The sequence below is a fragment of the Dasypus novemcinctus genome, chromosome 3, assembly GCF_030445035.2.
Source record: "Dasypus novemcinctus isolate mDasNov1 chromosome 3, mDasNov1.1.hap2, whole genome shotgun sequence".
Lineage (NCBI taxonomy): Eukaryota > Metazoa > Chordata > Mammalia > Cingulata > Dasypodidae > Dasypus > Dasypus novemcinctus.
Genome location: NC_080675.1, coordinates 174858899 through 174968892, shown reverse-complemented (window position 1 = coordinate 174968892; position 109994 = coordinate 174858899). Strand labels below are relative to the sequence as shown.

The following is a 109994-nucleotide window of genomic DNA, read 5'->3' as shown; positions in this document are numbered from 1 at the left end:
GCCCGTTGGCGTAGGCGGCATAGGCCAGGCCCCCTCCGCCCGGGTCGCTGCGCACCCGGCGGGCCAGGTGGTGCTCACTCGCCCCCGGGGCCATGTGCAAGGGCGGGGACAGGCGCGGGCAGCTGGCGCCCGGGTGCAGCCGGCGGTGCCCCAGCAGCCCCAGGTTGGCATTGGAGGGCGCGCCGGCGCCGCCCCCGGGAAAGACCACGGAGGAGGACGAAGCGGACGACGAGGCCGACGAGGAGCAGGAGGACGCGGGAGCTGCAGGACCGCCTCCCGGGGAGCGCTCGAACTGGGCCCAGAGGAGCGGCGCTCCCGGCGGGGGCGCGGGCGCCGGGTCGAAGGTGGGCTGCAGCTCCGGACAGCCGTCGGGGGACGGCACGGCCACCTCCCCGGCCGCGTAGGTGTACCCATTGCCGTTGTTGTTGTTTCCGTTGTGGGCGAAGCTGAGCGCAGGGCTGGGGGGGCTGTAGTCCGCCAGGCGCGGGGTGGCGGCCGCGCTGCCGCTGGTCCCCCCGCCGAAGTAAGAGTCCGTGGAGGCGCTGCCAAGCGAGCTGGAGCTGTCGTTGCGGTAGCTGGAGAAGGGCTTGCGGCCCGGGGTGGGCGTGATGCTGGGGGTGGGCTTGCTCCAGAGGCTGCCGGGGCCGGACCCGCCGGCCCCGTGGTGCAGGTCGAAGCCCACGTCCGTGCCGTTGGCGTGGAAGTCGTTCTCGTCCGTGAGCTCGATGATGCCCCCCGTGCGCAGCGCGATGTGCGCCTCGATCTCCTCGCGGGCGCGGTCCACGTTCTCGGGCATGCCCGTCACCTCGAACACCGGCTCCTTGTCGCGGCTGGGCGTCACGATGTAGGTGTGCGTCTGCTGCTGGATGCGCTTGATCGTGGCGCCCTTGGGCCCCACCACGAGCCCCACCACGCGGTAGGGCACCCGCACCTGGATGGTGGTCTGCCCGGGCAGGTTGGGCGGCCCCGGCACCGCGCCGTTGAGCGCCGTATTCTTGTTGCGGGAGGCGCGGATCATGGAGAAGTGCTCGGCGGCGGAGATGATCTCCCTGCGAGCCATGGCCACATCCTCCTTCCTGCCCGTCACAACAAAGACAGGCTCCTCCCCGCGAACCGGGGTCTTGATGTAAGTGTTGGTCTTCGCCCGCAGCGCTTTGATTTTACAACCTGGGAGCCGGGGTGCGGGGGAGGGAGGGGGAGAGAAAGACAGACACGCCCATCATCCCGGGGTAGGAGCGGGGACCAGGGACGGCCAGCGTCCAGGGCCGCCGCACGGGCAACCCGGGATGGGCAGAAAGGGGGCGGCTCCCTCGCGGACCCCGAGGCGTGCCGCGGGGCTGGGAAGCGGGTTCCACGCGCGGGGCGGTCGAGGCCAGCCCACTGGCCGCCCAGGCCTTCCCCCCCCCGCTGACTGCATCGTCCCGAGCCAAACCCGAGGACCCCAGAAAAGTCAGTTGGGGCGATGCGCTAGTGCGCTGTTACACAGCGGGGCGTGCCGTCCACGCTGGGAACCCGGCCGTCGGGGTTCAGGGGCCGCAGCTGGCACCGCGATCTCCCAGCGCCGGGGTCTGGTGGGCGGGGGGGGGGGGGGGGGGGGGGCAGTCCCGGGACCCATTGTTCCTCCTCGTGGGCTCCATTCCGCTTTGCAGAAATCCAGAATCCTCCCTCCCTCCTCCTCCCATCTGATGCTTAACCCTCCCCCTCCTCCCCTCCCAAGAGCCCGATCGAAGGCCCCCCTCCCCCCCCCAGCATCTTCGATTTAAATGCTATTTCCCGGGGCGGGCCGGGTGGGGGGCGCTGGGGGAGAAGGCGGTGGTTTTGGAGGAGAAAGTGCATCCCGCCGTGGCCGCGGCGCGGCTCTGGGCGACAGCCTGCCCGCACTTTCTTTGTCTGGGGCGCCCGCCCAGCGCGCCGCTCTTCCTCGCTCCCCTAGGCTCCCCCGGCGCCGCGGACACCATCCCCGCGGTGGGGCGACCCGAGCCGCGGGATCCGCAGGGCTGGGGTCCGCGACGCTCCCGGCCCGCCGCCCCGGCCGGACCCACCTTGCCGTCCCACGATCTCGGCGACGTGCTCGGAACTGGGCACCGGCACGCACTCGGTCATGTTCACGCTCTTCTTGCGCGGCTCGCTGTCGTAGAGCGAGGCGCCCTCGTCACTGTCCAGCCCCAGCAGCGAGAGCTGGTCGAGCGCGAGCTGCAGGGCTCTCTGGTCATCCAGGGTCTCGCCGCCGCCCCCGCCGCCGCCGCCGCCGCCGCTCCCGTTGCGCTCCAGGTCTGCAAACAGCGAGCTGGGCATCGCGCGGCCGTGCGCGCCGCGCGCCCGCCGGCCCCGGCTCGGCCGAGCAGCCGCGGCCCCCAAGGCGGCCGGGCAGCGGGTGGTCAGGGGCGGGCAGGCCGGCCGGCCGCCGCGGGCTCCGTCGCTCCTCGCGGGGCGCCGGGTGGAGCGGGTCGCTCCGCGCCGCCCCGAGGCTGCGAGGCGCCCCCGCCTGGGTCCCCACCCCAGCGGGGCTGGCGGGCGGGGTGGGGGCAGAGCTCGAGCGGCGGCCGCGCGTGCCCCCCGAGCGCCCGCTGCCTGGCCACAATGCCGAGCGCGCAGCGAGCGGCGGGCGACAGCGGCGTCGCTTTAAGGGGCCCCTCCCCGGCTCTCCACGCCCGCCCGCCCGCCCGCCCGCACTCAGCGCCTTTTCCTCCTCGGCTCCCCGCCTCTCGACTGAGCCTCTGCAGCCAGACGGCTCCGGAGGGGGACGAGGGAGGCGCGACGTCACCGGCGGGAGCTGACACTACAATGCTACTGACACTATCGCAGGGGGAGGCGATTGGCGCGCGCCGGGCGGGGGGCGGGCGGAGGCCGCGGGCGGAGCGGGCGGGGAGCGAGCCACCCCCCTCGCCGCAGCCCGCCCCGCCCCCGCGCCCCTCCCCCGCCGCCGCTCACGCCTCTCTTTGTTGTCTAATGCGGGGCCGCAGGCGCGCTCGGGCGCCGGTGGGTACCCAGCCTCCGAGGATAGTCCCTGCCCCCAGGTCCCCTCCCGCTCCCGGCGGACGGAAGGAGCAGGCGCCCAACTCCGAGCCCGGGGCGGCGCCGGGAGCGCGGTCCTGAAAAAGTCCCGTTGGCGCCCCCAGAAAGCCGGAGCCGGAGGGGTGCGGGAGCCAGGGCTGCGGGCTGGCCCCGCGCGGCCCCCAACGCGGAAGGCGGCGCCCCAGCCAAGCGCCTGCGGGCGCGGGCTGCCCACCTGCGCGGGAGCCCGGGGCACACAAAGGCACACGCCCGCTCCCGCTGGTGCCCGCGCGCGCGCGCCCGCAGGCCGGGCCCCCAGGGCGGCGCCGGGCCCGACGGGGCCTGGAACTGCAGAGGCCAGGCGGCCAGAGGCGGGTCCCCGCGCCAGGCCTGCCCGCCCCCTGCGCAGAGCACGGCGCCGGGGTCCCGCACGCGCCCCGCGGCCGCTGACACGCGCACGAGCGCCGCGCGGCCCAGCCCGAGCACCGGGTGCGCTCCGGGCTCCGCGCCCCTCCCCCCGGGCGGGCATGCGCGCTGCGCGCGAGGAGCCGGCGGGGCTCTTTAAGGCGCGCGCGGCGGCGCGCGCGCAGGCCCCGCCCCGTGGCGGTGCGCGCGGCCCCCGGGCCGTCCTTTGTGCGCCGCTGGGGGTGGGGGTGGCGGCGGCGCGCGGGCGGGGCGGGCGCGGGGGCGAGCGGCACCCCCGTCCCGGGCAGCGCCAGAAGAAAGGAGGCTTTGAGGGCCGGGCCGGGGGCGCTGCTCGCCGCTGGCCTGGGTTCCCTCCTGGTCCCCTGCGCCGCCGCCCTGGGCGGACGCCCCCTGGCGACCCGCGCGCGCCGCTCGCCTTTGTTCCTGGCGCCGCCGGGCTCGCGGGTCCCCTGCGCGCCGCCGAGGCCGTTCTCGGAGCGGTCCGCCCGGACGGGGAGTGTCGCGAGGACGGGGAACTCGAGCGGCTGAGCCGCAGCCGGGAGGGCTCGGGAGACCTCGGGGCGCCTCGGGGCGACCCTGGGCTCGCAGGCCGAGGTGCCCCCCGCCTGCGCCCTGCGTGACCCCGGGAAGCGCAAGCGAGCACCCTGGGCCCCGGTGTGTCATCCGTAAAATGGGGGACATAATAGCTGTGCTGCCGCCCCATGGGTGGTTCAGAAGAGTAAATGTGACAATGGTGGTGGGCGCGCAGGGTGGCCCGCGGGTAGCCCTGCCCACGCCTGCGCTTCTGAGCGCGCTGCCAGCCGGCCTCACCTGGAGCTGTCTTGGAGAAGAGGTGCTGATTATTTCCTCGGGGGAAATGAGGCTTAGAAGCCACTTGTGGGGTTACTTCCTCAGGAAGTTGACGTCCGCTTCCCTGAGCCCGGTGTGGGTTTGTTTTTCTGGAAAGGGAGTGCTCGATTTGGGGCGGGGGGAGGAGAGGGGCGAAGAGGTGGCGGTGCGCTGCCCCCGGTGGGAACCACCCCCCAGCACTCTAGTAGGGAATACCTGTAGTTTTGGACCGGTGTGTGGACTCGAGTCCAGCTAATTTGGAATTGAGAAGGGAGTGCCCCGCAGAATACCTGCAGGGATGGAGGGCTCCGAGTAAAGGGTGGTAGCTGCGGAGAAGACCTGTAACCGTGCGGGCGGGAAAACCAGCCCTCCGCCCTGGGTTTTCCCGTCTTGCCAATGCGTCAGGCTGGTTTCTGACCTCTCGGCTTGGTTTCTAGGAATTCAGTAGCCTCCAGATTGGACCAGTTGGGGTTTCTTTAAATAGCAAACATGATGAAGGTAAAGTAGTTGTTCAGCTTGCACCACTGAGGAGGGCTGTGCAGAGAGGTAAATGGGGCGTTGGGAGAGGCCACTTCCCCCCTGGGGCCGCTTGTGCCAGGGAGCTGTGCCACAAATATTTCCAGGCCTGCTGTGAGATGCCAGTGGAGTTCCTGCAGGAATTGGTTTAGACTAGACAATGAGATGCCTCAGAGTAGAGGTCCCTGGGGTCCCGGGTTCATTCTCTGGGTGGCACCTGTGGCCCTTGGCCAAAGTGCCACTTTCAGTGTCTTCCCTGCTAGATCATGGATAAGGCAACCTCCCCTGCCTTTTAACTGCAACTGTCTCCCCAGTGCCTGACGCAAAAGAGAGACCAAGTGTTCGTTCCGTGGAATCCCGTGTCTTAGGATGAGCTGAAATCATGGACGACCTGGAAATCATGGAAGCCTGCCATCCTGAGCTGCCCACGGCGCTCCGTGTAGTCCAGGGCGCAGTGGGACCTATGCAGCGATGAGCAGTGGCTCCAGGAGGACACTCCCGATCGCCCAGGAGGCGGTGAGTGCAAGGATGGCACTTCCATTCTGACAGGTCCAGTGCCCGACCCTGCTCCGCTTCTGTAGAAAGGATAGTGCCCAGCGGCCTGTCTCCCTCATCTGGTTGTTTTAGTGAGTCAGATGATGATGGTGAAAGGTAACTCATCGTGAATTGCAAAGTACCAAGCAAATGTAGTGTGCTTACCCACAGCCACTTCTCTTGTATCCAGTACTGTCTGCACAGGGGGTTCTTTGATACTTGAATGCTATTACAAAAGTAATGATCTAGACATTTTTATTCTCAATTAACGACTTTAACAAGCCAACGCATCATAAAACTTGCAAAGTACAGTTCTGTTTTTTTAAGTAGATCATACACTCCAACCCCATAGTTTCTGGTTAGAATTTCCCAGGCTTCTTTGGGACCCCAGCGCTTAACTACTTTTCCTGATACAGGACTTGTTCCCTAAGGATTTCCCCTATATGGCCATATTTTCCCTTTGTTAGCACAAGAGAGGAGTTTGCAAAGTGTGGTCTGATCATTTCAGTTGTCATAAAATAAGAAAAGGCAAAGTCACGCAAAAACAAACAAGATTAAATGAAGACAATCTTTCTTCTCTTGGTTTCCAAAGACCTCAAACTGTTTTTCACACATCTTGCTTCCTTTTGCCAATTAAATAGCTCCCCAAAGAAACTAAAATCCTCATGGGAAAGCAAGCACGCTTTGGGTTCAACTCGTTTAACACTTGCTGAGCACCTGCATTTGTACGGGCACAGCAGAAAGTGCTGATGGTGGAGAAATGAACAGGGCAGGGTCCGGTGCCTTTAACCCTGGTCAAGTCCAAGTCCAAACACAGCCATGCAGCCAGACACTGGGAAGTCTTCCCAGAGGAGGATAAATTGGAATTCTGGATCCAGTGAATGATGTACAAGAGGTTAATTGCGAGCGTCTAGTGCGGTGCGTGTCATCTAGTAGGAACACAATAAATGTTTATTATATGAAGGAGTGGGCCAGACTGACAAGCCTTGAAGGTGTCCTATTTTCTTAAGCATGTCAATGAATAATACCATATCTGGAAAGTGGTTCAAATGACTCCAGCCACAACTACCTGATTAAAGTAATAATAATGATCTCAGGTGATATGTACGGGCACATACGTGTGTGTGTTTGGGCAGTTTGCCAAGTACTTTCCAAAACAGTCTCTTGCTTGTTCTTCGTAACTGCTTTGACACAAGTGTTTTTATTATCCCCATTTTACAGATGAAAAGAAATTGAGTTACTGGCCCAAGCAGAAGCAGCTTTACCTTGAAGAAGATGAAGCTTAAGCATCAGGGCTCCTAGTGATGTGTTTCTAGATCACATGGCAAGACAAAGAGTTTTGTTCTTTTCCTTAAGGAGAACCTTAAAGTTCACACCCAACAAATCTTAGATGAATGTTTGTGCCTGAGCATGCCCGAGGCCACACAGCTAGCAAGGGGTACCCTGTGATCTTCACTCACCTAAAGTTACTTCCCATCCCTGAGCTTAGATCCTCAAGCCGGAAAGTAGAAATATTCCCAGCCCTGCTTTTCATACAGGACTGCAGATCACACACGTGAGGCTATGCGAACACACTTTGTTTTTTGGTGTCCTGTTGTCTCTTTATTGTTAACATATGTGTATTACACATTTATAACACATGTAACGCATACATATATTTTCAGAATATCTTAATATAGGAAATGCTCTCCTTATGCTGAGTGAACAAAAAAAAAGACAAACCATTGTGTGTGTTTATTACTTAACTTTCAATAAGCATTGGAAAAAGTGAGTGAATAGGCTAGAAGGAAAAGCATCAAAATTTTAACAGCAGCTATGTTTTAGGTAGTGGGGGTCACAATTTTATTTTCCTTTTGCTTTCTTGTGTGTTTTAACTTCTAAATATCTTTATGCAATTAATATTTAAAAGTAACACAGTTTAGTTTGAAAAGTAAATAGTGGTAAAAGCCTTGATAAAATAAAAAGCACTTCCCACCCCATCCCTGCTCCAAATAGAAGCTATTGCTCATGGCAGCATATTTTTTTATTAAATATGAGAGTAGAGAGGGAGAAAGTTGCGTATGTTTTATTAACAGTGCTTTTAAAAGTAGGATAACTTCTAAAATTCAAACATCATTTAGTTAATAATCAGTAATAATCTTTCTGCAGTATCAGAAAGGAATCAAAGAAAAAGTAAGTTTAAAAAATCTCTCAGACGGGAATTCAAGGAGCCTGGGAGCTCACCAAACTTGATAATTTTTTCCTTCTGAGCTGAGATAAAATAGATTGTTGGACCCTTTTAAATTGAGCCATTTAAAGAATGCTCGAATTTTGACACTGAGCATTTTTTAAAGTGAATCCTTTCTTCCCACAAACAAAGCCTTAGGTTGAACCCCTGCCTGGAAGACAGACACGCAAGGGGCTTCTAGCTTTCCCCCGGCCTCTCTCTCCTCCCCACCGCCATGCCCAGAAGGCGCTGGAGGTCCCCTGAGACACCCCGAGCCCCTAGAAGGTTCCAGTCCCAAGAGGCTGGAGTCCTCAGGTCAGGAGGAGGAGATGGCTGACGCAGTGGGAACTGCGCAGTGATGGCGGGCTGGGATGGGAACCCAGCATCCTGGCCCCCCAGGGGACGTGCTCGGCTGCTGATGATTTAAGGGGATCTGGAATTGGCCAGAGTGAGCACCTGCCCTGTTTCCTGGCTTAGCCCTGGGGTAGTCCCATAGAACTGCAGGCATCAAACCTAAGAGGAACCCTGCACTTCTAGGGAGCACAGAGTCTGGAGAGCAGTGGGCATGCGGGATGTCTAAAGAAAAGCAGTGTGTCACCTTCTCTTCCCAGTCTCCATTCTCTGAACTAAACAGAGGCCTTTTTTTTTTAAGGCTATACCGGCGATTGAACCCAGGACCTCATACATGGGAAGCAGGTGCTCAACCACTGAGCTACTTCCACTCCCCAGTGAGAGTTTGTTTGTTTGTTTTGTTTTGAGGAGGTACTGGGGCTCAAACCCAGGGCATCATACATGAGAAGCAGGCGCTCAGCCGCGTGAGCTACATCTGCCCCCCCCCAGGATGTCTCTTGAAGAAAGGAATGTCTCAAGGAGCTCCATGACCCTGCTTGGGGGATGAGAGGCAAGACAGGGGCAGAAGTGCTATATTCCCTTAGAGGTACTTCCCTACCAGGAAAATAAAACGAAATAGAATATACAGTATCCACTGGCATATGATACAAGTCAGGCCCGATGCTAAACACTTGGATGCTTTCTCATTTCATTCCCAAAGCACATCCCTCATTTCTTTTATATAAACTAACTTTCCCAAAGTCACATCGGAATCCAGGGACCCCAGAATCCAGACTCCAGCCGACCTTCTCAAATAGAAGTGCGTCCCAAAAAAAGACAAGATTGTAAAAAGACTCAAAATCCTGATGGAAGTGAAATAGAAGGAGCTAGAACTGTTTAGACAGGGGGAAACCTTGGGACTAACCTTTACTCCTCAGAGTTGAAGATGACAATGAGATGTGAAATATGAACAAGTGAAATAAAGGACAGAGCGCCTAGCAAACATGAGTGCTCAGTAAACAGGTTTAAACTCACCAAAACCGGGGAGGGACAATGAAGGGACAGAGGGGATTGACAGTTGCCTCAAATCTGTAGAGGACTGTTGAATGAGAGGTTGGCTTTGTGGGCTGAGTCGGGCACAAGGACAGGTGTTGCTGGGAAGCAGGTGCTGGCATGAAAGAACCTTGAAGTGTCGAGCTGCCTGAAGGTGGGCGGGCCACCTCCCAGGAGATGCCGCGCTGGGCAGAAGACCCCTCTGTCAGGAGCCCCACGGGACCACACACTGCCTGGGTAGACAGATGAACGAGGGAGTGTTCCTCGGTTGGGCTGTTGATATTCAACTAGCCACGTAGTGTCTGAGCTTTGGTTTCCTTATCTGTAAAATAGGAATTTTAGTCCTTAGGCAGTCAAGAAATGTGGGCTCGTCCCTCTTGCCAGTGAGCTGGAAATAGAGCTGAGCAGAATGAGGGTTTTCTTGTCAGTCCTCTTATAAAATGATAGAATATAGAGGGGGAAAAGTATTTTAAATTCTTTCTCAATACTTCATGTGATCACACCTCTGCTCTCATAACTAAACAAAGCAAGAGATACTTTTATGAGCTAAAGAAGTTCTGCGCCTATATTAAGCATAGTCAAGATGCTAATTAATGAAGTACAGCGATGATAGTCTCTCAAATAACTCTAAACCATGACCCAGTTTTCCCTGATAACATGATTTCATTCCAGGCATTTCATTTAAGATAATATTTTAATTTTCAACAATGCTATTGCAATTTTAACTAGTAATGGGATCACCTTTTTATAATATTAATAAAACAAGCCTTCTACAATTTTAACTACAGTTATCATTGTGAAAGTGTATACAGCCATATAGAGAAGATTCACTGGCATTGACAACCAAAGAAATAATATTAATAAAGAATACTTTGGTGTAAGACAATCACTAGTGAACTAAACAAATATATATATATGTGTATATATGTGTGTGTGTATATATATATGTGTGTGTGTGTATATACATGTATATATGTAGGCCATGATGTAAATTCCATATTTCAAGAAAGAAAAAGAAAATTCACTTGGTTACGCTCACATAACTGACATGGCTCTCCGAAATAGAAGATAAAGGAAGGGCCCTTGCGCTCTGTTGTATCCAGCTGCACTACACAGCTACAAAAGTTGTTAGAGTGTGTGCTGAATCAGAAGAGAGCTAGAGCAATAAAACGGAGTTAATTTAGAAATAAACCCAAGAAGAAAAGTATTTACCGTATGACATTCCAATGAGTAAGGGAAAAGATATTCCAAACATGATGCAGAAACAATTGGCTTTTTAGAAACTGTGTCAGGTTGAATTTTTTCTAACAGGTGGGTTAAGGAGTTAAGTTTGAAAAATGAAATCCCAAAAGAACTGAACAAAAGTGTAGGTGACTGTTTCTATAATTTTGGAGTTTCAGGATAATGGGTTTCTGAACATAACCCTAAACATGGAAATCAGGTTGAGATTTATATGAATAAACTAAAAAACTGTGCCAAGGGATGTGATAGATAGCAGGGCTTCCCCAAGTGTGGCTAGCATAACCCAAATGTACCCAAGGTGTACCAGATGATCCTGTTTTATTCTAATTACTAGTTATTGTGTAGTATAAAATATTATCAGTGCATCAAAAACCTGGGAATTCACCAGTACTAATGCTAAGAAGGTGCTAATGTTGGTATTTACGTTTAAAACGGAAGTCAGTTTGAACCAAAATATTTGATGAATAATGTTCCGGTTGGTCCTCTGCTGTGGAAAATAATGGAAGTGTTATATGACTGATGTTTGGGAAGCACTTCCTTAAATGGAGAAGGAAATTATTTAAGCCTGAGAAGATGACATTCTGCTGAGGTTACTCTCTAAACATGAATACGTAATTAGAATTTCACACAATTCCAATAAAACCCCAATATTCTGAGGGGGCTTTCTCAGAAGTTTATCTACAAGCTCACGGGGGGAGCCAGGAGATTGGGGGGCCCGAGCACACCACCAGGTGGTGACCCGTCTAAACAAACCAGGTCCATGGAGTGGAGTGGAAAGTTCAGAAACAGATCTAATGCAGACACCCATTCCTTCCAGATGCCCGGGCGCCTGTCCCATGGGCACTGGGCTGTGGGCTGGGTGTACCAGGGTGGGCCCGCGGCAGGCACGGGCCCTGCCTCGCAGGCCTGCAGTCCAGAAGGGGCACCTGTTCGTGCAGTCACGGGCACCCGTGGGAAACTGCAGGTATCGCCGGAGCCCTGCGGGCGAGGCTTGCGCTGCTGTGGGAGTTTATTGTAGGGGGATGTGAATTGTTATCCCATGGAGGTCTGGAGCTCTGGCCTAGAAATATTTCAGGAGACAGGAAAATGCTTTCTGGTAGGATGCGGAAAGAGCAGAATAAATTGAGAGTTGAAAATATTTGTGGAGCGCTTATACATCAGGACGATGCCGGGTGCTCTCATTTAATAAGCTCAATAACCCGGTAAAATCGGTGACATCGTGTCTAGTTCTGGCCTGAGTAAACTGAGGCTTAGCTGGCAAGGGGCAGGTAGACCCAGGGTGTCCAGGGCCCTCTGTCATTCTTAGGCATGCTGTGATACCAGGTGATGTGTAGAATTATGTGTGTGTGTATGTGTACATATATGTATACACACCTACACACATACATACAATACATACACAATACGTGTGTGTGCATCCCTGATATTTGCCCATATACTATAAATGCCTGAATATTTCAAAGCTTACAAATCAAGCTAACAACCGGTGAGTAGAACACGCTCTAACCTCCAGGCCTGACAGACAGACCTGCACGATGCCCTGGAAGCCAGGCCGGAGTTTGGAACGCTGGGCCTCCTTGGGCTTCTGCCCTGGACGTGGCCGTGAACACTGCCTCCCAGCCCCCCTTCTCTCCCCGCTCCAGCCCCTACCCCGAGGGGCTCCCAAGCACACAAGTATAAACATCCAGCTCCACTCACGCCCCGTGGTGCAAACAGCCACCCCGTGGACATCCCTGGGACCTTGGGGTGCACACCTGCGGTGGAAGGACCAGGTAGACTGTCAGGGGAGAGGGCCTCGCTGACCCCGCAGGCAGACTCGGGGCTGTGGGGGCAGGAAAGGGGAGCCCAGGCTTCGATGGGCACAGTCCCTCTTTGGACACGAGGTTTCTTGCTCTTTGGGGGGGCCTAGGAAGAGGAAAGCCAGAGCCGGGCCTGCCGAAGGGGGCCTGACAATTATAAAATAACCATTTCAGTTACAAAAGAACATAAAATATCTATTGAGAAAAGGGCTATGCATGTGCACGTTTTATGTATGAGAAGAGAGATGGCGCGTCAACCTGCATACTCTCAGCAGGATGGTTGCGAAGACTCCTTCCGCTGCCGCGTTTCTTAGTCCCTCGCTACTTCGCACTGCCTTCCTTCCTTTACTTTCTCCCCCTCCCTCCCTTCCTTCCCTCTTTTCCTTCCTTCATTTGCACAAATATTTACAGAGTGCCTATGTTTGCCAGGCGCTCCCTGGGCACTGGGCTTCCAGGGTGCTCAAAACAGACCTGTTAGTATCGACTTAGTGTGACTCTAGCCCTGGAAGAACTTTTATCATTGCAGTGAACACAGAGGCCACTGGAGGTTCTGAGGGCAGGGAGAGGGAAAAACAGGTGTCACATGGGGACATTTTCGGGACTTGGGAATTGTCCTGAATGGCACTGCAGTGACAGATACCAGCCATTATATATCTGGTCATAACTTATGAAATTGTGCGGGAGAGAGTGTAAACTGCAATGTAAACTATAGTTCACGCTTAGTGGCCATCCTCCAATATGTGTTCAATTGTAGCAATTGGCCACACAAATGAAGGTTAAGGTGGGAAAATGTGGGTGGAGTTGGGAGCGGGGCATATGGGAATCCCCTGTATTTTTTATGTAACGTTTATGTCATATAAGCACCATTTAAAAAAAATAAAAAACTATATTTAAAGAAACAAAAACAAAAAACCAGACCTGTGCACAGGGAGTTTACAGTCTAATCAGGAGACTAACACTGATCACACACAAATAAACATCTAATCACAAACCCGGACAAGGGCACTGACGGATGAGCATGTGTTGAAACATTGGTTGCTTAGATTCCAGTTTCCTGCTGAGACAGGGAGGAATGTAACTGTTTTTCTCTTGCAGCCAGGGGCCTTACATATTTCCACAAACCTCCCAAATGGATGCATTTCCTACAGCCCACCGGAATCGGATCTGCTTCCTACAAGCACATGAGCTCATCTGATTAAATCGACTCCACTACTTCATTGCTGTAGTGAAACTCGACTAAAATCTTCAGAGGCACGAATTCCTCTGCAGTGTTAGGAGCCACTTACCCAGTTAGAGAAGCGGGGGTTTTACGGGGGGAACCCAGATGCCACACTTTTGTGGTAAAGCACCTGGGGGATCTCCAAGTGCTTCTGGGGGTCCCATCTTCTCTCCTAACACCCCTGCAATCCCCCCAAAAGAGGCGGGGCTGATGAGGGACGCCTGGCCTTCCGTTACTTTCCTTCCCATTACTCTACGCGACATGATTTCTAGCCAAGTAGCACTCAAGGTGGGGGAGGGATAAAGGTCACTTCAGAGCTGGACAAAAACCCTGCCAGATACCTGGGTGGGGGAAAGCAGGGCGCTGGCTCCAGCTCCTCGTAGCTGTAGCCAGGTGACTGAAGCTTGCAGGCGATGCCTAATACTCTGCGCGGATTTGGGCAAGAGGACCTGTAAGCATTGCACGTTCAAACAGCTTTGCATTGAGAGGCAGGCTCCCAGAAAGAAGACCCGCTTGGGCCCTTCACACTGGCCATGTGAGTTTCTGATTGCCCGCTCAACTGCTGTCATTTCCCTAACTGCTCTCGTGGTCGCTGGTAAGGTGTAAATCCCCACAAAGTCTGCCTCGGCGAAGGAACCATGATGCTTTATCCTAGCTAAGGGTCGATTGGGCAAAATGATCCCTAAGAGGCTAAAGCAGCTTCCCTTTTCCTCCCATGATACTGAACATTTCAGCTCTTTATAAGTTCTAGCCCCTGCAGGGGCACACCTTGTTCTTTTTAGTTAACTGCACTCACACACCTTCTCCTGCACCTTTCTCAGGCTTGCACCCCCAGCAGGTGTCCAAGCCTGGACGGGGCCCCCGGAAAGCAGCGGGGATGTCCCCTGCGGGTTCCTGTCATAATAGGGACAGGTGACACCACTGTGAAGGAGCTGCCCCTCCTCCCCTCCACCCTGGACTGAGGTTGCTCTCAGTTACCTGCAAACCACAAGACAACGGGGCATTTGGGGGAAAACATCGACCACCAGCATCAGGGTTGAGAAAAGAATAAGGAAGTGGCTGAGGAGGGGGAGACTCTCTGGCTCCAGGGCAACCGTCATCCTAAGAGCCGGCAACATTCTGTGAGCCCCTCACGTGCCCCCAGCAGTGAGAGAGCGCTGGCGAGATCGCAGGGGCGGCCAGGGTGGCGGCAGGTGGGACACAAGCCCCACTCCCCGGGAGGATGCCCTGGGATTGAGCCCCCATCCTCCTCTCTCTTCAAAGGAGGAGGAGGATCATTTAGCTATGATCACGAAGCGTTTTCTTCGTTTTGCGGAATTTGTGGCCACGCTAGGCGTACACAACCCACAGCAGGTGTCCATTTTCTCATTTGCAAAATCAGGATGGCAAAAGGGCCACCTACAGAGGGCGGTTGTCTTAAACGAGCTGGTACGTGCAAAACACCATACGCGGTACCTCACCTGGGAAGGGCTCCCTCACTGCCAGCCCTGGGTGCCTCCATTCCTGCTTTGGTTTTTCACTGGCACAGCTCAGCAGGTGCTCTCAGAGCTCTCGTCCTGGAGGCCTCTCTCTTTTTTTATTCTTAAAGATTTATTTTTTATTTATTTCTTGCTCCTCCCCTCCCCCCCCCAGTTGTCTGCTCTCTGTGTCCATTCGCTGTGTGTTCTTCTGTGACCACTTCTATCCTTAACAGCGGCACCGGGAATCTGTGTTTCTTTCTGTTACATCATCTTGCTGTGTCACCTCTCCGTGTGCAGCGCCACTCCTGGGCAGGCTGCACGTTTTTCACACAGGGCAGCTCTTCTTGCAGGGTACACTCCTTGCACGTGGGGCTCCCCTACGCAGGGGACACCCCTGTGTTGCTCGGCACTTCTTGCACACATCAGCACTGTGTATGGGTCAGCTCCACACGGGTCAGGAGGCCCTGGGTTTGAACCCTGGAACTCCCATGTGGCAGGTGGACGCCCTATCCGTTGAGCCACAACCGCTTTGCTTCCCGCCCCTCTGTTTCTACTAGTGTCTTTCCAGAATCCTTATCCCCCCATCAGGTCCCGTACACACGCTACCTCTTCGACAAGCCTCCCAGTCCCCCCCCCACCCCTTCCTTTCCCCTCCTGGCCCAAAGTTTGGGGCTTTCCCGGGCACCCTCTCCTTCCAGCCCGATGGCGAGGTCCCTGCAGATCATCTTCCCTCCCTGCCAGGGCCGCGCGTGTGTCTGGGAAATCTCTGCTCCACTCTTCCTCTAACCCCAGTAAACCACTCGACGGCTGTGTCTGCTGCCATCTGGGGTATTTGCTGCAGCTCGCTCAGAATCCAATCACATGCTCCGCGTGGCCGCACAACACGGTGCCCAGCATAAAGGAGGCACTGTCACATCACAGAGGCTCAGAAGACCCGGGGCGGGCCGTCACTGCCCCGTCCCGTTCTGGTGCTTCTCGGCCGCGCGCCGGGCACGGGCCAAGGTCAAAACCAGCCGCGCGCAGTGTCCGACTGGTGAATGGAGCCAGCGGGCGCGAGGGACACGGCCAGCCGCCACTGTTCCCCGCTCACAGTGGGCAAGTCTGCAGCCACACAGACGCTACTGTCCCCACAGTCCTGCAATTCAGTCCCCACTGCGGCCCCCACTGTCCCTGAGGGAGCCGCATCTGCGGCCGGAGCTGGCACATCCTACGTGCCTCTGCCCTGACACGAGGCGGTGGCTCCTCGGGGCGCAGGCGCCACCGTCCTCGCATGTGCAGGGACACCCCACATTCCCTAACAGACCCAGGCTGACCTGGGAACGTGCTCAAGGCACACGGCTGGGTCAGGAAAAGCCGCCCCTACAAGCAGGTCTGAAGGAAGCCGCTCACCAGCCCCTGCTCGCTGCATTTCAAAAGAAAAGCAGTCATTGCACCTTCTTCTCCTGGGTGTTCATTTTTTCCAAGGTCAGTGGTTTTCTTTTTTTTTTTTTTTAATTTTCCATTTGGACATAATTTTCAGCTTACGGGAAAGTTACAAAAACCAGTATGATGCAAGAGCGCCTATACATCCTTCATCAGATTCTTCTACCGTTAACCTTTGTCCCATTTCCTTTACCATTCTCTCGCTCTCTGTCCATACACACTCTTCAACACTGACACCATACTTCTACCAAGTCTACTGTCCGATTCCAATTTTGTCAAGAAGATCAGCACTTTTTAAAATTTTATTCAGAATAAACAAGTTGAAAAATCTCAACTAGACTAAACAGAGTCATACTTATTTTTAAATCCTCAGCATTGGAGTAAGTTTTTAAAAAAAAACAATTGGCCTCGCTTTAAGCTGCCCACCTAGGTTTTGCCTTACAGCCCTTAGGTTTCTATTATCGTTGTCGACAAGTCCCTGGGAGCCCTGCGTCTGCTGTGTGCGCCAATGCCACCGGGGTTGTAGAAGGGGAGCTCCAGCAGGTAATTGATACCTCAGGGAATGGCTGATGTGGAGAGGGGTCAAGCCCGTGCAGAGTGGGTTTCTGTCAATCTTTTGGCAATTACCGATGGTGCACCTGCCCCGTGCGAGGCATTCCTTGGGTACGAACAGACATGGCCCCTGTCCTCGGGTGGCTCATGGAGCCGGGAAGGGCACAAACTTAGAAACAGGGCACACCTGTAGCAGAGCTAAGCCATGCACTGGCCGTGAGACGGGCAGGTGATGCAGCTTTGCGCCTCAGTTTCCTCGGCTGGGCAGCGGGGGTCAACGCTCATGCGTTCGCTGTGATGACGCGGTGAGCTAAGGTCGGCCCGGCGCTCGCACAGTACCTGCTCCACGTAAGCAGCCGTGAGTGCCAACACCTGCCGCTGGTGGGCGAGCAGGCACACGCCACACGGTCAGGACGCAAGCGACAAGCGGCTACCGCGGCAGAGTTCAGCAGCGTCACAGAAGAGGGAGCCCCTGGGTCTCTCAAATGGTGTCAGAGCTGTCCTTCGAGGAGGCATGAGAATGGAGATTTGAAAGGTGATTTATAAACTGACCAGCGGAAGTCTGGACGCTGAAGGGAAGGAAGCGGGAAAGAAAATGGGGGGGGGGGTTGGATTCCATATCCCATGCAAAGGAAATTGCATGTGCAAAGCAGACGACAGGCCGGTTCAGTGCGGCTGGACTCAGACCTCGAGGTGCAGGGCAGTAGGAGATGAGGCTGGGAACACCACAGCGAAAGGGATTTGCAGGTAAAATTCCTGCCAACCGTGCCCGCTAATAAAATCAACCGCATCACCTTTTGTCATGCAAACAGAACAAGCTAAGCTGCTGTGTGACATAGCTGGGGAATTTTTCACTAAAATATTTTACCTGATTGTAAAATTAATAATGCTCATTGTAGATTTTTAAAAATCTTTTAAGCATCACTTTTCCCATTTTCAATTAATTACAAAACTCAGTAATAACTACCTTATCTGGCATGTCTGTCAAGGGCATTAAAAGGTTGTTACCTGAGTGTTGTCACTGAACTCCCTGCAACCTACCCTCCCAGCTGCAGAGGAAAGCCCAGCGCCCTTGAATTGTCTTATGCCACTTTACAGGGGCGAGCCTCTGGCTTTTTCTTTCCAGGGAGAAGAATCTCATCATGGTATGAACCAGCTGGTTGCCCCAGAAACAGCCCGTTTTTAAAGCAATGGATTTCGCTGAATGTAGAAACCCAGAGCTTTTAAAATGAGACCCGTGGGCAGTGGTTCTTCACCAGAAGCTCACGGCGGAGTCGCCTGGAGGGCTCTGCCAGCGCAAGCAGCCGTCCCCTGCCTCTTCCCTCCTGCTTTGGTAAGAGGGACCTGGGCATGTGCGCTAGGCTACAGCTCCCCGGGTGACAGTGACGTGAGCCCCTGCCTAAGAGCCTCTCCATCAGAGGCTGTTTGTTCACTCACTTGGTTGTCAGTGGAAGGGGATCCCGGAGGGAACAGGTTACCCACAGCCCCAAAACAGGAGTCCCCTCAGTAGAGCTCTCCTCACGCCGCTGCTCCCTTAAATGGCACACTCCCCTGGTGCTTCTAAAATACCATGTACTTTCAAAAAAGTAAGTGCGGGCTCCCGCTCTTCTGGCAACATTTGCTAAGCGAAGTCAAGCACAGATAACGATCTGGCCTCGAATCTGGCTCTGACAGCAATGAGTGAAAACGGCAGAAATTTGATCCATCCATGTCACTTGTCCCGTCAACCCTAGGTATCTTTTTCCTTTTAAATAAGTTTGCGGGACTTCTCTTCCTGGTTTTAAAAATCTTCCCTCATGCAGATGCTGATGAAGGGGCAGCGTTTCCCCCTGCAGAGAGATTTGAAGCGTCTGCAACAAGAGAGCTGAGCAGCTCCCCAGAGCCCTGGAATCCGAGTCAGCCCCTAACCACTGGTTGCATGTGACCCTTCTTCGGGACTGTACCTTACCCATAACGAGAGGTGCGGCAGGCACCGGAGTGGCCTGGGTGTCCCAGAAGCTCCGCAGGGGTCCTAGCACTGCTCAGCAGGGGCGGGGGCTGCAGAAGGAAGCCCAGCCTTCCCTGCTGCACTGAGCGCGGTCGCCCCCTCCCACCAGCGCGTCGGTGGGGACTCCAGCACCCGCAGAGCCTCTGGGCCCATCCCCGAGCTCAGCCTGCCCAGCTGTCCACGCGCCAGCTTCCCTGCCGCCCCCCTCCAAAGTTGGTGAAAAATTATGATAAAAATCAAAACACTGGTTCAGAGGTCTCTTGAGAAACACTTGACTGAATTCTTAAGGAGTCAGAAGAGAAAACAACCTTCCTCCTGCGGCGATGTGTTTTTATTGTGCTTTATTTTTGTTTTTTTGTTTTTAATTTTTATGGAAGTATGTCATTCACACATGAACACACAAACAATAAGTGTATAATAAAGATTGCGAACTTACAAAATAAACATACGTAAGCTCACACAGGGGTCTTGTACATCACCCCTCCACCAACTCTTTGCATTGGTGTGAAACATTTGTTACATGTGCTCTGTTTCAATTGTGGGGAGGAAGAAACGGACTGTTCAATCCAGCTTTGTAACACACACAGGCACACCAGGGAAACGTGTGGAAGGGAGCAGGGGACTCCAGGAGCTGGGGACGCGGCTGGAGGGAGAGGGGTGCACCCCAACTCGGTCTCATGGGGGCTGCGGGGCTCCGGGTTCTCTGCATTTTTGCTTCATTCTCTCACAGACCACTTTTCTGTGCTCTGCCCCTTACCTCCGTGCACTCCTCAATCCAAGTACCTGGCAGACTCTTCCGGAGTCTCTGAATCACCATGACAAGCTGATTGGTGGAGCCGGGGTCCGTTAAACCTTAGCCAACCCACTGTCCCCTCTGCAGGGTGGGTACCGACGTCTAAAGCACGCGTCTCCACTGCACCAGCTCACCCCTGGCTCTGGCTTTTCAGGAGGGACTTAAACATTTCTGATTCCTTCGCTCTCAGTCCCTGTGGTAGCTGTGGCTGCGGGAACAGCTGTTGGTTTTTCCTACCTGGCCAGCCTCTATAGCTCCTTCTTCCAGCGTCAGAACCCTCTTTTTCGGGGAACACCCTTTGCCCCCCATTGCCCATGTGGTTCAAGTGGGGCTTGCCTGCCTGGCCGGTGAGTCCCAGGGATTTGTCCAGAGGGTGAGCATGTGGCCCTACCCCTGCCCCTGCAGGAGAGGCAGGTGGAGGTGTGACGGCAGCTCTGGTGGGGACGGGGGTCACGCTCAGCGAGTCAGTGGCATAGTTAGTATTTAATTTGCAGGCCCCATACCCTGCTCTGGGTTCTATCCCAATAGTGGCCTTTTTGTTTGATTAGAGTTTCCATATTCTAAATCTATAGAGAACTTTCTAGGCGCTGGCTTCGTGTTTGATTAAACACAAGGCTACGGGTTGCAAAGAACTTACTCCGTCGGAGAAATACGTTAAGCAATGGCACTTCTGATTCTCTCTCTTACTCCACGATGAGATGAGCAACCCCAGCAGCTGCAGACACGTTTGCATTAGAAGTCCACTTGACAAGGAATGGTCCTGACTTGGCGTGGAGGACACACGGTCAGGCGGTCCTGAGGGCTGAGAATCGTGCAGAATTGCAGCTTTCTTACTTCCTAATTTTGCAAAGCACTTTCAGTGGTGAATAAGTGCAAACAAAAGTCGTCTTTAGCGGCTCTGCCGTGAGAACACTGGCATATGCCGCTCTTTCCAAGGGACTCATCCTTCAGGATCATTATAAATATATTATTGGGCATAAGAGTTTGGAAGAAAGCTGGGCAGAGTGCTAAGGGCCGGTGGGATTCTTGGAAGCTCATAAACAGATGGGAGGGCCTCCACTGGAATGTGCGATTTTCATCTTTGCCGTTGGGCAGGAGAGTTCTCCCGGCCTTATCTAGGGAGAATGCTGGGACTGCAGAAGCCCCTGGAGATGACCGGGTGCATCTTCCCTGCTGCAGATAGGGAGAGGCCAGGCTCAGGCCCTGCGCCCAGTTTGGCCCAAGGTGGCCCAGAGGTCTTAGCATCTACCCTGCCCCAATAAGCCTCCCTTCCAAGGACTCCAATGGGAAGTGCTAGGGATGAGCAACGAGACAGCTTAGAGAGGCCAAGGGCGGCTGCTCCCCTAAGTCCACAGCTCTATAACGTCTTATAAGCTGCTCCCCGGGGAGGCCTCCTGGGGGGACACCAGGAGACTGAGCCCATGGTTCTCCCCAGTTTAGCAACCTCCCTCCTTGATAGAACCCCAAGGGCTTGTGTAACTCAGGAAGTCGAAGAGGATGAACTGGACAGATTCCCCTAAGGAAACAAACACCTCCACCCCTTCTGGGTTTTGAAGGAATATTCTTGCCCCAGAAGAGCCTCTCAGAGTCAAGAGAGGCTCAAACCGCTCCCCATGTTTGAAGATTCCAGCCTATTTTTGGATGCAAGGACGAAATGACAATCAGAATTACAAAAATTATCATATATATTAAGTGTACATCAAACCCATTATAACGCAATATAATTATGCTGGTTCCCAGATAATTATAGGGTTTATTCTAAATGTTCATAGCGCATCAAAGGCAGTGCAGTCCGGCCATGACACACAAGCACAAACGTGTGCCATAAACTTATATTTTTAATGCTATCCGTGTCTCTCTGTGACTGTACTGATAAGCTTCTTGGGAGGCAATTCCAAGTTGGAATGGACGGCCAAGCCACACAGCCCCCTGCCCACCCTGGGCTGGGCCTGGGCCTGGTTCTGGGCGGGGGCTCTGACCTCCCGCCCGCAGTGTCCCTCTGGAGCCCCAGGAGATCTCCCCAGACTAGGGCTGCCACTCACCCTGGGGACCTGAGGCACAACTGCCCGCCCAGGTTACCCTCAAGGATATCTTTCCCGTGCCACTGTGCAGAAGCAAGCAGCTGCTCTGGACTTTTAATAGCTCTTTTCCTACTCCTCTTGCTCTTATTCTCCTAGCAAATCCATGCAACATACTCCTTCCTCCCCACACCAGTTCTTTCCTGAGCTGCTGTAGAATTACCGGCACTTGAATTAGCAGTTTTGGTTCTCCAGGAGCTCTCGATCGAATAAGGGAGAGAGGTAAAGACATAATCATCACACAGAAGTTCAGGATTCTTTTGGTTTGCTATTTACTTAATTATACTGCTTGTCTCCCCACGAGACTCTCAGCCCCAGGAGGAGGATGGCCTCTGCTTCAATTCTGTCTCCCCAGCACCTGGCGCAGAGTAGGTGCTCGATAAATACTCAGGGAACAGGACAAATGCATTCCAGGCTTTTACAGCCTGTTATCTCATTTGACATTCTTCGTGCTTGAAATGTTGTCTTTTTCCGTAGCTACATTATCTTTGTAAGCATCAGCTTTGATGGCCTCACCGTGGCGTTTCATTATATTTCCCCTATCAGTGTTTTCCAAATTTGTCTGAAAATAAGAATCGCCTGAAGTGCCTTTTTAAAATATGGATGCCTGGGCACCGTCCTAAGACCTACTGAACCAGAATTTCCCAGTCACGGAGCTCCCAATCTGCATGCTTAACAAGTACCTCGAGTGATTCTTACCATTTGGAAAATGTGGGAAATCCTGGATTCTAATGAATTTCCCAAGGATGACTAAACCTATGTAGGTGACTTCTAAAAAGTTTGCTTTTCGACAAGCAGAAGAGTCCCACAAATATAAGTCTTTGGTCAAATGCTACAAATCACTTTCCAACAGGACCGTACCAACGCCCCGGCACAAAGGAGCATCTGCTTCACACCGCCTTGTCGGCAAGAGCGTTGACACGTTTTTAAACTTTATCTTATAATTCAGTGTGTACCTTCTTGCTTCATTTTGCATTTGTTTGCTTACTCGTGGGACTGAAAACTTTGCAGTGTTTGTGCACTAATTGTATCTTTTCTTCTGAGAATGTTCTGATCCCGTTTCTTGCCTATTTAATTCTTGGTGGTAATGTTTTCCTTGTCTATTTTTTTTTATGAACTAGTGGCTCTTTGTCTTTCATATTTGCTGCACATGTTTTCCCTCTTGATATTGTTTATCTATTATTTTTTAATTATTTTTTCAATTTATTTCTCCCCACCCCCTTGTTGTTTTTCCCTTGCTGTGTCTGTTCTTCTTCCTTATTTCTTTAGTAGGCACTGGGAACCAAGCCCAGGACCTCTGATGTGGAAGGGAGGTGCCTAATTGCTTGAGCCACCTCCACTCGCTGCTTTGTTGCGTTTCTCACTATGTTTTTTCCTCTGCATGTCTCGTGCTATGTCATCTTTTTGTGTCAGCTTGCCGCGCCTGCCCGTCGCATCAGCTCGCTGTCTTCTTTAGGAGGCATTGGGAACCTCTGCTCACTGCTTTGCTGTGTCTCTCATTATGTTTTCTCTTCTTGTGTCTTTTGTTGTGTCAGCTTGCCGTGCCTGTGCTTCACGTCAGCGCGCCGGCTTCTTTAGGAGGCCCCGGCATCTGAACCAGCGACCTCCCACGTGGTAGGCGGGAACCCAGGCACCCGAGCCACATCCGCTTCCCTAGTTTCTATTTTTTATTAATGTGGAGAAGCCTCACATGCACACACACACACAAGCATAAAAATGTCCTCCTATCCCTTGTCATTTCTTCCTTCATTCCCCTTGTTGTGCGTCACCCATACGGGGCAGCGGTCAGGGCTGGAGGATGAGCACCGGGCTGGCAGCTGTAGATGGTGTTTAAGGCCATTGACTAGACGATCACATGGGAAGGAGGCACTGAAAGAAAAGAGGTGCAGACGCAAAACGCAAAGGACGCCAACACATGGAGGCTGGGAGAGGGGAGATCTGGCAGCAGACCCCGAGATGGACTGGCCAGAGAGGGGGACACAGGCCAGCGTGGACGCCAAGGGCGGCCGGCGAAGGAAGCAGGGAGTTCCCAGAGAGTTGATGTCTGAGGGTAGCTGGGTTGTTTAACCAGTTAACCCGTCCGTAATTTCTTTAGCGATGTAGTGCCGGGTGAGCCTCTGACCACCTTCCACCCAGGGACGTTTAGTCTCCTCATTTCTGGCCTTGCAGACGGGGAAACTGACGAGGGAAAGGGAGTTGGAATGGCTGGTTCCCTGATTGCGACAGGATGTGCTTCCTGCACAGGCCCAGCTGTCCGTGCATCTCTCCCCCATTCTGATTAGATGCTTCAAGTTTCCTTGGGTGCTTGAAATGAAGGCAGAATTGGGGAGGAAAAACAGATTCCTGACCAACCAGAGGAGACCAATTTAAAAGCATTTTAAACACCCTGTAACATCAAAGGACCAATGCCGTGAGTTTATATTTATAGGTGGGGAAACTGAGTCTGAGAGCAAGCATTTCAGTTGCCCAAAATATTCAGACTAGAAAGAAGTGGGGTTGGCCAAAAGCCCTGAATCCAGCTGCTCTCCTGGGGACCAGGTGAGGAGCTGGTAAGAACCAGCCTGGGGAGCTTGCCCCTTCGCAGGTGCTGCCCGATGCTTCTCCGATCGTGATGGGGTCTTAGGCACAGACTCGAGGCAAAGGAGATGAGCACGTGGGCCAGGTGCCCTGTGCCTTTCAGGTAAACGTGCTGTGCCTTCCTGGGTGAGGAAAAAAGAGGAAACTAACGGGGCTTGTCTCTGCCAGGCAGGCTGGGCAGTTGCACATCCTGAAACTGCCCTGAGTGCCCAGATTTAACAAGGCCCATTCATTTTAGTCACTATTCGCATCAATCACTCAGCAGACAGAGCACACGTGTGCTGAGGGCACAGCAAAGCGGTGGCACCCGAAGCTCTTGCAAAATAATCTGATACTTTAGCGTCTTGCTATCGTGGAGGAAACTAGAACTCTGTTGAACTTGCTTTCACTTATTTCAGAGTTTGGCATTTTGAATTATGTAACAGGGTGGCTTGAGGAGGGCACAACATAGTGTTTCCTGCTCTGGTTAGGAGTCACATTTCCAAAGAGGCCTTGCCCCTTTCCCCAGACTGGTGGCAAGGTAAGAATGCGAACTTGAAGTCTTCAGCCTGGCTCTGCTCAAGGAATCACTAACATGAACTTTATAGGACTCGAAGTAATCTGTGTATGTAACAAAATTCAGAGGCTGACGTATAGAAGATGCTGAAAAACTGACAACTCTTGGTTTGATGACTACTAAATAGTAAGTCCAATAGTCTTCTTCCATGTAGGTATTGGCTAAATTTTTCTGGAAAGGGCCAGATCATAAATATTTTTGGCTTTGTGGACTATAGTGTCTCCATGGCAACTACTCAACTCCGTCACTGTAGTCAAAAGCAGCCACAGAGAGATATACAAATGAGTGTGGCTGTGTTCCAATAAAACTTGACTTATAGACAATGAGATTCAAATTTCACTTCATTTTCACATTTTCCCCCACCATTAAAAAAGTCTGGCAGCAGGGAAGTGGATGTAGCTCAACAGATAGAGCGTCTGCCTACCACATGGGAGGTCCAGGGTTCAAACCCACGGCCTCCTGACCCGTGTTGTGAGCTGGCCCACATGCAATGCAAGGAGTGCTGTGCCACGCAGGGGTGTGGTGTCCCCCGCATAGGGGAGCCCCATGCACAAGGAGTGCACCCCTCAAAGAGAGCCGCCCAGCATGAAAAAAACACAGCCTGCCCAGGAGTGGTGCCACACACACACAGAGAGCTGATGCAGCAAGATGACGCAACAAAAAGAGATACAGATTCCCAGTGCTGCTGACAGGAATGCAAGTGGACACAGAAGAACACACAGCAAATGGACACAAAGAGCAGACAATGGGGTGGGATGGGGGGAAGGAGAGAGATTTTTTTTTTAAAGTCATTTAAAAAAAAAAGTCCGGCAGCAGGTCAGATGTGGCCGCCGGGCTGTAGTGTGCTTCCACCCCCTTCCATGCTGTAACTGGCTCTTCTTTACCAGTCCCAGGTCCCATTTCTTCTCATTCTTACAAAGTGGAAATTAAGTATCCAGCCAGTCTTCCTGTCGGAATCACCGGGACTGCTGAGAGCCCAGACCTGCAATTGTGAACTTCTCCGTGCCCCCACGCTCCACACCTATGGAAACATGGCTTTGTGTCCCTGACCCCATGGGACATTGGGATAGTTTGGGGGAGCAAAGGGGAGCCCTTGCCTTTTGAGTTCCCACTGAGTGGGCCCCAACGGCAGCACAGGGGCCTGGGCCGGCCTCTGCTTCCCAGCTGTGCTGGAGGACCAGCTCCTCGGGGTCTCCAAGCCGCAAGGCACCCGAGGATTCAGTGAGCTCAGGGGAGTATGGTACCCAGGGGAAGCCTCCGCGTCCGTCAGAGCAGGCGCTGAGCACGGCCACGGGCGTGTGTGGAGAAGGCAGGGCCAGCCCTGGGAGGCCAGGAGATGGCCAGCCTGTGCGCAGAGGGAGGTTGCTTTAACCTGCTGGGGGGTAGCCGGTTCCATGTCCAACCGTCATGGGTACAGCATGCAAAAAACTCCATCCAAGCAGTCAGCTGGCACCCACCGGGACCCCCAGAGGCAGGGCGATCTCCCTCCCAATCCGCCTTCCCCAAGCCGCTGCTCTCCTTTCTGCGGAGCTCGTCTACCTGCCTCAGGTAGCCACGCAGCTGGCAGCCTGCACCTGATGTTTGCATGTTCTTTATCCCCTGCTGTGCCAGGGTTGGTGGCGGCATGCTCCTTTTCTGACCTGCTTTACCAGCCTGTTCTTGACAGGTCGCAGCTGTTGGGCCCCCGTGGCTTTTTCTCACATCATATGTAATGTAGCCATGACTATCTTGGTGCCTGAAGCTTGTTTATTCTGCTGCGTTATTTCCTTTGGATGGATCCCAGGGGGCAGTAAACCAGCCCTGCCCTTGGATCTGGTCCTCGTCCAGCTGTGTCCCCTCCCCACAGTGAGGAAGTCCCAGGCCAGGGGACACGCCCACTCAAAGCCCATCGCCCTACACACACTTGTTAAACCTTCTCTAGGGAGATGGGACCTCTAGAAAACTGGCCCCAGGGGTCCCACACATTCCTATGAGATGCCCTGATGTCAAACAGTCCCAGAGGGCAGGAAAGAATGGGTTTGAAGGCTCTTCCCATGCTGTCACATTTCCACATGGGACCCCAGGAATCCAGGAATTGTTTTATTTGAACCTGGCCATCTTGGAGTTTATGAGGGTCTATTTGTCAAGAGCAGGCTAAAGCATGCTCTATTTAACAGTATGTAACCTGATTTACAACTCTAAACGACTTAGGCATTTGGTATGCCGGCTCCATTTGTGCCCTTTCCTGGAATTCTACAAATTAATAGGTGAGGACCTGGGTTAAAGTTTGTGACCATTTTAATGGTCTCTTGCTATGTCTGTATTGCCACATTGCTTTTTCCGAAGAGCTGTACTGGTTTACAATTTATGAATGGGCCGATTTTATCACACTTTCCTGGCATGGGGAATTATAGTTGTTGTTGATATATCTGCGGATCCAATAGGTGTAAAATGTCTGTCAATCTTGCTTTACTATGCATTTCTTTGATCACCTGCAAGAATAATAAAAATAATAATAAAAGCCACCTTTTATCGAACTCTTACTACGTGCCAAGCACTACAACCCAGCACTCTGCCACATTTTCTTTCACTCCTCCCTGGGGCCTTTTGAAGCACGTACCGTGGGTCCCTTTTCAGAGACGTGAACACTGCACTTAGAGGGCTAAAGGCCCACGTCCAGCATTGTACTTAGGGCCAGGTGTGCCCTGCTCCCAAATCTGGGACTTTTACTTTTGTTATGTACATCTTACATGTGTCTATTTCCTAAATAAATGTTCTCTTTGGTCACTGACTTTTCATTATTTTGAGGCAGGTTATTCAGGGAAATGAGGAGAAGACGAGCCACAGCATGGCCAGCAGACACCATGGCGGGCAGACAACATGGCCGGCAGACACCATGGCGGGCAGACAACATGGCCGGCAGACAACATGGCGGGCAGACAACATGGCCGATAGACAAAATGGCTGCAAGACCTTGCTGGAAACTTGAGTATAAACTTGAGGTCCCCGTTTCTCTCTCTGGGACCTCCCCTTGGCCCAGGATATTCCAAACAGGCCTCACCATTGTCCCCCACCATTGATGAGGTAGCCAATAACAGCTGGGACCCCTGCCCTAAGCATTAGCAAAGGGGAGGAATAATTAACAGTTTAAAGGGTAATCACTGTGAGGCAGAGCTCCCTCGCTCTGCCTAGAGAAGCCCGCGCTAAATCATGGTGTATATTTCCGCCTTTCTCTCCCATTTCTTAGCAAGCTATGTTTTTCTTCCATTTCCCAATAAATTCCTTTTACTGGCCTAAGAACCAAACTGGCATGTTCTTAAATTCGTTTATGCGACATGGCCAAGAACCTAGAGGAATCCAATGCTTCCCTGTCTTCAATTTTAAACTTTTTAGTTTGGAATAGTTTTTATATTCACAGAAAAGTTACAAAGATAGGACACGGAGTTCCCATATACCCTTCACCTGGCTTTGCCTAATGGGATCTTACATAAAAAGGAACCATGATATGTTTGTCACACCTGAGAAATTAACATTGGTACAAAATCTTGTCTAAACTACAGATTGCATTGAGATCTTGGTGAATAGACTCTCTTTACCATCAAGACTACTTCATGTTCCTTGTCAACATTTGAATGAGTAATTTTTGTTTTATTTAGTCACTGCCCCAAACATAACTGTCTCTGGTCGTATATTAAGCGCCACCCCCAAAATCTGCTGTTAAAGGAGTCCCTTCTCCCGACCTGGCTCCCTCCACTCTCCTCTGGCTCAGCCCTCTCCTGTGTCTTGCAGATCGCCTCCTCTGCCCTGGGCTCAAACTTCTGCCTGTGGCCCCACTTTCAAAGCTCTAAAGGCTGGCCTTAAGGGTCCTGGCTCCCCCAGCTCAGGCTTTGGCCCGAGGCTCTCTCAAGAGCTCTTCTCTCTCTCTCCATCTCTGGCTTTTCCTGGTTTTCGGCTTCTGGCTCTATGTCCAAGATCCTTGGTCTCTAAAGCCTTCAGCCTCTGGCTGAGGAGGGGGATGATGAAGAGGAGGGAGAGGCACTCAATCTGTTGGACAGGAATGAGATCGAGATGGAGGTGGAGAGGCTTGACTCCATGGGCTGAAGGCTGGGGCTGCCGCCACCAGCAGAAGCTTGTGCCCAGGTTGAATGAAGAGCTCAGCACAAGCCCTGCCCCCTGCTGTCAGCGCAGGAGCCAGAAAAGCCCTTTCACGGCCCTCTCTGAGAGCTGGGATCTCAACGCTGGGAGCAACTGGGTCTGGCCCTGACTGTGACGTGATGCTTGATGCTGTCCTCCAAGCCCTGGGTGGAGGGGACATTCCTTGAAGGAAGGATGCCCTGGTTCGGTGCATCCACAAACCAGGCCACTGTCCAGTAGGCAGAGCCAGTTGTCGCCATCGCTCTCTGGCTGAGACAGGAAGAGCTCAAGTGGCAGATGCTGCAGCTAGGAAAGGGCTGCTCTTGGTTTGCATCTCTTTACACATGGGGCAGGGACACCCTGAGTGGCCTGGGCCATGACCATTGATGGTCAAAGACTGACCTTTGTTTGAATAACGTCTCTTTGGGCTTGCTTTGGCAAAGACCAGTGCTCAGCTGGAATTGTCCTTCTTTAGTCCATTTTGCCAAAAGAGTCTTGAGGTCTCGGTGGGGGACTTGGAGCCAGGGGAGAGTGTCCTGTTGCCTTGGGGTCAAGGGATCTTGTGGCACCATCATTTGACTGCCCACTCATTCATTCTGTGCTCCTCACTGGAAATGCTGGCATGGTTGTGAGCAGCCTGATGCACTCGCCTTCTGTCGAGGGGGTGAGAGCACCGATTGGCCCAAAGCCGTGATCCCAAGGAAACTGCAGCCCTGGAGTTCATCCTTCTCTTTTCAAATAGAGAAGTGCCTGAAGGTCCCTTGGGACCTGGAGCAGGAAGGGGAGGAACAGAAGCTCCTGCTTCTAGGAGAAGCCCTGGCCCAGGAATCTTCCCAGACTGCGCTCCACCGGGGAAATGGTCCGAGGCTGCCCTTGGCTCCTGGCCCTGGGACAAGCCCTGGAGGTTTCTGCCTGGGTAGGAAACTCCTTACACTCGGGACTCTGCCCAGCGCTGTGCCCCGGGCCAATCGCTCCCTCTTTCTCGGTGTCAGTTTCCCAATTTTATACCGAAGAGCTGGACATAAACCATGTGAGCGTGCGCTCAGAGAGCACGCGCCAGCTCGCCTCCAGTGGATGGGGTGTGGGCGTGTGGCTGTCACGCCTACCGCCCACACCCCGGAAGAGGACAGGACAGGGCGCTCATCTGGGAAACTGCCTTAACCTCGGGCTTGGCCGCTCCTCCCCTGCCCGCGGCTCTCCAGGCGGCTCCCGACTGCTGGCCTGCTGCTGGGCTCCAGGCAGGGACGTCCGCCCCAGCCGCCCCGGGGTGGGGGCTCCTTGCACCAGCCGCTGCCTGGCAGCCTCCCCGGCTGACGCGGCTCCTGTCGGCAGGGCAGCACCACGCTGCTGACTGTTCCCTCCTTGCTGCCCGGTTCGACTTCTGTTCTGGTGCTCAGGTCGGAGTGGGAGAGGAGAGTCTTTGGCAAGACCAAGCTCCACCCATGGACCCACAGGTGTGAGTGGCGGACTCTAGAGTTCTGCTCCCACTGCAGGATGGAGGAGTGCGTGCGCCCGCAGGCCCTGGCCAGCTCGGTTGAACTGGGGGACTCTGCGCGCAGGGCAGTGATTCCCGCTGGTCGCTGCAGGGCACACGTGGGCGATGCATCCATGGTTCTGCTTGCAGGCATTGGCCATGCCGTGTGCCACCAGCCCTCCCCGTCCCTCCCGGGTCCTGTGGACCTTGGGGGCACCTGGAACACTGCTGGGTGGGGGGGCCATGCTGCTGATGGGCTTGGTGGGCTTGGAGAGCCTGGAGAAGCTGGGGGTGAAGAGGGCGGGGGTTGGGGGGCTACCTGATATCTGGCCTCCTCCCCACGGTCAAGGTGCCCAGGTGCTGCCCACAGAGGACAGCCAGGAGCAGGGCACCTGGAGGAATGCAGATGAGTGTGGCCGACGACAAGGCCAGGCGGTCCCCTCCTCTTCCTCTTCGGCCTCCCAGCCCCTGTGTTTGCAGACGGGATCCCTGAACTGGATGTCCAGCCTGTCCCCAGCTGGGGTAGGAGAGGACGTGAGGGAGCCCAGGGAACCGAGCCCCACTACCTGGGTGGAACGAGTGTCAGGGGACAATGACTGATATCACAGCAACCCTCAGGCAATCAGTGAAGCTTTCCCTTTTAGAGGTGAGCATCCAGCACCAACAGCTCGCGGTGACCGCTGGAGCTAGAGACTGTAATTGACAGAGAAAGTGCATTCAGACCAATATTTCCACATGAACGTGGACGATGAGAGTGTTGGCCTTCCCCGATCAAGCAGACGGAAGGGGCCCCTCGGCCCTCACCTGGGGCAGGCGGGAGGCTGGTGCAGGCTCCTGGGCTCTGTGCTGAGCCAGGGCTTCCACCTTTAGCTCCCGGCCAGGCTGGAGCCCACGGGGAGCTCAGGACAGGGCCTGCCACCCCCCGACAGGGAGCCGCTCAGCGATTGAACGTGCCATGAGGGGAATCGGGCAAGACTGTGGTCGTCGGTCCCAGCAGGCCGTGACTTGCACCCCCTCCTGACAGGAACTGTCCACACCCCCGTGACATCAGCAAAGCCCCAGCTGTGGACCGATGGACGCGGCCCTCCCAGGGTCCTGCCAGCCCCAAGCGCTCAGAGCCAAGCTCCCACTGAGGCCAGTCAGCAGCCACGCAGCGGGGAGTGTGGACTCAGAGCGCACGGCCCGACTTCCCCTCCACCCGCAGAACAGGGCGCGCGGGGTCTCTGGCCGCGCGGGGTCTCTGGCCGCCAGGAAGCAGCGCTCTTGTCTTGGCATCGAGAGCTCCCGCGTGCTGCCGCAGGACCTGGCCAGCAAGGAGAGCCCCGGGGAACCCGCGCAGAGGCGGGGCCTGCGGGGATTTTCCGGGGGAAGGACGTGCACAGGGAATGGCACAGCAGTGGGAAGCACTCGTTCACAGGGAGCGGTGATGTGGACACAAAGGAGGCCCAGCTGGGGCCCGGGGCGCTGCAGCTCAGACCCCCGTCCCCGCCTGAGGAAAAGGAGTTCTGGTGCCAGGGATGAGGATGGCAAAGCAGGAACTCCAAGGTCAAGCGTGGACCGTGAGGCCCTGAGGGGCACCGAGGAGGCCGGGTCTACCTGCCCTTGCACCGGTGCCAAGAATCCTCCTCGTTTGCTCCTCTGTCCCTTTGCATTCCACATTCTCAGCTATGTTCTCATTCTTGCCCTACCTACTGCTGCTGTCACCCTATCGTTTGCCCTTGAAAACGACAAGTTCCTATTTGGTGTGCAAGCAAAGCCTCAGGCAAGAAGCGGGAAAGGTTCCTTCTTCCTCCAAAGTGGTGGAAAGGCAGCCGCTGCCCTGCCCAGGCTCAGGAAACGGGCTTTGAGAATGGTCCAGGCCCGACGGTCCTCCTGGCTGCTCTCGGCTCCCGCCGGGTGGAATACCGAAACGCACCGAAATGCTCTCTGCTGTGGATGCCCGTGTTGGCTTCAGGAACCCGGGGAGGGGCAGCTGGCTCTTGTCGCTTCTCCCTTCTAAAATCAACGGATGACTCTGCAGGATTTCTCCTTTGATTGAGCCCTGCGAGAGCCTGTATCTCATTTCCATTAACACAGGAAATGCAAGAACCAAACTCAACTCCCAGGCTATAATGGAAACAAGAATTTAATAATAAAACCTTCACATTGAACATCTCCTAAGGACAAAGGTAGGTATTGCCCCTCCCCTTTAGATAGATAGTCTTTGTTGCTGTTGATTCTCAATTCAGTTCTTTGACAGTCTCGCGCAGATCCTCCCTCCGACTAGCCATGTTTCGCGCGGCAGGACAGGCCCAGGGGTGGGAGTGGAGTCTGGGGGTGGCACAGACTGGCTGCTGGGGAGGGAAGCTCCTGCCTGGCCTGGCCCACGCTGGCTGGGGTCAGCAGAACGACTCGGCCAGGTGGACCTGGAAGGGAAGGGGGCCTGAGGCTGGGGGGCAGCTGGGGCCAGTTACAGTTTCTCCTTTCGGAACCTGGGCCCCTTCTGCCGACTCCCCCGAAGGGCTGAGAGCGCCCTCTCCTTGACCTCGGCGTCCAGGGGCGTGCTCTTCCTCAGGAGAAGAAACCGATAATCACGCGAGGGCTCCATAGCGTAATACACGTTGGCGCCGTCCGGGATCTGCAGCACTGGGGGGTGGGGCAGAGGGCGTCAGCTGTGCTCCGGGGCACAGATGAACCCCACCCTCTGTGTCCCCACGCCGGCCTCGCTCAGGCACCCGACTTCCCCAGTCCAACTCCAGGACCACAGAGGAGCCGCCTGCACGACACCCTGAATGACCAGGGAAGACTCTGCCGAGGCACAGCTGAATGCGGGGACTCTTGCTCCAAAAGCGACTCTGACTCCCACCTGCCAGCCTCAGAGTGGAGCTGCCACGAGGTGGTCTCGTCCCCCAAGCACCCCTGCCGCCTGCCTTCCCTGCTGGCAGCCCCGCACCAGGCCTCCTGAGCGGGGCCTTGCACTTTCGGCCCGGGGCCATGCTGCCCCCGCCCACCCCTGCACCCCCACCCTCTCCACTCGCCCCGACTCACTGCCATCTCCTGAGAGGATCTGCACCAGCTGGTAGTCTGCGGGCTGCTCCCCAGCCAGCTCGTGCTCTTCCAGGGCCTTGCGGATCACAGCTGGAGCCCTGTCCTGGTCAGTCACCTGCGGTGGGTCAACCACAGGCCTCAGGGCATGGGTCCCGGAGCCGCCTCCCCACGGCGCAGCTGCCAGAGACCCCGAGGAGGCCCCTCTGCTCGGGGCTGGGTCTACAGGGGCCTCCTTGTCTTCTCTTGCTCCCCCGGGGACACTCCAGGCAGTGAGGGCTCTTTTCCAGTCATTCCTTACCCGATCTCCTACGAGAACCTGCACCTCTGTCTTGAGGGTGTTTCCAAGGGAGGGTCCAAATCCCCTGCCCCGCAGGCTGAGCCCCGACCCCTGGCTCCTCGGCCTGCACAACTGCTAGGGGCTCCCAGAGACCTGGGACAAAGGGTGGCCTCGCAGCAGAGGGTGGGGACTGTGGAGTGACCTCGGGGCCTCTCTCTGTCCCTCCTCCCTCCCCATCACAGGAGAGGGCTCACCCTCGGGGAGGGCCCCTGCCCTGCCCCTGCCCCTCCAGGAGGCCTCCATGTAGCACTGAACCCCCAGGCTGAACACACACGTCCAGTCCAAGCCCAGTCTGAGAGGAGGCTGGAAGACACCCTACGGCCCCGCAGGATGCCCTGGGCTCCAGGAGGCAGCTGTGCTCAGCAAGGTCTACAGTGCAGCTGCCTTGAGCACAAGGGCCCGGATGCAGGCAGGGCTCAGGCCAAGGGCCACTCAGTGACAGCTTAGAACAAGCACACCAGCTCCTGGCCACAAGAGAAGTGCAGCCCGTTCGGCTGTGCACCACCGCAGCGCTGCAGCCTCTGGGCCGTGGGGCAGGGGTGGCTCCACCTGCACGTCCATCTGGGATCTGGGCCCTGCTCACGACTTCACGGCCACCGACCTGGGGCAGACCCTGTCCTCCCCTCTGGGTCACGGCAGCAGCCCCTCACTGGCCAGTGTCTCCACGCAGCACCGCACTGTCAACTCTGAGGCCAAAGCTCTCCTGCTGTCCCTGCTCTGCTCTGACCCTTCAGGGGCTCCTGAGAAAGTCATGCTCCATCCGGCAGCTCCAGGGCCTGATGGGACCTGGCTCCCAACGCCTCTCTGGCCCCAGCCCTTCCCCCAACCCCTGCTCCTTCTGCCCTGGCCTCGCGGCTGCTCCTCGGCCCGCCAAGCACACGCCTCCTCGGGCCTGCCTGTGTCCACTGTCTTGAGCCCTGAGCGTCACACACACGCTCTTCCTGCCCCTGGATGTGGCCGTCTGTCCTTCCCCAGCCACTGGCAAGTCTGCTCCAGGGCGGCAGGTAGGGACCACGGCACCACTCAGGTGCCTAAGGCCTGAGCCACCGCGGCCTGGGGGGCAGCCACAAGCCCGGCTCACCAGGATGCTCTGGACCTTGTGGCCGCTGTCCTCGGCCAGGGCGACACGGACGAAGCAGCGGTCGCCCACGTGCCGTTTGTAGCGCGGCCGTGAGTCACGGCGCTTTCGGCTGGTCCGGGTGGCCCTGGCTTGCATGGAGGAGGAAGAGGACGTTCCTCCCGATGCTGACATGACGCTGGAGCCGCTCTGAGACGACGCGCAGGTCAGATGCCCTGGCTGTGGGGGACGGGAGGTCAGCAGAGGCCGGGAGCCTCGGGGCAGCTCGAGGTGCTCGAGAAGCTCCAGGAGGCTCTAGAAGGTCTGGACGAGGCAACGGGGCTCCACCCCTGGTGGACACAGGGAGGGCCAGCAGGCACAGGAGGGGCGGCGGGAGGGCGAGGGCCCCAGGGAGCAGGGCTGGGCAGTCACCTTCACTTCCTGGCTGTCCTGGGCCTCCGGGACGTGGTCCAGGTGGATTTCCACCGCAGAGCCAGAGGAGCCAGCCACGTGCGGGTGAGGAGAATCTGCGGCATCCCCGCCGCCCAGGTCAGGGCCACCCTGGAGCTGGACGCTGGAGCGGGCGGTGCTGCTGCTGCCGCTGGACTCAGCGTCGGGGCCCTGGCGGCTGGATGGAGGCTCGGCTTACCTTGGGGGCCTCCCCTGGCATGCCTGCCCACCTCTGCCCTGCTAAGTCTGCACACGGCTAAGTCCTAGGTCCATCAAGAGGAGCCAGTGGGCCCCGACTGCCCCAGAGCTCATGCCGCACCACCCCACTGCCCAGAGGAGGAAACAGGCCCGGGAGGGGGCGACTCTCCCAGCCACAGGGCTGGTCGGGAGTGGAGCTGGGATCCCGGTGCTCAGTGGCAGGCAGGCCCCCCAGCCCACGCTCAGCCTGGAGCTCCCCTGAGCCCACCCTCGCCTGCCCTGCAGGGGGAACTCACTCTCCGCTCCAAGGCTCACTGCCTTCTGGGGAGTGTTGGGTCTGGAAGCTCTCACTGGCCGACTCGGGTGGCGGCTCCCACTCACGAGACAGGAGAAGGCTACAGGAAGGGGGCAGCCATCAGGCTCCAGCTCGGGCTCCCTCCCAGGGTCTGCACAGCAGTTGGCGTCCGCGTGCCCCGGGCTCCTCGGGCAGTAGGGCATACGCAGGCCAGGAGCCACCAGGGCGCTCCCGCCCCCACCAGGGCCTGGTGCCCCCCTGGCCTCACCTGTCCTTCTGGCCGAGCTGCTCCACGGCCTCAAACCAGGCCCTGAAGCGCCCGTCGGGCACAAGGCGGTCGTAGCAGCAGCGCGCCTGCAGCTTCTGCAGCTCGGCCACTAGCTGGTATTCCTGGGTCAGACGGAGAAGGAGGCACTGCCGAGGCCCGGGTGGGCATGCCCGGTGGGCCGGGGCTGGTTTGGCCCCTGGGTTCCCCAGCCCTCCCCTGCCTTCCGCGCTCTACCTGCCCTCAGGGCTGAGTTCACACAGCTCCTCCTCCAGGAAGTCCACCTTCCACCAGGTGAACCCCCACCCTCCCGAAGGAGGGGTCGGCCCTGTCTTCTCTCCTCCAACTCCCCAGCAGTCTTCTGGGAAGCTGCCTGCAGCCCGGGGGGGCCCTGCCAGGAGGCTCTCTCTTGTCCAGCCCCCACCCCAGCCCCACCCCCGCACTGCTGCTTACCTTCCTCCTCTTCTCAAAATTCACCATGGTCCCCTGGAAGGCAGAGAGGTCACATCTCTCACCAGGGGGCACCCAGCCATTGCCGTGCCCATCGCCCCTGAGCCCTCGTCATGCAGCATGACTGCGGGTTCCACGGGCACAGGGCAGCCCAGACCAGGCATGGACCCAGGCAGGCTTGTGGGCGCAGGAGCGGGGCCCACCAGGGGAGCCCCAGGGCCCGCCCAGCCCAGCCTCTGAGCACAGTGGAGAGACGCCCTGGGACCAGCCTGCGTGCACTCTGCGGCCACAAGTCCACGGCACCCAGCTCCACGGCGCCCGGGAGGCTCTCGGGAGATGCAGTGTGCCACTGCTCAGCATTCAGGGCTCAGGCCGGCCTCTCCTCCCAAGCCTCAGGGACCCTTTCCCACGCGGCCCTGGGCCCCCGGCTCACTCACATCCAGAAACTCCTGCATGGCAGAGTCCACCATTGAAAACTGAGTGAGGAATGTCCCCAGCCATGGGACAGTGCCCTGGATAGCACCCTGTGGTGTTGAGTGGGTGGGGATGAGCACAGGCACATGGGGGCCCCCGACACCCCACCCTGACCACCCTGCACACTCAAACTCCTAGGACCACCCAGCATCACCCCGGCACACGCTCGGGCACCAGCTGTCACCCCGAAGTTCCCCACCCAGCCTCCAAGGACACCAACCTCCCCTGCAGTGCCCTCCCAGCACCGGCGTTTCTTCCATGCCAAGCCCACACCCCGCCCCACCCAGTCCCCCAGCCTCGGCTCTTCCAGGCTCTTGCTCTGACTTGCTGCCACTAGGCCCCGAGGATTCCCTCGTCTCCCGGCCCTCAAGCTTCCAGGGGAGCAGACATGGAAGGGAGGCTCCCTGGACTCAGAGGCCCAGGAGGGCTGGCTGGGAGGAGGGCCCCACCCTGACTTGGAGGCCACCCGCCCTGGCCCCCTGGCAGGAGCCACACCCACCCCCTCCTGCTGCTGCTGCTGCTGCTTCCAGGCTCTGTTGGGGTTCGCGTCCAGGGTGGCAAACTCGGGGTTCCCCTCCTGTCAGGATTGAGCAGCTCGGGGTCAGTGAGGCCCTCCATCCCTCCCCGTTGTCCCTGGGGCCTTGGACCCCTGGACCAAGTGGGCAGGTGGAAATATGCTGCCCCACATGCCGGAGGTGCCCTGGGGGCCTGGTGCAAGTGGCCTGGCCTCCCTGGGCCTGGGTGGACATCTGGGACGTGACCACAGAGACCTGACCCCTTCCCGGGAGTCCAGAGGCCTCGGGGGTGCACGCCAGTGGAACGGACGCTCAGGCCATCCCGCTCTCCTGCTCGGAGTCCCAGGAACGCTCGGCCACGTTCCTTTTCTCCAGTCAACCCCGCCACCTGGCCGTGAGGGCGGCGCCGCTGGATGCTCGTGCTTCCATTCTGCCGGAGGCCCAAGGAAGGATGCGCTCAGGGTGCCCAGGATGGGCGGCTCCCTCCGGCCGGAGGCCTCATCTGCTCTGACGTCACCCCACAGCCCACCACTGCCAACAGCTGTGCACTTCTCCCGGCCCCTGCGCGTGGATGTGCGAGGGGCCTCGTGTCGTCCCAGCCGTGGAGCTGGAGGGTGGGCTGTCCCGGGAGGCCTAGTTGAGCAGATCCTGCCTGCCCCGGCCCACACGACTGAAAACCCAAAGGCTGCCCGAGGCCCGCACACAGGTGCCCCCTCCCAGGGGTCCACTCAGGATGTTCTGCCTGCAGGGGCGCCCCGTCCTCCAGCTGCATGGCTGGGACACATGTCCTTGCAGTACTGGACATCGAAGTTGTGCTGCATCTTCTAGGTGGAAGCTTCTAGTTTCAGTCAGAAAGGACCCGCCGTGGTTTCCCATCTCCCAAAGACTTCTCCTAGCTCTCTGACACAAGCCATTCGTAACGAGGCGCAGGTCTGAGACCCCCACGCGGATGGAGACTTCTCATCCTGCCGGTTCATCATCACCTCCTGGAACATCCCAGCTCCCCCCGACTGCGTCCAAGCACCAACCCCGGACTATGGCCGTGCAGATGCCCCCCACCTGCCCACGAACCAGGCAGAGCCCTCTTCATCTTCCTCCAGAAGAGGCCAGACAGGATGTTTGCAAAGAAACACCCAGGGAAGCACTCACAAGCCCCCCTCCTGAGCCCTGCCCCTCGCCTGCGCTTCACCTGGGAGATCAGCTCGCTGCCCAGGGAGGCGTTGATCTCAGTGGAGACAATCTCAGATAGTGTCTGAAAGAGGCGGAAGCTGTCCCTGGGGGAGGGCAAGAAGGAAGGAGAAAGGTGGGAGTGGGTGGGAGCGTCCAGGGGACAGCCCACTTGGTCGTAGCCGGGTCCTGGGACCCGGACTGCCTGGGTGGGTGGTGCTGAAACTGGGCAGCTCCGAGCACAGCAGGACAGCGTGGGCTTGGGAGCTGAGCTCTCAGGCGGGCACCGCGGGGACCCCCACTCCTAGTTGACGAGTGGCTGGTGTTGACACGGGGAGCTGTCCCCTGGACAGAGCGGGCTGCTGACCAGCACACCCTGGCCGTGCTCTCCTCTGGCTCAACTCTGTGCCTGACCGCGGCCGGCACCAGTGTTGACACCCCTGCCCGGATCTTGCTGCCTCCAGGCCCCCTGCAGGGCGATGCCCAGCCTCCCGCGGGGCTCCTGGTCCCCCCCCCCCAGCGTCCCCTGGATAGAAGCCTGCCCACCTGGAAACTTCCGCCCATGTCCTCTTCTGAAGGCCAATCACATGCCTTTCGAGAGCAGAGAGGATGGCGTGGGCTGAGGAGAAGTTGCGGAGGGTTCGGCACTCCTGGGGAGGGAGAAAGAATGGGCCGTGAGGGGTGGTCTGAGCGTGCCCTGCTCCCACTCCAGCCCCCTTGGCTGACCTCCCCCTCTGGATAAGAGACGCCCACGGAGCCCCTGAGGGCAAGCCAGGGCCCCAGAGTGGGACCCCCACGCTCCACCTGAGGGAAGAGCCTGGGGGGACGTGAGGAGGAAGGAGGGCTGTGCTCCAGGCAGGGCAGGGCCCGGGGACCGAGAGCCCACCAGAGTGCAGGGGGTCCAGGAGTCCAGAGAGGGCCCCGGCACGCACCCTGGCCACCTCGATCCAGTGCTCCACCACCCTGGCCCTGTCTGCGGCCTTCATGCTGGGGTCCCTGAGGCAGGTGGCCTTGACGCAGTCGGCCACGCGGTTGACCTGGCTGATGACGGCGCGCACGGTGGGCGCCACGTGCTCCTTGCCCTTCTGGTGGCGCTGGGACCAGATGGAGCCCAGGCAGTGGTGGGGCACCACCTTCTTGAACAGCTCCTGGGGAGGAGGGCAAGTCAGCCGGCCACACCCGCCCCCAGCTCAGATCCCGCGGGCCCTCAGGAACGCTGGCCAGGGTCATCGTCACAGCAGTGCGTGTGGCAGAGACGGCTAGTGTCCTAGGTCTCCTCTCCAGAGGCGCAAGTGTGGGCTTGGGCTCAAGAAACTCGCCCAGGGAACAAGGCTGGCAGTGGACCAGGGTTTGGACCCACATACCAGGATTCGGGATCAGGGTGGGGAGGGCTGGGGCGGCAGGTGCTGGGAGGAAGGCTCCCCCGCCCCACCTTGCCGAGCCCAGCTGCTCACCGCATCCATAAGCGACAGCTGCTCTGCCACCAGCTCGGGAGGGAAGGCCAGGAGCTCAGGCTTCTGCTCACACAGACGGTCCCCACAGGTCCCGGGCCAGGGGCAGCAAGGCTGTGGGGGGGCAGCCCGCCCTGCTGCTGAGCTGAGCTCTGGCCGTGGCTCAGGTGCTGCTGCCAGACTGGCCTCCCCCTTGAGAGCAGTTGCTCCTGAAGGTGCCTGAACCAGCTGGAGCTCCAGAGTGGGCACTGGAGCGACCTGTGCAGGCGGCACTGGAGGTAGCGGTGGGACCACCTCCCTCTCGCCAGCTGGCGGTGCGGCTGGGGCTGCCCCTGCAGATGGGGCCGGCTCTGCCTCCGCTGGGGGCACTGGCGCTCCCTCCACAGGTGGCAGTGCAGGTGGCCCCGAGGCATCTTCCAGCTCGCAAGCCCGCGCTTCTGCTGCTGGAGGAGCAGGCTCTCCCTCGAGAGCGGGCAGTGCCGATGCGTGGAGCGGCGGCGAGGCAGGTGCAGCTGGACGTGCCCCCGGCTCTGCAGCTCGTGCTCCTGATGCTGCTGCAGCTGCCCGCGGCTCCTGAGCAGCTGCTCCGGCTGCCCGGGTCGCATGGTCGAGCTCCAGGGAGGGCACGGGCCCCATCTCTGCGGGGGGCAGCTGTGGTGGTGCTGGAGCCACCTGCAGCTCAGGAGCTGGCGCCACGGCGTCGAAGGCGTCAGGCTCTATTTGCACGGCAGGCGCTGGCGCCACCTCGCCAGCTGGCAGTCCAGGTGGTGATGGAGCCGACTCTGGCTCTGGACCTGTGTGGGCCGCAGGGGCTGGAACTGGCGCTGGCGGGTGCACTGGAGGCATCGGTGGCTCTGGAGCTGACAAAGGAGCTGTACAAGAGGCAGTTTCCCCACCATGAATGGCTCCGAGTGTCATTCCAAAACAGAGAAGATCCCACTACCTCAAGGGGAAGATCCTGCCCAGGGAAGTGCTCCCCACCTGCAGGCTCCCAGGGGACATGTCTGGGGCTCCGCCTTGCTCGCAGCCCGAGGGCAGCCTCTGCTGGCTCCTGCCTCTGCCGTGCAATCCCGGCCCCCGGCCCACAAGCTCACGTGCCCCCACCCTGAGGCCCCTCACCCTCCGGCTCTGCCTCCGTGGGCTCCGGGTGTCTCATCTGTGCAAGCAGAAGGGTGACACGGCACTGCCGGTCAGAGCCCGGCAGGTGCTCCTGGGCATGGGCCGCCAGCAGCTGGAGGCAGGGAGAGTCCGGAGGCTGCAGGAAGTCCTCCCAGTACTGGTCCATCCAGGTGCCCAGCAGGGCACAGAGGGTGCTGAGGGCAGGGGGGGCAGCACAGTCAGACTCCGGCTTTGCCCTCCATGCTGCCCCCAGGGACCCTCCCACTCCACACAAAGTCCACGAGGACAGCCAGGGCTCTGACTGGCCTGGCCACAGCCCGGTGCTGACACACAGTGGCTGCTTCAGCACGGGGTGAGTGTGGAGGGGGCAGGGCCCGTCCTCCCGCCCCAAGCCCTCGCGGCCCCCACCCAGGAGCGTCTGCCCGAGGAGCTGCCTCCTCTTCCGCCTGGTGTCGTGTGTGTCTCCCCTTCCCACGGACACTGCCCCCCTCCCGCCCCGACGGGGACGCAGCCGTCCCCGCCTCCCCTGCAGGAGGCAGACAGGACTGAGGCCCCCGGCAGATTGGCAGCAGGCCACGGACCACCTCCCGTCGGGGGTCTGCGTGAGGTGGTGTTTGGGAGCCTTTGGGCTGGGAGGGGGCGGAGGACAGGTGGGCTTCTCTGGGGAATGAGCCCCTGGCCTCCTGTGCAGACAGTGCCCCAGGACCCCACCTCAGCTTCCTTACTCGTTGGCAAGGGGAGGGGGAAGCCCTCTGGGCTCAGCCTTCCAGGGGACCAGGGGACGGAGGACACGTGGCCCCAGACTCTGCCCAGTCTTACCCAGCCACCCACCACCTGACTCCCCACGATGGGGTCTGGGCATGAGAGCCCCTCGCCCTCACCCAAGGTGCACCTACGTTTTCACATCAAGGCGTCCACGAGGCTCGCCCCTCCCACCGAGGTCACCTCCATACCTAGGGGAGACCGTGAGGTTGTCACAGCTGTTTGCTGAGTGTCCCCCATGCTGAAGATGGCTCGGCCTATTGCCGGCGGCCCCCCCTCCAGAGGTCCCCAGAAGGCAGGCTCTTTGGTCTGCCGTGTCCGCTGCATGAAGCCAGGTGCTGAAGGGAGCGCGTGCACTGAGTAGACACGTGCCGGCTACCAGGGGAAGGGGGAGCCCCCAGCGGCACCTCCTCAGACCCGGGGTGGGCCTGGAGCCCTCTGGCAGCCCACAGGGATCCCTGCTCTGACCACACCGAGGTTGGAGGCCCGAAAGGGCTCGCAGACCTCCCTGAGAAATGAGAAAAGTGGGTCCAAAGGGGGCGAGGCCGAGAGCCTCTTCCCTGGGGAGAGGGAAGTCCTGCCCAGGAGCAGCCCTGCGCCTCCAGCCGCCCTGTCCGGGAGCCAGGCTCGGGCAGCCCTTCCCATGGACCCTCCCAGTCTGTCCTACAATCAGCCCTGGGGGCTGGTCCTCAGGGCGCCCCCTTCCCAAGGAGGAAACTGAGGCCAGCAGGTGCAGTGGCGTTTCTGACACGCCCAGCGCCCAGGGGGCGCAGCAGCCCAGGGGCGGGGGGGGCGCTCACCGGTGGAACAGCCGGTCCAGGACCTGCTCGGTGGAGGCAAACACGCGGTAGGTCCCCAGGAAGGTGCGGACGTAGCCGAGGTCGCCCTCCTGCCAGGCGGGCACCAGGTGCTCTGCCAAGTCCTCCCAGCGGCCGGCCTGGACCGTGCGCACGGCGCGGCTCTCCCCCCTCGCGAGGGCCCCCTCGTTCTTCCTCTGGGGTGGGACAGAGTGGGCAGGGGGTCAGACAGTGTCTGGAGCCAGCCGGGCAGGGCCAGGGCCCACCTGCTGCCCCGAGGCCTGAGCGACATGCGGCTAAGAGGCCGTGCGGGCCCTAGTGGAGAAAGGTCCTAGACCTTCCTGCGGAACCGCAGGGGAGCCGACACCTGCAAGGCGAGGCCCCTGGGCAGAAAGGCCCCTGCATGGCCGAGGGTGTGAGCAGCCCCTGGGGAAATGCAGCCCCTCCTGGTCAGGGACGACCTTCTGGACTGCACTGTCCTGGGGCCAGAGGAACAAGGGGATGCCGTTCACCACCGCGACCCCATCTCAGGACAAGGAAGGGAAACGTCAGGGCCAGGGCCAGGGGCTGCAGGGACGCTCCCCCAAAGACAGCCGGTGGTCCCCCACCACTGCCCCTCCACAAGGTCAGCTGGCATCGCTGGAGAAAGGGAGGTCTGCGTGGCCTCTGCCCGGCCGGCCCTTTCCTGCAGCCTCTGCCGGGGCCGGGAGGACCCCTGCCTGGGGGCTGCTGGTGGTGTCCAGGGCAGCAGAGCCAGCAGGGCCCCGGGACAGGACCTTCGGCTCCAGCAGCCCCGAAGGCCGAAAGGCTGCTCTGAGCTGCCCTCCTGGGGTCCTGGGCAGCCAAGGCAGGCCCAGTTCCTACCCGGGAAGGTCAAGGGGGCGGTTCTGGGAGACAGCAAGAACCCTCCTCAGCAGGAGAGCTGGACGGCTCAGAGCAGCTGGGCAAGGACAGTCACGGAGATGCCGCCGGGGACGTGGGGCCGAGGAGGGGACTCGCAAACACAACAGCGCGATGTGCACGTGTCTGCGGCGCGCCCACCCTCCAGCCGGTCCTGACAGGCGTCCTGTGCTAAAGACCCTCTCCCGCCCTCTCCACGTGTGCAGGGACCTTCCCCCATCTGTGGAGTGGCAGTGTGCTGGGGGGCTGGGGGGGGTCCCAGGTTCCTCGGGGAGCAGGATATGGGGCCACTCGGGTGGGAAAGCCCTGAAGAGCGCGTGGGCGGTGGTCAGGGTGGACCACGGCCCCGGGGTGCTCCCCGGCTGCCTCGGGCCCCCCCTCGGCACCTGCTCTCACCTGGAACCAGCGCCGGCCCTGGCCGGGGCCCCGATGGACCGGCACCTTCCTCAGAGAGACGGTGTAGACCAGCCCCTCCTCCAGCTCCTCGCCCACCACCTGCGTGGAGCTCTGCGAACACAGTGCCCGGCGGCCGGGCCGAGGGGCGTCAGCGAGGGGCCTGTCCTCCCCCGCAGGGGACGCTGCCCTCCATCGGGCCGGGACCCAGCGCAGGCCCAGGTGGGGTCTGCCTTCCCCTGAGCCCGGTGGAGAGAACAGGGGAGCTCAAGGCTCAGGATAGACACGGTCCACATGGATGTCCCCAAGCTGCCTCTTCCCACCCCCACCCGTGACCTGGCAGGGGACAGGGAAGGCCCTCCGGGTCCCCAACCCTGACAGCCGCTTCTGCCCGCAGTGGTCCCCCGTCCACGCCCCCACACCCTGGGAAAAGGATGGACGTGGGGCTGCCCAGGAGGAGCACAACGGTGGCCTGTGCTGAACTGGCTCCCCTGGCCACCCCGTGTCACCTCTGGGTGCCTCCTGGGTGCCGATGGCCAGCAGCTCCGTGGCTGAGGCCTAAGCCAATGTCGGAAGCGCTGGCAAGGGGATTCATTCCCGCTTTGGCAGAGGCTGCAGCCTCGGGGTCGCGCCACGCAGCAGGAGAACATGTTGCTCTCTCGAGCGTCTCCTGCCAAGTGAGCTGGGAAGGGGCTGCCTGTGGAATCTGGGTGCCTGGTTACCAGAGTTCCAAGTTCTGTCACCGAGGAAGTGAGGTCACCTCCTTAGGTCATTTCCCCTGGGCCCTTCAACTGTCAGAAGCCCGCCAAAGTCCCTCTGCACGGCCGTCTGTCCATCCCCTCTCCTGGATCGCCTTGTTCCCTGGACGCCGTTCTGCCAACACGTCCCCCCCACAGCTCCCTGGGAAGGCTGCGGGTGGCTCGGGCCCCAGCTTGGGGGAGATCCAGCTGGGTTCAGAGCCCGCTGCTCCATCCTTTCCATTTTGGGGAGCCCAGGCTAGTCACTGGGGCCCACCCCCAGTCTCCTTACCACACAGCAGGATCCACTCTAGCATCGGCTTCCCGGGACAGCGTCACGTCCACGGGGGGCGGACACCGTGAGCCCCGGAGTCTGGTTTCACATGGAGCGAATGCACACACTCAGACATGGGAGAAGCAGGAAGGGACAGACAGAACCCCAAGTCCAACTCCACACAGGGCTGGGGGAGGGCTGTGTGGTCTGCGTTTACCCACTTGCGCTCCTGGGTTGCTGTCTCCGTCTGGCCTGTGACGAGGTGGAAAGGAGACCAAAGTCAGACACGGCGGCTGGGCCACCAATCCTGCCCAGAGGCTTCCCAGTGCCTTGATTATTTCTAACTCTATCTTGTCCACTTAAGAATTGGAGATAGAAGCCATCATATAAAAGGAAAAAGCAAGCACAATTGAATAAAAGTGTACAACTCTCAATTAAATGGACTGGCTATGTAGAAATTGTTGTTTATCGTACAGTATGTTATACAGTCTATTTGGTTCATCATAACACAATCCTGTGGTATTGGCCCTTTTGTGTCTGGCCGGCTTTACTTAAAAGAATCTCCTCCAGGGTCATTCACGTTGTCTTCTTCTTTGCAATTCATTTCTTCTTACTGCTGCCTAACTTTTCCTCGGGTGAATTCACCAGCTTGTTTTTCCACTCATCCATTGATGGACACCTGGGTTGTTTCCAGCTTCTGGCAATTGTGAAAAATGCCTCTGGGAAAATCGACGTGCAGATGTCTGTTGGTGTCACTGCTCTCAGTTCTTCTGACTATAGACCCAGTGGTGGTACTGCAGGGCCACATGGCGAGTCTATTTTCAATTTCTTGAGGGACTGCCAAACAGTCCTCCACAGCGGCTGGACCGCCCTGCATTGCCACCAGCCAGCCGGGAAGAAGTGTTCCTGTCTCTCCACGGCCTCTCCAGCACTTGGAGTTCTCCGTCTTTTGGAATAGTGGCCATTGTGATAGATGTGAAGTGATAAGTCCTTGTGGGTTTTGATTTACATTGCCCTAATCAGAAGAGATCCTGAGCATTTTCCCCATGTGTTTTTTTTGCCATTTGTAGTTCTTCTTTGGACAAACATGTACTCAAGTCTGTTGCTCATTTTTAAATTGGATTGTTTCTCCTTTTATTGTTGAGATGTAAACGTCTCATTATAGATCCTGGATATTAGACCCTTATGAGACATGTGATTTCCAAATATCTTCCTCTATTGAGTCACCTGCCTTTTCACCCTTTGACAAAGTCCTGTGAGGTGCAAAAGTGTTTAATTTTGCAGAGGTCCCTTTTATCTATTTTCTTTTCCTCTTGTGGCCTGCACTTTGGGCGTAAGGTCACAGAAACCACCACCTACTACAAGGTCTTGAAGATGCTTCCCTATGTTTTCTTCTAGGTCTTTCAAATCTGCTTTAAATCTAGGTCTTTGATCCACTTTCAGTTGATTCTTGTGTAGGGAGTGAGATAGGGTCCTCTTTCATTCTTTTGGTCATAGATATCCAGTTCCCCAGCACCATTCGTAGAAGAACCCATTATGTCCCATTAATACGGCCTTCGTAGGTTTGTCAAAAACCAGTTGACAGTAGAGGTGAGGGTGTTTTTCTGGATTCTCAATTCTAGTCCACTGATAGATGTGCCTATCTTTATGCTGCTACCTTCCTGTTTTGACCACGGTAGCTTTGTAATACCTTTGAAGACCAAGCAGTGAAATTGCTCCCATGTTGCTCTTCTTGTTCAGAATGCTTTTGGCTATTTGGATGCACTCTCCCTTCCAAATGAATTTGGTAATGGCCTTTTCTGATTCTGAAAAACAGCTGTTGGAATTTTGGTTGGTACTGCATTGAATCTATAAATCAAGTTTGGGAAAGATTGACATCTTCGTGATATTTATTCTTCCAGTCCATGAGCACATCATGGCTGCAGGTTTTCCACCTATGCCCATTATCATGTTCAGGAATTTTCCTTCTATTCCTATTGTTTGAAGTTTGTATCTGAAAAAGGATGCTGGATTTTGTCAAATGCCTTTTCCACATCAATTGAGATGATGATGTGTTTTTCCTCTTGGATTGATTTCCTTATGTTGAACCAGACTTGCGTGACAGGAATAAATCTCACTTGGCCGTGATGTATAAGTCTTTTGATATGCTCTTGGATTCTATTGGCAAGTATTTTGTCAAGAGTTTCTGCGTTGATGTTCATTCGAGAGATTGGTCTCTGATTTTCTTTTCTTGTGGTATCTTTACCTGGCTTTGGTATTAGGCTGACGTTGGCTTCATCAGCTGTCTTGGGTCATTTTCCCTCCTCTTCAATTTTTGGGAAGAGTCTAAACAGGATTGGTGTTCATTCTTTTCTAAATGCTTGGTACAATTCACCTGTGAAGCCATCTGGCCCCAGACTATTCTTGGCTGGGAGATTTGGGATGATGGATTCAATCTCTTTCACTGTGATGCTCTGTTAAGATATTCTATTTCTCGTAGCATCAGTGTAGGTGGTCTATGCATTTCTAGGAATTTGTCCATTTCATCCAGGTTGTCTACTTTGTTGGCATGAAGCTTCTCATAATATCCTCTTGGGATCCTTTTCATTTCTGTGGGGTCAATCACAACGTCCCCTCTTTCATTCATTTCTGATTCCAATGATTTGCATCTTCTCTCTTTTGTCTTTGGTTAGTCTGGCTAGGGGCTTGTCTCAAAGAATCAGCTTTAGGTTTCGTTGATTTGCTCTGTTGTTTGTGGTGGTGGTTCTCAATTTCATTTATTTCTGCTCTCATCTTTCTTTCTTTCTTTCCTCCTGCTTGTTTTGGGATTGGCTTGCTCTTCTCCTTCTAGTTTCTTTAGTCATTCAGTTCAATCTTTGCCTTTACCTCTTTATTTGTTTTTCATGTCGGCATTGAAGGCTCTAATGTTCCCTTCCAAGATTGCTTTTGCGCTATCCCCTACGTTTTGATAAGTTGTGTTCTCATAGTTCTTTGTCTCGAAAGATTGCCTAACTTCACTGGCGATTTCTTCTTGGACCCTCTGACTATGTAAGGATGTGTTCTTCGGCCTCCACACCTTGGCGAATTGACTTTGGTCCTGTTTGTGACTGATTTCCACTTTCATTCCATTTTGATCTCAGAAGGTGCTTTGATTCATTTCAATCTTTCTCTATTGATTGAGAGCTGCATTGTGCCCTAACATGTGATCTCTCCTGGGAAAAGATCCACGGGCACTTGAGAAGAATGCAGAACCCACTGAGCTGGGATGCAGCCTTCTGTAGATGTCTGTTAGGTCTCAATCGTTGATCATGCCGTTCAACTTCTCTCATTCCTTGTTGCTCTTCAGTCTAATTGTTCTATCTCATGATATGAGTGGGGCGTTGAAGTCTCCAATGATCCTTGTAGAGATGCCTATTTCTCCCTAGAGTTTTGCCAGAGTTTGTCCCGTGTATTTTGGGCTACACTGGTTAGCTACATAGATATTGATGACTGATTGCTTCCTGGTGGATGGTCCCTTTTCTTCATGCATTCTCTATCTCTCATAACTTTTTGCATTAAAGTCTGTTTTGCCTGAGAGCAGTCTAGCTCCCCCTGCCCTTTTTGGTGATTGTTTGCATGGAGTATCTTTTTCCAACCTTTCGCTTTCAGCCGTTTTGCAGCCCTGGGTCTACAAAGCAGCAGATGGATGACTCGTGTTTTTTTTTTATCCTTCCGTCAGCCTGTACCTTTTGATTGGGGAGTTTAATCCACTCACCTTCAATGATATTGCTTCAAATGCCTTATTTACTTCCACCGTTTTACTCTTGGGTTTTCTTAGGTCGTATGCTACTTTGCCTGTCTTCTTACTCTTTGGGTTAGCCATTCTGCTAGTCTTTCTTCTCTGCTCTTCTCCAGGCCTCTCTCTCTTCTGTCTTTTGATCTCAGGTTCTAAGGCTTCCTTTACTATTTCCTGCAAAGGTCGATTCTCTTCTTGGCAAAGTCTCTTAGTTTCTGTTTCTTTGTGAGTGGTCTGGACAATTTCACGGGATAAAGAATTCTAGGCTGGCAGTTTTGCTCCTTCACTATCCTAATTGTATCATGCCTCTGTCTTCTCACCTTCATGGTTTCTGAAGAGAAATCTGCATGGAGTCTTACTGGGCATCCTTGTAGGTGACGGTTTGCTTCTCCCTTGCTGCTCTGAGAATTTTCTCTTTGTCTTTGACATTTGACCTTCTGAGGAGTATGTGTCCTGGAGGAGGTCTCTTTGGATTTGTTCTGACTGGGGTATGATATACTTCTTGGCCTCGTGACTTCATTTCTTCCGCGAGATCTGGACTCAGGAATTGGTGGCAGACCTGCTTCTTAGGGCCGTGGGGAGGGAATCTCCGAAGGCCGGAAAAGCCTCTCTGACTGATTTTTCACTTTCTCACGCGCCAGCGGACGGCGCACCTGGAGCAGACCTGGAGGTGTGTGCAGCCTTGGGAGTCTGAGCAGGTCAGCCTTGTGCTCCTGCCCCTCTGCCTCCTCCTGTCCTCCCTGAGAAGACCCGGGGCACCTGAACCCACCCCGTCTCTAGCAGAGCCCAGGGGGATATGAGAGGGGCAGGGGAGCCCAGGGTGGAGGCAGGGTGGACCCCCCGTGCTGAGGGTCGGGGCGCTCGCTGCCGCTAAGGAGCCCTCCTGGGCCGCCTGGCCCTGCCCCCGTGGACGGCGAGCAGGCAGCTCCGGCGCTCAAGTCCTGCAGCTCTGAGGAGCGAGCCCGGCCTCTGAGGTGGGCTCACGGCCCCTGCTCTCGCCCGCCCCTCTTCCTGAGCAGGGCCTTGTCCCTGGCGTGCTCGATGGGGCAAGGGACCTCCTGAGTTGAAGCTCTTTCCAGGCTTCACACCAACTCTTCCACCCCTACACACACCGCCCGAGCTGGCCATCACTGGCTTCCTTTGGCCTTCTAGAAAACGCAGGGTCTGCGATCCTGACACAGGGCTGTGGCCTGCTTCAGCTGTGTGTTTTCCACCCTGGACACTGGCTCCAAAGGCTCTGCCTTGCAGAAGAGCCCAAGCAGCTGGTGGGTTACAGGGAATAGCCGTGCGGGCAGGGGGCTCTGGGGTGGACAAGGCCTTGCCTACTGAAGCCTGAACGCGGCTCCTGTGCAGCTGGAATGCACGGCGGGGGGCACCCCAGGAGGGCTCCTGGCCATGGCACACAGAACGGCAGAGCTGGGGGCTGCCGAAGGGGCACGCGCTCTCCCCACACCCAGGCCTGGGTCCCCGAGCACCACCACGGTAAGGAGGCCGGCCTCGGCGTCCTGCTCTGAACACGGCGGGGGTGCGGTCACCTCCCTGTTGACAGTGCTGCCTGCACGTCCAGTGTAAGAGTCAAGCAGCTGGTCGGGAAGGTCAGTGCTCAGACGCCTTCTGGCCTTGAGGTCCTGTCCTCCTCCTTGGGGCTCAAAGGCCTGCGGGCACCAGCCTGATGGTCTCCAGCTCAGAGGTCATGCTGGAAAGCTTCCAAATCTCTTCTCTTCCCGCTGCCTCCCAGTCATGCAGTCGCTCCACAAACCTTTATGGGGTGCCTTCTGGGGGGTTGGCACCGGGGACAGGGAGTCGGGCACTGTCCGGGCCCTGCTAGAGCTGACAGCTGGGGAGTGGTAGATTTGGGCATAAGAATAGGGTCACTGATGACACAAAGACGAGGAGAAGGTGCTGTGGGCACACAGCAAGTCGCCCACTCAGAGGGGACACATCAAGGCAGGCTACCTGGGGCCGTGGATAGCACGGGGAGTCCCTGGAATGGTGCAGGTGGGGGGTGGCGGGCATGGTGGGAGGAGCAGGCTGACCGGTGGGCAGGGTGAGCACGGCTGTGCTGGGCCAGGCCCCAAAGGCTGAGTGTTTTCCTTGGCCCAAGGGCGGCCGTTGCAAAGTGCCAGAGTGGGTTAGCTTTGGTTAGGGGATTTCTTTGGGGTCAAAGCTGCAAGAACGTGAAAAGTCCAACTCGAGGCATGGTGACAGGTGCTTTCCCACCAAAGCCAGCCGCCACGAGGTGAAGCGAGGTGGCCGTGGGTCTCTGCCGAGGCCTCTGCTCTTCGCAGCTCTCAGCAAAGCTGGCGCGGGGCTGCTCTCCTCTGGGCCTCCCCGCTCAGGCTCGGCGCGGCAGGGTCACACGTGGCGGCGTGCTTTCCCTGCCTCTGTCTGTTTGTCTCTCTGTGCTTCTGCTCGTATCAGTGCCAGCGAGGGCGGTCGGCAGAGAGTCGACCTAAGTCAGGCCTCACTGACATAGCCCAATCGAGACCCTCGAGTGCTCTTAATAAGTCATCTAGTCACAGACCTCTCTACTGATGGTCATGCTTTGACCTTCTCTACTCAAGTTCAAAGTGGATCACACCCACAGCAAGAGATGGCTGTAAGAACATCATCTTTCTCTTCTTCGGTGTTCATCCAATAATTTCAAACAGCCACACTGTGGGCGATGTGGGAGTGGAACGTCAGGGAGGGAGACCTTGACCATGAAGGATTGGACCTGAACGTGAAGATGCAGGAGCCCATGGCAAGCGGGGCTGCAGGCTCTAGGCATGTGGTTCCTGAAGGGGGCACCTCCCAAATGGGAAAGCTCCAGTGCCCTCGAAGCGCTGACCTCTTCTGACACCTCTCTTTAGAGAAACTTCAGACCTGATGTCCTGGGGGCAGGGCTGAGGTGTCCCCGCTGGAATTAGGCCCCAAGTGTGCTGGTTTGCTTACATTACAGAACTTTTCTGGCTCAGGGGTTTAGAGGCTAGGAGTCCAAAATCAAGGTATCGGCAGTCTCTCTCTATCTCTCTCTCTCTCTCGCACCCCAAGTGCAGTCAGTGGGTCTGGATTTACGAATTTGCTTCCTCACCAAAATGTATTTGGATCCCCCAAATCAATACTCAGACACACTTTCGTGGCCCTGCGCAGAGGGCGGGGATCAACATGTACTCAATGAGCACCAGTTACCTGTCCCCCACGGTGATTTATGATTCACTTGCTTAAATTTATGTCCAGAGGTTTTGTTCAAGTGTTGCTCTAAAATGTTCTGAAGGCAATGATCCCGATTCTGGTTGGGGTTAAGTGGGGGCAGCCTCTAAAAGACTGTGAAACAAAGTACTTTCTAGGGAACACTGCATGCAGATTTATGGAGGAAAGAAAACAAATAAAGTATCTTTAAACAGGAACACTCTAAAACAAAGGTTTTGCATGGATCTACCTATCGATGGGTTGGTGAAACATTGGGACCAGGCGCCCCCTGGAACCCAACGCTGTCTGCCCAGGAGCGATGGGTCAGTGTTTTCTAACTCCTGGAGTGTTTATAGGCTACAACTACCATGAATAATCACAATCGCCTTGGCCAGCGGGCAGGGTCTGTGTCTTCCTCCATCTCAAAGGGGCTTCTGAACCTTTCCTCGTCCACCTGAGGACCAAGCTGGCTACTGAAGACGGATTCGGCTGGCTGTCCCGCCACTCCATGGAGGGCTTGGTGCCTGGACACAGTTTGCCTGTTTCCTTCACCATGACTCAGAGCAGATAACCTTCCTAGGAATTTCCAGGCATTTAGAAACCACCAGAACGAGCTCTGTCAACTTCTCAGAAAACCAGCGCATTTACTGACACACAGAGAGGCTGAGCAGCTTGCCTGCTGTCACACAGTAGAAAACGGTGGAGTTGGATGCTAACCCAGGCAGTCTGCCTCTGGGGTGCACGGCCTTAAACTTCGCATGGCGGAGCCTCTTCCGGGGTTTCCTCCCAAACGCTTGATGCAGCATGTGAGACCCTTGCTGATCCTGCTCTGATCCCCTCCCCTGCCGCATCTCTTGCCAGCAGCCACCCCCACCCCCAGCTCTGCCTAAGCCAAACGCCGCCTCCGGCTGTTTGCACCTGCAGTCCTCCCTCCCCAGAACACTCTGCTCTCCCTCGGTTCCTTAGCTAATTCCTTCCATCCTTTCGGTCCCAGCCTGCCATCTCGTCCTCTGACCCCCCATGTCTGAGATGAGTCCTTTCCCTTTGTGGTCCTAGGTTACCCCACACTTACTTCATCGGAGCACCTGCCATACTGCACCAGGGGTGTCTGTTCACACACCCGGCTCCCCTCCAAGACCCTGAGCTGCTGAAAGGACACTCCTGTATTTAAAGCCACTGTGCACCCAGCACCTGGGAGAACCTGGCAGGTCGTGTAGATGACCTTTCCCCCTGATTCCTTTCTAGACATCCCAGTGACACTTATTAAAGCATCTTTCATTGCCTTCTTGTTCTGCAATGTCAGATATTGCATTCTTCTATTTAGCTGACTTTATTATCCGGTCTTTTATTGTTCCCCATTGATATGTATGGATTTGTTTTGAACTTTTACAAACAGATTTTTAATATTGAATTTTTAAATAATTTTATTGTAAACATTTCTTCTTTTCTTTCAAAATAAATTTTGGAATTCATTTTAAATATATCCAATAAAAGGCCTCTTAGTTTTCGTTGCAATTATATTAAGTCTATAAATTGCCTCATAAAGAAAAACCATCTTTAATGACATGTAGGCTTCACATATGAAGCATAGTTCATTTATTCAGATCCTTATTTTTATCTTCCTATAATACTTTGTTTTTTTTTTAAAGAGTCTATTTTTTAAACTGGGTGCTGGGTGTTTCTTCCACTACTTTTCCTTGAAATCTCTTCATTTAGTCCTTACATATATTTATTAGATATTGTATATTCAGCTGCTTAAAATATTTCATAACAAAAATAAAAAGATGTCAATTATTTTATCCCTTTGTACTAAAATGCTTTCTTTAACTTGGAAAGGAGATTCCTTTTTAAACAACCTCTTTCAAGATTTTTCAGTGCAGTGTATTCAAGAATGCCGTTTTAGATATATTTTACCTGGTACTTAATAAGGCAAGACATTATGCCCTCTGAACATGATGACATCCTTGTCTCTTTTTCCAATATTGTACTTCTCTTATTTAATTTTCATGGCCATTCACATTGTCTAGTCTTTTAATGGCACCAAACGCTCACTGTCCATCAGTTCAAAATATAAGGGTTCTGATGGGGGCGTGGCTTAAGCTCAGTCACAGGTAGGAAGGCAGGTGAGATTCCCTGGGGCCCCTTACGACACAGGTACAAGGAGCAGTGTTGCCAGGTGGAGGTCAGGGAGGTGATGGGAAGCCGCTCTTCCACTCAAACAGTGATAAATCCACATGGAGTTGTTATCCTTTTAAAGGCTTATTTATTTATTTTCCCCTCCCTCCCTGCCCCCCCCCCCCCCCGTTTTTGCTGACTGTGTCCATTCACTGTGTGATCTGTGTCTATTTCTCTTCTCTTTTTGTCTTCTCTTCTCATTTTCTCTCCTCTAGGATTCACTGGGATACGATCCTGGGGACCTCTGATGTGGAGAGAGGCTCCTTGCCAACTGCACCACCTCGGTTCCTGGTCTCTACTGCACTTCACCTTGACTCTCCCCTTTGTCTCTCTTGTTGTGTCATCAGCTTGCTGTGTGACTCACTTGCAGGGGCACTCGGCTCGCCACGCAGGCACTCGGGCAGGCACTGGGCTCTCCAGGCGGGCACTGGCTCGCCAAGCAGGCACGCTTCCTCTTCTTCTTTTTCCCCAGGAGGCCCCAGGGATCGAGCCTGGCTCCTCCCATATGGTAGGGGGAAGCCCTATCACTTGAGCCACATCCACTTCCCTCACGTTGCGTTTCGACAATTATGCCAGCTTTCCTAAGGAGATCAAAACACTGGGCAGTGCACAAATAGGATTCTAATTTTCGTTTTTGTACTGGATGTCTTCCAGTTCTTCCAACTTCTGATTTCTTTATAAATCATGAAAACCAAAAATGTTTGTAAAGCAAGTGTGCATGGTTATGAGGCCTTCAGATTAATTTCTGAATTAAGAGGGAGAAAGAATTTTCTTCAGGAAATCTATCAATCAGTCTTCTGTGTGTTTTGCAGCCCCACCACTCTCCACTCCTCCCAATATTACCACTTATCTAAATTGCTCTCCTCGCTGTGGGTCAGTTTTCTTATTGATTAAACAGTCATCGGACTAGATGACCTCCGTGGATTTGTGGGGATTATTATATGTGTTGAAAGCACATTTCCTGTCGGTATTAGGTAGTTGGTTAATGAATTTAATGATGCTAAAACAGTGAAAGGTACTTCCATGGCTGTGATTGCCAGGAGTTGATGAAAAGCCACGTTAAGGGGTAAAACTGACGCTCAGCTAGAGCTAAAGCTTCAAGCCAGCGTTCCTTCTGAAAACAGGTGCCAAGGTCCAGGATTTCAGAAACAGTTATCTGAGCCCATCGTTCAATTTCCCCTCCTTTGTGAAGCATTTCTGAACGTCCTTCAGACAGAGAACTTGGCGAGCCTTCCTGGATGCTGCTTAGAATCCACCGCGCCTGCCGCCCCTTCCACGCTGCCCTGCTGTCACCGCTTAACTTGTCGGTGGCCCCTCCAGACCGTGAACTTTCTGGAGTGTGGGGCTGACGGGCGCTTATGCTCTCCATTAGGCTCTAAGCCTTCGCCTCGGTGCCTGGCAGGGAGAGGCCACCTCGAGACTTTTTTGTGGAATACATGAGCGAGAGAGAGCGGGAGAGGAAGTGAAACTGCAGCTCTGTGGGTCGCCCTGGGCTGTCCAAGGCGGTAGCCCCAGCCACACACGGCCGCTGAAATTAAAATGCACTGACATGAAATACGATTGAAAAATCGTATTTCCAGCTCCTTCACCGCCCTAGCGCATTTCAGGTTCTCAACAGCCGCATGAGGCCAGGGGCTCTCGCACGGGGCGGCACAGATCAGAGAACTTTTCCAGCATCCCAGAAAGTACTTCTGGGCAGCGCTGGTCTAGAGGAAACCCTTCCTCGCCTTTCTCTCACACACACAGAATGACAGTCGCCTCGCCCCAGCAGATGGAACTGAGTCACGGCCGGAGGCAGAGGACGTTGCCACTTGTGCTGAGGGAAAGGAACGGCTCTAGGGGAAGCTCAAGGGGACGCCTTTGATTCCCGACGCCTTCCACTCCTTCCTTCGAACCCCCCTATAGAGCAACGCGCAACAGGACACCTGCTGCCGGGACGCCGACCGGGATTCCATTTCTTTCCCAGACAAGGTTGTCGTGTTCCCATTACTCTAGACTTTTTCAGTTTATGAAGGGAAAGTCCCGCTTCTCACGTGATGCATCATCTTTATTTTTTTAAGGCTGGGGAGGGGCCAAAAGCCGACAGTCAGCGGCGAGTGTGCAACGGCCACGTGGCCCGCCTGGAGAGCCCTCGAGGGGCACACTCGTCTCCCCCGTTCCAAAACTCCTTGTTGCGGAAGGTTTGCTCAGACGTATTTCGAGGGTGCTGGGTTTATGCCCCTGGGGCTTGAGCTGTCTGGCCTGCTCCTTTCGGGGGGTGCTGATCCAACTGTAGAGACGACAGCCCCCCTTCCATCATGGCTGTGCTCAGACAGGGCCAGGCCCTCTGGTTCCCTGTGGAAACAATAAGCAGCAGTTACTGTCTGCAGAGCGTGGGATCAGAAAACCCCTGGGGCAGTATCTGGATTCTTAACAAAAATTCAAGAAAGCCCACAATCTTCTGGGCAGCAGCTCCTATGAATGGGATATTTTATGGGGGGGAGAAAAAAAGATCTCAGAATTATACTCAACAACAAATTCGGAACGAGTCAAGGGTGGTCGCCATCCTAGGCTGAGCAAATGGAAGGGGACATCCGTGTCCAGAGGGTAATTGTCGCCCCGTGCTCAGCACCGGGCAGAACGCACCAGTTCAGGGGTGGGGCAGTGCCTTGGGGGGCGTCTAGGGGAGAGCACTCAGTCTTGAGGGATGTGGCAAACAACACAAGAAACCATCAGCTGTGGATCGAGGACCCAGATTAGCGGTGGATTTCTCTGCCTGGAAGAAAAAGGCTCTAAAATACTCCCATCAGGCTGATGTCACAACGAGGTGGATGTCAACCAAGACGCTGGAATCTGGTGACTTTGAATCTCAAGGTCTCTTGTGCTCGAGAATATCTCTTTGCAGAAATCCGTGCCTACGATTTTCAGATGACTACCAGCTCATTAGAAGCCAAGAGCGTGATTAGAAGGTGAACAAAATTACAAGTCCCCGTTAATGCTAGACGGTGAGTGGGGGTTAACCGTGCCCCTTGGAGCCTGCTCTCGACAGGCTTTAGCCGGAGAACACTTAAGACGGGCACCGACTTCCGAGTACCACCTGAAGAAAGGCACCAGGGAGCGGGGGCAAGATGGCACGGGCTGGTGCGTTGAGTCTGGGAGAGATTACTGGGGGACGGATGGGTCTCTGCAGATCGTCTAAGGGTTGCCTTGTAGGAGAGAGAGTAGATGGACTATTTGACCTACATGACTAATTGTTCTGAGGTGGGAGCTCAGCAGAGAGAAGATGCGCTCCCACTCTTTCCTCCATGCCGAGGGCACCGCGCTAAGGGCATGCATGATTTCATTTAGTCCTTATCATAACCACAGCAGGGAGGTGTTAAATCCTCATTTTCGTACATGAGGAAACTGTTTGCTGTCATCAAGGTCAAGTCACGCTACTTGTAAGTGGCAGAGTTGGATGCACGCCTGCACCTGCCTGGCCCCTGAGTCCCCTGCCTCCACACCTGCGTCCGGAGCCCTTGGCTCTGACCTCTCCCTCCCGGGGGGCACCTTTCCTCTCAGGCTGCGCCTTCCCATTCTCCCTTAGGGCCTCCTCCTTCTCTCTCCACCCTTTCCAGAAGGTTCTGTCCTCTTCTCCCTCTCTGCAGGACCCACAACTTCACGCAGGTTTCAACTTTCATCTGCAGGCAAGTCCCAAAATTGTCTCCTTAGCTGGCTCATTTGCTAACTCCCATTTCCACACTTTTACCCACAAAGGCAGAGTTTTATTGCTGGTAAGTGCTTAAGTTACGGTGAACAATAGGCTAAATCAACCAGTGTTTCTTGGACATCTCCTAGGCTCAAGAGGAGGGGAAGGGGTGGTCAGTAAACAACCAACATGAAAAATATAAACAAAGACCAGGCAATAAAACCGTCAATGATTGTGAAACAGTGTCTCCTCGGGGGCAGATTGGCGAGTGTCCCGCCCCTGACATCCAGGATCTGCCAGCCTGCGGGGAGAAGGCCGCCACCCCGGGCTGATGGCCCTCCTGGAAGGGTGCGTGCAGCAGAGGGGCCCGGGGAGGGTCCCCCGACACCAGGACGGCGTCCTAGAGCCCCTGCGCAGACAGCGAGGGGACCTCCAGGCCAGGTCTCCTGGGAAGACGACACTGTGGCCTTGTAGACACGGGGCCTGCCCTGCTCAGAGACGTCAACAGGTGGGGCTGGTACTTCATGCTAATCACAGAGGTCAAGCTGTCGGCCCGGGCCAGCCTAGGGGGGCAGCCGGTGGGCACTGAGCACACGCCGTCGTCACTCAGGCTTGTTAGTCACTAAACTGTTTTTTAAATTTGAGTAAGAGCACACAGGCCTTTTGCAGGGAATTTTGACAGTACCGGTTGATCAATTACAGATGTGTATAGGCTCCGATTCAGCAATTCCACTTCTAAAACTGTCTCTTACAGAAATGCCCTCTGTTCATTTCAGCAGTTTTTTTTTTTTTTTGTAGTAGTGGAACACTGGAAAAAACAGGAATCTCTTTCAGTAAGGAATTGCTTAACTCCTTACATCGACATACTGTGGCTCTGCTAAGAAGGAATGGTTTAAATACCATCCTCATTATTTGCAGATCCTATGTCCGATAATTCTCCTCTTCGCCTAAAAGAAAGCTAGGCGCGCCTTCGCCAGCGGTGCACGGCAGGAGCGTGCGCAGAGAGGCGCACGGGCCAAAGCCGACACTTCCCAGCTGAGGTCCACCGAGGCTGCTTCCGTGTTCACTGACTCAGGGCTGCGGGAACTTCAAAGAACCTAACCACTAACACGAGAATATGTGTATCAGTGCAGAACGACAGCAAGGATACATTGTTTTCACGAAAAAGCGATAGATAGATGATAGAGAGATAGAGAGAGAGATAGATAGAGAGAGAGATGATAGATAGATAGATAGATAGATAGATAGATAGATAGATAGATAGATAGAAAGATAGATAGATAGATAGATGATAGACAGATATAGATGGTATAATCTGGTTGTGTCTGTTTGCCCCAAAAAAGATCTCAAAGAATAGTCTCAAACTGTAAACAATGGGAAGTGGAGGAGCAGGGGAGACTTACTTTTTACTGCATGTGCTTCTGGGTTGCTTAAATGTTTTGCAACAAGCGTGTACTAATTCTGTAATTAAGACAATAACATGAATACTACGAAAATACTGACCTGCAGATCAACTAAGTCCAATCAAAATACCCGCCCCAGCGCATCTCCACAAGAGTCTGCCTTCTGCTTGGTCCGAGAGCCTGCACGGAGCAGACGTGGAGGCGGGGGCAGCAGCTGTGCTTTCCCCCAGGTGCTGTGTCCCATGCAGAGTGCGGTATGTGGAGCAAAGTCTCATGGCCAAAGCTAGAGGGGCCACATGAGGAGACTCAGCCAAAGACCCCAAGGCCGATAGGCGGAGTTTTCTTACTGGGAACAGACATGCCAGGATCCTTTCCCTCCCCATGCGGATCAGCTTCCCTTCCAGCAGCTGCCCTTCGCCCCTCTCTCCCAGGCTTCACACAGCCATCTCCCTTCTTTCCCCAGACAGTGTCCCTCTTGGGGCCTGGCTGCTCAGCTAGCCTCTCATCCTGCACATGTGCACACAGAACTTAGGAAACTGGAATCACAGCATTACTGAAGTAAAAATACACAAGCACATGGCACCGTGCTGGAGCAATGCCTAAGGACACAGCCCACCATCGCCGAGCAATTGCACGTGCTCATTAAATGAGTCCCTCATCAGTCACTGCTTGATAAGCCTTCTGGCTTTTGCTTGATCCTATAAGAAAAACTTGGGTTTCTCTCAATCGTTCTTTCTTGCAGCTTCTGCTTTGAAAATATGAAAGGGCCTTGTTGCAGTTTGATATAGTTATGAATTCCAAAAATAGATATTGGATTATGTTTGTAAACTGGTCTGGACCTGGGCATGATTAAATTATGATTAGGGCTTTGATTGGACCATGTCAGTAAGACGTGTGGGGACTCACAGATAAAAGGCATGGCAGAGGACAGAGTTGGAGCTATTTGATGCCGGATTTTGATGTTGGAGTTTTGATTTGGAGTTTGATGCTGGAGTCTTGAGCTGGAGCCCCAGGAAGTAAGCACACTTGCTTTTCTCAGAAGCAAGCTCTGGGAAGAGAGGACCTGAGCCAGCAGAACACGGAGGAATAGAGATGGCTCCTTAGACATGGCAGAAACCCCAGGGAGAGACAGAGCCATTTGCCTGATAGTCTACAGCTGACCTTGTGGACAAAACAGAGCCCTGAGCCCAGAGAGAAGCAAAACCTAGGAAGAGAGGAACCCAGGAAGCCTGAACCCTGGCAGACGTCAGTAGCCATCTTGCTCTAACACGTGGAAATAGACTTTGGTGAGGGAAGTAACTTATGCTTTATGGCCTGGTATCTGTAAGGCCCTATCCCAAACACATATCCTTATAAAAACCAACTGATTTCTGGTTTTTTGCATCAGCACCCCTTTGGCTGACTAACACAGGCCCCCTTAGTTTTCATCTCAGGATTCCCTCTGCCCATTCTTTGCTCACTTCCAAGCCCAGGTCTTTCTTATTTGACCTCCCATGGCTAAGTTAGAAATAAAGAAGGGTGGGTGGAAATGTGCAACAGCTTGAGAGTACATGCTGGTATTTCTAACTAGGAAATCATTATTTTAGTCTTGGTATCTCTACTCCACTCACTCTTAACCTAATTCCCCCTTCTGTGTGCCAATACTTCACTTCCATGCAGTGGCCATTTTGTAGACTCCTTCATGCACTTGAATGTTTTTTTTTTTCCAGAATGATTCTGTCATGCTTTTTAAAGGAGAAAAAATTAACGTGCTCGAAATCTTCACTGATTTAAGAAATCCAATACTGTCAGAACTTATATATAGCTTCAAAGTCATCCCAACTGATCAGAGCCTAGAGTCTTGCTAGTTATTCATTTTTTAATAACGTCGACCACATAAAGCTGGCCCCAAACTTCCTTCCAACTCAGATGTGCTCTGCACTCATGGGTGATGGCCACGAAGCTCCAGGTCTTAGTGGAAGGCACTCAGCAGCACTCCATGGCCTTGGGGCCATGGAGAAGGTCAAAGCGGAGAGGAAAAGCCAGCCTAGGAGAACCTGGACATGAGGGAAGACATGGAAACCAAAGCCCCAGGAGAACAAGGCAGCTCATGGGAAGTGGAAAGACCGCATGAGAAGCCATCTCCAAATCCGTCATCTAATACAGGTTCTCCCACCTGTCCAGCAGGGGTGCCAGCCTTGAAGCCTCCACCTCCTGGGCCTGAGCTCTTAGAAACTTAAGCTTTAGCTTCCATAATTCTCACCTATGGAGAGCTAGCTGTCCAGAAAACTAGCTTGTTTAAAATGTGACCAAAGCTGGGAGGAAGAAAAAAGACTTCCAAGCAACCAAAATAAGTGTAGTACAGGTCACCCATCGAAGCTTCTTAGCCATTTTCAAAGGCAAGCCTCCCCACCTCTCCCTCAGAGTCCATGGACTCTTACTTGATACGTAAGTCCAACAAGCTAGATGTCTGGTTTCTAAACTACCAGCACATCAGAAGGAATCAACTAGAAATGGGGAGAGGAACATACTATTAGCAATAGAAAGTAGCACCTGACAGCCTGCTGGGTCAGAGTGGGAATGGTAATAAAGAAGAAGCCAGTGTAAAAAAGCTTCACACCCCAAGACCTTGAGGGCATGTTAGGAGATAGGACCATACCCTGCATTCAGCCAGTCTTTACCAAGCAGCTACTCTATGCCAGGCTCTTTGCTAGTATATTTGTTAGTCATTGTTTTTGCCTGCTAGTTGCAGAGACACAAAATGAAAGTGGTTTAAAGAAGCTGTAGGAGGTATTTTTCTCTCATGTAAGAGGAAACCCAGATATAGGGAGTCCAAAACTTATATAGTGGCACCTTGATTTCAGTAGAGACCCAGCTCCTTCTGTCTTTCAGCTCCACCCTTCTTTGCGGTGGCCTCTAGCCTCCAAGTTACTTCATGACCCCAAGACAGCTGCTGCAATTCCAGCCATTACGTCTACATTCCAGTCAGTAGGAAGGAGGAAGGAAAAAGGCAAAAAGGCTTACTTCCCATCTGAATCAACCCTTTCAAACAGTTGTGCTTGTGATAGCCCTCAATAATACAGCGGTTCTGTTAATAAGCAAGAAGGACAAGGGATATTGGGAAGGCAGCTGCCATAACCAGTTTCCATGGGTGATGCAGAAATAAATAAGTTACAGCTCTGCCTCCAAGTAGCTCAGGCTCAAAGGAGAACAACTGCCTTCCAAAATGGTTAAACTGATATTGGATGTGCTGAGACATAAACCCTCCAATCTGGGTTAGTGCTTTTCCAGAGAGTAACAGACTGCTGTGACTTTTGCTAAGCTGTTATTGTTTTAATTCCATAAGAATTACATTCTGCCTGGGCCCTGCTCCCATTCTCCAGCGCTAACCCGCTCCCATCACCCACAGCAAGGCCACACTCATTTTTATATGATTTCTCAGCTGATTACCCCCAGGGGGTAAGTGCTAGCTGTAGCTCCATTGCACTCCGAATGAGTTGGATGATCACAAATGGCAAGTGACTCGCTCAAGATCACCCGGCCAGTTAGTGACGAAATGACTGCACCTTTCCGCAGGGGAGCTGAGAGCCTCCCGTGATAACGCACACCTGTGCACCCATGACACTGGCGCTGGGTCCCCTCGGCTCTTCTGGTGATGGTGAGTCACGACAGCAGGCTGCAGGCAACGTGACGTGCCTCTTCATCTGGGTTGTTTTTCTTACCCCACAAGAGCTGAGCCCACCCTCCCTCCAAAGCCGAATGCAAGCCAAGGCCTGCCCACAATGGGGGAATTTAAAACCCATGGGCCTGACTGACCCCGGAGGCTCCTGCACTTGGGGTCCACTAGGGCCCATGGACTCCTCCTCCCCTCCCCCTTCAGTCCTCCTCCTCCGTGGAGTCAGGCCCCAGGCATGGGTCAGCCCTTGGCGGGAGAGCAGAGCCCTGACCTCGGGTGGGGGCATGGATAGGGCGGGCGAGAGGGGTCCCACGGCTGGAGAGGGGGTGGGGAGCTGGGGCAGCTCCCACCGCGGAGCTGAGGGCCTGACTCAGCCCGGCTTCTCGGCCGGGTCCCTCGTCACATGCTTGCGGCCTGGACCGCAGGCCCGCGGTGGCCTTTGCCCGTGAACTCACTGCTCAGCAAGCAGCTCCTCCGACGTTTCGGGGGAGGCCCCCCCGGGGCTTCTGGAAATCTTGTACCTGCGGTCGATCCCAGCCAGACACTCTTTCAGTTCTCAAGTTCAAATGTAGCCATCCCTTTTCAAAACAGAAATCGGCCACAATTCAAAGTGAACTTTGTTTCTATAAAAAGGAGAAATTAAATAGTACTTTTTTTTTTAAAGCCTCAGCCCAAACTGGAACTTTTAAATATGAGACCGACATATAAATATACACCCCCTCATACAAAAATAGCGTGGTTTTGGTTGATGTCATTTTTTCCCCTCATTCGCTGCATGTCACTGAACATCCCCCAAGAGCCATCCTGTGGTGAGCTGAGTCAACACGGCACTGTCCACACCTCTCTCCCCTCACTGCACACACGTCTGAGAGGGTCTTAGCGCTGCTGGCAGAAGCGTGGTTTTCTGCTGAAAATCCATCCTCAGTTCTCCATCCATTCCGTCATCTGGCATGGGGAGGCCTCCAGACAGAGCCAGTGGATGGAGAGCCCCTGCCAGAGAGGGCCTCGCACCAGGGTGCGTGGGGGGTCGTGGGGTCTGTGTCCTCCCCGGAGAGCAGCTGTGGCTCCACTTGGCCTCCTCCAGGAGAGAAGGAGCATTTCCCCAAGGGCGAGGCCCCAGCCTGGGCTCCCGGTCCCTGGACCACTCAAGTACTGGCCCCACCCTTTGCCCTCCGTGTGGGACTGACCCAGCTCTCTCACATCCCTTCAGCTCCCTCCTCTGTGCAGGACGAGTAACGGTATCTACTCAGAGGCGTGCGGGGGTGACTGAATGAAAAAAAAAAGGCCTGTGTGGCCAAGAAGGGGTGGTCACCAGGTTAGCGCTGGGCCTCGGCAGTGAAGACACTGTTTTGGGTTTTTTTTTTTCCTGTGAAAATAGAGAATCAAGAACAGCCTAGAGAGGGAATGAAAAGAAGAGAAGAGAGCACCTTGCAGTGCCAGAAAATAGGGAAGTGCCAAACAAAACAAAACAAACACACGCCCGCACAGACGAGGGTATGTCAAAGGCATGGAGGAGCCAATGGAAAGAGCTCCCAAGGGTCAAAGCTGGACCAGTGCGGGGAGCAAAATAAATAAAGCAGTACTGGCTTATCAACCAAAGTACAGAGTAAGTATCTATGAGCCCATACTCATAGAAATAAATGGGGGAGAAGAGACAAATCTGTGCAGAATTCCAAGTAATTTACAGCCCGTTATTACACAACTCCCCACTCTGTAATTGTGGGCTGTGTAGCGTGACTTCCTTTCAAAGAATACCGTATAGAAAGGGGAGAGAGAGTAACTTTACAGTGGAGAAATTATAAAACACTATCTCAACCGGGTGCTCAAGGCCAACAGTCATAAATCATGTTAAAAGTCTGTACCCTTGATTTGGTGTGATGAACATGGCACTTTGCCTCTGTGATCTTCCTCCCCAAAAACTCATAACCCAGTCAGCTCGCCCCAGTCAAGAAGGCAACATGAGATGCTGCAGGCTTCGTCCTCCAGACCGTTTGAACAACCATCAAGAACTGGCAGGAACGTCTATCTCAAAGCTCCAGAATATGGTTAAAGGACTGCAGTAACAGGTCGAGGGCTGAAAGAAGAAAAGGCTGCTTAACAGCGGTAGGCGCGCTTGGTAACCTGGCTGGCTCGCCCCCACCCCTCACAGGCTCGGAGCTGGCCCATACCCCCATCCTGTGCTCCCTCGACCCGGTTCTGGAGGGAGCAGAGCTACCCTCACACCCCTCCTGGGAGCATGTATGCCTGGCCCAATCTGTCCGGAGGTGTCGGAGGGCCTCGCGTCTCAGAACTCACCCCGCGTGGAGAAGGCAGGTCAAGATTGTGCTGCCTGGGGAAGGGTTGCTGGTTGTAGGACAGACAGTACAGTGCCTGGTGCAAACTGTTCTCTAGGGAAGAGGGGACATTTGGAACTGTGTGAATGGGGGGATTCCTAGGACCACGTGTGTATGCCCAAGAAAAAAAGAACGCATTCCCAAGGGCCATGAGTGCTTAGAAAGGACCTGAGTCTGGAGCCTTTCTCTAAATCCATTGTATTCATCCATCAGCCCCAAAGGAGAGCATTGGCCTGCCTCAATCTGCAAAGACTGAGAAAGGGAATCAGAAAAACAGTAGATGAGTGAAAAGAGACTGTCTATAAAGCCATGGAAACTAAGTAAAGGAACCAAACAGAGCTGAAGACCACATTAAGAGAAATAAAAAATTCTCTAAAGGGTTTAACAGCACATTGGAGCTGGCAGTAAAAAGAATCAATGAACCTGAAGATGAGACAATTGATATCATCCAGACTGAGGAAGAGAATGAAGGAAAGAGAACAGAGCCTGAAGAACCTGTGGGACACCATCAAGTCCTAGAAGGGGAAGAAAGAAAGGGGCAGAGAGAATATTCAAAGAGATGATGGGAAGCAGATGTGGCTCAAGCGATTGGGCTCCCATCTACCATATGGGAGGTAAAGGGTTCAATTCCCGTGGCCCTCTGGTGAAGGTAAGCTGGCCCACGCAGCAAACTGGCCTGAGTGGAGAGCTGACACAGCAAGATGCCGAAACAAAAAGAGACACAGGGGAAGCAGACTTGGCCCAGTGGTTAGGGCATCCGTCTACCACACAGGAGGTCCACGGTTCAAACCCCGGGCCTCCTTGACCCGTGTGGAGCTGCTCCACGTGCAGTGCTGATGCGTGCAAGGAGTGCCCTGCCACGCAGGTGTGTCCCCTGTGTAGGGGAGCCCCACGCGCAAGAAGTGCGCCCCGTAAGGAGAGCTGCCCAGCACGAAAGAAAGTCCAACCTGCCCAGGAATGGCGCCACACATGGAGAGCTGATGCAGCAATATGACGTAACAAAAAAGAGACACAGATTCCCATGCTGCTGACAACAACAGAAGTGGACAAAGAAAAAACATGCAGCAAATAGACATAGAGAACAGACAACCAGGGTTGGGGCGGGAGGAAGGGGAGAGAAATAAATAAATAGATAGATAAATAAATAAATAAATCTTAAAAAAAAAAGAGACACAGAGGAGAGAAATAAGAGACAAAGCAGATCAGTTTGCTGAGGTGTCACAAGAGATTGAGTACTTCTCTCCCACTCTGAAAGTTCCCAGGATCGGTTCCCCATGCTGCCTAAAGAGAGGACAAGTAGACATAGAAGAATGTACAGCAAATGGACACAGAGAGCAGACAACGGGGGATGAGGGATAAATAAATAAAACCTTTAAAAAAAATTTTTTTAAAGAGATAATGGTTGAAAATTTCCCAAATTGAATAAGAGACATAAACATATACATCCAAGATGCTCAACCAACTCCAAACAGGATAAAACCAAATTCACCGATGCTGCAGCATATTATAATCAAACTGTTGAATGTCAAAGGCAGAGAATTCTGAATGCCTCAAGAGAGCAGCCTCAAGAAGAGAAGGAATATGTCAGCTGCAGGGAACCTCAGTAAGATCAAGTGTGGATTTCTCATCAGAAACCATGGAGCAAAGGAGGCAGTGGGATGACATATTCAAAGCACTGAAAACAAAAATTTGCCAACCAAGAATTCCATATATAACAAAACTCTCTTTCAGAAATGAGGGAGAGATTATGATATTCCCGGGTAAACAAAAGATAAGGAGTTCATCACCCCTAGACTAGCCTTATAAGGGCTGGAAAGAGAGTTCTGATGAATGAAGGGAAAGGACACGAGACAATAGATCAGAGCCACAGGAAGACATAAAGATCGTTACTCATGGAAGGACGTGAGTAGATATAATTGCCAGTAATATTTTATTTTTGGGTTGAAACTCCACTTTTTACTTCCTAAAGGATCTAAGAGGCAACTGCATAAAATGTAATGATTAATCAGTGGTTTTTGGGCTCATACACTAGGGTAGAAGCACGCTGTAGCTGTTTGATATTATTGATGAATTCCAAAAAGAAATATTGGATTATGCTTGTAATCTGATCTGGACCTGGGCATGATTGAGTTATGATTAGGGCACCACGGGGTGGAGACTCACAGATAAAAGACATAGCAAGGAACGTAGTTGGGGTTTCTGATGTTGGAGTTTGATGCCAAAGCCTTAAGCTGGAGCCCCGGGAAGTCAGCACACAGAGGAAAGAGAAGCCATCCTCAGGAAGAAAGGAACCTTGAACCCAGAGAAAAACAAGCCCCAGGAATGTAGGAACCCAGGAAGGCTGAACCCTCTCAGACATCGGCAACCATCTTGCTCCAAATAGACTTTGGTGAGGGAAGTCACTTATGCTTTATGGCCTGGTATCTGTAAGCTCCTGCCCCAAATACATACCCTTTACAAAAACCAACCAGTTTCTGGTATTTTGCATCATCACCCCTTTGGCTGACTAATATATAAGCCATTGTGACAAGAACTACATAAAGGTGGGGTTGCAGGGGCATAGGAACGTAGTTTATGTGTGCTATTGAAACTAAGTCTGTATCAAAGCAACTATAGAACTGGGAGGTTATATTCAAGCCCCATGGTAACTACGAAGAAAATATTGGAGAACATGCAAGATCATGAAGACAGAAATTAGACCACTTGCCAGGGGCAGGAGAAATAGGGAATGGGGAGTTGATGCATAATGGATTTCAGGTTTCCGTTTGGGAAGAGGGGAACGTTTTGGTGGTAGAAGATGGTGAAAATACCACAACATGTGAATGCGATTTATCTCATTGAATAATATGCTTGGGAGTGGCTGAGAGGGAGAAGTCTATGTTATATATATATGTTCTCACAATTAAAAAAAATAAAGAGTAACTAAAGAGACACTTAAATGCAATACATGAACTGGGATGGGATCTAACAAGGGAGGAGAAAAGGCTCGAGGGGACATTATTAGGACGTGTGAAAAAAATTGGAATATAGACAGTAAGTTTTGTATCAATGTCAGATTTCTTGAACTTGATAAATGCACTTAAGGTGGTTATAAGTGAAAATCCTTGGTCTTAGGAAATGCACATAGCAGTATTAAATGTTCAAGGAGCACGATGTATACAGTTCACACTCAAGTGTTCAGAAAATAGATGGATAGATAGATGACAGATGGATGATAGATGGATACATAGACAAACAGACAGGTGATCGAAAGAGAGAAAATGTGGCAAAATATGAAAGTTGGTGGAGCCGGGTATCTGTGAAGGGGGATACGTTAGAGTTCTCTGCATGGGATTTGTATTATTTTTGTAACTGTCCTGTAAGTTTGAACGTATTTCAAAATTAAAAGTTAAAAATCAAACAAACAGAAAAGCAACGTCAGACAATTCCAGTACTCCTCACAGCTGTCAAGTTCAGGGGCTGATGCTGGCTCCGTGGTTGAGCACTGGCTTCCCACATATGAGGTTCCGGGGTTCCATCCCCAGGCCCCGTACCTAAAACAAACAAACAAACTGTCAACGTCATCAAAAAACAAGGAAAATCTGAGACCTTGTCACAGCCAAGAGAAGCCTATGGAGACGTGACTGCTAAACGTAATGTGGTGTCCTGAATGGGATTCTGGAACAGAGAACGGAATCAGGAGAAAACTAAGGAAACTGGAATGAAACTACGGACTTGAGTTAATAATGGTGGATCTATATAGGTCACTAATTGTAACAAATTTATGGTAGTGTTTTATGATGTTACGAACAGGGGAGACTGGGTGTGGGGTCCATGGGAACTCTTTTCAATTTTTTTACAAATCTGAAAATGCTCTGAAAAATAAAGTCTACTCAAAAAGAGGAAGAGAAGACTTGTACCTGCCTCTAAAAGGGGTTGACTTGAAGGAGGGCGCTGGCCAGGCGCACCAGCAAGACGAGGGGAAACTGGGGCAGCCTCGTACCCACCAAAGTTGCGGGAAGACGGACAAGACCTCAGAGGTGGGCGAGGAGAGTCCCAGGCCCAGGCCGCCTGCGCTGGGCGATCCGCGTCCACACCCGAGGCGGGGCGTTTTCGGTTCATTAAACTTGAGTCTGTCAGCGAGGGAAATGTATTTGCTATTTTTTACCTCAATAGCCATCTAAGGGGGGGCATCCTGTCCTGCGAAGGCCCTTTTGTCTGGCCAAGCACCTCTGCGCATTTGGGTTTGCCTGGAGCTGAGTCTGGAAGGCGTCGTGAGGGAGAAACGAGGAGGAAAGGGGCCGAGGAGACCCGGCAAGATGGCGGCAGGCTGAGGGCGCCATGGGCTGAGGGGGCCATGAGGAGCCCTCCTGGGAGGCTGGCAGGAAGGACTGGCACAGCAGGAATACCGAAGATGGGTTTTACAAGTTCCGCCGAACTGCTTTTTGGAAGGGAAACAAGGATAAGGGTTTATTTGGGTTATTTCTTGGGTGGAGATAGAGAAGCAACTGCAGGCCCCAGAGCAGGACGCAGTAACTCAGCAGGCAGAGGAAACCGGCTGTGGAGGTGACTTGGTGAGAGCGGAAGCCCCCCCGAGGACGCTTGGCATCTTGGGGAAGAGTTCAGACTTCCCCGCGTCGGCCCAGGGCGTAGGAAGGGAGAGCCAGTATTTCCTAAGACCTCCAGGGGCCAGGCCATGGCGGCTGGCACCCGGGCTGCAGTACTCTAACTGGTTACTAGGGGGCGGGCAAGGGCCAGTGCGGGAGGAACAGGCACGGGGTCCGCTGGCCTGATGTCATGGCTGGGTGTCCCATGTCCCCAGACCAAGTGGGAGGCCCCGAGGACGTGTGCCAGGGGAAGGCAGGGGTGGGGCACTTGTGCAGGGGGTTGAACAGTGCCCCCCCCATTTACGTCCACCTGGGACCTCAGCGTGTGGCTGTAATTGGATTAACCCTGGATTTGAGTGGGCCCCCAATGCAATGGCCGCTGGCCTCTCAAGAAGGGGAGACGACAGACAGACATACTGGGAGGAGAGGACAGGCAGAGACTGGAAGTCAGGAACGCCTGGTGCCACCGGGCGAGGCGAGGCAGGTCCTGCCCCGGAGCCCCTGGAGGGAGGGTGGCCCGGCCGGCACCCTGATTTCGGACTCCCGGCCAAGAGGATAGTGTCTGCCAGAAGCCGCCCAATCTGCGGCCAGGGGTCACTGCTGCCCAGGGAAACCAGGGCAGCCTGGAAGCACGGTTCCCAGCAGGGGACCCTGCGCCTAGGAAGCCTCAGCAGGTCCTGGTCCCTCCTCCAGCCAAGCTCTGCGTCGGGGACACCGAGTGCCCCGAGAGGGCCCAGGCCAGGGCTGGTCCCTCCATCCAAGCACCAGCTTGCTCTGCGACAGCGGTGAACACGCGATCCCCTAATTAGCACCCCTGGAAAACACCCCGGCTCTTTTGGGTCTCTTTTCCCTCTTTGGGGTCGATATCTGGAAATAGAAGTCACTGGGCAGCTGGAATGAAAGGCGGGGGGAGGCTGCGAAGGCAGCCGCAGGCAGCCGCCGCCACCCGCTCCCTGGAGGGAGGGAGGCGCTCAGTGAACTGGCAGCTGGTACTGTTACTGCCGTTGCTGGGAGCCCCTGGAGGGCTGGCGGGGCGTGGCAGGAGAGCAGCATCAGCACTTCCACCTCCTAGGATCATCACCTGGTGATGAATAAAGAACGGCAGTATTAGAAAGAAGGCTGCACCCATAAGAAAACAAAAGCTCACCCGATTGTGGAGGAGAAAAGAATTTTATTAATGATCCTGCAAGAATGGGCTCGCAACCTGGACAAAATGGCCAGCACGCCAAACAACAAGAAACACTGACATTTACACCCTAACCTTAACACCGGGTCCCTCCCCTGTTCCCCCGCTGATTGGGTAGTCAGGGGTTACAGCTATCCGAGAGGGCTAGCTAACTTTCCCGGTTCCTGCTCTGATTCCCAGCTCCCGCGTTCCCGACACACCCGCCGGCTGGGTGGACTCAGCGCTGCTTTCACCCCTGCCCTGTCCCCAGCACTCACCATTGGCTCTCCCTCATTTCGGGCGCCACTTTCCAAATTCTTGGCATGCCAAAGCCGCTGGAACCCCTACCCTCCCTCCTCCAACAGCAGAGCCAGCTCCAGCTTCCTTTTGTAAAAATTAAACCTGACCCTTTCCCACAGCCAGGGGGTCCAGGCAAGCCCGAGCCTTAGAACATCCAACGTGGGGGCTCCGTTCGCCAGCGCTGCCGCAGCGATGACCGCCGACGGGCTGCTTGCTGGTCCCCGTTCAGGAGGCGGGAAGGCCACGCTCGGGGCTTCCGTGGAAGTCCGTGGCATCCGGTGGTGGCTTGCCGGGAATCCCTGTCGTCCTCTGCCTGCGTCGCATGGCCATCCGTGTCCCCTGTCCCCTCCTCCTCTGTCCAGATGACCTTTCCTTGTAAGGACTCCAGCCACCCTGGGCTGAGGGCCCCTGAGGGCCACCCTGATTCGGCTGGACGGGGGGACACGATTCAATCCACAACAAGCCGTTCACAGGAGCAGCTGCGAGGTGAGGAGGAGCCAGGGCGGGTCTGGACCAGGTGGAGCTGAAAGGATTCGGGCAGATACTGAAACAGCTCCCAAACATGGTTCTGTTTTGGTTTACGTTATGGTTTATACTTTAGACTGCACAATTTTTAAATGTTTAGTTACACTGTGGTTTACATTTTAGCCTATAGACAGTTATATATTTTTGGTGAAATTTAGCATGGCCTATATGCATCATTGCACCATCTCGTGGAACACTTCCATTGCTCCCCAGTTACCCCCTCTTCCATCTGTTCTATTCCTTGTTCCCCCTCCCCTCGGGGCCCACAGTGACAACCAAGCTCCACTGCTCGGAGGACCAGATTCAAAGGTACTTGCAGCAATGCTGAGGGTGTGACACGCTAGATTGTCGTCCCCCATTGGGAGCCACCCATGCTCTCGAGAGACACAGTTCCCTCTGCGGCAGAACATCAGGCCTCCCCAGGATGGGGGTACAGCACCCCACTCATTGCATGGGTCTCCACCCAAGGACAGGGGCGTGGCGGGCTGGGGCACTTGGAGCCGAGCGGGAAGCTCCGGCAGAGCCTTGCCAGTGCCCAGGGCAGCCAGCAGTCGGGTCACCCTTCCCATGGCCAGAGCCCTTCCTCCCTCGGGGCTGTGCACCTGCTGTGGCTAAGCCGGGCCCTGCGCAGGCGCCCACGCCTCTCGGCAGCAGGGACGCCAGACCCCCAGGTCCATGGTGGGATTGTCTGGCTCTAATCCTGTCCCCTGATCCCCATCCAGCCCTCAGGGAACCTGTGAACTCTGTCCCCCAGCCAGGAAGAGAACCTCACGCACTAACATGAGTCCCGAAAAAGTCCCTCAAAAGTTGCCAGGCAAGGAACAGCCTTGCTCCCCGAGACTGAGCGCTGCTGTTATCAAGTGCCATCTGCCAGGTCCCCGCCCAGGGGCTCACGGCCTGCTCGCCCCTGCCCCTCCCCTTTCCTGCCCCTGCCCCTGGCCCGAGGGGCTGCTCCAGACAGGTCTCCCCCAACTCAGAATCCTCCTTTCTCTTCCCGGGCCCAGGAGCCAGGCTGCAATCTCTTCCCTTTTCCACCCCAAAAACTCAAATGGATCCAACAGACCATCTGGAAATTGGATGGCTAGGGGTGTCTGCCTCCTGCCCCCCAAAATCTGGGGCAGGGTTTGGGTAAGGAAAGCCACGTCATTAGGAGTATAGAATATGTAACATGTCAGCTGGAATACGTTTGTTTTTTAATTATTTTCATTCTTTGTTTCTAAGATTAACTTTTTTAAAAAACTTACTAGATCACAAGGAACATTACATTAAAAAACATAAAAAAACAAAAAAAGTAAGAGGTTCCCATATAACCCACTCCCCACCCCCCACCAAGTCATTTTTGTAAAATGTTTTTTTTTGAAGATATATACATCACACAAAAAACATTACACTAAAAAAATATAAAAGGTTTCTGTATACCCTCCATCCCCCCACCCCACTCCTCCCACACCAACAACCTCCCCCATCATTGTGGCACACTCATCGCCCTCGGTGAACACATTTTGGGGCACTGCTGCACTGCACAGATAATAGTTTACCCTGTAGTTCACACTCTCCCCCAGTCCATTCAGTGGGTTATGGCAGGATATAAAGTCCAGCGTCTGACCCTGCAATATCATTAAGGACAACTCAAAATCCCAGAAATGCCCCTACATCACATCTCTTCTACCCTCTCCCTGCCCTCAGCAACTACTGTGGCCACTTTCTCCACCTTGATGCTAAAATTTCTTCTATTACTAGTCACAATAGTTTTATAGTAGAATATCAGTTAAGTCCACTTAAGTCCATATTTTATTCCTCCATTCTGTGGACCCTGGAATGCTGATATCCACTCCACCTCTAGATCAAGAGGGGCTTAGATCCCACATGGATGATGGATGCAATTCCTCTGCTTACAGTTGTAGGCACTCTTGATTCCCTGGTGTGGTGATTGACCATCTTCACCTCCCTGTTAGCTGACCTGGGTAAGACAAACGAACCAGAGAGTAGGAGTTGCCACTTTGCTGAGGCTCAGGGCCCAGCTGGCACATGGGCGGTCCAGAGATTCAAGTCTCCTGAGTATGGACCATCCCTAGCACCAACCAGAGGTTCAGTAAAAGTGATAGAAGAGGCATGTGTAGAAAGGTCACATCTGAGTCCAGCTCCATCACACTCAGGAGCACAAATTCCAAAGTAGGGCCAACTGACATGGCACAGAGCTCCAAATCCATCTGCCATGACTATATACCCTGCGGATCTCCATATCCTTCAGGAGAACCAGTATTGAGGGTTGTATCTACTTTGGCTTTTTCTGGGGTACTGCTGAGGTGTGCATAAGTGCGAACCCTCTGATGACCTCCTTACTCTTTTTGGAAGACTCTTAGCCATATCAACTCATTTGTAGCCATATCAACTCATTTGTCTTTGCCTTTTCCCCCTTTTATTCAAGGTCAAAGAGCAGTTTTTAACACTTGATCAAACATGTAGGCTGAGATATTCTGCTGGTCTGAGTTGACCCTTTTATTCGAAGTCTCTTTCTAGTTGCTTCTCCAGTTAGTGATTGGTAGTAATCCCTCAGCATCAGGGAGGCTCATCCCCAGGAGTCATGTCTCACATTGGGGGGAAGGTAATGCATCTACATGCTGAGTTTGGCTTAGAGAGTGGCCACATTCGAGCAACATGGAGACTCTCAGTAGGTAACTCTTAGGCACCTTATAGCTCTAGACCTAGTTCATATTTCAGGCACACAGGCTCCATAATGTTAAAATAGAATATATAGTGTAATATAAAATGTATAATATGTGTGTCTGTATCCCAGGAACTGGCACTAAGCTTTTCACAAGTAGTAATAGTTATTAGTAGTAGTGTTACCAGATTCTATCTAGGTTCTTGGCTATGCTGCAGAAATGAATTTCAAGAGCACATTGGGTGAGTTAGGCCAGTAATTTATTCAGGTAGGGAGGGAAGAGAAATGGGAGAAAATAACAGAAAATAACAGAGCAGGGGTCCCAGGTCATGAGGAAGGGGATGGAAATGGATGAAGAGGACAGAATTACAAGCTACAATTCCCCATTATAGATTATAAATCCTCAGGGTTACTTGCATGACTATGTGGCGGGGGATAAATGGCGACAGCGGCACACAGAGGGCAGGGAAAGGTCCAGAGGCAGGAGAGCAGCGCAGGAGAGCACCCTCAGGCCTGTGCCTGGCTTTCGAACTGCTAATCATTCCACCCCTTTGCTAATGGCAGGGGAGGGGGTTCCAGCTGTTTGCTGTTTTGATTGATTACCCCACCCACCAATTCCTTAGTGAGGACCCAATGATAAAGTTTCTAGAGAACATCCAGGACTTTTCCTTATTCCCAGGAAGAGGCCTTTGTTCTGGATAGCAGAATTCTGGAGGTGAGGGTCCTCCAGCAGGATTCTTGGGGGTTACCAGCATTCACGTGGACTCTCTTGCCAGGTTCCAGATCCATCTATTGATTCCCTATCTTATTAGCCTGCTTCAGTAGTAGTAGTAATACTAGTATTTAATAAATATAATATACAATTTGTCTTTGCAATAAAAGTTTTCTACAACAAAAGGCATTCCAACCCCTTGGCAGAGCTATTGTCATGGGCTTCATTCCTTGTAAGGAAGTTCTGAAGTTTTAATCTAGGTAAGAAAGTTCTACTTAATGAAAGCATGAAACTCCCTCGCAGTTTGCCAACCCAGATGTCCCCTGCCTTACAACATCCAGTGTGTAGCCTGTAAACTGCCCGTTGTGACCACAGAGATCCATGAATCCAGGCCACGGAGATTTGCTTGTCCATAGCCATCCCGTCCCCCGAGGAAAAGGCATGCCCACGGGATGGAGCCCCTGTCCAGTCCTGTCCTTTCTGTCCCAAGCCCCAGGCTCACATCTCTACCTACGCCCCTGAACCACCACTGCCGAGGTCATGCCTTAGAAATGCCCCGGCAGAGCCCAGGGGTTGCAATTTCCTTAGATTTGAAAGGGAAAGTTCAAGACATTCTAAGAGGCAAAACATAAAATGGGTTAGGAGTAGACAGGATTCCAATTTCATGGTTAGAAACATGACTGAGAAATAAGAATGTGAAGGAAAACATTCCGAGTCTTCAGTTGGCATTGGTCCCACCTTGAGAAAACAGCAGGTGCGTCTATGGTGGCCACTGCAGAGGGACGAGGGGATGGGCCAGACTTGGCAAGTCCAGATGCTGACCGGACCCAATGACACTTGTCCCCCTCTTCGAGTTCCCAAGTGTCCAAATGGATGAAAGAGGGACGATTCCAAAGCAGTGCTGGAAATTCCTGGGAAAAGTGCCCCATTTTCCTTTGAAAACCCAGGAGTGGCAGCAGGAAAGGGGCCACAGAGAGCCACTGTCCACTTGTGGAGGAAGGACCCCAGGCCTGACTCAGAGCAAGAGCCCACCGGGCCTCCCCTTGGTGTTTTACACCCTCAAGAAGCTCTTCTCATCTCTAAGTACGCTTCTCCAGCACCACTTTCAATGACATGCTACTGTAGGATGGACCATATTTTATTTATCAATCCCTTTTTACTAGACACTTAGGTTTTTCCCCTTAATTTTTTTAAAATTATTTTTTAATTGTATTTTTTTGAAGATACATAGATCACAAAAATGTTACATTAAAAAATATAGCAGCTCCATCCATGCCCCAGGCAAGGGGGAAAGGGGCGTGAAGCTTCATCAGTCTCTCTGGGCAACTACAGTCTAGGCCTATGTGACTTTGGATTATTCCACACGGTTGTGACTCTGTCCCTACCTCTGGGAAAGGAGAAAGTTGGGAGAAGCTTCATCCGTCCCTGGGGCAATGAGCGCCGCTTGAGCTTCCACAGTTTATAGCACCTATTACATCCTTGGCTCCTACTGCACAACCAGCAAGGGAGAAAGGGCAGGAAGACCTAAACTAAAGAGAAAAAATACACCCAGAATAAATACTTTAGTAATCCAGATGCCAAGATACCAACCAAAGATTACCATCCACACAAGAAACAGGAAGCTATGGCCCAGTTAAAGGAACAAGATAAGCCTCCAGATGACATAAAGAAGTTGAGATAACTGATCATAGATGTTCAACAAATCTCCTTAATAAATTCAGTGAGATGGCTAAAGAGATTAAGGATAATAAGAAGACACTGGATGAGCACAAAGAACAATTTGAAAGCGTACATAGAAAAATAGCCAATCTTATGGGAATGAAAGTCACAATAAATGAAATTTTTAAAAGATTGGAATCATATAATAGCAAATTGAGGAGGTAGAAGAAAGGATTGGTGAGCTTGAAAAAAATGGCCTCTGAAAGTGAACGTACAGAAGAACAGACGAAGAAAAGAATGGAAAAAATCGAAAAAGTTCTCAGGGAACTAAATGACAGCAAAAGATGTGCAAACATACATGTCATGGATATCCCAGAAGGAGAAGAGAAAGGAAAAGGGGCAGAAGGAATATTTAAAGAAATAATGTCAGAAAATTTCCCAACCCTATTGAAGGATATAGATATCCAGGTCCAAGAAGCACAACCTACTCCCATCCGAAAAAATCCAAATAGACCAACTCCAAGACACATACTAATTAGAATGTCAAATGCCAAAGACAAAGAGAGAATTCTGAGAACAGCAAGAGAAAAGCAAAGCAATGCCTAACATATAAGGGATTAAGTGCTGATTTTTCACCAGACATCACTGAGGCAAGAAGACAGTGGTCTGATATATTTAAGATACTATGAGAGAAAAACTTGCAGCCAAGAATTTTATATCCAGCAAGACTGTCTTTCAAAAATGAAGACAAGATTAGAATATTCATAGACAAACAGAAACTGAAAGAATTTCTAAGCAAAAGACCAGATTTTCAGGAAATACTAAAGGGTATGCTAGAGCCTGAAGAGAAAAGACAGGAGAGAGAGGTCTGGAAGAGAGTCTAGAAATGAAGATTGCATCAATAAAAGTAACTAAAAGTGTCAAAAGAGTGGTAAAAATAAAATATGACAGATAAAACTCAAGTAGTCAGGAACAAACTTAAGTAACAATGTAAAGCACTTGTATTCAGAAAACTGCAACCCAATGTTAGAAGAATTCAGAAGTCCTAAATAACTGGAAAAACATTCCATGCACGTGGATTGAAGACTAAATACCATTAAGATGTCAATTCTACTCAAATTGTATACAGATTCAATGCAACCCTGATAAAAATTCCAACAACGTTTAAATTTTTAAAAAATTGAAAACACAATTAGCAAATTTATTTGGAAGGGTAAGGAGTCCTGAATAGCCAGAAACGTCATAAAAGGAAAAGCAAACACTCATCTCCAGACTTTAAATCATACTACCAAACTATAGTGGTAAAAACAGCATGGCATTGGCATAAAGATAGATATATAGACCAATGGGACCAAATTTATTGTTCAGAAACAGACCCTCACATGAATGGTCAAGTGATTTTTGACTAGCCTGTCAAACCCACACAGCTTGGGCAGAACAGTTCATTCATCAAAATGGTGCTGAAAGAACTGGATATCTATAGCCAAAAGAAGGAAAGAGGACCTGTACCTCATACCTTATCCAAAAATTAACTCAAAGTGGATCAAAAACCTAAAAATAAAAGCAAGAACCATAAAACTTCTGGAAGAAATTGTGGGAAAATATCTTCAAGACCTGGTGGTAGATGGTGGATTCTTAATGGAGATAAGAGAAAGACTGAGATGGACTACTGATGTTATTTGTATGTAGAAATTTTAATTAGTTTTACTGTAAAAGTGTGGAAATGTATAGAATGGATGGCAAAAATACCAATAGCTAGTTTATAAATAGGGATGTGACTAAAAATGGTGGTCTAGGGATAAAAAATGCTAGAGAATAATCTAGGAACAGAATAGCACAGTAAACCAAGAGGTGGATGAGAACTGTGGCTGATGGTACAGATGCAAGAGTGTCCTTTGTGAGCTAAAGCAAATGTACATCACTACTGTAGGTTGTTGGGAATGCATGGGGAAAATACAACTGGAATGACCTATGAACTGTGGTTAGCAGTAATAATATAATATTCTTGCATCTATGCCAAAGATGTACTCATTTGATAATGGGGCAGTATGGAAAATGTGAGCCAAATGTATACTATGGACAGGGTAACAATCAGATGATATTATCTTATTGGTAGTAAATGTTCGACCACATTGCGGTGTGTTGATGGAGGGGTGTTTTGGGGAATTCTGCACATGTACATGATTGTTTTATAAGTTTACAACTTCTGTCGTAAAAAATATATTTAAAAAATAATAATGAGGTGTATTGGCAGAAAAACACACCAAATGTGTGTTTGGAGTATAAAGACTATAATTAGTAGTAAGATTTTGACAATATTCTTTCGTAATTTGTAACAAACACCTCACGACAACACAGGTTATTGGTGGAGGGTTGATGTATGGGACCCCTGTATGATGTTATACGTATTTGCTTTGTAAGTTCACAACTTTTACTATATACTTAATTGTTATGTATGCTTATATATAAATGACATAAAGATAATAATAGGGAGGTTTGGGGAAAATACTTTGGTTAGTAGTAATATTTTGACAATGCTCTTTAATCATTAGTTAAAAAGGTTTAACAACAATGTAAGGTGTTGATGGTAAGGTGAGTTATGAGAGTCCTGTGTGATATTATATATGTTTGTTTTGTAAGTTCACAACTATTACTATACACTTATTGTTTATGTATGTGTGTGGGTGATATATTTCAATAAACTAATTTAAAATATATATATATATAAAAGATTCCCATTTACCCCATACACCCCCCCCCCCCCCCCACTCCTCCCACATCAACAACCTCCCTCATCGTTGTGGCACATTCACTGCATTTGGTGAATACATTTTGGAGCACTGCTGCACTGCATGGATTATAGTTTACATTGTAGTTTACACTCTCCCCCAGTCCATTCAGTGGGTTATGGCAGGACATACAATGTCCTGCATCTGTCCCTGCAATATCATTTAGGACAACTTCAAGTCCCAAAAATGCCCCCACATCACACCTCTTCCTCCCTCTCCCTGCCCTCAGCAACTCCCGTGGCCACTGTCTCCACATCAGTGCTACAATGTCTTCCATCGCTGGAGTCACAATAGTTCTACAGTAGAATACCAGTAAGTCCACTCTAATCCATAGTATATTCCTCCATCCCGTGGGATCTAAGCCCCCTCTCACCTTGGAGGTGGAGGGGACATCACCATCCCTTAGTTTTTCACCCCAGTACACAGGCTGCCCAGAGGCTAACAAAAACGTCTTTCTCCATTTGTCTGCTTATTTCCTTAGGACAAATTCCAAATGTAAACCCTCGACTGGCAAGCAGATAAGGCTACATTTTAAAGCCTGAATTGCTAAATTTGTCTCCAGAAAAGTGTAACACTTTACACTGTTGAGGTAGGAGAATGCCTGTGCCTCTCTGCTCTCACAAAGGGGATTATCATTTTTAAAAATTTTTGCTAGATTCTTTCCAAAGTTTTCATCTCTGTATCTCCTCTGCTACACGAATTCTTCTTTTAGGAAAGAACATTTACAGGAGATTCACACATGTGTACAAAGATACATAAGCAAAGATATGCAACGAAACAGTGGGCTGCCTAGCCAGCCACGTCCTGCCTGATGGAAGTTCTTTTAAAACACACACACTCCCTTGGAGGGTGAAGGTACCTGAGACTGAACTAGTCCGTTTATTCCATTTTTTTTACTTCAAAAACTAAGCTGCCATCACCTGTCCTGGGGCTGGTGAGGGTGGGCTGGGGTGCAGTGGGAGGAGAAGGGCGTGGCCAGCTTTGGGGAGCAGGGGGCCTCAGCTATGGGCTGGGACCCTGGGATGACGCAAAGCCTCTGGGCTTTCCTGTGTTTATGTCTCACATGATGGGTTAAAGGGGAATCCAGAAAAGGAAAAAGAAACCCTCTTCCGACTCCCCCTCCCCACCCCATGTCTGCTCCAGAGCCCCAGCCAGCCCTCTTTCTCTCCCCAGGAAGCAGTAGCACTTCCCCCGTCGCCGTGGGACTCTCTTGAGACAAGGAAAGGAATTTTCCAACCCATGGTTAAGTGCACTTTTCCCAAGTGGGAAGAGAAAAAAGCTAAATGACACTTTATGAAGTGGATCCTTAAGTTACAAAACACACTTTTTTTTTTCTGCCATCACGTCAAGCACTTGCTTTTGTCCTGGCAGGTGCAAAAACGGCTGGAGTCATTTGAATTCACTTTTAAGGCTGCTCTTCTGGAAGGAGAACTGTTTAGACTAATGATCCAGTTAGCAAGCCCAGTTTGTCTCAGAAGAGGAGCCCGAGGTTCAGAGAGATGGCGTGACCTTCCAAAGGCCGCACGGCTACAATAGTAAGAGACAGAGCCTGGACAGTGCCCTGAGCCTGCCCGACTCCCACGTCCCACTCTTACCCTCACCCCTCACCCCCGACACCAGAACACCCTGGCAGGGGGAAACAGGCTGTGACCATTGTCTTCAATTTCAACACTGGTCAGAAAAGGCAGTTTACCACTCAAAGGAGGTGCAATCTCAGAAGGAAAATCTCCACCTCCAGGTCGTCTCCAAAGTCCTGCTGCTGGGACCTTCCCAAGGCACAGAGCAGACGGACCTTTGGAGATGAAGGGGCTTCCCAGAGAAGCTCAAAGGACCCGGTTCCTGACCTTTGAGCAGCCAGAGCCTGAGCACATCCCAACCCCCCAGTGGCTTCTTTCCTTGTGCAACTTTGGGGGGAGCTTTTCCATCTTCACCTGGAATTTTCCCTGGACTAAGAATCCCATTGGTATCACTCACGGCCATCAGTGAGCCCGCCCCCCAACCCTTCTCCTACGGATGCGCAAGTTGAGCGGCCAAAGAAGCAGAAGCAGGGCCGGGGGACTGGGGTGGGACATTATGGAAATTCAGACAGCTGCCCAGAGAGCAGGAGGCTGGAGCTCAGCCCTGCTGTGGGGAGCAGCGTGGTGACGTGCTGGGAGGAGGCTGGAGGGGCTGGGCGGGGAGTGTGACGCGGCCTGGATGCCACCTTCAGGAGTCAAGTTCATCTCGCAAGAACGAGGCGCACTTCAAGCGGGGGACGGGCATCTGCAGTTTCTCATTTCAGGAGACCACGCAGACCGTGAGTGGGTCAGTGACAGGTGCTGTACGAGCTTCTGTTTTGGTGGGGCAGAGGAAGAAGGTTGTTTCTAAAAATATGTTTGAAGGGAAGCAGACTTGGCCCAGTGGATAGGGCGTCCGTCTGCCACATGGGAGGTCCGCGGTTCAAACCCCGGGCCTCCTTGACCCGTGTGCAGCTGGCCCATGCGCAGTGCTGATGCGCGCAAGGAGTGCCATGCCACACAGGGGTGCCCCCCGCGTAGGGGAGCCCCACGCGCAAGGAGTGCACCCCGTAAGGAGAGCCGCCCAGCGCGAAAGAAAGTGCAGCCTGCCCAGGAATGGTGCCACCCACACGGAGAGCTGACGCAACAAGATGACGCAACAAAAAGAGACACAGATTCCCAGGGCCGCCGACAAGAATACAAGCAGACAGAGCAGAACACACAGCGAATGGACACAGAGAGCAGACAAAGGGGCAGAAGGGGAGAGAAATAAATAAATTAAACCTTTAAAATAAATAAATAAAAATAAAACCAGTGGGTGCACTGCAGGCCGTTTCCCTGCAGCTTCTGCCCGCAGGCATCGCCCCTGACTCTTTGTCTTCTTTGACTTCTCCCTTTCCTTTCCCTCCACTCGTCCTGACGGTCACTCAGGCCCAGCCCTTGAAAACCCAGCGTGTCCCAAACCGAGCTCGTGAGCACCTCACCCCGCCGCATCCCTGCCCGCCCGCCCTCGTCCCCGGTCTCAGGCATCGCTGTCCACCCCATCACCCCTGGGCCGCAGCCGCCACCTGTCTCCCGGGTCCTCCCAGGTCCCTTCCCTGCACCCCTCTCCCTCCTCTCTGCTCTCTTCTTCCCTCTTGCCAACAGGCTGTTTGATGCCCACATCACCGCTCCTGGACTCCTGCAACCATCTCCATCTGGTGTGGTTTCCCCAGCACAAGCTACAAGCAACCTCCAGACCGGCCGCCACGCTGCAGCCGGAGCGAGCTTTCCAAATGGCACCTCGGGTCACCTTGTTCCCTGCTGGTGGGGTGGCAAGGCCCCCGGCTGCTGCTGGGCTAGAACCCACGGCCCTCGGGACGCCTGCCTCCCTTGCCAGGCTCGCGTTCCCGGGCTGCACTCCAGCCAGATCGTTTCTGCACAAAACCTGCTCCAGCTCGCGCCTTTGTGCCTTTGCTCGAGCCCTGCTCTTTGGCTGACTCGTTCCTACCCTCCAGGTCTTGGCAAGGGCAGGGCTTTCTTTCGGCCGCCTCTCCTAACCTACAACCGAGCCAGGTACCCTCCTGGTCACATCCCTCCATCTCTCAGCGCGCTGTGTCGTGGTTAGCTGTTTAATCATCTGTCTCCCCCAGACGCTGGAAGCATCTAAAGACAGGCACTCGTCAGTAACTCACATACCTACCAAGATGCCCAGCCCGTTGAAGGCACACAATAAATAATTGTTTAAAAAATTAGAAAATAACGCAAGTATACCTAGATGCTGAATGGAACTTTTCCTGTTGTCCTGGGGGAATTGTGCCTACAGCCCAAAGCTCTTAAGAGACCCACCTCACACATCCTCACAGGTCTTACCGAGAGGTGGCAGAACCATCTCCATCACCGTCCGTCCCCCCAGCACCCCCTTTCCCAGCCTAGATGAGTGGAAGAAGATGGACACAAGGATTTGTCAGAGCAGGGAGGTGTCAGTTTTGGGAAAGAGCACGATGGCTCTTCTCCTTTCCTGGTGGTGGTGGTGGTGGTGAGAAGTGGTAACACAAGAGCGTTTGGACTAGGGCACTTGCCACAATGGAAAACCAGCTCTCATTCCCTCCTGGACACCTGTTTCTAATGCTCTGACCTCCAGGCTCCATGAACAAGGAAAGAGAAACCAAGGGAGAGATTTCAGTGGAGAAGGGGCATCATTTTGGCATAGGTTTCCTTGAGCTAGTGACCCTTGGGTAGCCAGGCTTGTGCCATCTTGCCATCGCCCATCTAAGAGGACCGCCTGCTGGGCCAGGGGACTGGAGCAGTGGACAGCGGTGGAGGGACCCTGGGGACAGGAGCCATGGCCAGTCCTCCATGCTGGGGTCTGGACAGACCAAGGGACTCACTCTTGGCCTGCAAGAGAGGCAGCTCTTGGGCTGCTGCTACCAGAGGCGACAAGGCCAACAGAGAACATCGACAGCACCAGGGAAGCCTTGGAGGCAGACTCTTTCCACCAGTCTCCCTGCCCTTGACCCCAACCCTTATTGGGTGAGGCAGAGGGTGAGCAGGGCAGGAAGGTCGCAGAGCAGAGCCGGCCACCTCCTGCTTCTGCTCCTTTAGGTCAAGGGCTGGCTGGTGTTAGGGCAAGGAGCTGACCTCTCCTTGGATATGAAATAGACGTTTCCATCTGGACCAGCCTTTTCAGTACTTGCAGGTGACCGGGAAGTTCTGAGATCTTTCCAAGATGACGTCAAGGAACTGAAAGAAACTGAACGGTTGCAGTTGGGGTTAACCTTTCCAGTTTACCTATGTCCGCTGGGAACCATTTTTAAATACACTTGGCTGCAGAAAGTTGAAAGCAAAAATCAAGCATGAGTCCACTGACATGGGCTATGCGTGGGGGCTGTGTTTCTTCATGAACAACCTGGGCTGTGGGTCTTAAAACTTAGGATTCCAGTATAAGCCGCATGTGCATGCAAACAGTAAGAACTGCAGGACCCCGCCGCCCCCCCCAACCATGCCAACCACTCCACTCTGCCTAGTTCCCAGAAAGCCAACTAAGTGAGATAGACCCTATAGGCTTTGGGTATTCAGGGAGGATGCAGACTGAATGTGTTAATTCAAGCTTGCCTGGAATGTGGGGGATACGTGTTAATTCAAGCTTATCTGGTACTCAAACAAAGCACCCTTTGATGCCCCACTCCTACATCCTCTGTATAAAAGGGACCCAAAAATCCTATTTGGGGCTCAGGTTTTGGACAGGAGTTCCTGAGCCCAGCGAGTCATAATAAATCTTTTTCCTTCTCAAAAATATTCCTGTGTCCCGGCCTTCAATACACGATCAATGAATCTCTCTGCTTCCACAGCACCACCACTGAAGAGAGGTAATACTGACGTTTTGGTGGCTAACATTCCTGTTTATTTAGGGTAGATTTTTAGAATTTTTTCTTTTGATGTAATTTCAAACTTATGTAAATTTGGAAAAAAAGAGTATAAGGAGCTCCTGGGTAACCTTTATCAGGGTAGGGAGATAAATCCCAGATTCACCACCTGTTCTCATCTTGTCCCATTGCTTTATTATTCTCCCTCTTCTCTTATTTTCACTCTGTATATATATATACATATACCATATCAGTAATTATTAACATTATAATAATATATGTTTTAATAGTAAGATATTACATGATGTAACCATGACTATTCAAATAATAATTTATTGTTAATATACTAACACATTATAGACAGGCAAGCAGACAGATGTGTATTTTCTGAAACGTTTGAGTGGGCCTTGGTGCTATCGTGTCCTTTTACCCCTAAATACTTCGGTGTCTGTTTCCTGACACCAAGGTCATACTCTTACACAGCCATGGAATATCAAAATGAGGAAATTCAGAATTGACACGATTATCTAATCCACAGCCCATTTTCAAAATACATCAATTGTCCTAATAATAATGTTCTCTACAGCAACTTCTTTTTTTTTTTTTAAGATTTATTTATTTATATATTTCTCCCCCTCCCTCCATTGTCTGCTCTCTGTGTCCATTCGCTGTGTGTTCTTCTATATCTGCTTGTATTCTCACTGGGTGGTTCCAGGAACCTATCCTAGGACTTTCCAGAGTGGGAGAGAGGTGATCATTCTCTTGTGCCACCTCGGCTCCCTGGTCTGCTACATCCCTTATTGTCTCTCCTCTGTCTCTCTTTTTGTTGTGTCATCTTGCTGCATCAGCTCTCTGCGTGGGCCTGCACTCTTGCGTGGGGTAGCACTCCACATGGGCCAGCTCACCACATGGGCCAGCTTGCCCTCACCAGGAGGCCCTGGGCATCGGACCCTGGATCTCCTATATGTAGATGGGAGGCTAATTGCTTGAGCCACATCCACTTCCCTATAGCAATTTCTTCTTCCTGGTTCAGCATCCAATCCAGGAACCCACACGGAATTTAGTTTCCCAGGATTGGAGTCGTCTTCATCTGCAAGTTCTTCAGTCTTTCTTTATTTTTTAGAACCATCGCATTTTAAAAGAATATAGGCCAGTTATCTTCCAGAATACCCCTCACCTGGGGTTGTATGTGTTTCCTCATAATTGGATTTGGGTTGTACATTTTTTGGTCACAAGCCCGATGATGCTGCGTTCTCAGTACATCATATCAGGAGGCTTGTCCCACAACCAGTGATGCTGACATTGATTGCTTAAGTTCAGATATTTTTAAAGAAAATTGGTATCACCCTGGACATGCTGTTTTATAAAATGCTTTTTCACTTCGTCTATGATAAGTGTTTAGCATGCTTTAAATATTATTATGCAGCATCATTTTAATAGAGGTATAGCTTTCCATCACAAGTCACTTAATACAACACCTATTGTTCTGCCAAATTTTTGTTACCATTAACAATGTGGCACTGAACATTTTTATACATAATTGTTTACACACATCACAGATTCTTTCCTGAGGTTAAATGCCTGGAGTTGGATTTGATAGTCGAAGGTTATGCATATTTTTAAGGCTAAAAGTGTCTATTAGGAAGGTCCTGCCCTCAGGAGCATTGTTCAATTTTCTCCTACCTGCCACAGAGGGTGAACACGTCCCTTTCATTGTGTGCCTCCCTTCAGCCTTGCCAACATAGGGCTTTTATCATTTTCCAAACCTCTTCATGCTTTTTCAATTAAAAATGCTGTCCTTTTCCCCATCTACCTTGGGCCATTTTCTCTAGTTTCCCTTTCATGTCCTTTGCCAGGGTTTCTGATGTTAGTTCTCATTGCCACTATTATAAGAATTTGTAATTGCAGTTTTTTTAATAGTATTTTTTTGAAGATACATAGATCACAAAAAATGTTACATTAAAAAATCTAAGAGGTTCCCATATACCCCCATCCCCCCACACTCCTTCCACATCAACAGCCTCTTTCATCACTGTGGCACATTCACTGCACCTGGTGAATACATTTTGGAGCACTGCTGCCCCGCATGGATAGCGGTTTACACTGTACTTGACACTCTCTCCCAGTCCATTCAGTGGGTGATGGCAGGATATATAATGTCCAGCATCTGTCCCTGCAATATCATTCAGGACAACTCCAAATCCCGAAAATGCAGCTTTGATTTCTTCCTTGGGAAGGTGTTAGCTTTTTTTTAAATTTCCGGGTAGCGCTTCCTTGACTCTCTGTGTCAGTCCCTTTCTGGCTAGGGGCACGCCCGGAAGCAGCCCCGCTCGTGGTCAAGAGCCAGGCGGTAGGGCCCGGCGGGCTGCGGCTGCGGCTGCGTCCTGGCTGCGCTGGGCCGCTCGGCAGGTCCACTCGCCGGGCCTGCGTCCCATCTATAAAGCGGGCGATCGTAACAGCACCCACTGTAAAGAGCACTGCTTTTTACTGCTGTAAAGAGCACACGAGGGGCTGCCCGTGGAGGGCCCGCAGCGGGGCCCGCGGCGGAGGCTGCTCATCCGGTGGCTTCAGGTTCCTGAGGACCTGTTCAAAGAGACTCCGGGCCTCCAGGACTCGCAGAAAAGGGGTGGAGGGCGCCGAGAACGAGGGCAAGGGGGCCACATGGGGTCCGAGTGGGCTGCTAAGGAGCACCCGGCCCAAGCCTCGTCCCCTGGCTCCTCCAGCCACCTCTCAGTGTCGTCGCGGGGCCCAGCACGGGGCTCGCCCTTTGGGCTCCAAGACAGGGGGTCCAAGAGGATCACCAGGTGTCACCAGGACAAGCTCACTTTTCTGGGCGCACAGCCGTCTGTCCTTGGATGACATTCAGCAGCTGCTTATGGTCTCTGGACGTGCGTCGGCAGGCGGCCGACCTGGAGATTTAACCGACGCCTGTAAGCGCTGTGGGTCTAAGGTAGGAATCGCCTGGGAAACGCTGCGCTGGACACAACATGCGGGCTCGCCGATCAAGACGCTTGCCTCCCCCGCACCTCCATCCTCCCTTGCTCCTAGACAAGCACAAGATCTGGAAGAAGTCCAAGTCGGCTTTGCCATCCCGTGCTGGTCCTGGTGCTATGAGCTGGGAAACTGTCAAGTGGCTTCGCCTTTGAGCTGCTCTTTCCTCCACTGCAAGCACGTGTTTTGGGGACGCCTCCCAGGGCCCTTCTGACTCTAGCATTCTGTAATTCTCCGGGGGAGGATCTGACACAACTGCTCAGCCCTGAAAGCTCCCACCCGAGCTAGAGGTCCACGCGTCGGAGCCGACCACGGAGCAGGAGGCGCAGCCCCCCAGAGCGAGTGCCCGGGCCAGCAGGGCCCCCCTCAGCCTCTCCTCGTCTGATCTGCTCCCCGGGCCCTCCCCGACGCTCTGCGCCTCCCGAGAGGCCCCATTTCGCCAGGGTCCCTCTGGAAGGGAGCTGTCGTCCTCCATCTCCCAGCTAACTACTTGTCAGGCCCCAAGTGTACAGGGGCTGGAGGAGAGGCCGAACTCTTTCCAGGCTCACAATGGAGATTCAAAGACAATCAGGAGAAGCGGACTTGGCCCAGTGGTTAGGGCGTCCGTCTACCACAGGGGAGGTCCGCAGTTCAAGCCCCGGGCCTCCTTGACCCGTGTGGAGCTGGCCCATGCGCAGTGCTGATGCGCGCAAGAAGTGCCCTGCCACGCAGGGGTGTCCCCGCATAGGGGAGCCCCACGCGCAAGGAATGCGCCCATAAGGAGAGCCGCCCAGCGCGAAAGAAAGTGCAGCCTGCCCAGAAATGGCGCTGCACACACGGAGAGCTGACACAGCAAGATGACGCAACGAAAAGAAACACAAGATTCCGGGTGCCGCTGATAAGGATACAAGTAGACACAGAAGAATGTACTGTGAATGGACACAGAGAGCAGACAACTGGAGTGGGGGGAGAGAAATAAATAAAAAATAAATCTTTTAAAAAAATAAAAATAAAGGCGATCCCGTGAGGCTTCACAGGGAACGGCAGGCTCCCCACAGAGACGAGCGCGCAGCAGCACAGGCCGCCACCTGGCCAGGCTGAGGACGGGAGCCCCTGGCCGCCACACGGCTGCCCGGCCCCGCAGAGGGGAAAGCATGCTCCTAATTACGCAGTCTCAACCCTGTGTTCTCACATAAACAGGGGAATCGGTGGAGCTCTCTTCTAGTCACAGACCAGTCCCAGGAAGCCTCTGAAATGACCTCCCGGTGCCCCCCCCCCACGCCTCTGAACATGCAGGAGGCGAGTCCCATGTCCTTCCCAGACCCCAGTGACCTCTCACGTGTGCTCCCTGGTGCGGCACTGGGCTGGCGGTGGGGTCAGGGGCGGGGGAGCTGGGACTCGAATGCCCACCAGCTCCCTCTGCCCTCGGCCTCTGCAAGGCTGGCCCAGGGCTGGAGAGCTCTGTCTGGACGGGCAGGGAGGGGGCGGTCGTGGGGCCGCCAGGGTCAGGGCTGCGGCCGAGCGGCCACCCTGGTTTGTCCGCGGCTTCCCCAGCTTCAGCCCTGAAAGTCCAGTAACCAGGAACCGTCACGGTCCCCGGAAACCAGGCCTGTTAGTCACTCTCGTGGGGCCTGAGCAGGTGGCAGCGTCTCCGGCCCATGACTGAAAACAAGGCTCCAGCCAGCCCAGTAGCCCCGAGACCCGCTGACCCACCCCGACTGGGGGCCCCCCGAGGAGACGCCCTGAGGCCTCTCAGGCTCTGCACCCCAACATCAGCCGGGAGGTGGTCGGCCGCCCGAGTCAGACCACGGAGCTGGAGGCTTCCCAAGGAGGGCTTGGTCCAACCCAGTCCCTTGGCAGGTGGGGACACCGAGAGCCGCAGCCGGTGAGGGCAGAGTGGGCCTTGTCTCCTGGACCAAATCCTCCTCCTGACACATCACGTGACTGTTTGTACCAGGCCGGGGCGCAGCAGCTCTGGCAGCACCGGGGAGCTGGTCGGACATGCACATTCTCAGGCCCCTTCCAGACCCCCGAATCAGCAGCCGTGGGGGGGAGCCCGGCGCCCTTCCACGCCCTCCGGGGGATTCTGACGCTCTCAGGCTCGGAACCGCCAGCTGACAGCACGGGCTTCCCAGAGAGACGTGCCCTTCTCACGCATCTCTCCACGTCCAGATGAGCCTCTGGTCCCGGGGCCCTGGGCATCCCAAAGGGGCGGCCTGGCTGGAGGGGGCAGGAGAGGGAGCTCGTTCCCCAAAAGGCCATCCAAGATGAAGTGGAACTTGTTAGGGCAACACCGAAAAGATGCTAGAGGTGGCAGATGAAACCAGATCGAGAGCAGGTGGAGAAAGCAGCCGGTGGGGCGAGCCACGTCGCCTCCACCAGGGCCCTCCAACAACCGTCCTCAGGGACTGTGTCGGATGCACAAACTGACCGCTGGCGAGAAGCCCTGAAGCCAGCCTGCCCGGACAGGTCAACACTCAGTTTCGAGGGAGCACTATCAGTCGATCCTCGACGTGGCCAGGCTGCCTGGTCAGCGGGGGCCGCGGCAGGCTCTTCGCCCCCGCCGGCGGCCGAGCCAGCTGGCTTCACAGCCGGGACCCCCAGGGCGCTGGGTCCTGCTGCTGGGCCAGAGCAGGCCTCCAGCAGGGGTTCTCCACCAGGGGCCGTGTCGCCCCCCAGGATACCGGGCCACGCTTGCAGGCGTTCCTGGCTGCCTCTGGGGACGCTCCTGGCCTCCAGGGGCTAAAGACTGGGGGCGCAGTGTGTACCGGTTCTGGGACACGATGGGTTGCTGTGGATTCCAGCCCCCTGTTCTGGGGGAGCTCTGTTACTGCAGCCCCAGGACAGTAAGACATCGCTCAAAAGGAGCAGCCGAGGAGCGTTTATAAAGGGGACTGTGTATAAAGGACGAGGGGAACCCACAGGGCGCGGACCAACCAAGGGCCAGCCCGTGCTGGAAGCCTGGCGAGGGACAAGGTGAGGACGCGGCTGGCGGAACCAGGACCAGGGGGCCCGACGGGCACTGCAGCCCGGGGCAGAGGGGCACAGGTGCCACCGGAGAGCAGCCGGGCAGGGCAGGAAACCCCGGGCCCTCTCTCCCCCTGCCCTCTGCTGCCCTGCCCGAGCCGCCCGCTGGCCGAGCCCAGCAGACAGCAGAGGACAAAGGGCCATACTGACGAGCCCAGACCGACCAGCACCCGGGGTGGGGTGGGGGCACCGGGCAGATGGAGGAGGGGCGGGGGTTCTGCCCGGCAGGCCACTCCTTCCTCCTACAGAGAAGACCCCGAGTAAAGAACCACCAGAGTGGCCCCCGGGGCCGCGAGGGGCCGGACGGCCTTGCAGCACAGCAGGCTGTTGATGCACATTTGGTGAACGCCGCTTCCATCGTTGGCTGGGGCGCAGGGCGGGCGGATTAATTTTCAGATTTGTAAGGAATTCGGCCACCCAAAGAAATATCTCAGAATATTCTAAGAACGTTGATTGCGCCACAGGACGGCCCACCGGCCAGGGCTCCCTGTGACCAGCTGGAGGACCCGTTCGTTGTACTTCCCGGCGCCATCCCCCAATGTCTCACTTACCGCACCCCTGATCCTTGGAAGCAAAGATTGTGACGTGAAGGATTTATCATTCCTGGGGAGGTGTCATAACTTTCTCGGGTTTCAAGAAATCAGAGAAAACACAAAGGAGAAGATTCAACAACAGAGATGGCAATCTTTTTATAAACAAAAGATAAATGAAGTAAAAATGATGGAAGGAAAGATAATGGGTTAGGAATCCCCGTAATTCTTGTAACTATTTAAGGAAAACATCTGGCGTCTAAAGGAGAAGCGGTTGTCTACACTCTCCGCTGGCCGCGGTGTAGGAGCACTCACTGTGTGCAAGCAGTGTGTGGAGGACTTTATGAAGATTAGTTCACTTAATCTCCTCAACTCCACTTGAGCTGCCTGTGATCACTATGTCCGTTTTACCATCGAGGAAGCAGAAGCACTGGCAAGGTAAGCAAATTCCCCGAGGTTCTCGTAAGTAGGGGGAGGCCAAGTTGGGATCTAAATCCAGATCTGCCTCACAAATCCAATTCTCCCTAGAAGCCGTGTAGACAGTTAATCACCATACAAATTAAAATCCAGTGACTCTCTGAGCCATCGACTCCCGCGGCGCTGACACCCGCAGAGCTAAGACCGGCTCTCAGCCTCGCTCGCACACGTGGATGCTCTGCGGGGGACCCTGGACTCCTTGCCTGAAGGTCAAGGTCACGATGGCTGATGTTGTCTTTGTGGCCTTGAGGCGGGGCCAAGAAAGGGCCCTCAGACCTGGGGCTGAACCCTACGTCCATCTGCGCGGCCCAGCCCGCCGGGGGCGCGTCCTCGCGAGGCAGGAGGTGGCGCGCATCAGCCGCTGGGGTGGATGGGGCAGGAGATTCGCTTGAAAGCAGGGCCGGGTGACTCGGGTCAAGGGGACAGCCGTGCTCGGGGCAGTTCCCATCCCAGAAGGCCTCTTCTTTGGCTCCCCACCCAGGCGCCCGCGGACCCCGCCGTGGAGGGTCCTGGAGGGGCAGAGGCTGCTTTCCGGGCTTGGTGCAGGGGAGAGCGCGGAGGGCGGACCACCTGCCTGGCCCCCAGCTCCCTTTTGGGGCTGGAGGAGAGCCCCGCTTGCTGGCCACTCTGGGAACTGCAGAGGCCGGCTGTCCCCCCCCCCCCAACCTTGCTGCTTGGGGGGGGGGGCAGAGCAGCAGCTGGGGCTGTGCTTTCCACCACCTCTAGACTTTGTGCCCCTGTGTGTGGTTTTTTTGTTCATTTTTTATTTATTTCTCCCCCACCCCAGTTGTCTGCTCTCTGTGTCCATTAGCTGTGTGTTCCTCTGTGTCTGCTTGTATTCTTGTCAGCAGCACCAGGAATCTGTCTCTTTTTGTTGCATCATCTTGCTGCGTCAGCTCTCCATGTGTGCGGCGCCACTCCTGGGCGGGCTGTGCTTTTTTCGCACGGGGTGGCTCTCCTTACAGGGTTGAATCCTTGCACAGGGGACACCCCTGCGTGGCATGGCACTCCTTGTGCGCATCAGCACTGCGCATGGGCCAGCTCCACACGGGTCAAGGAGGCCTGGGGTTTGAAGCTTGAATCTCCCATGTGGTAGACGGACGCCCTAACCACTGGGCCAAGTCCGCTTCCCGTGTGCCTGTGTGTCTGAATCCCAGCTCGGCCCCACGTGCGCCATTCCGCCCCAGGCAAGCCCCTGAACCTCCTTTCCCCACTGCCAGCACCGCCACCAGTCTGCAGGTCTGCTATGAAGTGACACACAACGCGCAGCAGGGACTTCACACACAGTGGTCTCTCCCTCCCCCTTTGATTTTTATCCCTCTAACCATGAAAGGCGAGAGCACCTCTGTAGGATCTTCCGTCTCTACCATGAGTCCCGGCGCGTCTGGGCTGCGCCCTCCTGACCTTTTTCTTATAGGGCCACGTGGCGGGGCACCTGGCGGCTGTTTCCAGCTCCCAGAGTCCTCCAGGGGCGTGCAGGGCTTGGCCAGAGGCAGCACAGAGCAGGGACCCCTGGGCGCGCCTGGGGCCGGGCCTGCGTAGGGAATCCAAGAGCAGGCAGGAGGCACCCCCAGCCTCTGTCCCTTGAGGTGGAGGGCTTGGGGTGTGGGCTGGTGCCACTAGAATGAGGACCCCAGAGGCAAAGCCCTCGTGAGGACAAACCTAGCGCAGGCTCTCGGGTGAGAGAGGAACCAGTTCTTTAGAAGGCACAAGAAACCTCTTCTGACAGGGTTAAAAATGACGACGACAGTGATAACAATGGCTGCTATTCATTGAATGTGTTGATACAATATGGTCATTTAGGGGGATCTTAAACCAAGACGTATCTTTTCCAGGTAATAAGTTGTGCCAAATCCACTGGGCTCAGATGACAGAGTTTCTTCTGGGATGTGAGAAGACATCCTGGGCAGCCCGGGTTTCCCACCGAGGAGGAAAGGCGTTGCCTCAGGGTTCCTTCCGGTCGGGAAGAGGAGATGGACGTCCTGCTTTTCCTCTTGGTGGAACGTGGAAGTAGGGGAGGAGGAGAAACAGCGGGCCAGACAGTGTGTCTCGGCTTCCCCCTCTACCCTAACTCCTGGAATGCGGTGGGGCTGGGGGCTAAGGGGGTCCGGGGAAAGCTGGCCTCCGGGGCAGGGTCCAGGAAGGACTGCCATGCGTTGTTGTTTTTTTTTAATATATTTTTTATTTTAAAAAAATACTTAGATTACACAAAACGTTACATTAAAAAAATAGGAGGGATTCCCATATGCCCCACTCCCCACACCTCCCCCCCTTCCCCACATTAGCGGCTTCTGTCAGTAGTGTGGTGCAGTCATGGCGATTGATGAGCACATTTGGAGCATGGCCACCAAGCATGGGTTATAGTTTACCTTGTAGTTGACACTCTCCCCCAGTCCATTCAGTGGGTTATGGCAGGATATATGATGGCCTGTATCTGTCATTGCAATGTCATTCAGGACAATTCCCAGTCCTGCAATGCCCCATATTACGGCCTTGCATTTTGCACTCACGTGGAGCCCTGGCACAGAGTGGAAACGCAGATCAGCAGAGGGAGGTGGAGAGGAGGCCTGAGTGCGAGCTCCACCGCCCTCCTTTGGCATGGAAGGGGCCAAAGGAGCCAGTGGGATGACACTCAGGGACCTGCCACTAGCAGTGAGGTGGAGCTTGTCCCCAGCTCATGAGGCCATGCAGTACCAGCAGGAGCTGGGGATAGAGCCAGCTCAGCAAGTTAGAGCCACTGAGCCCCAATGAGGCAAGAAAACCAACATCAAGGTCACCTCCATATCCCAGGAGACAAGAGCAGAAGCCACCCTTGGAACAGACATCCCTGCCTCTACCTGGCTCTGCAGCCCCAGCCCCTCCCACTCTTCCCCTTCACCACGGCCCCCCGGCCCTTCTTTCAGGGGCTCAGTGTCACCGTGTTCTCTTCAACCCCAGGACCCTTGCACGTCCCTTCTCTCCTCACCTCAAACATGGCTTCCCAGCTCTTCCTGGCTCGGTCACTTCCCTTTCTTCCATGCTTTCTTTCATAACACTTGTCATTCTATTTGGTTGTAAATTTTACATTTACCTTTGTGGTTCTTCGATTAATACCTGCCTCCCCCATAAGACTGGAAGCTCTATGGGGCAGAAACTGTGTCAGATTTTACTCACCATTGTGTGCCCAGCACCTGTGCATGGAGACTGGCAAATTTTAGGCCTTCCATCAATATCTTTTGAATGGCAGGACAAATGAGCAGCCGAATAAATGCATGAATGACTCCTCAAAATTCCTGCGTGTGACAAGGACTCCTTCCCTGTTTTAAGAGAAAAGGAACCGAGGCGAGAAAAGCAGCGAGAGGTGTGCGCCACGGAAGGGTGGAGAAGCTGTCTCCAGCCCACCCCGCACCTCCTTTGCCTTCATGGCAAGATCAGAGCAGGGTTTTCCTTTTCAGAGGAGGCGCCTGGGAGTTTGGTTCTGCTTTTACTTTTCATGATGAACACTTTCAGCATACACGACAGGCAAGGGGGACAGTAGGCTCTTCTTTGGAGAGGGAGTATTTTAAGGTAAGTGACAGATTTCGTGACAGTTTACCTCCAGATACGTCCATTTGCATCTCTGACCAATAAGGCCCCTTCTCCACTTAGCCACGCACCGTTTCAACGCCTCACGGTCACCAGTGTCCCTTAGTGGCCTCTGGCGCGCAGGTCTCAGTCAGACTTTCCCGAAAGTCTCCCAAACGCTTTCTCCCGGCGGTTTTCTGGAATCAGAATCCAATCAAAGTCCTCCTGCAGAGCCGGCGTTTCGCAGACCTTCTCCCATGTCTTTAATTGGGACCATCTGTTTACCCACGTGGACGGCCGAGGGAAGGCTGCCTCCCAGCTACGTTTTGGCGACCTCAGGCTTTGTTCAAAACTGCCTGGCACCACCCCCCACCCCGGAAGGACCCCCCGCCGAGGCCGCGCTGCGCCCCAGCCACCCGGGAGCCCCACGCGCGCCTGGAGGAGAGGATCCTGCTTTCCACGTGTCGGTGCGTGGCCCGAGCGCCCGCCCCACGGCGGCAGGCAGCCGGCTCTCGGGCACCCCGGGGCGGCCCTGGCCCTGGCGCGGGACGCCAGCGGCCTAGGCAGGTGTCCCCAGTAGGTTGTGGGGTATGTGTGTGTGTGTGTGTGTGTAGTGGGTGGGTGTAGGGGTGTACAGATCCCTGGGCTGTGCCGCTAAGGGTTTTTTTTTTTCCCTATTTGATGAAAATTTTGGGGTTTGTTTCTTTTTTCCACGCTGTCTTGGGTCTAGTAGGCCCTTGAATTACAGTCCCTAAGTCCGCAGCTGCTGAACTGCCCTTTGGCAAGTTCTTTCAGGTTGCCAAGTTGTATCTGTGCCCCGTGGGCAGCAGAGGGAGCACGGCTCGCCCTGGCACCCCGTCTTGGCCTCCTCGCCCCCATGGGGAGGGAGAGGCCCTGGACGCGCCACCCCAAGGAGGGGGTCCCCCTGACGTCTCCCTGTGACGACGGGGTTGGGCAGGAGACTGTTCCTGAAGCCGGCAAGTGCTGGCTGCCTGGAGGCCCTTGGCGGTGTCGCAGGAAAGAATTGAGGAACACGCCTGTTTAGTGAGGCCAGGAAAAAGAATTTATCGAGCAATGCGGGAACAGAACAGGGCTTGCTGTGACACGGGAGAGGATGGAAATAGGCTCCGAGATGGGATGCGGGCTCCTCTAGGCAGAGAGCGAGCTGGCTTGTGCCGCCACCTTTACTAAGCCGTTAATGACTCCTGCCCTTGCGAAGGCTGAAGGGAAGGGGCCCTGTTGTTACTGGCTACCCCAGCAATGGTGGGGCCAGCGGGACGCCTTTGGTTTGGGGTTATCTGGGATCAATGGGGAGGCCTATATGGAATTACCCGGGGCCTTCCCTTGGCCCCAGAAGGAGTCCCAACTGGGCCCTCAAGGTCAAGGTCTTGGCAGGGTCTTTTGGCCGTGCTGTCTGCCAGCCACGTTGTCTGTCAGCCACGTCTTCTCCTCCCTTCCCCATACTACTAACCTGCCGCATTCCCAGTTCCTCTCTGTGCTCCAGAAAAGATGGAGGCAAGTGAAAAACCCTAAATACCCACAGAGCCTCGCTGCACCGAGTCCAGATGCGGTCCTTCCTGAGGCTGTGGCCACTCTGCAGGCCTCAAGCTGCAGCCCGGGCCCTCACCGCCACTTGGTGCTTTCTCCCACCACTCTCCATGCCCCTGAGGACAGGGTGCAAGTTCTGAACAGGAAGCCTGCGGGAACCCAACTGGGTGGAAAGCCTCCAGCGCCACCCCCAGTTTGAGGCCGGGGAGTTCTTTGCTGCGGGGCTGAGGCCAGCAGGGGCACCAGACCTTGCCCAGCGCCCCCACGGGGGCAGAATCACAGCCCCAAGCGGCCCGAGGTAAGAACCACCTTTTTAGGTCTTAGACAAGGGACCGTTTGAAAAGCCAAGAAAGTCTCAGAATCACGTACACCGGCTAGGGGACTCGCAGTGTTGGGAGAAGCTCAAACCAGGCACGTTTGGTGGTGCTCGGGCCCCGGCTCTGTTCCGTGGAAGGGAAAAGCAAAGCGGCAGCCAGCCAGGCCTGTGGGGTCGTCCAGCTTCCCTCTGCTCCTGCCGGGGAGGCAGTGCTGGCTGGTCATCTGAGAAGAACAATGCTGTTGCCACGACAGGGTTGATGAGCACTTTTCTCCTAGAAGCGCTGAGCCGTGAATCATTTCCCAGGGTCCCCCACTGCGGACCCGCTCCCTCCGCTCCTCCTTTCTCTCCGGCTCCCTCCCCTGCCCTAGGCTCGGTGAATGTGGGTGAACTGTCCCCAGATCCTCGGGGGAGAGGAAGAACGGCTCCCCCCCCGTCGTAAAGAATACGGGGGGGAGAGGTGGGGTGGGGGTGGTGGGGTTGAATGGGACCTCATATATATATATTTTTAATGTAATAGTATTACAAAGTCAATAAAAAAAAATAAAAAAAAAAAAGAATACGCCGAGTTTGGGGAAAGCGCAGGTGAGGCCCCGATTCCAACAGCCCCTGCGCCGGCCTCGCTCCTCTGACCCCCACAGCCAGGAGGGCTCGGGGCGGCACACCGTGCTCTCCAGGGCTGTCCCCCGTTTCCCCAGAGGGAGGGCACCACCGAGGGCAGGTTCGAGCCCCGGCTTGGGGTCCAGGGGGCCTGGCTCTGCATCTGCACCCCCGCCCCGGTCCTCTTGGCAGTGGCAGCAGGGGCTTTCGGTAACGCCTGATGAGCCCCAGCACTGGGGGAGCCCTTTGTCTTAGGACGGGGCTTCCCTCCCTCCCTTTTCCTCCGCCCGGGGGTCTCCTGGGAGCCAGGCAGCCCCTGTCTTCGCCCACCTGGTGGAGAACTGGGCAGAGCGAGGAGCCGGCGCTTCGTGCGGGCGCCGCCCCGGGGCAGGCGGCGGTGAGGGCCGCTCCCGTCCCCTCGCCCGCCTCGGCAGCGGCAGCCCGGCTGGACTGAGCGCTGGCCCCCCGGGAAGACGTGGCTGAAAGCAAGAGGCTCTGGGGGAGCCGGGGGCAGGCAGGCCCCCATCAGCCCCGCCGCGGGACGTCGCCGCGGGCCCCGCCATGCGGGCTGGGGTCCGAGGCTCTGCCCCAGCGCGAGCAGCTGGGCGAGGAGAAGCCCCCCGGGGAGCGCGGGGGCCCCTCGTGCCCAGCTCCCGCCTTGGGCCCTGCTGGGCTGCGTGAGACTGTGTCCCACTCTCCCCGGCCCCCGTCGGCCCTCGACACCTCAGAGGAGGCTGCTGGGGCTGGACTGGTGGGGCTGGGTCCCCCACCAAACGGCCAGTCGTGTGCTGTTGCTGCTGCTGAGGTGAAAGGGGCGAGCAGCGCCCAGGGCGCCGCCACGGACACCTCGGCCGTCCTCCGCATGTCCTTCCTCTCCCCGCCTCCTGTCGCCCAGCCGCTCCGCCACCCCCGAGACCCCCGTTGGCCCAGCCCTCAAGGGTCTCCCAGTCTCTCAGGCCCCTTCTGGCTCACTCCTTCCCACCCCCGCCCGGCCCTCAGGGCCCCTCCTGCCTGTCAGGCCGCCCACGTCCCCTGCCCGCCCTGCCCTCCCTGCCCTCCCCTCCACCACAGCCCGGGGCTCTCCAGCCTCGCCCCTCTGAGGAAACGCTCCGCCTCGCTGAGGCGCCCTGGTGAATATGGTCCTCCCAGCACTCGGGCAGCCCAGCCACGCTCCCCGCGTCCTCCTCCATAGCGCTGTCCTAACCGTCACCTCTGCCCCGCGCCCCGACCCTGTCTCCAGCCCTTCCTTGCCAGGGGCACCTCTGCCTTCCCAGAAAAACAAAACAGCAAAATGAAGCAGGGGCCGTTGGCCGCTGTAGGCCGAGGCACAGCGTCTCCCGCCTGCAGCACACAGCAGCCTCCGGCCTGCGCTCCTGGCTTCCCATCTGGCCTCCAGAGCGGCCAGATGACCCCTTCCACACGGAAGTGAGAGCGTGTCCCACACACCCGGAATCCTGCAAGGCTCCCCCCGCTCCTAGGAAAGGTACCCACTTCCTCCGAGGGTCTTCGAGGCCCTCCCTGAAGTGGCACCACCTCCGCCCCAGCCTCCTCGGACACGGCTCTCCCCCGGGCGCTCTGCCCTGGCCACGCTGGCCTTCGCAAAGTTCCTCAGACCTGCTGCTAAGTTCCTCCCGCCACAGGGCCTCTGGGCACGCCGCTCTACCTTCTGGAACGTGACTTCCTCTTATGTTCAAGAGTCACTTCCTCCAGAGCAGCCTTCCTTGCCCTCCCCCGCACACCCAGTAGGTGAGTTTCCCTTGCTGGAGATGCCTTCCTTCAAAGGCACTTATCCTAGATTCTTAGCCTGTCTTCCTCCCCTACGGGGGATGCCGTGTCCTGCACCAGCATCTGGCGCACACAGCACCTGGCCCACAGCGGAGTCAGTAGAGGTTTCTTTGTTGAACACATCTCACCCCCAGCCCTGCATTCTCAGACCACCTCGGCTGCTCTCTCTCCCTCTGCACACACTCCCACACCAGAACGCCACACCGAAGTGTCAGGGTGACGTTCAGCCCCCGTGCCTTCACGCACACAGCCAGCCAGCTCGCGCCTCGGAAACGGCCATCCGCACCTCCCAGCCACCCTGCAGCCCGGCGCCGAGAACCCAGGGTGATTCCGCGGCTGTGACTGGCTCAGAAGTCTCTAGATTGGACACATTTCTTGGAAACAATGTGCGTCTTACGAAAGCGATTATGGTTAAGGTTTCTCACGGCGTCTTCTAGGTCTGGCTGGATGTACCTGCTTTATTTTTACATCTCCTGGCTCTTTTTCATCAGAGCGATGGCCTGCCAGAGCCCCGTGTGGCGGTGTCTGAGGGCAAAGGCTCGGGGATTAGCCCGACTGGGTTTGGGTCTCTGTCCCACCACTCACCCGCTGCGTGGCCTAAAGTTTATCTAAGCTCACTTTTCAGCAGCTTTGCTGATCGTTTTGCTTCCAAGGGGAGGCAAAGGCCTGGGCGCGCTGTGCCTGGCGAGGCCTCACCTGGACAGCTCCTCCGCTTGGGTCTGCCATTAGTTTTCCCTGGTCTTTTCAACCTGTGGATATCATCGTGCGATTCAGCACGCGTCCGCTCCTGGGCCCCAGCATTCTGGGGCCCTGACCCTCGCAGAAGGTGGAGGGGCAGGACTTTGCCTTGGCAGGGTGGCATGGACATCTGGATTCGCCGTGTTGGGGGGTGCTACCAGTTTCTCCGCTGAAAAAACAAACCAAAAATTAAATGCCGAAACAAGCCCCCCTGCCCACACACACACAAACGACACAGTGGGTCGGCTTAAATGGCAAGAATTTACTGCCCCGGTTTTGAGGCTAGAAGGCCTCCCGGGCCAGCGTCTTCTCGGCCAGCCAGCCATTGCCGCAGTGCCCTGGCTTTTCTGTCCCATCACCGTGCTCGTGGCAGTGTCTTCTCCTTTCGCCTCTTGGTTATGTTCGCTTCCAGCTTCTTGCTTCTCCCATGGCTGCTGCTTTCGGCGTCCACTTTCCTTTGCTTCTAAGGGCATCAGCCACATTGGACGAAAGCCCGCCCGCCCTCAGCGTGGGTGCATTTGATGGGTCACGCGGTCAGGGGGCCTGCTGACAAGTGGGTTCACTCCCACAGGCCCGGGGTTAAGGTCTGACATACCTTCTGTGGGGGGCGAGTCAGTTCCCAACACCGGGCACACGCCTGGCGTGCCCGAAGGCACTGTGTGGTCTGACCCGCTGTGTTCTCTCAAGGGACAGCACAGGACCACCTTCAAAATTTTATCTCACATCATTACTTTTTTCTGATGATCAAGGTAATATATGTTGGTTGTAAAAATTAAAACTTAGGAAAACATAATGTAAAAGGAATGTGTTCTTTAATTAAGCCCACAGAGACATAAATTTAACAGGTTTGTGAATGTCTTCAGATTTTTTATAAGCATTTATTAACAATGTGTATGCACACAATAAATAGAGAATAAAAATGGGCTCAAAGAAAATACAGTTTTTTAGTTTTTTTTTTTACATTCCAGTATCATTAAGTAGAGATGATCTTCAATCTTTCTAATGGCTGCTAGGTGTTCCATTGTTCAGCTGTACCAGAGTTTTAAAAAATATTTAAGCAAGTCTGTACTGATGGACATTGGGATTTTTCCCTCTGGGGACCTGTTCAGATAACTTTGTGTCCTTGCGTGAATGCTTCTGCAGAAGCAGATTTTAGAAGGATAGCTAAGTTAAAGGGTAGAACCATTTTACATTTTAACAGATTGCCAAATTGGGCAGCCCCATTTCTCAAAGCTGCCTGCCCAGAGCAGAGTCCACAGCTGACAGTACATCTCCTTCTAGCTCCACTGATATCAGACTCAGTTATTCTCAGCCTTCTGCAATCTATGGGTGGACTAAATGGAAATGTAACCACCACTACCAGCATATTTAAAAATGAGGACGGAGCGGGGCTCCTTTGGAGGAGCTACGGATATGGCCAGGAGCCAGACTGAGCTGTTAAGAACTGATGCCAAGACCTCCTCTTATTTTTGCTCTGGAAATTGAGACTTGTTTTTATAGTTCTTGTTGCAAGTCTGAAAATATTTTGATTGAAAGCAAACCAGACTGAACTTTTCAGGGCACTGGATATGGCATATATTAAACCACGAGCATGAATCCCAAGCACACTCCCTGTGAGCCGTTGTTTAAAATGTAAAGGTTGCAGCACTAAACACTCGTACAGATGTGCAAGGACGGGCACAGAATCGGATCTGAGTGAGCATCTGGGCTCCAGGTGGCAGACACTGCTGCCCTACACCCTTCTTCCCTGCCAGGGGAGCCCTAAACAGAGACGTTTCCCTGCCTGCTCTGCTACCCGGGTGGTCAATGGGATGTGACAGGAAGTCCTTGACTGGAGCTACAAAATGTTCTCTAAAGAGGGTTTGTCTCAGCTGGAGGCAACCTTTTTGTCCTTCCTACCCAAAATATGAATGTGTTGTCTGGAGCTCCGGGAGTTGCCTTAAATCATGAGCAAACTTGAGGATGGAAGTCATTTGGAAGGCAGTGGATCCACTGGACCGGGTTTGGACAGACGTCTTTGGATGTGAGAGCAACAAATATCCTGCTAACGCCTCTTATTTGGGTCTTCTGTTAAATGTGGTTGAACTCAATTGTAACCGATACACCCCATGACTTACTGTGTGACCCTGGAAAAGGTACTTAATCTCTGTGAGCTTGTTTCCTTACCTGAGGGGGTTGGGAAGTAAGTAGCAGCTACCTAACAGGGTTTCTGTGAGAAATAAGATGGCATGTATGTAGGGCAGTGGCTCTCAAACTCAGTCACACGTTAGAGTCCCCTGTGGACCTTTTAAATCTCTTGATGTCCAGGCCACAACGCAGACTAATTAAATCAGAAGTTCTGGGAGTGAAATCCAGGCATGGGTGACTTTTAAAGCTCCTTTGGTGATTCTAATAGGCAGCCAGACTTGAGACACACTGTTGAGGGGACCTCAAGTTCACTACTGAGGTCTAGACTTGCCTGGGCGTGTCGCATGGGACCTACAAAAGTCTCTGTGTAGGGCATTCTGAGGAACCTCTGAGAGAGAAATACACTACCATGAGAAGAGGGTGGCAAATGTGCTTGGCTGAGTAACAGAAGGAAGCAATAATTTTTACCACCCCAGTGACAGCCAGTTGAATCCATCCCAAGCTTGGACCAGGGACATGTTTGGGTCCTATGGAGAGCAGGGTGCCAAGGAGCTATTTCATTCAAAACTGCATAAAACCCTGGGACACAGCTGGGACACCAGCAACACTGCTTTGGAACCTCTCCAATGTAACTCCTAAGAGGTACACATGTCCACAGCTCATGGCACCAGGGTGGCTTGAAGGAACAGTGGCAGTAGCTGGCAGGGGACTGGGGTGCAGGGGATAGTGAGGAAGTGACAGCTCCCAGAGGAAAGGGGAGCTGGCAGGCCCCAGAGAGCAGTGCCCCGAGAAAGTGGATTTGAACATGGGTCTATCAGACTCCCATAGAAACTTCCTAAGTATATGGGGATGGGAGGAGGCGGCTGGAGGCCCTACAGAGATAAAGGAAGGTGAAAAGCATTAGCAGTGCCCCCACCCCGCCGCCCCCCAGGCGGGAATGTTCTGGGTATGCTCAGGTTATGTGGTTAAAGCTCCTTGCTCATTACTTGAGAAAGATTAACCTTTCCTGGAGAAGGAAGGTAGCTCTCAAAAAGAGAAGCCCAGGTACCACTGCATCTCAGACTGGTAGGTGCTTGTGCCTTTTTCAGAGAAAATATTTGATCAGTAAGCACCAATTTTCCCTTTATCAAAACCCAAATACTAAATCATGTTTATTTTAAAGGATTGTGGAGGGGGGGCATTGAAAAATAAAAAGTCCAAAGCCTGTGAAAACAGTCAAATAAATTCACCCCTAATTGACGATCTCAAAAGCAACATTATTTTTAAAAAAGAAAATGTCTTTGAAAGTATTAATAGTATATGCAGTAAAATGAAAAGTGAATATTTTCAATGATCTCATGTAATACACGACGGAAGAATTTTCCCAGCACTGATTCTATTAATGCCAACACACTTTCTAGGTGCTGTGTCAAAAAGAAAAAAAAAATAGATAAAAGGAGGATGATAGGTTAACACTCACAACCAGACATCTCTTAAGGTCACTTTTTAAAAAAAATTAGGGCAAATAAAAAAAGAAACATCTAAATCCTGTGTTCAAACAACCCTTTCCATTTACTCCAGTCCTTTCTCCTTAAAAGTACCTTTATAAGTGCCCCAGATCTTGGAGCTGGTAAAGACACACAGTTTCTCCCTTTCTCTGTTCTTTGAAACGCAAAGAACTCCTTTCTCCATCGTCCACTGATGTTCTGTGCAGAATGAGCACTAGATGGACGCTCTTTCAAATTAAATAAACTTTTTGGTTAGTACTCTTTTTGGACATTTAGTTTGAGAATCGCAATCCTACAATAAAAGTGTACACTTGGGAAAGACTTAAGAATTTCTATCTACTGTAACAGTGGGAGAAAATGGATCATCTATGTAATGCCTTACAAAGTTTTACTTAATAGAAGACTGATGATGAATAGTGTGCATTCTCATTTGTAAATCATGAAATAGTTAATAAACATCTCAAAAAGTAAAAAGTAATTTTTACTAAAATGTCAACTAAAACCTCTATGACAGAGTTTCTCAAACTTGAATGTGTTGTCAGAATCACCTGGAGGACTTGTTTAAAAAAACACAGGAGCTGGCTGGGTCCCCAGAATTTCTGAATCAGGAGGCCTGCAATGGAGCCTGAGAGTGGGCATTTCTTAAAAGCCCTGATGACGCTGACGTGGCATCGCGCTGAGAACCACTAACCTGTAACATCTTCATTCTACAAAGACACCTTTCTCCCTCATGAAAAAGGCAGTGTGGAGCGAGGACAGATGCTGAGATGAGAGGCAGGAGACCATTTCTCTGTACTGTTCTCTTACTAAATGTAGACTCATGGGCTAATCAAGGTGCTTCCACTTGGATTTACCAAGTATCTGAGATGTGCAAGGATGGTGTCCAAGGTCTTCTCCCATGAGGAGCTTTCAAATGAGATGCATATGGTCTTCATATGAATCACTGCCACCCTTACCAGAACATGCAGGGCACCAGCAAAGACACACAAATGACGTGTGGGCTCATTAAGAGGCTCAAGTTTGGGGGGCAACAGGGAAGGGGACATCCTAATGGAGAAGGCACTGAAAACAAATTTGAAAGATGAAAAGGAAACAGGACAGGGGTTCAGGGACAAAGGGGAATCAGCAGACGTTTTTGAGTGGAAGATGGCATGATGGAAGACAAGTGCTTGTGACAAAACGTCAACTCAAGTGGACTTTAAAAAAATGACTGATTGCCTCATGTAACTGAAATGTCTAGGAGTAGGTTTGGTTTAAGGTATAGAATTCTGATGCTCAGAAAAATATTATCACCAATTGGGTCTCTCAGCTCTGCCTTCCTGTCCTAGCCTAATTCTCGGGTAGGGTCTAGCCACGTGGAGACAAAAAGGGCCCCAGGCAGCCCCAGGCTTACATTTTACCAGGAGAGCCGCCCAAATCAAAGATACTGCCAATACTGCCTCTTTCTCAAAAGCCCTGAGGTTGACACTCAGTGGACCATTTTGGGTCACATGTCCATCCCACCGAGGCCAAGGGATTTGAGTGCACAGACTGTCCTGGCCTGAGTCATATGTAGGTCTAGTGCAGTTGAACCTCCTCAAACCTCATGGGCTGGGTAGAGATGAGGTGGTTTCACCAAAGAAAAGCAGGGTGTTCATTCCAGGAAGGCTTCCCCTTCTGGACACTGCACTGGAGAAAGCAACTCAGTGCTCCTACAGGTATGAATATCCCAAACGTGGGATGTAATGGGTACACATCAGAGGGGCCCCATTCAACTCAACGTCCCTCCCCGCCACTCAGGTCCTGAGCCTCTGGATTTGGTACCATCTGGCTTCCATCTTTGGGGCCTGGTCTAGGGCAGCTCTCTGGCCTTCTGGCCACTCTATCCACAGCTTCTCTTCTCTGCAGTGACAGGAAACCTGCATGGGGAACTGCTCGGCTTCAGGGGACAAGCGAAGCGGTGGATCCATCTAGACCAAGCCTTTAAGGCCAGTCTTGGGTATGTTGTCTCCAAGTGTCCAATCAGGGTTGGGTTAGCTCAGCTACTCTGCAGTGTCCCTCCCCAGCCTTGCAGTCCACAGTTACTCTCCTAGAAGCTTCTGGTCTTCCTTGTCCCTTGTGGATGCTGCTGTGCACTTAACTAGAAGTTCCTCCCACTCTACTGGGCACCAGGCTATCTGTGATGCTGCACATGGTGGGTCTCCCTGGAACCCATTCCTGAGGGACTGGTGCCTCACCAATGCCCCTCCTGCCCCTTTTGGTCTTTGTAAAGGGAAGGGAATGGGCTACAGTGGCAGAGGTATTAGAGCAGTCACAGAGGGCTGGCTGAGAACAAGCCTTGGTTCTGGCAATGAAGGCAACTGAGCTTTGTTGAGGTCTGTGCAGTAAAGGCTGCATTCAGCACATGTGGCTGGACAGTGAAGAGTGAAGAAAGTCAACGGGTTGGTGACATTCTTTGGAGTGACTGCTACTGGGGTCCAGATTGGAGAGCAAAGAAAGTTAAGCTAAAAGAGCATTAAAAAGTGGGAGAAAGGGAAGCTGACTTGGCCCAGAGGATAGGGCATCCGCCTATGACATGGGAGGTCCATGGTTCAAACCCTGGGCCTCCTTGACCCGTGTGGAGCTGGCTCATGTGCAGTGCTATGTGCGCAAGGAGTGCCGTGCCATGCAGGGGTGTCCCCTGCGTAGGGGAGCCCCATGAGCAAGGAGCGTGCCCTGTAAGGAGAGCCGCCCAGAGTGAAAGAAAGTGTGGCCTGCCCAGGAGTGGCGCCGCACACACGGAGAGCTGACACAACAAGATGACGCAACAAAAAGAAACACAGATTCCCATGCTGCTGACAACAACAGAAGAGGACAAAGAAGAACACGCAGCACATAAACATAGAACAGACAACTGGGGGAGGGGGCGGGGAGAAATAAAAATAAAATAAATCTTAAAAAAAAAAAGTGGGAGAAAATGGTAAGGGGGCAGAACTGGAGAGTCTGATACGCCGTGGCCACGGGTGCAGCTTCCAAAGTGGAGGGGAGGGAAAGGGAGTTGGCACAGAGGGGCATTCAGGAACTGGGAATGCAGGTGAGACCTGCATATAGAAATGAGAAGTTTGCACCTTGGCTGGTCCAAGCTCACACAGGGCTGCCAGACACTTCCCAGTAGCTCCTCTTCTACCTGTAACCAGTGACTGTTGTGGGTTCATGGAGGATGGATATAGGACAGTGCAAAAGCCTATGTGCTTAGGGAAGGAAACCACCTGGGCAAGCCTCTGCTTTGCTTTAATTTGTGCCAAACACATGGGCTACCCAAAGTGTAGGGTCTTGCGGAAGAGGCAATCCTATTTGCTGTGCCTTGGACTGCTCCTGATCTCACAGGGGCCACCCACTAGAAGTGATGAAATACAAGGCTCTCTCGCTACTCAGCTCTTGACTCCTTGCTCTTGGTACATCACTGTACTGTACAGTGATATCTGTGATCAACTGGAAGGTATTTTTTTAAAAAAGAAAAAAATATTTTTCAAAACATCCTACAAATAGTCATTCAAAAATTCATGAATTCTTTAAGACAACTGATCACTGATTTTGCAAAAAGGTGAAAGTTGCAGCTGTGGTTAAAAGGCCTTTACAATTAGGCATTAGAGTCTGGTTCTTCTGTAGAAATCACAAGAAAGTCTGGTACAGCAGATTTAGAGCTGTTATACCTTTACCTTGACGCCACAAATAATCTCAGTTAGACCCAAAGACCTCACAGAGTCATACAAAACCCCCAGGCCAACCAAGTAACCCTGAGTAGACCAAGCCCAAACAATCCCAGCCCTGAGAAAGGAACTAGGGAATGACTTGTGGGATTGAATACAATTGCCTGGCTCTCTGGAATTTCCTCAGGGATCCCAGAAGGCCCACCGGCAGGGGCCAGGTGCACTGGGAAGAAGCCCGATCGCCATTACTCAAGATGAAGTCTCTGGGCTCCCGCCCTTGGCCCAGGAATGCCAAGTAGAGGGAGCCTTGGCTCCTTCATTTTGGCCTTCCAGAACCCTCTGCTCCAACAGTTCTTCTCACCCTTCTTCTCTGGTAGGAGCTACCTACACTCCCTTAAGACTGGTGCAGATGGCTCTGCTTGTGGCCTGAAGAGCAGATGTGCCACATGGTCACAAACCTTCCTACTCCTCGTATCTAGGACACTAGAAGATGCTCTGTGCCACACGCTCTGTGTACAGAGTGACAAGATCAAAGAAAGGCTTGGTACTTCTATGGGCCAGTTTGTGTTCAAGTTGGCTCTGTTTTCAGAACCTGATCTAAAATTCTTGGCTTTATTAATTTTATTAATTTTTTTCTCCAGAAGATTTAAAATGCTCTTTGCCTTAATAAGAAAGGATTAGTTTGACTACTTCATAATGAAATACCACTTAAGTCCCAGATTTAATAATCTATTCAACTGGAGGGCTTCAGCTCCTGGAACAGGGTGCCCATTAGCTGAGCCTTACTTGTTTCTTGTAAAACAGGACCAAAGGGCTATTTCATATCCAGATCCTTATTTTCAGCTCCAAGTACACAGGTTACCCAAATTCTGAAATCAATTATTTTTCTAAATTCATGGGTGACACATCTGGTCAGTATAGATAATGATTTTGAATCTTGGACAATGGGAGCATTAAGTTTGAGGCACGGAATGGAATGTAAGTATCGGATGCCCAAAGTCCTCTCTGTGCCTGCTAGCCAACAGTGGATCTTCAGCTTCTGTTGACTTCTCTGATCTGAATATGATCTAATCGCAGTCACTAGAACCCTTCTGTGATGCACGCAGAGCGGGATTTCCCAAGGGGTGCAACTGAATGAGCAAAGGTACCACGAGTGTGAAAGTTAACCTTACCAGGCCCTAATGAAATTTCCTTATGTCAGACTCATATACTACACACATGCATTTACATACACTATGCACACCTGTCTATCCATATCTCTACCATACTATATAGATGTGTATCTCAGTATCTACCTACCTACCTACCTGGCATGCTGAAGGCCACCAATAAATGTGCTAGGGATGTGCAGGCCCCTCCCCCTAGCACAGGCGGCTGTCACTGGCAGCCTCACTCTCCAGGCCATCTCCAGCTGGCTGCTATGAGGGGCAGCTCTCCACTTCTGTCAGAAGGTTCCCCTGACAATGACAGGAGTCTCCAAATTACTTCACAACCTCAGGGGAGACCAACCTTCCTCATACATTAAGGTGGTTATGGAGTCTTCTGGTTGCTCTGGGAAAAAAAGGAATTGGATGCTGAAAGCTTCTGCAGGCTGTGCTGAGTCGTGAGTGAGTAGGGCAGGCTGGCTCCCCGCGCCCTCCTGGGCCCTTGGCCTTCAGGCCAGGAGGCAGGGCACAGACCTGGACCTTCGGGGCTGGCTGGGGAAAGGCATCATGGTGGTGTGGCCTCGGCCTGTCTCCAGAGAAGGACGGCTGCCCCTGGGCCTCGAAGTGAAGACTCCGCCAGGAGTGAACGAACTACCCCAGACTTCCTCCTTGCCCCTGAGGGCTATATGCCAGCAGCTGCACGCAACCACCCGCTTAAGCTCCCACGTGAGGACTAGAGGCTTCTGGGTTCTCCGGCATTTAACTGAACCACCGCAGGCCAGGGCTTGGGCTACAGGGTACTCAGAGGAAAGGCTCTAGTCTTACTGCGCTGACAAAGATGGGGCTGAGCTTCCATGGCTGGGGTCCTACCACGAATTATAAAATAGGGTAGATGATTTGGATGGCAGCTGAGCTATAACCCTCGGCCTGCCTCTCTGTGGTCATTTTACTGCCACCTCCCCGAAACGTGGAGGAGGAAGCGAGGCAATCTATCAACTTGACATGGCACTTCCCCTGCACCAGCACATCTGGCAAGGCCAAAGAGAAACTACAGGAAGAGCTCCAGTTCTCCCCGGGTTACGCCTCTCTCTCTATTAAATGCAGTATTTGCTGATAAAGTGTAGAGTTTCAGGATAATTTTTACAGTACATCCGGAAGTTTGAATGATGTTATTTACAAATGTCATAAACTGATGTGCTAGCTTTTTCCTATTTGTTATCAAAACTTTCAAATAAACCAATACATAGTATAACTCTCCTAAATTAAGTCAGATATTGTTATCTGTTCAACAGACAGTGAACTACCT

General features: G+C 53.7%; 2 protein-coding genes and 1 long non-coding RNA gene across 3 annotated transcripts in view; 1 reads left to right on the top strand and 2 right to left on the bottom strand.

Annotated features, from left to right (window-relative positions):
* Positions 1 to 2597, bottom strand: part of MEX3B (mex-3 RNA binding family member B) — a 4240-nt gene extending 1643 nt beyond the window's left edge. Inside the window, exons 1-2 of the mRNA XM_004472093.4 lie at positions 2043 to 2597; positions 1 to 1167 (exon numbers count right to left, since the gene is read on the bottom strand). The exon at positions 1 to 1167 is cut by the window's left edge and continues 1643 nt beyond it. Of these exons, the coding sequence (XP_004472150.1) occupies positions 1 to 1167; positions 2043 to 2295 (1420 nt within the window). The 5' untranslated portion in view covers positions 2296 to 2597. The remainder of the gene's footprint in view (positions 1168 to 2042) is intronic.
* A 1099-nt stretch (positions 2598 to 3696) lies between these two features.
* On the top strand, positions 3697 to 9773 carry LOC111758796 (uncharacterized). The gene is made up of 2 exons (XR_009185240.1): positions 3697 to 5280; positions 6520 to 9773. It is a non-coding gene; the product is annotated as an uncharacterized lncRNA (long non-coding RNA).
* Positions 9774 to 32266: 22493 nt separating this feature from the next.
* On the bottom strand, positions 32267 to 88193 carry LOC131276991 (ral guanine nucleotide dissociation stimulator-like). The gene is made up of 18 exons (XM_058290601.2): positions 87998 to 88193; positions 87233 to 87339; positions 43820 to 43930; positions 42527 to 42720; positions 40151 to 40517; positions 39849 to 39911; positions 39327 to 39542; positions 38941 to 39044; positions 38417 to 38501; positions 37212 to 37289; positions 36676 to 36762; positions 36242 to 36274; positions 35792 to 35913; positions 35525 to 35623; positions 35013 to 35208; positions 34605 to 34820; positions 33187 to 33301; positions 32267 to 32784 (listed from the first exon to the last, which is right to left on the bottom strand). Exons 1-18 carry the CDS (start codon positions 88191 to 88193, stop codon positions 32609 to 32611), a joined length of 2565 nt encoding a protein of 854 aa, XP_058146584.2. The 3' UTR covers positions 32267 to 32608.
* Between the last annotated feature and the right edge of the window lie 21801 nt (positions 88194 to 109994).

Excerpts from the sequence above, each read along its gene's own strand:
- LOC131276991 (XM_058290601.2), bottom strand. The coding sequence starts at position 88,193 with ATGGAGGACGACAGCTCCCTTCCAGAGGGACCCTGGCGAAATGGGGCC. Across the intron at positions 42,721-43,819 it reads AGGGCCGGCGCTGGTTCCAG|AGGAAGAACGAGGGGGCCCT; the intron begins GTGAGAGCAGGT and ends GTCCCACCCCAG. Across the intron at positions 39,912-40,150 it reads CCCAGCCGCACCGCCAGCTG|AAGCCTGAGCTCCTGGCCTT; the intron begins GCGAGAGGGAGG and ends CTGTGTGAGCAG.